Genomic DNA, 134,503 nt, shown 5'->3' with positions numbered 1-134,503 from the left:
CCATCACACTGGCCCTCTAGGGCTCTACAACAATCACACACCCTTATCCCACCACCTAGATATTTAAGAAATGCCTAGGGGAAACTGAGGCACCCACACAGTAGTCAGAGAAAACATTAAGAACATTCCCACTTCGTCACAGCCAGTCAGATGTGTTAATTTGTGCGACTCTTTCTATTGACTCTGCCAAGCTGTGCTGCAGTGAGACAGAATCACTGGGGGGCAGGTTTTTTAAACCAATGAGAGAGTTAGGGATCTATGCACATGAGGCACCTAGTCTGCATCTTGAGGCACCTAGATATCTTTAAAAATCTGGCCCTAACTGTACAAGGCCATGTGCCCCATGCCATTAGGGAATCTAGGGTCTATTTGAAACTCTCAGCTTTTCTGCAAACAGCATTTCCAAAGCTGCAAAATGTTTCTGGGAACCTGGTCTGGACTCTGCAAACCTTACTTCCCGATGGATGAAGTCCAAGGAAAACTATGGTATTGGCAGAAAAAGTCAGGTTGTTTCTTAAAGAGGTATTACCCATAATGAAATTCAGCTGGGGCTTAGTGTGGGCAGCTATGTGACAGCAGTGACTTTGCGGCTTCTCTGAACCTCAGCTGCACTCTTTCCTCTTTCCTCACAAAAAGGGACACAGTAGGGAAAAGTAACGTTGGTAGCCAGCAGCTTAACTCTTCTGCTGTCACAAATGGTCCCGTTCCAGCAGCCTCCGTGGCTGTCCTTTGGAATGTTCATTCTTAGCCCCGGTCTACACTACGAGTTTAGGTCAAATTTAGCAGCGTTAGATCCATTTAACCCTGCACCCGTCCACACGACAAAGCCGTTTTTGTCGATTTAAAGGGCTCCTCCCGACGAGGGGATTAGCGCTGAAATCGACATCGCTGGGTCGAATTTGGGTAGTGTGGACGCAATTTGATGGTATTGGCCTCCGGGAGCTATCCCAGAGTGCTCCATTGTGACCCTCTGGACAGCATTTTCAACTCAAATGCACTAGCCAGGTACACAGGAAAAGCCCCGGGAACTTTTGAATTTCATTTCCTGTTTGGCCAGCATGGCGAGCTCATCAGCACAGGTGACCATGCAGTCCCAGAATCGCAAAAGAGCTCGAGCATGGACTGAACGGGAGGTACTGGCTCTGATCGCTGGATGGGGAAACGAATCCGTGCTATCAGAACTCTGTTCCAAAAGATGAAAGGCCAAAATATTTGCAAAAATCTCCAAGGGCATGATGGACAGAGGCTAGAACAGGGACCCACAGCAGTGCCGCTTGAAAATTAAGGAGCTCAGGCAAGCCTACCAAAAAACCAAAGAGGCAAACAGCCACTCTGGGTCAGAGCCCCAAACATGCTGCTTCTATGATGAGCTGCATGCAATTCTGGGAGGGAGGGGGGCCCTACCACTACCCCACTCCTGTCCGTGGACACCTGCAAGGGGGGAGTCTCATGCAATAGGGATGAGGATTTTGCGGACGAGGAAGATGAGGAGGAGGAGGATAGCGCACAGCAGGCAAGAGGAGAAACTGCTCTCCCCGACAGCCAGGAACTGTTTATCACCCTGGAGCCAATACCCTCCCAACCCTCCCAAGGTGGGCTCCCAGACCATGAAGCCAGAGAAGGCACCTCTGGGGAGTGTACCTTTGTAAATAAAATACATGGTTGAAAAGCAAGCGTGTTTAACGATTAATTTGCCCTGAAGACTTAGGATGCGTTTGCGGCCAGTACAGCTACTGGAAAAGTCTGTTAACGTGTCTGGGGATGGAGCGAAAATCCTCCAGGGACATCTCCATGAAGCTCTCCTGAAGGTACTCCCAAAGCCTTTGCAAAAGGTTTCTAGGCAGGGCGGCCTTATTCTGTCCTCCATGGAAGGACACTTTACCACACCGGGCCAGTAGCACGTAATCTGGAATCATCGCATAACAAAGCATGGCAGCATATGGTCCCGGTGTTTGCTGGCATTTAAGCAACATCCATTCTTTAGCTCTCTGTGTTATACTCAGGAGAGTGATCATCCCAGAGAATTGGCGGGGGGGGGGGTTACTTGGGTTTGTGCTGCACGTTAACCCAAAAACCGCAGCCCCTCCTTATAAATGACCAACCCAATGGGTGCTTGGTATGGGAAAGGAGGGCGCTGCTGTTTGAAATCATTCCCGCATGTTATGAAGGTTGAAGAAGCCGAAAGGCTGTGGCTTACCATGGCTGCCTGCAAGTCGAATTCTGTTGCCTGGCCCTGCGTGTGTGATCTCTCACACCAAACCAGCAGGCCCTCAATATGAGAGGCAAAATGCGACCTTGTTCTGAAAGCACATGGGCTATGTAATGCTAACAGCTTAGTTCACTGTGAAAGAGTCTACCCATTGTTCTCTAAAATGTCTCTCTTTAAATACTACTCTCCCTTTTTTTCCTCCTGCAGCTGCAAAATGTTTCAACGCTCCCCCTATCATCTCTGTCCCAGAGGCTAGCACAGATAAAAAGGTGAAAAAACTGCACTCATGATTAAATGTTCTCTGAGCTCATGCAGTCCTCCCGCACTGAAAGAGCTCAGCAGAATGTGTGGAGGCAGACAATGTCAGAGTCCAGGAAAGCAGAAAATGAATGCGAGGACAGGAGGGATGAGCGAGATGAGAGGTGGCGGGAGCAAGATGAGAGGAGGCAGGATGCAATGCTGAAGCTACTGGGGGATCAAACTGATATGCTCCGGCATCTGGTGGAGCTGCAGGAAAGGAAGCAGGAGCACAGACTGCAGCCCCTGTATAACCGCCTGCCCTCCTCCCCAAGTTCCATAGCCTCCTCGCCTAGATGCCCAAGAACGCGGGCTGGGGGGCGCTCCGGGCATCCAATCACTCCACCCCAGAGGACTGCCCAAGCAACGGAAGGCTGGCATTCAATAAGTTTTGAAGTGCAGTGTGGCCTTGTCCTTCCCTCCTCCCCTCATCCACCACACGACCCGGTCCTTCCCTCCTCCCCGACCCCTCCCAAGCCACCTTGGCAGTTATCCCCCTATTTGTGTGATGAATTAATAAAGAATGCATGATTTTGAAACAACAATGACTTTATTGCCTCTGCAAGTGGTGTTTGAAGGCAGGAGGGCGGTTGACTTACAGGGAAGTAGAGTGAACCAAGGGGGCGGGTTTTCATCAAGGAGAAATAAACAGAACTGTCATACCATAGCCTGGCCAGTCATGAAACTGGTTTTCAAAGCTTCTCTGATGCGCAGCGCGCCCTGTTATGCTCTTCTAATCCCCCTGGTGTCTGGCTGCACGTAGTCAGTGGCCAGGCGATTTGCATCAACCTCCCACCCTGCCATAAACATCCCCCCCTTACTCTCACAGATATTGTGGAGCACACAGCAAGCAGCAATAACAATAGGAATATTGGTTTCGCTGAGGTCTAACCAAGTCAGTAAACTGCGCCAGCACACTTTTAAACATCCAATGCACATTCTACCACCATTCTGCACTTGCTCAGCCTATAATTGAACAGCTCCTTACCACTGTCCAGGGTGCCTGTGTATGGCTTCATGAGCCATGGCATTAAGGGGTAGGCTGGGTCCCCAAGGATAACTATAGGCATTTCAACATCCCCAACAGTTATTTTCTGGTCTGGGAATCATAGAATCATAGAATCATAGAATATCAGGGTTGGAAGGGACCCCAGAAGGTCATCTAGTCCAACCCCCTGCTCAAAGCAGGACCAATTCCCAGTTAAATCATCCCAGCCAGGGCTTTGTCAAGCCTGACCTTAAAAACCTCTAAGGAAGGAGATTCTACCACCTCCCTAGGTAACGCATTCCAGTGTTTCACCACCCTCTTAGTGAAAAAGTTTTTCCTAATATCCAATCTAAACCTCCCCCACTGCAACTTGAGACCATTACTCCTCGTTCTGTCATCTGCTACCATTGAGAACAGTCTAGAGCCATCCTCTTTGGAACCCCCTTTCAGGTAGTTGAAAGCAGCTATCAAATCCCCCCTCATTCTTCTCTTCTGCAGGCTAAACAATCCCAGCTCCCTCAGCCTCTCCTCATAACTCATGTGTTCCAGTCCCCTAATCATTTTTGTTGCCCTTCGCTGGACTCTCTCCAATTTATCCACATCCTTCTTGAAGTGCGGGGCCCAAAACTGGACACAGTACTCCAGATGAGGCCTCACCAATGTCGAATAGAGGGGAACGATCACGTCCCTCGATCTGCTCGCTATGCCCCTACTTATACATCCCAAAATGCCATTGGCCTTCTTGGCAACAAGGGCACACTGCTGACTCATATCCAGCTTCTCGTCCACTGTCACCCCTAGGTCCTTTTCTGCAGAACTGCTGCCTAGCCATTCGGTCCCTAGTCTGTAGCTGTGCATTGGGTTCTTCCGTCCTAAGTGCAGGACCCTGCACTTATCCTTATTGAACCTCATCAGATTCCTTTTGGCCCAATCTTCCAATTGGTCTAGGTCCTTCTGTATCCTATCCCTCCCCTCCAGCGTATCTACCACTCCTCCCAGTTTAGTATCATCCGCAAATTTGCTGAGAGTGCAATCCACACCATCCTCCAGATCATTTATGAAGATATTGAATAAAACCGGCCCCAGGACCAACCCTTGGGGCACTCCACTTGATACCGGCTGCCAACTAGACATGGAGCCATTGATCACTACCCGTTGAGCCCGACAATTTAGCCAGCTTTCTACCCACCTTATAGTGCATTCATCCAGCCCATACTTCCTTAACTTGCTGACAAGAATACTATGGGAGACCGTGTCAAAAGCTTTGCTAAAGTCAAGAAACAATACATCCACTGCTTTCCCTTCATCCACAGAACCAGTAATCTCATCATAAAAGGCGATTAGATTAGTCAGGCATGACCTTCCCTTGGTGAATCCATGCTGGCTGTTCCTGATCACTTTCCTCTCATGCAAGTGCTTCAGGATTGATTCTTTGAGGACCTGCTCCATGATTTTTCCAGGGACTGAGGTGAGGCTGACTGGCCTGTAGTTCCCAGGATCCTCCTTCTTCCCTTTTTTAAAGATTGGCACTACATTAGCCTTTTTCCAGTCATCCGGGACTTCCCCGGTTCGCCACGAGTTTTCAAAGATAATGGCCAGTGGCTCTGCAATCACAGCCGCCAATTCCTTCAGCACTCTCGGATGCAACTCGTCCGGCCCCATGGACTTGTGCACGTCCAGCTTTTCTAAATAGTCCCTAACCACCTCTATCTCCACAGAGGGCTGGCCATCTCTTCCGCATTTTGTGATGCCCAGCGCAGCAGTCTGGGAGCTGACCTTGTTAGTGAAAACAGAGGCAAAAAAAGCATTGAGTACATTAGCTTTTTCCACATCCTCTGTCACTAGGTTGCCTCCCTCATTCAGTAAGGGGCCCACACATTCCTTGGCTTTCTTCTTGTTGCCAACATACCTGAAGAAACCCTTCTTGTTACTCTTGACATCTCTGGCTAGCTGCAGCTCCAGGTGCGATTTGGCCCTCCTGATAACATTCCTACATGCCCGAGCAATATTTTTATACTCTTCCCTGGTCATATGTCCAACCTTCCACTTCTTGTAAGCTTCTTTTTTATGTTTAAGATCCGCTAGGATTTCACCATTAAGCCAAGTTGGTCGCCTGCCATATTTACTATTCTTTCGACTCATCGGGATGGTTTGTCCCTGTAACCTCAACAGGGATTCCTTGAAATACAGCCAGCTCTCCTGGACTCCTTTCCCCTTCAAGTTAGTCCCCCAGGGGATCCCTTCCTGCAGCTGTTCAAACAGACCAGAGTTCCTGAAGATGCAAGTGTCATGTACCTTTCCCAGCCATCCCACACTGATGTCGGTGAAACGTCCCTTGTGATCCACCAGTGCTTGCAGCACCACTGAAAAGTACCCCTTGAGGTTTATGTACTGGCTGCCAAGGTGGTCCAGTCCCAAGATAGGGATATCGTCTATCGCCGCACCACAGTTAGGGAATCCCATTGCAGCAAAGCCATCCACTATGACCTGCACATTTCCCAGAGTCACTACCCTTGATAGCAGCAGCTCAGTGATTGCATTGGCTACTTGGATCACAGCAGCCCCCACAGTAGATTTGCCCACTCCAAATTGATTCCCGACTGAGCAGTAGCTGTCTGGCATTGCAAGCTTCCAGAGGGCTATTGCCACTCACTTCTGAACTGTGAGGGCTGCTCTCATCTTGGTATTCTTGCACTTCAGGGCAGGGGAAAGCAAGTCACAAAGTTCCATGAAAGTGCCCTTACGCATGTGAAAGTTTCACAATCACTGGGAATCATCCCAGACCTGCAACACTATGCGGTCCCACCAGTCTGTGCTTGTTTCCCGGGCCCAGAATCAGCGTTCCACGGCATGAGCCTGCCCCATTGCCATCAAGATGTCCAAATTGCCAGGGCCCGTGCTTTGAGAGAAGTCTGTGTCCATGTCCTCATCACCGCGCTGTCGTCGCCTCCCCATCTGCTTTTGCAGGTTCTGGTTCTGCACACACTGCAGGATAATGCACGAGGTGTTTATAATGCTCATAACTGCCGCGGTGATCTGAGCGGGCTGCATGCTTGCCATGGTATGGCGTCTGCAGGAGAGCAGAGTTGCAGCAGAAGCGGTGGCTGATGACGGATGCCACGAAAATAGATATTTATAGAGAACGACGAGAGGACCTGTGAGGTGGATTCATGAGAGCAGAGTTGCAGCGGAAGCGGTGGAGGATGACGGTTAGCACCACGCACATTTCCCGAGGAAGAACACACGTACCCAGGAGCCCATGACAGACGACATGGGGAAATTCGCTATTGAGACAATAGCAGCAGAGCAGAGCTGCAGCAGAAGCAGTGTATGACGACGGTTATCAGTTCTACTGCACCGTCTGCTGCCAGCAGCATCCAGGACACAACAGCGGCGGAGTCGGTGAGCTGAGCTGAGCGGGCTGCACACTTGCTGTGGTATGGTGTCTGCGCGGAAAAAAGGCGCGAAACGATTGTCTGCCATTGCTTTCACGGAGGGGGGGGCGACTGAAGACATGTACCCAAAACCGCCCATGACAATGTTTTTGCCCCATCAGGAATTGGGAGCTTAACCCAGAATTCCAATGGGCAGCAGAGACTGCGGGAACTGTGGGATAACTACCCATAGTGCACTGCTCCATAAGTCAATGCTAGCCACGGTAGTGAGGATGCACTCCACCGACTTAATGCACTTAGTGTGGACATACGCAATTGACTGTATAAAATCGATTTCTAAAAATCAACTTCTATAATATCGACCTAATTTCATAATGTAGACATACCCTTAGGACTGTCAGAATACTTGCCCCGTTCAGAGTTTCTTGCACCTTCCCTACCAGTACCTGGTACTGGCCATTCCTGGAGAGTAAGCTGCACAGATCCCTGGGCTGGGGCACTGGGGCAGTCTGGAGGCCCCAGGTCACATGAAAAGGCAGCTCAGGTCAGTTTGCTCCCGTTGTGTTTCTTTTTCTGGAGTTGGCCAAGCCTTCCACTCCAAATCCAGCTGTGACTGTTGTTTAAAAGTCACATGTCTAAGAGGAGTTACCCCAAAGTGAAATGGAAAAGCCTTGGAAAGCCCCTGTACACTGTTCCCTCTAAGCTGTGCGCGTGTGTGCACGCACACAGATCCTAAACCCCGCATACACGGCAAAACACCACGCACACAAAAATTTGCACAGAAGAAATTTTTTGCGCACACAGCCTGTCAAAAATTAGAGGGAACATTGCCCCTGTACTGTCTGGATTCCTATCCCCAGTGTGGGGACATCAACAGGAAATGCAGCTCCTGCATCTGGGTAAGATGGTGGTGGTGAGGAGGGAGAGGAAAGAAGTTTTAAGAACTAGCTGCCACCCCAACAGCACCCTTGGTCCAAGGCACCAGTGCCCACAGGATCCTTCCTGGATACCCATGTAGCTATGGCTGCAACCAGCTTCCTCCAGCCCCCAGAGCTGTTTCCACTTGTCAGACACAATATGAGGCACAGGGATCCACGCTTCCATGACCTCATCAGACCTAGCAACAGAAACAGTGACAACCAAAGCTTCCGTTCGCCCAGAATGGGGCAGCACAGGCTGCTGAGAGCACAGCACCCTGGTATGCTGCTCCCAGTGCCAGACCCAAGGCTTCATTCCTAGCCTTGAAAGGTCTCTTCTGGAGATCACCTCTTTCTGTCCCCCTGTGACTATATCTTCCCACCACGGTTACATTAATCAGGAGACACAGACCCATTAGCTCTCAGGGTGACACTTTAGAGAGGCAGAGAGAGTCTGACTGGCTGCTGCTCCATGCCTATGGAACTCACTGCCACAAAGAATCAAGATGACCTTGAACCTTGCCTCTGTCAGAGGCCAGCAGTGTGGGAGTGCAGGGAGACAGGGTCTGTGAGGGGACAGAATTATTATTTGTGCAGGGCTGTGGCCCTTTACAAAAGCTCCTTGGGCAGGGCCCTGTCTGTTGATCTGGGATGGCTGTGGTATAAACAAAGGGCAAGGTGCCGAGATGGGAGCAGAGTGCCATGGCTGATCCCTGGTTGGAAAGGGAGAGAGAGATGGAGACATACATGGAGCAGCCTGGGTGGGGAAGGGAAGGCACATACCGAGTGTTTTATGTACGCAATTTTTTCATCTCAGTCACACAATTCACTGCAGGCCCTTCGTTCAGCTTTAAACTTACAAACATCAGTCAGAGGACAAAGAGAAACCCCTGGTATCTCTCATTTAAAGCAGGGAGCCTGGAGAGTGGGGCCATTTTTCAGATCACTTCAGTAAGTGGAGCTGAATGTAAGAACAGGCATGTGTCCCCAGGAATCATCTCTCCTGTATCCGGCTGGTCCTGTCCCCAGGCCAGCCGATGATAACAGGGGTTAAACACATCTCTGTGGGAATTACACTTTCCTGGACTATTCTGTGGGGCTGGCAGCTTTTTGTTTTCCAAGGTCTTGTTGGTTTTGTGATAATCGTTAGGACTAAGAAAGAGGCGGTATTGTTTAGGGGACAAAGGGGGAAGCATGTGTATCCCGGGTGCAGGCAGCCCAGCATTCCTGTCTTCACCCTCCTCCAGCCCCAGAAAGCTATTTTTCCAAGTGGGAACTAGCCGGGTGTCTCTATGTCTCCCCTAGCAATGACGAGACCCCTGGGACCTGCTGTGGTGAGGTGGGTACAATAATGGCACATGGACTGACATTGCTGGCCTGCGTTCGGAAATCACTGCCCCAGCTCCTGTCGCTGGGGGTGGACCTGACTCCGAGCACCGTCTGCCTGTGATTTATTCCTTCCTGTCTCCTGCACCACCTCAGGCCTGGCCCGGCTTCTAGGTGAGCTGGTGCCAGCAGTAACCCTCAGCTCTGGGTAGGCATTTGCTGACTGCAGTATGAGTGCTCACATCGGGTGCTCCAGCAGCACCCCCCCCCCCCCCCCCGCCATGCTCACAGTGATTCATGGGGCTTCGGGGAAATGCCTCAGCACGCAAAAACTGAGCTGAAAACATTTCTGAACTCCTCCAGCGGTGCCCGGCCATCCCATGGCACTGGGAGTAAACGCCTCCTGCCCTAGGGCCCTGGCCAGAGGGGAGAGGCAAAGAGGGGTCCAGCTCTTTCATGCCCACATGAAGCTCCTTGCCCAGGCTGGGGCCAAGGCCCATGGATCTACAGCAACACACTCCCCTAGCCCCTTCGCTGCAGCATGAGAGGCGCAGTAGGTGTGGATAGTCCTGCAGAAGCACCTGATGACCAAGCCAGGAGTTTAGGCTGTACAGCTAAACTCAGTCCTGAATCCTCCCTTCCCTTCGGTTCAGGGTCCTGAATTCTGGCTGCCAGCTCCATCAGAGCCAGGAGGGAGGGACAATCCTGCCCTGCACACAGACCATTTGATCGTGAGCAGCAGTGGGCAGGCACCGGCGCCTGATCTCCATTGCTCCTGCCATGCCACATCCCATGCCTGCCCTCATCCCCCAGCACATTGTTTTTGTGCCCCACTCGCCCCGGGGAGCTGGATTTAATTATCTTTACTACATGCTATTTTTATTATGTATTATTTTTTTACAGCCGGAGCCCCAAAGAAGCCAGTGGGATATTGGCCTTTCTGTTTCAAAGAGGCTTTGCATATGAAAAATAATACCGAGTGATAGGTGATTGGCGTGCAGTATGGACACTGGAACGCAAGGCACCCCACACCAAGAAGGCAAGCGTAGCCATGCATTTGCCATGGAAAGAGGGTGCACCACGGACAGCCGTCTGACCCTGCAGTTGTCCCATTTACTGTATGACCTAGAGCTTGCAGCGTATGGCCATGGTATACCGCATGAGAGGAGACCGGCAGCCGGAAGCCCCTCTTCTTGTCCTATCACTGCTAACAAAGGGGCAGACCAGGAGCCACAACCCCTGATTATAACACAGATGATCTGAGCGAGGAGGGAATTCAGCATCAGGGACAGACTGATCTTCAGAATGAACGATCCCTCCTACAGGGCTTTGGGATGACGTATGACAAGAAAATGGCAGGCACAGCCACGTCAATATGTACACCAGGCTTTCTACTGGCACGGAATAACCTGGCCTCCTCTGCTTCCCTTCAGCCTGACTTTTGTCCTTCTCTAAAATAACCTTCGGGTTCCCAAAGGAGTGAACTCAAGGCAGCGGATGGGAGGAGTGGCAGGGGCACTAGTCAGCTGGGGTATGAGAGTGCAGAAGAGCTTGGCTCTGTCAGGTTGCAAGAGTCCCCGAGGGTCACTCATCACTCAGACCCATTGTGGCACAGGATGGAATGTGTGCAGATTTGCCTCTACATTGAATATACCCCAGATAGTGAGCACGTGCTAGGTAGCATCCTAAGCCATCTGTCCTTGCACCGTAGGAAGGAGGCAAGTGGTCCTTCTGTTTCCAAGGGGCAGGTTATTCCTTGCATGCATCCCCTATTGCACCATCAGAGCGCCAGCAACAGTTGGCAGGAGAAAGGTGAAGCCAATGTATTGCGTAAACACTACCTGTAAGGTGTCCAGGACTTGCTGCTATGCTAACGTCTGGGTCTAAGGAAAAAGACTCCTTTAAAAGAGAAACAGCCAGAGAATCAGTAAACATCCTCCCCCACTTTGTGTGTGTCTGCTTGTCTCTGAGTGTCAGCAAAGCACTCAGAGCTCCTCAGAGAAAAGAGGCTATGAATTCAAATGGTTATTTTCAATCAGATGGCAATGAGACTCCACTGTGTGTCATGCTGGGAGCATGGTGCTGAAGTTGAAAGCCAGCTGGGCACTGTCCATACATCCCAGCACCCAGGAAGCACAGACCGGCTGCCCCAGGACATGGTATATTGTAATGTTAGGCACCTTCGCTCTGCACTGCCCGCGTACCCAGACGTCTGTGCTGGAGTTTCTGAAGGACTTTCCTCTACAATCGTACAAAGCTCCTGTTACTGCTGCTGCCTTTTGCTTAAACAGCTTGTGCCATTTAATACAGGAACTACACCTCATTGAGAAGTAAATGCAAGAAGCTCTGCAGCCTGGAAGCGTGAAAGAGCCACTTTCACCGGAGGCCTAAGAGAAGAGAGGAGCCAGTTAGCACCACTAATGAAGTGGAGAATTCAGCAGTAAACAAGAGAAATCCTCCCCACAGCGTGCCATTGGCTGCAGGAAAGAGGCATAAAGTGAAGCAGTTGGATGGAGTGAGACCTTTCCTGCTGCTCCGGGCTCAGGAAATGGCAGTGAAGCAACGAACACTGGTTGCAAAATGGAATTTCTGTCCAGCAGGAAATCCCAACATTTTGAAATTTTGTTTTCATCCCAAATGCAGACAAAGTCAAAATCGTGAAGTATTTAAGTTCAGAAACATTGAAATTGTTTCATTTTGATAGATTAATATTTCAACATTATCAAAACAAATTAAACAATGTCAAAAAACAAATCCCAATTCTTTCCCAGTGCTGCCTGCCAGAACTCAGCTTTTATAGCCTCTCTGACTGAAGCTGTCACTAGCTCAGACAGATTTTATTTAAATTAAATAGATCTATACTCAGCAGCATGAATGACACTTTCTCTTGAAATCTAATGCAAAATCTGTACAATCTTTGCACTCCACCATGTTTAATATCTGCATTTACAGGTAGATGATACCCCTCATCAGAATGCTGGAGTAAATCAGAAACCAAACATGTTGTGTTTGTCCATCAAACCGTTTTTTCGTTCTTTTCCCCCAACTCTGGTCTAGACCGCTAAATTGCTTAATACACAGAATGAGGCCCCATAAGTAACAGTTCTGCCCAAGAAGAACTGCTTTCCCTAGGAACTCTTTCCAAGTTCGGCATTAGCTTCTCCTGCATGAAGCCTACCCAGCCATTGCAGTTCATAAATATGTAACCAGCTGTTTCTTAAATTACCGCATCATCTCTAATATCATCATGTAACTTTGTTTTACTGCCATTTATTGCTGGCTTGCCGACAGGAGCATGATGTATCCTCACTGCATAATGAAATGTTTTGCAACATCCATAATTTCAACAATTTGCAGTCCTCAGCTTGTTTGTTCCTTGGAAAGCTTTGTCCAATTTAGCATGTTTATTTCTGCTGGTCTGCGGTTCATCTGTTACCTTGTGCAGCTGAATCCGAGTTCTTGCTAAATGATCACGGGCACCCATAGCTCTAAGCCTGTCACACCTGCTCCAGGGACAGAGGGCTGGCCTTTCAGGAGAATCATGGCCAAAGCTGCTGTCAAATCAGCACAACAGCCCAGTCAAGGGAGTCAATAGGGGCCAATCTACATTTGAACTACAGCTCAACCTGAAAACCCACATAAATCAGGAAACAATGTGACAGGGGCAGTAAATAACATCCACCTGGGTCTGTCCTCACCACTGCAGCTTTGGAGAAAGCTTTGCCTGTCCTGCCATCCCCAGTAACTATCTGTAGACCTATGTCCCATCCTATGCCTTCCACTGCAGCTTCTGGCCTACTGCTGGGATGAATCAGTGGCAAACTAGTCAAGTGAACCAACTGGGAAGTGAGTAGCATGTGATGTGCAAGCCCCACTGGGAATTCTCTCCAGCACTGCAGGCCATATTGTTCCCCCTGAGGAGACCTGAGGCCCAGAGAAAGGGGGAAGAGTCTCTTGCCACTTTCCAGAGTGCAAATATGAAGCCTAGCTGGCTAGCTCTCAGAACTGGCTTCCATGGACACACGTTAAAAACCTGGACATTTGCTGCACAGACTGCTGGAATTTGTGAAATCTGTTGTTAATTAATAAGGCAAATCTGGAATGCAAATGGGCCTGGAAAAATGAGGGGTCCCTGAAACACCCATGAAATCTTGAGCTCTTACCTCTGACATTTTCTATAGCATGGGCCCTCATGGCCTGTTTTCCTGCCTACTCCCCAGACATGGGTTCTCACCCCTGGTCCCAGGCTCAAGGACCATATCACTGTACTCAGCTGTGAGCCCTGCATCTCTGGTCCCCCAGGCCCATGTACCACCCCTCAAGCGTGAGGCCTGCCTTGGCCGGTCCCCAAGCACAAAGTCCATCTCCATCCTGAGCATCTGGGACTGCCCTGCATCCAGGGAATTCCTGTTCTGGAATTGGAGCCTTCCTCCCCATCCTTGCTGAGCTTACCTTTCTCATGCATTGCAGGCGACGGTTGCATTTTCTGCCCACGGGATTACAGGGGACATGCTGCCCAGGGCAGCCCTGGTTTGTGGAATGTACCTTTCCCCAGATGCCCCAACGGAAGCCCAGCTTGAGTGGTCTGATAGAACAGAGGAGCCACCACACCCGGCAGCCCCAGGCTCTTTCAGAACAATAGCCGCTGACTGAGCTGGGTTTTGCCAAATGACTATCTATTGCAAATGAGCAGCAAAATGGAGGAGCCCCCAGATGGATTCCACCCCGGGCTGCAGCTATGGCCATCTAATGAGCACTGCTGCTTCCCCAAGTCACCCAGGGCCTGTTACTGCATTTCCTGGTCTGCTGGCGTGGAGGAGTCACGGCTCTGCCTGCACAGGCATTTCTCCCCGCTTCCCACCAGGAGTTTGAAGTAAAATGCTCGAGTGGACAAGGCCCAAATCCCAACCCTTCCCCCCATGCGTTACATGAATTAGACCGTGCCACTCTTCCTGAAGATGCACAACTCCCACAACACAGCCTTGCACTGGGCCAGGCCATCTGAAATACCAGAGGGAATATTTGCTTTAGATTAGATACCCCATCCCTAAACTGATAGTCCCTGTATCTGGGCTGGCTTGCTGGGCAGGATGTTAGTTCTGCCTTGTTTGTTTTTACTCAGCAGATAGCTCAAAGGTTTAAATCAGGTAGATACAATCAGGAATGTTCCCTGAGCCTGCACTACCTGGAAACCTGCTGGCGGAGGCTTTGCAGCCGTAGGGACCAGTCAGTGCCTACTGCAGGGTAGGACAATTATACCTATGGCTGGGCATCAAGGCCTAGAGTTATTCTATGACGCTATACCCCATCAATGTCGCCTGTTAATGTGAACTACCACCATTCCATTACAGAGCTATCCACCATCAACACAGCATTTACTGGCTGCAACAGTACTGTCCACGGCAAAGACAGCTCATGGCTGCACCTTGCTGAAAACTCTATCTGCCCCAATCCCAGAAGGGAATTGATGGCAAATATTTACAGGGGCTTATAAACATTTATCCTGTAATAGCTCTGTATTGCCATACATTCTTCTCCAGGAGCCCACGCTGTACCCAGGCCGGGGGGGGGGGGGGGGGGGCTGCTGAGCGGGGCTGTCGACTATCTGAAGTCCACACGAAGAGCATGCAGCAAGCCCTGGAGTTCGATGAAATAGCGACGGGAAACGCGACACACGTCAGTTCTTACCCAACAAAAGGGGAAAGTGGCTCAGCAGCACAGGTGTGCAGGGACTCCGGTGCAGGGGCAAACTCCTGCTCTGTTGCCACAGTAACCAAGGGGCAGGGCTGTGAGCCACCTCAGAGCCATAAACCACAGCCAGGCCTAACAGGACGCAGGCCCCAGCCTCACTCATGACATTTAACAGCAACGGCCGCCACCGTAAGGTCACCCGCACGGGCCCTCGGCTGGCATGGCTGGAGAACCTGAAGCACCGAGTGTTCCAGCCCCACAATGTGAGAAAGGGCCTTGGGCTCTGCACTTCCAAGAGGAACGGTCCTTCCTCATGCTTCTCACCTGCAGTCAGGGCGGGGCTAAAGAACTTTGGGGCCCTGTGCACTATGGCTCTTGGGACCCCCAACCTTCCCTGCCCTTGGGGGAGCCCTGGAGCACGAGCTCTCCCTGCACTCACCCCACAGCACCTCCTGTCCTGTGGGGCTGGCCCAGCTTCCTGCTCCAGCCCGTTGGCTCTCACCTCAGTGGGCAGGCAATGCCCCTCCCTGGCCAGATCCCACCCCACCCCCTTTCCTGGCCCCGGGTTGGGTTTTTTTGGAGAGATACTGGCATGTTTTCAGGGGGTTGGTGGTAGGGGGCTCCCAGAGATGGGGGCCCTGTGCAAGTGCACCTAATGCACACTGGTTAAGCTGGGCCTGCCTGCACTGCCTGGGTAGCTCACCAGAACCCCAAGCCCCCAGGTGCTGTTCAACACAAGCCAGGCTGGCTGGATCTGCTCCTTAGTACGGCGATGCACCTTATTTCATGCTCTGGGCTTTTCCCACTCGTGTGGGAAATTTGCAAAATCAAGAGTAAGAAAATACCAGAAGGAACCCTGGTGGGACAGCTGCTACCCAGGGTCACGTGGACTTGATGAACTGAACAACAAATAGGCCACAGATTCTCTCCGACAGCTCCATTGCACACAGAAACAGCGTGAGCTGTTGCAGAACGTGCCAGATTTCTCTGCCTCATGAAAAGATATTGGGTTCCCCACTGTGGTTTTCTGGACTTCTGGAGCTTTCTCCTCTGGACCCTCCAGAACAAAATCCAAACATAAAAGGGTCTGATTTTGTTTCCTGCCTTCCCCTTCACTCGGCCCCTCTTAGCTTTCCCCACACACCGACCCTCCATCTATGCTGAGTAACGGAACTAACTTGGCGCAATTGTCCAGAATGGAAGATGGGAGACCAGCCATGCTATAGGCCCCTCTAGACACCCCGTTGCCCTGTGCCGGGTCACTGCTCAGCCCAGTGTGAAATTGTTCCCACTTGCAAGAATGAAGACCTCAGCCATGATGTGAGCAACATGTTCATTTCCATTAGTTTCCTCATGCAAACTTGACTCATTCAGCATTGAGAAGGTCTTCCAGCTGCTTAGAGAGGGGCTGATTGTTTGTTTGGGTGCCAGATGTTTGTGTCTCCTCTTTAAAGCTTTTCTGAAGAATCCATCTATTTATTGTTATTTATTTAATGATTTGCAAAAGTATAAACAGTTTGTGGTTGGAGCTTGTGTCACAATCTCCAAGGCACATCAGAGATGGAGTTCTGAACTACTTTCTAACATGAATAAACAAACAGCGTGGAAACGCTCCATTGTGTATATTCTAGGTTGCTATTTTCTTAACCCTGTCTCATTAAGACGGATGGAGTTTCTGCTTATTAGTAATTTGGCAAGTTCCTCTTTGTATATACTCTGCACTTCTCACTAATGATGCTTTGCTTCAGTGATTAACAAAAAAGACTTCCAACACAGTCAGTGAAAACACAGCCATCCACTTCAGGGCACTCGAATGGAAACCCAATGTTCTGGAGATGCCATTTGGGGAAGACAAGAAACTACAGGGAATCCAGAGAAGGAGAAGCTGCTGATCCTAAAACCTTTTCTGGCATTCAAATAATTTTGACCTAAGGACATTTGTTCTTTGATTTACATGCAAAATTGACAGAGCCTAAAGCAAAGGGATTCAAAGTCTTCACACTGCTGTTGCTATAATGTGTCTGATGGAGATGGCATTGCTACTGGCTGGATTTACAGCTGGCCATTAAAGTATGTTTACAAGCCTTTAGTGCAGTGTACACATCTGGTAAATCATTGATTGAACAAATAGCTCCTGGTGTCATGCTCCCTCTGTCAGCTTTTCCCACTACTAGGTTACCCAGCATAGACTCATCCTCACAAGAATCCCGTTGCTTCTGAGCCTGCCAACCCACACGGTGCATACACACTCCACTAGGACGTCATGGGATGTAGAGATTTGGATATATACACAATAACTTATGCAGATCATTACCAAATCTGGGAGACCTCTGCTAATAGAGGGAGAGCACTGGGAACTGCGAACCCTGCCTGGCTTCAAAGAGGGCAATGTGTGACAGAGGGGTTTGCTCTACATAGACTCTGCCAGCTAGGGTTGGACATATTCCTGGAGGTCTCATTCCATAACATAATCTTTAATTAAAGATTAATCTTTCATTCCTGGAGACTCCAGAACAATCCAGTGCATGGCCATTCCGAGAAAACTTCAGAGAGGCCCTTGTAACGACAGGTGAGGAGGAGGGGCCCAGCCACTAGTGATTAACCTGGACCCACAGTGACCACAAGTGCGCTGTGCTTAGTTTCCATTTCATGGGCTGACTCCCGAGCTGGCATCACACACAAATGTTTCAAGACACATCTGAACAGTGCATTATCCCTCGAGAATCGCTCTGGACAAAGCCCTGCCCTCAGATGTGGCGTTACCAAGGGGTGAGGGATAGGTGTCGAAATCCCACACCTGGAGCACACACACAAGCTGAGAGCCGCAGGAGTTGTAAAAACAGCCAGCCCCGGGGTCCCCAAATGGGAGGGGAAATGCCTCTCCTGGTGTTGCCACAGAACTGACCCCAGGCAGCGACAAGCAATAATGGAACCTGTCAGAACCATCCCGCGACAGCAGTGCTTCCCTGTCTGCCATGCTTCCCCAGGCCCAGAAGGTCGCAACACCACTCCTTCAGATCCAGCACTTGGAGGGGTTAACCTGGGCCTGGGTTTAAGGTCGGGTAGCACCGGATCATTTTTCTAAACAGAGAGGCCCAGTCATTTAACAGAGATAAGCACCCGCATAAGATGCAGTCTCTGGCATCGGCTCACACCAAACTTCTCCCCGCAGCCACACTGGGACGATAGTGAACCAAGAGGGTCTCTGAATCCTTGCTGTGGGCAGATCAGCTAAGGCTCATTGTACTCCCATGACAGCATCTGGCCAGCTGTGCAGTGATCTGTGGCCAAACCCCAGCTCTGCTGCCCATGGGACTGGGCAAAGGCCAAAGGGGAAAGGGCAAGGCACGGAAACAAAAAGGAAGCCAGATCAGCCCATTCATGTCAAACCTTTTCAGGAGCTCTTGGATGGCTGGACAGAGAGATATGGGAGAGCAGGAGCTATCAGTTGTGACTCTGTGTGTGTGTGTCTCTCTCTCTCACACACACACACACTGGAATTCACAAACTGCCAGACTGCTTTACAATTGGATGCTGTCAAACCTCCAGTATTCATTAAGGCTTTTAGAGAATGGCTGCACTGCAATTAGACATCTGTGGCTGGCTCATGTCAGCTGACTCGGGCTAAGAGGCTGTTTAATTGTGGCACAGAGGTTTAGGCTCAGGCTGCAGCCCAAGCTCTGGGACCCTCCCTCCACACAGAGTCCAGAACCTGAGCTCCAGCCTGAGTCGGAACATCCACACTGCAATTAAACAGCCCCTTAGCCCAAGCCCTGGGAGCCTGAATCAGCTGGCACAGGCCAGCCCCAAGTTTTTCATTGCAGTGCAGACATACCCTGAGGTTCTTTAACAGCAGCTGAGAGAGACATGCAGGCTTCAGCACTCCTGCCTCACTTTCATTCCAAGTTTAAGGAGAAAGGGGATGCTAGCCACCACAGAAAGAAATATCCCTGAGCTTGCAAAGTCAGGAGGAGCTGAAAACAGTTACCTTTAAACTGAACCTCCACAGCGGCCCAACACTGTAGCATTTAATTTCAGAAAGGGGAACTACACAAAAGTGAGGTGGTTAGTTAAACAGAAATTTAAAGGTACAGCGCAAAAAGTGAAATCCCTGGAAGCTGCGTGGAAACTTTTTAAAGACATCATAATAGAGGCTCAACTTAAATCTATTCCCCAAATTAAAAAACATAGTAAGAGAACCAAAAAAGAGCTACTGTGGCTAAACAACAAAATAAAAGAAGCAGTAAGAGGCAAAAAGGCATCCTATAAAAAGTGGAAGTTAAATCCTAATGAAGAAAATAGAAAGGTGCATAAACTTTGGCAAATAAAGTGTAAAAATATAATTAGGAAGGCCAAAAAAGATTTTGAAAAAAAGCTAGCCAAAGACTCAAAAAGTAATAGCAAATTTTTTTTTAAGTACATCAGAAGCAGAAAGCCTGTTAAACAACCAGTGGGGCCCCTGGGCAATCGAGATGCTAAAGGAGCACTCAAGGATGATAGGGCCATTGCAGAGAAACTAAATTAATTCATTGAATCAGTCTTCACGGTTAAGGCTGTGAGGGAGATTCCCAAACCTGAGCCATTCTTTTTAGGTGACAAATCTGAGGAACTGTCCCAGGCTGAAGCGACAATAGAAAAGGTTTTAGAACCAACTGATAAATTAAATAGTAATAAGTCACAAGGACCAGATGGTATTCACTCAAGAGTTCTGAAGGAACTCAAATGTGAAATTGCAGGACTACTAACTGTCATCTGTAACCTACCATTTAAATCAGCTTCTGTACCAAAAGACTGCAGGACAGCTAATGTGATGCCAATTTTTAAAAAGGGCTCCAGAGATGACCCTGGCAATTACAGGCCAATAAGCCTGACTTCAGTACCAAGCAAACTGCTTGAAACTATAGTAAAGAACAAAACTGTCAGACACATAGATTAACATAATTTGTTGGGGAACAGTCAACATGGTTTTTGTAAAAGGAAATCATGCCTCATCAGTCTACTGGAATTCTTTGAGGGCGTCAATAAGTATGTGGACAAGGGGATCCAGTGGATATAGCATATTTAGATTTTCAGAAGGCCTTTGACAAGGTCCCTCACCAAAGGCTCTTAAGCAAAGTAAGCAGTCATGGGATAAGAGGGAAGGTCCTCTCATGGATTGGTAGCTGGCTAAAAGATAGGAAACAAAGGGTAGGAATAAATGCTCAGTTTTCAGAATGGAGAGGGGTAAATAGTGGTGTCCCCCAGGGGTCTGTACTGGGACCAGTCCTAGTCAACATATTCATAAATGATTTGGAAAAAGGGGTAAACAGTGAGGTAGCAAAATTTGCAGATGATACAAAATTACTCAAGACAGTTAAGCCCCAGGCAGACTGTGAAGAGCTACAAAAGGATCTCTCAAAACTGAAATGGCAGATGGAATTTAATGTTAATAAATGCAAAGTAATGCACATTGGAAAACAAAATCCCAACTATACAAATAAAATGATGGGGTCTAAATTAGCTATTACCACTCAAGAAAGATCTTGGAGTCATTGTGGATAGTTCTCTGAAACCATCCACTTAATGTCCAACAGCAGTCAAAAAAGCAAACCGAATGTTGGGAATCATTAAGAAAGGGATAGATAGTAAGACAGAAAATATCATATTGCCTCTGTATAAATCAATGGTACGCCCACATTTTGAATCCTGCTTGCAGATGTGGTCACCCCATCTCAAAAAAGATACACTGGACTTGGAAAAGGTTCAGAAAAAGGCAACAAAAATTATTAGGGATATAGAAAGGCTGCCGTATGAGGAGAGATTAATAAGACCTGTGGAACTCCTTGTCAGAGGATGTTGTGAAGGCCAAGTCTATAAGAGGGTTCCAAAAAGAACTACATACATTCATGAAGGATAGGTCCATCAATGGCTATTAGCCAGGACGGGCAGCGATGGTGTCCCTAGCCTCTGTTTGCCAGAAGCTGGGAATGAGCGACAGGGGATGGATCAGTTGATGATGACCTGTTCACTCCCTCTGGGGCACCTGGCATTGGCCACTGTCAGAAGACAGGTTATTGGGCTAGATGGACCTTTGTGGGCCATTCTTAAGACATTTTTAGAAGGTTGGGATGTGAACTGGGGGCCAGGAGATGGGTGGGAGATGAAATGTTGCTGCACTCGGAATGGGGCAGGGTATTATTGTGTAATAATTATATTGTGGTAGGGCCTCTGTGAGCTGATTTCTTCCTGGATGTAACAGTCAGCTCATTTGGATCCAGCCCAAGCCCTGGTGATATCGTCAGCATTTGGCTTCTGGTTTTCAGTACTGAGTTTCACACTTTGAGCCTTATTGCTCCGGGGAGTGATGGGGAAAACTAAACTGAAACAACTACCAGCGACTCACTGAGCTTTGCTACCCACAGGAGATCCCTGTGCATCCCGGGGACAGGTCACAGAGTCAGCTGGGAAGATACTCACGGCTGGAGGGAGGAGGAACGTCCAGTCCTGAGGCCTCAGAAGAGCAGAATTTGATCCTAACCATGTCAAGGTGCAAGAGTCACTCAGTGTGGATCAGCAGCAGCAATTTGTTCAGGCACGTGAGTCAGAGACACTGCCAAAGCGAGAGGAGATGGGCTAACAGGCTCAGTTTAAGATGGAAATAATTTTCCTTCCTTTGTGTTTCTGTGATAACATTTAACGCAACGGCCCTGACTTCCCCAGGAGAGAGGAGAATTCAAGTAGCAGTGCTTGCTGTGCTCTGGTTCTGTGCTTCCCTTCACCATTAGGAGACACTGCAGGGCCTGCCTGATCTCTGCCTTTAGGCTACAAAATGAGCCTCTATAGAATACAATTAAAAAACAGGGAATAATTCATAGAATAAATCCTGTGCAAGTTCTGAGTAAGAGTAAAAAAATGTGCAGAAAGTACCCACAGGGGGTACATTAGCCCAGGAATCTTGCCAAAACTCCCTCTGATAAATTTGTATCATACCAACTTTAAATCTCCCATTCTATTTCCCTGACAGGTGGCCAAACACCAACGTTCTACGGTCTTTCTCCTGATGACACATGAGCACGCAGATTATGACCTTAGAACTGCCATCCTCCGCATTGTATGACAAAGAAGGAGATATTCAGCAAGTATATCAGCCGTGGGGGGCACCCATATGAGCATCTACATACAGGCAGCATCTCACCATGTACCTCATCATATTCTCAAGCAGAAACATATTTCCACAAGGAGCTATAAAGATAAACGTACAACTGCTACATGTTTGCTATAATTCAGTCACAGGAGTTTTAAAATCTGTAACAGTTGGTTAATATTTTTACAAAGAGTATTCCCTCCCCTCAAATCCTGGCCCCATTTAGCCACGCAAGGCTAAATCCCTTTCCATGAAGAGTACATTGCTTCCCATCCAGCAATCTGAACACCTGGCCCTGCAGCGACTTCCACATGGCTTGGGCCTGGGGCCTTTGTTCTTTCTAGATACCTACGGATGTACGGCGTAGAGCACCAGTAACCATGGCATCTAGGCACCAGGCATATGAATTTAAAAGTTTCAGCACTGGCTTGGTTAGAACCATCTTCTCTGATCCTCCCTTAGTCAGAGTTTCTGAGGAAAGAAGGAAACCTACAACCCAGTGAGTCGCTGCCTCTCTTCCAGGAAAGCATGAATAAAAAAATATGTTTGCATTGGGTTCTTTTGTTCAGCAATAACAGCTTTATGCAAGGGCCAGGAAAAGTTATCAGGCAACTATTCTGAACTGTGGCAGATTCTCCTGTGCACTTGTTGAAATTATATACAGGGCGAGCACAGCTGCTACAAACAATTCTAAAACCAAAAAATGCAGCCAGATTTAATTGTTGGCAATAACCTCTTAAAATAGCATCTCATTAGCTACAGTGCCAACAGCTTACGAGTGTTGGTATGATTTGTGGGATCCTGTGGGGTCTTGAGGGACTTTCTGGGGTGCCTGTAAAACTAATGCAGAAAAGATACACAGCCCCTGAGTATTGAAGAGAAGAATGCATTTCACTTCACATTAACACACGAAAATCAGACTTTCAGGGTATGTCTCCACTGCCATAAAACACCCGCAGCTGTGGCCCAGGTCAGCTGACTTGGGCTCACAGGGCTCCGGGACTATAAAATTGCTGTGTAGCCATTCCAGCTTAGGCTGTAACCCAGGCTCTGGGGCCCCCCAGGAGAACACCAGTGGGAACCTTTTCATTGCTTTCAAAGAGCACCTGTAATAGGGATCACTACTCACCGCTGGTGCGCCTCCTCAGGCTCAGCTGGAAACTAGCTCGCCACCGGTTGCACGCTCCTCCCTGCAGTCACTCAGCCCATCGTCTCAAGTTCACCCTCCAGGACTCATAGGAGTCTTCTCCACGGCTTGGCCCTCTGGCCAGCTCACTCTAATCCTCCCCTTCCAGGGTCTGGCAAAGTCTCTCTGGACAAGCTGTCCCTCCACCATTCCAGGCAGTCCTCTGCTCTGCATCCAAGGCTGTACCACTTCCCCAGTGGCTGGGAGAGGAACCCAGGCCTGCCCACTACTCTGGGTTCCAGCCCAGGGACCCCGTACTCCACAGCTTGGGTCTGCTTTACTCCCTGACCTGCTTGCTACTTCCCTGCGCTCTGCCCCACTTCCTCCTTCCATCCTCTGGGTTATCACCCATCCAAGCTTCCTCCACGCCCTGGGGCTCCTTCCACTTTGGCTTCTTGTGAGGCTCTATGACAGCCCCCTTCTGGGCTCAGCTTCTTAGTGCTAGAGAAGCCTGCTCCTGCCCAGGTGATCTTTGTCCTTAATTCAACATTCTTGAGCCCTCACTCCCCTCCAGGTGCAGCCTATGTGGTTAATTGCCTGCTCTAACTACCTGAACCCCTTCAGGAATGGTGGGGGGTGAACATCCCATCACAGAGCCATATGTTGCCAATTCAGAGAAGCAGCCCTATTCATGTAACTTTAACGTACTTAAATCCCACTGAGCTCAATGTGCTTAATGCTAAGCACATGCTTACGTGCTTCCCTGAATCAGGGCTTATTAATTCACTGGGGTGCTGGCTGCAGGGCAAGGAATGGCGAGGCCGCTTTGGCTGCATCCCAAGGGGGATGTGTCACATTCCACCATGTCGTGCCACAAGGCAGCGCCCTGTGTAGGTTGAGGATACAGGCCTCTTTGGCTGGAAACAGGGGCGGCTCTACCAATTTTGCCACCCCAAGCAGTTGCTGCCGAATTGCCGCTGTGGCGGGAAGAGCAGCAGAGCTGCCGAATTGCCGCCGCGGGACACGGACTGCTTGGAAAGCTGGTGCCTGGAGCCGGCCCTGACTGGAAAGACAATCATGTTAGTCTGCAGATAGCTTCCCATTCCCCACAGCCACTGCCCAAGCCAGCTTGATGGAGACTTGGCAGATGCTGCCTTGAGTCTGATTTCCTGTGGCACAAAGGGCCCCGAGCTGCTAACTGAGCTCTTGAGTGGGTTGAGCGCCAGGAGGGGGAACTTTCCCTTTCTACACAGACAGCTTTATAGAAAGATTGTAAGAGGGTTTTTAGAAACCTCCCCTCCTCTTCCCCTTTTGCCCCACAATAGCATGGTGCATTTAAACCATTTGCAGAAGGGAACTGGTTAATGCAGCTAGCACAGCTTACAGCTCTGCAGCGGCTCATTCCCGTAAACAACAGAGATTCGACTTTCCCTCCCCTTCCCCCGAAACACATGCCCAAGATCCATGTACATAAATTTTTTCTAACCTAATTCATTTTCAAGATTGATGGATAAAATCCATAACAAATATTTATGACTTTGCAATAAATAACCCTTTACAGAAGTTACAAAGAGTTCTGGTGAGTTTCAAGGTAACTTTCAGCAAGTTCCAAAGGTCAGGTCAGATTGGGATACTAAGTCTATAGTATTTGAGCCCTCCACTCATCTGTTTTGAATTATTGGTATTACTCAGTTTAACAGTGTTCTCAATGGACTAGCTGTGCTGGCTTTCCATGGCCATATTTTATGTCTATGGTGCGAGAGAGGCTTCAATAATTATTATTTGTACTCTGTTGCAGCCAGTGAAAAAAACCAGCCTCAGTAAGTGTGGGTGCAGGTCTGTTTGTAGTCGCACAGAAGCCATCCATCTTGAGCAAGGAGAGAGTTACGGTACTGTCCAGACAAGTGTTGAGTTATGGAGCACCCAGGTCTGAGCCTGGGAGGTGGGACGACTGGTTCAAGTTCTGATTCGGTCAGGCAGGGTTAGCTTCATAAACTGCTGGCGCTGGCTTTGAGCAGGCCGGGCTTCAGCGGGAGCACTGGTGCTGTGTGACAGGCAGTTTGCATCCACAGTCCACTGTCACTACAGAGACACTTTGAAAATATTCAGAAATTAACCAATCACGTTACACAGTGGTCAGCTCTGGCCTCCCCTCACCTCCATCTCTGGCCACAGACATGAGTGCTGACCCTCCTAAATCCTCGGCAGGCTGCTGAGGCTCTAGTTCCTCAATTTCTCTTTGCCGCAGCACTCCCAGAGATACACACACAGCCACGTTCATTGGGTGAAGTCGCCACACAGCTCTGCGCCTGACACACCATTCAGCCTTGGCTAATGGTCTCTGGGCCAAGTGTCCAGACTTCCTGGAATTCTGGGCTGGGGGTGGTCCATGAATTCAGATAGGCTCACGAAGATGCATACATTTTTTCTAGTACATGTGAGCCCGTTCCCAAACACACATGGCTTCGGCAACAAAAACAGGCAACAATTTGTGCTTCCAAGGCCGAAAAGTACTGTAGCTACACAAAGTACATTGTGCGGAGTCTGAGAGCCCTGAAAACAAAATGGGTATAACTGTCGGGATAGGCTCCATGAAACAAAGAGCGTTCAGCCCTGGAGTTATCACACTGCTGCTGAGATACTTTGGAGAGGAGGCTGCACGGCAGAAGGACCTGGCTAGACAGAGAGAAGGTGATGGACTTACAGCAATGTCTGACTTCCAGGCAGCTCTCCTGGTATTTACTGCTGTGCACTGACCATGCTAAATAGAACAGCCCCGGCCCCAAGGAGATTGCAGCCTACATGGCACTGTGCTTCTCTGACATACACTCACATCCCTCATTTTGTAACCCCAGCTATCCCAACTGGCTTCTTTGTCTCATCCATGGTTATGCCTGTGAGCACTTTGGGCAGGGGCCTGTCATTTTCTATATGACTGTACAGCACCGAGCACAATGGGCCCAGACCTGGTAGAGGCCTCTTGGCCCTACCACAATATAAATATTACACAATAATACCCTGCCCCATTCCGAGTGCAGCAACATTTCATCTCCCACCCATCTCCTGGCCCCCAGTTCACATCCCAACCTTTTAAAAATGTCTTAAGAACATAAGAACAGCCCACAAAAGTCCATCTAGCCCAGTATCCTGTCTTCTGACAGTGGCCAATGCCAGGTGCCCCAGAGGGAGTGAACAGAACAGGTCATCATCAACTGATCCATCCCCTGTCGCTCATTCCCAGCTTCTGGCAAACAGAGGCTAGGGACACCATCCCTGCCCATCCTGGCTAACAGCCATTGATGGATTGATCCTCCATGAACTTATCTAGTTCTTTTTTGAATCCTGTTATAGTTTTGGCCTTCATAACATCCTCTAACAAGGAGTTCCACAGGTTGACTGTGCAGTGTGTGAAAAAATACTTCCTTTTCTTTGTTTTAAACCTATTGCCTACTAATTTCATTTAGTGACCCCTAGTTCGTGTGTTATGAGGAGTAAATAACACTTCCTTATCTACTTTCTCCACACCAGCCGTGATTTTATAGACCTCTATCCTGACCCCCCCTTAGTCGTCCCTTTTCCAAGATGAAAAGTCCCAGTCTTATTAATCTCTCCTCATACGGCAGTCATTCCATACTCCTAATCATTTTTGTTGCCCTTTTCTGAACCTTTTCCAAGTCCAATATATCTTTTTTGAGATGGGGCGACCACATCTGCACGCAGGATTCAAAATGTGGGCGTACCATGGACTTATATAGAGGCAATATGATATTTTCTGTCTTATCTATCCCTTTCTTAATGATTCTCAGCATTCATTTTGCTTTTTTGACTGCTGCTGGACATTAAATGGATGGTTTCAGAGAGCTATCCACAATGACTCCAAGATCTTTCTTGAGTGGTAACAGCTAATTTAGACCCCATCATTTTATATGTATAGTTGGGATTATGTTTTCCAATGTGCATTACTTTGCATTTATCAACATTGAATTTCATCTGCCAGTTTGTTGCCCAGCCACCCAGTTTTGTGAGATCCTTTTGTAGCACTTTGCAGTCTGCTTTGGACTTAACTGTCTTGAGTAGTTTTGTATCATCTGCAAATTTTGCCACCTCACTGTTTACCCCCTTTTCCAGATCATATATGGATATGTTGAAAAGAACTGGTCCCAGTACAGACCCCTGGGGGACACCACTATTTACCTCTCTCCATTCTGAAAACTGAGCATTTATTCCTACCTTTTGTTTCCTATCTTTTAGCCAGCTACCAATCCATGAGAGAACCTTCCCTCTTATCCCATGGCTGCTTACTTTGCTTAAGAGCCTTTGGTAAGGGACCTTGTCAAAGGCTTTCTGAAAATCTAAATACACTATATCCACTGGATCCCCTTGTCCACATGCTTGTTGACCCCCTTAAAGAATTCCAGTAGATTGGTGAGACATCATTTCCCTTTACAAAAACCATGTTGACTTTTCCCCAACAGATTATGTTTATCTCTGTATCTGACAATTTTGTTCTTTACTATAGTTTCAACCAGTTCACCCGGTACTGAAGTCAGGTTTACCAGCCTGTAATTACTGGGATCATCTCTGGAGCCCTTTTTAAAAATTGGTATCACATTAGCTATCCTCCACTCATTTGGTACCGAAGCTGATTTAAATGATAGGTTACAGACGACAATTAGTAGTCCTGCAATTTTACATTTGAGTTCCTTCAGAACTCTTGAGTGAATACCATCTGGTCCTGGTGACTTATTACTGTTTAGTTTTATCAATTTGTTCCAAAACCTTTGTTACAATGTTGTAAGTTACTTGTGGCCTATACAGCCGTTGATGCATGTTTGTGGAATAGCATCCCCTCAGGGTCAGTGCTCCTCACCAAGGTTGCACAAATATTTTATCCCAAAGTCACTGCAGCTTTGCACAGCTCTCCTGACGTCCAGATTTCCCCCCAAATACACACCCGAAAATCTTTGTTTCTGTTCTATCGGCACGTCTCAGCCTCCATTGCCAACAGCTGTCCCAGTTTTCCTTTTGGTCCAAAGTCAGTCAGTCAGTCTGTCTGCTTCTTTCATATCTCCCCCAGGTCATCACCTTTTCTACTGACACTTTATTGTATTTCCGCCCCCTTCTTGGGTATTTTCCTCTCCTGACTTGCTTCCCATGGTGGTGGCTGAAGGACAAGAGCTTCATTGTTACCTTATTTTGCTAGTTTCTCTTTCCCTCACCAGTCCCCAAAATGTACCACACCAACTGTGCCCTTGCGCAGACCCAGAATTTCATTCTGGGGATTTCCTGTGACCACAGGTGATTTTAGACATTACAAGAGAGAAGAGAGGTTTGCCGTGGGAGATGGTTTCCCAGAATGCTCTGTATTTTAAAGTGAGAGACTGGACTCAGCCTGCTGGACTCAGCCAGTTCACACAGGGCGCGAGAGGCATTTCCAACTGAGGCTGAACTTCCGTTACATCCCAGGGGCTTCTGCAGAGGCTGCAAAGTTGGTGTCAGGGCCAGTGGTCCCATTCCACCTGCCTTGTGCTGACTCTGCAGTGATGGATGTTCAGAGAGGTGGTGAAAATGTGCAGGGTGGGGGTGCAAAGTAAAAGGGTGCTAGCCACACTCTGTGCAAAACGGCTTTACACATGTTGGGTGGTGCCTGTTCAGGGCCAGAGTGTGCAGCAGCCCCAGGTAAGACAACACAGCCTGACAGCCAGGCCAAAGCAGGAGTCGGCGTGCCCAGATACCCTGGGCATCAGGGATTGCTCCAGGGTTGGTTTCCCTAGCCGATCCTGGCTGGCAGGTGGGCTCTGCGTCCATGCCAAGGTTCCAGGTGCTTCCTGCCTGCATCCTGTGGGACACTGCTTTGCTGTCAGACTCATGCACCATCCACACCTGTAGCAACCCTGCCTCGCTGGGATGGCACACAGTGACCTGTGACTGTCCCTGTCATGAACCCGCAGCTCATGTATGCTACCAGCAGCCTGCTGCCTGTGTGTGGATTTCAACTCCTGCTCTGGCACGTGAGCGGGGTAGGTGCTCAGGGTCTCCTCCGCTCCTTGCGCTGGGAGGCGCTGCTGCTGCTGTCACTGTTGTCATGGAGGCCCAGATAATCTAGGCCTGGTTTTGATGATCTCTTGTTCTCACTAGCAAATGGACAGAGAGAGGCAGGAGGAGAGTGGGGACAGGGGCCCAAGGGGAAGCTGCAGACCGTACGAGGATGGATCTGTTCTAGGAGTTATTTGGGGGAATTCTCTGGCCTGTGTTATGCAGGAGGTCAGACTAGATGCTCACAATGGGCTATTCTGACTCCGGCCCCTATGAATCGATGAACAGGCCTTTACTCTACCATTGCTTAACAGTACTCCTGGGCCTGCCATTTATCCTTTGGGCAGAGGGTCCAGGTAGAGGTGACCTGTTGTCTGCTACTATCTAGGCTTTGCCCAGGCTGACTCAGCCCTATCCAGCTTTGCCTGCAGTGTGGGCACAGTCTGGCTTTTATTTTTTGAGTCATGTCTGTGTAATGAGTACCCTTAAATCCACACCAGGCCAGCTCCCAGGAAAGCATATAAACATCTACCAAAGGTGCTTTTCTAGCATCTCTGTCATGAACACTGCTGTCTGGGCTTGCTTCAGAAACACCCTGTCGCCTTTCCACCCGTCTTTGTGTGATGTAACAGAGGTATTGGGCAGAAATCTTGCCCTCATCTTAGGTTACAACATGCAACTAACAGAAAGGGAGTTTGCAAACTTGTTGTCATAGCTAACCTCTGCCAGCTGCTTTCTAAAAGCCCAGGGACAGAGGGAGGAGCAAGCAGAGTTCTTCCCTTCTCTATATTCTTTAGCTCTTAATCATTTGAACGGAAAGTTTTAAAAAAATGAGACAGTGTCACACACTGGTCCCCAGGGACCGGGCTCCATTCAGAGTGTTCAGAAAATAGGGTCAGACATGTCTTCTGACCTCTGACCTATCGTTTCCCTCCTCACCATAATTATCTAATACAGCGCTCTCCCTGCCAAGTACAATGAAACAATTTGTCACTTCAATTGTCTGTCAGTCAACACTGAGGCCTTTTCAACAGGCCAACACATGTTTTTTGAGAGCTTGTCAGCAAGGGCTGTCTAGCCAGACACATAACCATGGAAAATGGAACCTTTGTTAATGCTGGTTCTTAGAAAAGTAAATCCATTCACTTTCTTTTTTCAGGCCTTCAGTTTGGAATTTGCACAAGAAGCTGAATTGCTCCTGATCCCTAAATGATTGGTCCGAGGATTTGCATGAGGAAGCAGAAATTAATTATTCTTTTCTTTTCTTTTTATTTTCTGTAATTGTGTGTTTAGAAATGAGATTACATTCTACAGCAGCACGAGGGACTAGGGGAGGGGGAATTGCTTTGCATTTATTTAGCTTCTTAGAGTTAAGATCAGCTAATCATTTCAAGCATTTCCTAAGATTCTCTCCCCGTTTTTCAGCTTTAATGGCTAAACAAAGATTGTGCTGCTTCCTGAGGAACTTTCCTGGCAGCTGAGCAGGACAGAGGGAGGCAGAGATTTTATCCCTCTTGTGAAATGTTCTTTTTGCTCCTCTAGGTTGGCAGCATCAGGGCAAGGAAGGTCTGTGCAATCCTAGCTATAAAATGGGTCACAACGCTAATAGGCTTGGGAGCCAGTCACAGCTGCTGCAGGTTCCAGTGCTTGACCAGGGTGGGGCGTGCTGGTTGCAGTAGGTTAAAGGGAAGGAAGATGCTCTCCACTCCAACTCCAAGACAGCAAAACACAGATTCTCACCTACCCACCTCTTTATTTCAGGGCTAGCTGTCTGCACCCAGAGCCATGTCTCTTTTATAGCAAATGCTGCCTCCAGCCAGATACAAGGACTGCAGTGAATGGTGCCATAGAGTGCATGGGAGTGGGGTCCTGCCTTGTGGTATACCATTAAGAACATAAGACTGGCAATACTGAGTCAGACCAATGGTCCATCTAGCCCAGTATCCTGTCTTCTGACAGTGGCCCGTGCCAGATCCTTCAGAGGGAGTGAACAGAATCGGGCAATTATCAAGTGATCCATCCCCTGATGTCCAGTCCCAGCTTATGGCAGTCAGAGGTTAAGAGACACGCAAAGCATGGGGTTCCATCCCTGATCATCTTGGCCAATAGCCATCAATGGACTTATCCTCCAGGAATGTATCAAATTCTTTTTTTACCCTAGTTATAGTTTTCACGTTCACAACATCTCCTGGCAATGTGTTCCTCTGGCTGACCGTGTGTTGGGTGAAGAAGTGCTTCCTTATGTTAGTATTAAACCTGCTGTCTATTAATTTCATTGGGTGATCCCAGTTTCTTGTGTTAAGTGAAGGAGTAAATAACACTTCCCTATTCACTTTCTCCTCATGAGTCATGATTTTATAGCCCTCTATCATATCCCCTCTCATTTGTCTCTTTTCTAAGATGAACAGTCCCAGTCTTTTGAATCTCTCCCAATCTTTGCCACCTTGGGAAGAGGTGGGGTCTGAGTTTTCCATATGGCAATGCACCATAGATGAGAAATCTCACTTTAGCATCATTCCTAGCTGGGTGTACATGGTGCTCTACAGACACACAGGAAGGCAAGGTCTCAGAGAGCTGGTTGAAATCTAAACTACACAGTACAGACACTGTGTGAGCCTTTGGCAGGCTCAGCTGAGGAAATTATACACATAAGCAGAGCTGGGGAAGTAGCAAGTATTTCTGCCAGTTCAGAACAGCACAGGGAGCCAGCGCTGTCTCCCTTTGTGCAGCCATACAAGTTGGGTTCAGTTTGTACGAATGTGCATGAAGAGCAGCTTTCAGGCCCACGCTTACAGGGGCCGGGAGGTGCTGTAGCCTGGAAAGCAGTGACGCCCTAGGGACTTAGGGGTCATGGTGGATAATCAGCTGAACATGAGCTCCCAGTGCAGTGCAGTGGTTAAGAGACCTGATGTGATTCTGGGCTCTCTAGGCAGGGGAGTATCGGGGTAGAGGCAGCATTATCACTGTGTGCAGTACTGGTGAGAGTGTAACTAGAACACTGTGTAGTTCTGGTGTTCCCATTTCAAAAGGGATGTGGATCATCGGGCAACGGTTCAGAAAAGGTTGACAAGACGATCCACCGTCTGGGAAGTCTACCTTATAGTGAGAGCCTAAAGGAGCTCGATCTGTCTCGTGTATCCAGGGGAAGGGGCGACTGGATCTCAGTCTACAAGTATCCACATGGAGAGAAGCTTTCTGATAGCAGAGGCTTTTTCATCTAGCAGCAAGATCCAGGGGCTGGAAGCTGAAGCCAGACGGTCACCCTAGAACTAAACTTTGCAGGTTTTTAACAGAGAGAGTAACTGACCGTGGGGACAATTCACCTGACGCCTTTGAATCAGGACTGGTTCTCTGGCTGAAATACAGGCTCTGGCTCTGGGCTGGATGCAGGCGCCACGTGCTGAAATTCTGCGGCCTGCGCTATGCCGGCCAGACTAGTTGATCACAATCGTCCCTTGTGGCCTTAAACTCTAGGCATCAGTAAATGGAGGCCCCAAGAGAGAAGTGAAGTGATTTACACAGAGCGAGCAAGAGACACCAGGAATCCCGACTGTCAGAGCTCTGCTCCACATACTGCACTGCATGCCCTCCTTGTATGTGTTCACCACCCCGTCATGGCACATCCACATTGTACCCCACTCCCATTGACAACATACACAATCCATCGTGTCTTTTATTGACAAACTGGATGGAGAACTGGCCCTTCTGAGTCCCTCTGAAAATCCCAGAGAAGCAGTGAAGTTCCTCTCTGCAGAGCCCCAGAGTTTCTAGCTCTCTGCTATTTGGTTGAAGTCCACTAACCTCCAATGGCATTTGCTTTGGATTCTGGTCTGCTGAGCTATGGTTCTGAAACTCTTCTCTGATGCTTTCCCTTGGCTGGAGCTTGCAGTCCGAGCATGGGTTTGCAGGGATGTCACAGATCATAGAATGTCTTCTCCCTGCATGCACAGCCACCAGCAACTGCTTGGTCTGTACCCCAGATTTTCAAAAGTACCCAGCACCCAACAGCTCCCTTTGAGAAGCCCCTTTCCACTCCCCCATGAAGAATATCTCACTCATGTCCTTCCCCTCCCGAACTGAGAACACCAGGGAGCCACTGGGAATTGAAGATCTGGCCCTAAACACAGCCCACTTCAAGGGGCAATCTCCTTGTTAATGCAAGCACCTGTTAACTCAACACACCCACCAGACGGGCAAGGGGGTATTAATGGCCTCCCATACAGAGTCACCTCAGGAATCAGGCTACCTTAGCAAGGGGCAAGAGAGATGGCAAAACCTATGTTACTTCCTAAGGCCAGAAGGCCTCAAAGTCGATGGTGAAGAGACTAGAGAGTGCTGTGTAAAATCAGTCATGCTGAGCAGAGCAAGCAGCCAAATCCCCAGCCCCAGGCCAGAAACCAGTCCCCAGAACTGCCTGCTTCTTGCTGATATAACCTCCACTGTTACCTCCTGGGGAAAATGGTGACCCTGCTGGCCTCTGTACCACTGAAGAGACTGGGTGAAACACAGCTGAATGGGTGCAGGCTAGTCTGGCCGGCCAGAAGGACTTGTGCTGAGTTGATGTTCGTGTGCAGCATGTCTAAAACATTTCACACAGCGAGGGGGCGAGGCCGAGACCAGGCAGCCACTTTCCTTTTTCCAACACTCCAGTTAGTGCACGATTAGAGGAAGAAACCAGCCAGCTACTACACGTTTTTGGGCTGCGAAGACAAGTCTGCCCTTTTCAGGGGGCCCCTCTTCTTCAGCTGATTGGAAGAGGCTGTGTTTGTGGCTTCCGAATCTCCTGACACAGAAAGCCAAGGGGCCTGGGCAGTGAGGCTTAGGGGGTATCGGCCAGGCAGTGTGCATGAATTGCTCCAGGATCAGCTTTCCTTCTGCCAGAAGAGGGAATAGGAGACCAAAGAGAGTTCAGTGCCTGCACTGTGGAACTCCGGAGAGACGTCAGCTTCTCTGGGCTTTCACACTATATATAGCCAGTGTGGCCCGGGTAGTGCACGGGGGGCAGGCACGGTCTAGCGCAATAATCACATTCCCATGTTTGCAGGCAAACAGGGAGGCCACTGACATTAAAATACAATGTTGAAAAAACTCGATCGGGAGTCCGAGTTGTTCCTGCTGCTTCATTTCAGCGAGAAAGTCTGGAGGACGCGAGGGCAAGACATGCAGCTTTAAAGACCCAAACAAGCTCACTCCCTTGGCTACCCCAGACTGGTTTACTGGTGCAGCAGCGATTCCCACCAGAAGGGTTTCTGGGGTGTCTGGCTGGCAAAGCCACTCTGTAGGCCCTTTCTGCAGTTCACACCCCCCCGGGTTGGAGACCAGGGTCCGTTACCAGCTAAGCCTCCTTGGGAAAGCCTAAATGTAAGGAAGATGTCACTGCTTTGGTGTAAGCAGGTTACTCAGGGCTCGGGGAAATGGCTTCATGAGGGGGGATCTGGCAGCTTGATTCAAACCATGACATCAAACCCTCAGACTCATCCTTCTGTGGGGACAGGAGGTTAGAAAAATAACACTCCACCAAGGCCCTGACATCCCCTCTGGAGAGAATCAACAGGCGAGGAAAATAAAACCCAGCTTCTGTTTCAGCTCCAGGAGCAGAAATCAGCTTGCTCTGCTGACCCGCCGCGTTCACAGGAGGTGCCAGAAGGCAGGATTACTGCAGGGAATGCTTCCCAGGGCATAGCTGGGAGCTGGTCCTATTACATACAATCTGCTCTTCCACCCTGGTGCCCTTCACAGGAGGCAGAGTGCACCGCCCTTCATCATCAGTGATCATTACAAAACAGTGCAGCTGGGGAGCGAGTGAGCGCACGAGAGCTTCGCTCCTGAACCCCACCGTGCTGCCAATCCAGTGACTGAGACAGCAAGATGTAAAGTGTGGGGGGACTGGCTGGCTAGTGACAGAGATCCAGCCCTGCAAGGTGGTTCCTTCAAGAGAACAATGGGGAGGAAAGCTCCCACGCCTGTTGAAGTAGATGGCTGGCTTCCAGGCAACGATGGTCACGCCCCAATGGCAGAACAGTCTCCTCCATGCTTGTGTGTTCCTGGGCAGGCAGGGGTGAGAGACAGGAGTTGCTGACTCAGCTGGTACATGGTAGGTCTCCCTAATTTCTCAGTGCCAAAGGAAAATGCTATTGTGGAATGATAGATGAGCCATAGGCTGTTAATGGACTCTGCTCTGATGGGGCTGAGGATGCAGATATTGACATGTCCTGGCAGTTCTTGAAGACCTGCTTCACTCTCCCACAGAAAGTCACTGACTTTCCCACTGATCTCAGTGCGCTGTAATGCCGTGGTGGCTTCAGGAAGGTTCACTGTGGTCAGCAGCTAGCAAGCCAAGAGCTCACAGGTAACAGTATTAGCACCTAGCCCTTCATCTCTAAACAGCTTCCCAGGCACGAGCTAGTCAGAGAAGACGTTCTTTGTCTATTAGAGACCAATACAGATTGCTGCCTCACCAGCATCACCAGCACAGCCAAGTGCATGGCTTGGCTCCCACAGTCCAGACAATATTCATGTCACAGCAGGAATGACACACAGTTTCCTCCTTCCCTGCGTCCAGGGTGCACCTGGCATCAGTTGCTGCTGCACTGAACAAGGGACCAACTCCCTGAAATTTCTCTCTGTTATGTCTCCCATCTGTGTATCTCTTCACAGCCTACCTGGCTGGGTTGCCCTGCGGAGGGGGCGCAGAGACACCTACCTAGACCATAGAAACTTAGACCGGTGCTTTATTGGGAGCTGGAAGGCTTGTACTGATAAGAACATAAGAACGGCCAACGGGGTCAGGCCAAAGGTCCATCCAGCCCAGTATCTGGGCTTCTGACAGTGGCCAATGCCAGGTGCCTCAGAGGGTATGATCAGAACAGGGAATCATCAAATGATCCATCCCCCATCACCCAATCCCAACTTCTGGCAAACAGGGCCACGTAACTGACAAGAGACTCACCACCTGGAAGAATCTCTGCCATGCACAGTACTCTAAACCCCAGGCCTAGTCTATGTACCAATGTCATTTCCAGCCACCAATGTCATTTCGCTACAGTGCACTCCAAGAGCAGCCAGCCACTGACGTATTTGCAGCGGTGCAACTCCCTAGGCTAGCTAGGGAAGCCGCTATTTGCACCAGTGCACCTTAGTCTTGCTTGAAGCTGGTGTAAATTGCAGCTTGTCTTATCTAACCTGCAGGGGTTGAATGAGTGCAGGTACATCAGTGGCTAGCTGCTGCTTGCTGGAATCCCAGCAAATGCCCAGTGCAAACAAGGCTCCAGGTCCCAAGGAGAGTGTTCTTCTTGAGAGGGCTGTTAAACTCTGTCAGCTGTCTTTCAGGCTGCAATGTGAACTGCGAATTACACTTCTCACCCTACCTCCCAGGGGTGTAGGGAGGGTTAGCTGATGGTTGAGAAGAGCTCTGATGATGGGAAACCCTCTGTAAGTGCTGAGTGGTATGATGATGATTACCATTATTGGTGGTGTTATGTAATACTAGTTCATTTTCCACATGGCTGCAGTGTATCTGCTGGAGGCAGGTGTGACTGACATGACCAATGTAATAGATATTACAGTGCACAGGAACAAAAGGAATACGCTCTCTAAAGACCAAAACATGGCATAGGCAAACAAATGGCAGGGGGCAGCTGTCTAAAGAGCAACTGTGTCTGTTCCATACGAGCAGCAGCAGATCAAAATCATAAGCAGCTATTGAATCAATGCATGGGATCCTGTGAGGAAGAGTTTCCTCATATACTAGAGCAACGTAAGGGGCAAGCTTGTGTGGGTGGTGCTGCTGCTTCCTATTTTAGAGCTGAGCCAGCCTACAAAGCCTCATTCTCAGAGGAAGAACTGTACCTGACAGGCAGAAGCAGCCAAAACATTGCTCCTTGGAAGCTAATAAAGTAACTGTTTTTTCCACAGTGACTTGGGGACAGATCTTCAGCTGGTGAACGTCGCTGAATGCACACCAGCCGAGACACTGCCAGTGAAGGGTTGGCTCTCTTGCACTCATATGTATGCGACTGGTGATATTAATGACATTTTGCACATCACTGGACAAGCAAAACACAAGTATTAGCATTACTAGTTCTGATAAAATAGACTAATACAAACTGACTTTAAAACGTTTCTTTTTTGGTGCTATTTAGAGCTTCCTCTCAGTAAACGTAACAAGCTGAGATCCCTACTTTCTCTGCTGGTGTCTATATGGAAGCAGATTCCAGAAAAATTGAGGCCTGATGGATACCTCCATTTTCAGGTGTTCACCATTTTCCGAACTCTTTAGAAACCTCTAGTTCTTTTTTTTGGCTAAAAATTGATTATTTGGTTTTAAAGCACTGAAGAAGTACTAGATGGCCCCTGCTCCGCTAACATTGACTGAGCAACAATGTCTCCATATCTAGCTTTCCTGAGCACCACTATCCAAACGTAATTCAAACCATACAGGGAACCCTGACTTGACTCTTTCAAGCTTATAAAATGAAACAAATTGGCTTTGCAAGCATATCTCACAATCTAAGCTATGCCTGTAAAGTCGATTTGTCCTCTTGGATCTGTGCTGTGTTAGGTGACTTGAATGTGTCTTTGTTCTAAAGTTCCTCCATCTCCTCCATTAAACCAGTGTATCTGCAGTTATGTTGAACTAGGAAATTCTCGGCTATGCTGACATCCAGAGCTTGGTGGAGCTCCAGCATCTTGGCTTATGGCTGCAGGTCTCAGCAGGACCCAAAGTGAAAATATGTGGAACTCCCATCCCGTGGGCCCACCCTTCTCCAGCAACTTAAAGGAACAGCTTTTGGGTGTAAATACAGCTTGGATGCGAGACACTGTAGGAGCATTTGGGAATACTTAGATATTTCCAAACAGACAAGGAAGATACAATGCTGGCTGCCCACCCCGGCTCCTCACTGTCCTGAAACACTACATCCAGGGACCTTGAATCTGTGCAGATCAGCAGCTCCTGGGAAAGAGCAAAATGACCAAACTGGATCATTACCAAGGACTGAACCCCAGTGCCTCTGGGGCTAAGAGCAAAGGCTGTGCAGCTTGAGCTAAAGGAGCAGGTCCCTTAGCTAACAACTGTAAGGGAACCTTATCCTCTATGGCTCAGACACTGTGTGGAACACAGAATACCTCTGAACAGTGGGTTACACCATTGCCTGAGGATATTGAGGGAAACTGGCCAATTTCCTTAAGCTCCCCCAAGGCACTTCAAGAAGCCTTGGAGAACTTTGCCCAGAGAAAGGAATAAAATAGACACCTATGCTTCTGTCTGTTCATATAAACGATGCCAAGCCAACCCTGGGGTAGAATTCAGAAGACATTAAATTTGAAAGTAGGAGTAGGGTCAGTCTTGGGCTCTGTGAGGCCTCTTGTAGTTCCTGGGTTAGGATTCAAAGGGGCAAGTGCAAGACATACAGAATAAAGTGGTGAGAGCAGAGCTTCATGGAATGCTCACAACACAACCCAGATTCAGGGGGAAACCTTCCTGGTGCCAAGTTTGTTACACATTCAAACTCAGACCTGATTTACCGCGAGGGCCCCTCCCATCTCAGGTGACCAAGGACCCAGTTATGAGTAAACCCAGGCTGAAACCCAAATTGCTGCAAGGATCAAAGTCCATTAAAACAGCCCCACAAACCCCTCTGATGCAAACCCACCACCATTCGCCATGGCAGCTCTGGGAGAGGCTGGCTCATGCCACTGGCTGAACAATGCCCTGCCAAAGGATCTTTGCCTTTGGGGGCAGGTTCAGTAAAAAAGGCAGCTGAGCTGGCTCTGAAGCTCCAGCAAGGTGCTTTTGGGGCAGTTTTAAGCTTCACAGCTTGATTTCAAACCATCTTTGGAAAGTTTGCCCTTGTTGTCATATTCCCCCAAGCCTCTCTTTCCCCTGCGGATACCGGTGTCTCTCCATTGACAGGTAGGCCCCATCTAGTGTTTCCCCAGACAATGCTCTCTTTGGAGTTCCTCTGAAGCCGATTAGGCTTTGCCCAGGAAATTGACACCGGGGGTTAAAGCAAAGAAAAAACAACCCTCTGTGGAAAAAACAAAGTGGCTGCAAGCTGCAGTGACATTTGGTATTTCTCAAAGACAGGATCTGCAGCCTTTAGATCCCAGCTGGTTTGACTTACAAATAACAAACACAATCCTGTTCCTTGCGCTTGTCTTTTCTCTGTAAACACTGAGCGGGATACCCACTGGGGCAGGTTCAAATTACCTTCTCAGTCCAGGTCCAGGGGGCAGTTACAGAGGGCTGGGGAGGCAGAGTCCGGCAGAAATTCACTACAAGAAAGGGGGAGGGGGTGGAGGAGCTCACCAGAGAGAGGAGAAGATCTCTCCTTGCTCTCAAATCCGTGCAGGGAGAGCAGTTCGGCTAAACGGCCACGTGTGGGCTAACCCTTCCCAGCCATACTCTGAACCCCACCTGGCACTCACACAGCTTTGAAAAAATTATTCAAAACAACTTATTATCCTGGTTCTTCCTTTGGCTTCAGGGCCCTGCCCAGTGGAGTTGTACCTGGCACATGGAAAATTGCTGTGCCTGTCTATGCCAGTATAATGAGCAAGCAGCACGGTGGAATCGACAAGGATGCTGCACTATTTGCATGACAGACATTAAAGCAGAGTCTGTTCCCTCTTTATTCATTCCTTATATTGAAACAAGCATTTGTATTAGTTCATCGTGTATTTCCTTAGACGTACATGAGCAGCCATAAAAAAATCATTGCAACAAACTAATGGGTCTTTATATAAATTATTCCCTTCAATACAGCAGTGTGTAATTTAACAAAATATTTACCAGGTTAAAAAAAATATCTCTGTTGTATGTGAGTTTCCCCGCACTAGACAGGAATGCTCGTTCCTTTCTGCTAACATGTGGAATCTGCAGCAGGGACTCTCTCTCTCTCTGGCTCTCCTTCTGTCTTTTTAAAATTACAGCCGTAAGGAAATGCAGTGTTTTTTGCTCAGAACATTGAACAACCATGCAGGACTGCCAGGCTCCTCTGAGGTTGTGTCTGTTACTGAGCAGTGGGCTGCATCCTAGAGGGATGCTGGCTGGCTTGGTGTATGGAATGGAATTGCAGTGCAGTATCTTTAACAGAGTAATTTATTGCCCTTCCTTACGATTCCATGCTCACATGCTATATAATTTTAACAGGTTTCAGAGTAACAGCCGTGTTAGTCTGTATTCGCAAAAAGAAAAGGAGTACTTAACAGGGTTATTCCTATTCACCATCTCTGAATAGGAATAAGCCTGTTAAAATTATTTATGCATTGAATCATAAAATGCTATAATGCAATAATTAGGTCTTCAGAAAGAGACCTATTATAGGGTTTACATTTCCATGCAGTGAAACAAAGCCTCCATGTAAAAGAACACAGCAAACCAGAAGGATTCCCGGCAGTTAACATGCCTGTTGTCTTTTATAGTCCAACAATGTAATAGCAAGTGTATCAAAATGAACATCCACGAAGGGCCACTTGCCTCCTTTTCTGACTTATTCTGGGTTTGGACTGAGCCATGGAAAAACATATTCTCACAAAATTATCTCTGTGAGGTCTACATTTCAAAATGCTGCTCTCTCCACCTCTGACGGGGAGTTCTAGGCTTGGATCAGCCTGGGGATAAACTAGGCAGCATGATTAACTTCTACTGGTCAAGTTAGGGCTGGTGTTTTATTTTTTAACTTGTGCTTTTAGTGTCCTATCCAAAGCCCATTGAAGTCAATAGAAGTCTTGCCATTAGCCACTAACAGAAAACAAAACAAAAAAAGAAAATGCTTCCAGTTTGGTAAAAAGAAGGAACATATTTGTTTTTAATTCTGTTCATTATCTCATTCATCCTGAGAGCTGACAGGATATGGGACTGAAATGCGGGCATATTTACATAATTATAACTCGACAGAGTCATCTCCTATGTAGTGGCAATTATACTCCACTGCGAGAGCCTCAGAGTTTACTACAAAAGCCAACAGGATCTTAGACACCCTGAAAACATACTTTTTATGTTTTTATAAACTCTAGTAAAATTGTAATTGGATTAAACTTTGCATTCAAAAGCACATTCTTTGAGAATATTTTATATGCACATAAAACATCTGAGAAAATGTTAACATTATGATCTTAACTGTTTGCACATTGAAACCAGTTAAAGGTTAGGAAAATGCAGTCCATCTGGTACAGTATTTTGAACAGATTATTTTCTGAGCACATTTCCTCCGGGATCTGGATAGTCCGGTATGTATGTGCCGGCTAAGATGGATCTCTTGGGTAACACAGGCCGAGACATTAATGTCATTACTAACAGCAATTATTATTAGAATTTATTATTGTATTACTCTAGTGCCCTGGGGACCTTTCCGAGGCCCAGAGCCCTACTGGACGGCACTCTTCACAACTGAGGAACAAACAAGCAGTCCCTGCCCCCAAACAGCTGACAATATAAGCTAGTGACAGAGGTTAGAATCGGGAAGACGAGCTAACAATAAAATGAGCCAGTGTTTTGCAGACCAAGTAGCCACTGAGGCTTGTCACCTGCACAGCGAGAATTCTTTTCTTTTCTCACCGTGATATTTCATCCCAGGCAGGATCCACAGTCATTTGCTCTGGCAATGGCGTTAACTGTGGACAGCAGGGCAAGGCAGTCCCTCGGCCTCAGGGACACAATATGCAATATCTGGTAAGAGGCAATGGTAACACAAGCCCTCAACCTCAGTCTTCCCCCAAGCCTCTCCATGTGACTCTAGGTTTCCTATGGTCTGTAAGGGGCTTGTTTGTTCAAGCAAACCCATTAGGTGTTTATTAGCCTTCATTATGGAGTGCTAGAGGGCTAATTAGTTCAGGCTGTTCCTGCAGGGGGCTGAAGGAGGAAGCAATAGTAGGCACAGCTGATATTCAGGTTCCCAGGGCAACCCCACTGCTTAGCCGGCCTTTTTGTTTTAGCTTTAGCTCAGCAAATTAGAACTGTCATTATCACATTTACCAACTGCTTCGCCCAAAGAGAGGGTACGTGGGAGAGGGGCCGGAGGGTGCGCGCAGGTTCTGAACAGGGCTGCATTGGGAAACAGCTTCCACACACTGAAAGGATAAACGTGCCAGCAGGTCTCCCACGTGCCCCCACCTCCCACCAGAATGAATCGATGAACAGGCAGCCAACCAGGGATCATCTGGCAGCCTTGGAAGATGAACATTTGCTAACAGTCAGATGCTGGTTTTGACCTGCAAAGACCTAAATGGTCTGGGACCTGTCTATGGAAGAGAAGCATCTCCCTCTGAGCTGTAGCCCAGTGGATATAAAGGACAGGGGCAGCTGGCAGGGTTTTCTCTATCACGGTCTCGGGCCTTTGGAACTCTCTCTCCCCAGGTCTGCAACAGACCAGCTTTGGCAGCCATGCTGACATGCTGCAAGGTCCATCTTCTCTCCAAGGCTTATCACAAGGAAACGGGGCTAGAGGTGGGATGCCAGGGGGGTTGTGTGGGATGGGAGGCCAATGAATTCCAGTTACATAGCTGTTGTTGCTGTGTGTCAACACTGATCCAAGGGAAGTGACAGGTCTGTGTATTTTAGTATATTGTTTCAAACGTTGTCTGCAGTGCCTAGGGCATTGGGTAGAAGATCTTTTGCTATATTCTGTATATAGCTAAGTAAATCAATAAGTCTCATATTAACCCCTTCACTGCTACATTGTGCTTCAGTTTGTGGGTGGCAGTGGCTGATCCACAGATTTAAGGCCGGAAGAGACCGTTATGATCTAGTCTGAGCTCCTGCATAACACAGACCACAGAACTCCACCAGGATGCCTGCATCAAAGCTCACAACATCTGGCAGGGCTTTCAGCCAGACATCCAGTCCTGATGTAGGGACTTCCAGTGACGGAGACTCACCATATCCCCAGGCAAGCTGCTCCCATATTGCCACCGCCAGTCATGCTGACCGATATGGTCTCCTTGTGCTCCCACTGGGCGGCCCGTAGTCATCTATTGCCTCTCATCTCATACTTCGAGTGTAAGTTGTCTGGGGCAGGGGCCGTCCTTTTGTTCTATGTCTGTACAGCACCTAGCACTCTCGGATCCTGGTCCATCACTACAGCTCTTAGGCACTACAGTCATACAAATAAATAATAACCCTCACGGTACAAAAATTGCAGATTATTTCTAGTCAGAATTTGTCTAGCTTCAGCTTCCAGCCACTGGATCTTATTCTGCCATTTTCTGCTTCATTAAAGAGTCCTCTATTATCCAAAATCTTCTCCCCTTGTAGACACTTAAAGACCATGGGAAAGGGTCTCCTGTGGCCTCATCAATGCCAAATCAATAAATAATACACTGATACCTGCAGGCTGCCCCGCCATGTATTTTTAACTAGGTACAACAGCACTCGGGCTTTTCCCAGTCACCAGGTAAACGTTAAAAGATGAGCCTGTGACACTAGTCAAAGGAAATAAAATACCTCAACACTGATTTACCAGGGCAATATATCTGTATTTTTCTTTCATTTAAAGAGACTAGAATCCATAATTGTCCCCCTCAGGGGGTTCTGCACCACGCTCTGAACGAGCTGATGCTGGCCACTGCTGGAGACAGGAGCCTGGGCTGTGGGTGCCAGGGGTATGAGCGGGAATGGCAATTCCCAGGGCCCAGCGGAATCTCTGGAACGGTTATTCTCAGACTCACAAACACGAAACCCAAAGTGAAGGGCCTAGCATGAGATGGCAGGAGAGGCAGCACCACAGGGACTTCTCTGTCTCCTTTTACAAAGACTGGTATTTAGCATCTTCTTGCTAGTCGCCACTCTTTGCAGTGCCCAGGCAGGAGCTGGGAAGGAGCAGGCTCCCCCGGCCAGTTGGCGCTGTTTACCTGTGGGAAGCCCTGCCGTTCTGCTGCTTTCAGTGGTGGTGAAACCAATAGGCTGACGTGGCCCCTCGCTCTTTCTTATTCCTGTCTTTGATGATGTCAGCAGCGGCAGGTCCACTCAGGGGATGGAGTTTGCTAGGCGACTTGTGCTCCTTCTGCAGGTTCTGCGGCAAAGTGGCATACGGTGGTCCCGCTGCGCATGGACATGGAGAGGTTATTTAGAACCCAGAGAACTTTCTCTGTTACCCAGGGCAGCAGAGTGACCCAGGACTTACCAGGCTGTGGAGACTAAACTTCCCTCCTGCCCCTGCTCCCTCTGAGTCAGTACTGAGTCATTATGGTGGGGCAGGACCCATGGGAAGCTTGCCCCGCTGCAGCCCATGCTGTACCTGATCTGGCTGAGCACAGCAATTTGGTCTCCAGCTTTTTCATGAACACTAAATTCTTCTCAGCCACAAAAGGTCCCCTTGTGGCTGAAGGAAAATTCTGCATCGAGTTTCAATGTGATGTAAATATAACAGCCCTGCTAGAAATCCTTGAGTGTCTAATGGGAATGCCAACTGCTAACTAGCATATCCCAGCTAGCTACCCCTGCAGTACAGTGTTGCCATGCTGTCCTCATCCGCTCCCACCCAGATACCACAGCAACGAGCCCCTGATAAATCTGTATTTCAATAACAATAACACAGTCTCTCTCTCAGGCAGGAACTCTCTTTTCTGTGTGGTTTTGTTTTAATAAATCATGTGCCTTTTGAAGCCTTGGGACCCTAACGCCCTACTTCTATCGCTCCAAGCTTGCTGTCCTTGGGACCAAATAACCCCATGAATTAGGTGATGCAGCAGGACACAGCTTGCTAGGAATAGCCAGCTCAGCAGTAATGCATACGCAACATGCAAAAGAAATGTTTCTACTGCAGGACCTATGATTCGTGATGGCATGAGAAACCCAGAGGCTGGTTCTCCATCCCACTCAAGCACCATTCAGCACAGAGATGGGAGAAGGTGACTTCACTCCTCACTGTGTTGCAGGGCTGCCTAGTCCCCCAAGTAAATAAGAGCAGTCTCAGCTCCAAGAACACAACGGACTAATAAGCCAGGGTTAAACATGAAGAGGAAAGGGCCTTTTAAAAATGGTCTCGTGCTTCTTCCTTTCCACACGCATGTGTATGCACACACACGCATGCATGACACATACTCATGCACGCACACACATGCATGCATGCCATGTCTGATAACTGTAAATTGGCTAGATTAAAAACAGCTCAGTTGATTGATTTGCCTGCAAAACACTTAGCTCACTTTTGGGTGCTCTCAAAGCTCTCATTGAAAAATGTTTGTTTTGTTTTTCATTGTGATGTGGTGTGCAGACATAACCAGCTTTATAGCGAAGAGAGGTGGAAAATTAGTGGAACAATGCAAAAACTAGCTGTCACACCAAACTCTGTTTGGCAATTAGATAAACAATGATGATTGCTCTGGCCCCACTTGATTATTCCTGCTCCATCTAATTGTGAAAAAAAACAGTGATTTCCACTTAAAAGTCACTCTGTGTGATCTTTAGGCTAGTGATTCTGATCTGAAGTTGTAACTTCTCCAGGAGTCCCCTGCCACAGCCACATGAGGGCTTTGAAGAAGGACTCCCTGGAGAGCTGGTCATTGTGCATTAGCATTTTATAATTACTGTACAGAAAGGTCTGTTGCAGTTAGAACTTTGCCCTAAAATCCCACTTCCACTGCCTCCTTTGTGTGATACCCCATGTGCCTCAGAGGACTGTCTAGCTAACAGGAAGGGAATGACTTTATCTTGGCCTATGTTGCAGCCAGCCAGAACTTAAATCCACAAATCAATGGGTCTGTGCTCAATCTTCCTCTGCTTTGAGAACTTAGTGGGGGGGGTCTCCAAGTCCTGGGACCTCCCAGGAAAATTCCCTGTAGCAAGCTAAGCTACGCCTTTCTAACTGTGCAGCTCTAAAGCACCCAACACCCAAGCACGCAGGTGCCAAGATCCCCTGATATCCCAGCACAACCTTCTGATTTTTATTTTATTCTATTTACCAGCTCCTGGGCATACTTCCTGTGTTACTGCTCAATCCACCATCAAAAAGGACAGGTTTCAGAGTAGCAGCCGTGTTGGTCTGTATTCACAAAAAGAAAAGGAGTACTTGTGGCATCTTAGAGACTAACCAATTTATTTGAGCATAAGCTTTCGTGAGCTACAGCTCACTGCATCAGATGAAGTGAGCTGTAGCTCACGAAAGCTAATTCTCAAATAAATTGGTTAGTCTCTGAGGTGCCATCAAAAAGGAGAAGTTCTTCAAAGTCAGAGTGTTTAGTGACCGTGTCAGAATCTGCCGTCTCCCTCTCAGGGTGCTGGCAATGCCCCACAGCTGGAGTGAACTGACCAGAAACTACCCACACAAGAGCAATATCTTCACCAAACTGTAAATGTGACACACAGACTAGGGACAATGCCTTAGAACAAGGTCTCCGAGGCACACAGGCAGGAGGAGGCAAAGGGGAACTAGAAAGTTTTCACAGAACACATTTAATAGTGGAAGTTCTCAGACATATAGGAACAAACCCTTTGCTGGTGAAGATGCGTGGAGTGCCACTGAAATTAATGGAGGGGTGCAGCTATCGATCTATCTACTTTACAGTTACAATGAAAATAAACAGCAGCCTTGCCAACCCTGTCCTCATTAAAATAGCTCCTCAATGTTGAGCAGATATTGACAGAAACAGCGGATGAAAGCAACAAAAGGAAGCTCCACTTCTCAGGGCAATCCAGCAGCAGGAACTTGCTCAAATTTTCTATTTTTTTATAAAACTTGTTTTGTGACCTTTGTGTGGTTTCTCTTTGACAGTCCAGTGCTGCTCCCTTTGCAGTCCCTGGGAAAACGTTTATGTTAATGGGAGCAGACCCATTAGCCTCAGTTGTTACATATCAGGCACTTCAGAGGCATAAACAGCTGTTTCCCTGCATTTGTTTCTTTACCTTCTCCTCCTCTTGATGGAGCATCACAAGAGGCAGACAGCAGTGGAGAAAGATTCTCCTACCATCATTACCAATGGAGCCTCCATAGACTTTGCCCAGTGTGGGAACAGTGGGACAGTTATATGCAAGCATCATCTAGAAGATAGAATGGAACCAAGTGGAGGAAGGCTTAGGTGGAGTTTCCAGGCCTTCTGTATCACCAGGGTCTCCAGTGGAGAGACGGATGCCTGCGCATCAGTGCCCAGTTGGGTACTGTGTCCTGGGAGGGAAGCACTAAAAACAGACAGTGACTGATCAATTGGACAGACTTGCTGACTCTTTACCCTGCAACATCCAGGGTCCATTCTTCAATGACTGGAGGGTTCAAGGCCAAGGCTTTTCCTCTGGAAAAGACCTCATGGAAGCAAAATCTCTATGGATCTGGTGTGCCCTTAAGGGCTCCCCCAGCAAACCACTATACTGGACATTTGACGCCTTACAGTACCTTCAGGTACCAATTCAATTTCCCCTTGTTACTAAAATGACTCTGGATCTATCTATCCAGGTATTTCTAATGCCCCCACACTGGTGGTAACTAAGTACCCATTCTCATCGCATGGCTACCTACAGTACCCATTCATTGCATCCAAACCGTGCAGCACTATCTGCTTTCAGCATCCTTAGCAGATGACGTGGTGTTTGAGCTGTTTACCTATTATGCTGTATGTCATTTCCTACATGCTTCCCCCAGTACGGCCTGCATAGAGACATTCCGAGAGACAGTAAAGCCTCACTTTGGTTTGACAGAATGTGATGTCCCACATTCAGCGATATTCTCTGTCCACAACGTACCAAAATGGTGCGCTCTCTACCGAGAAACCAGTGTGCACCTCTGTCTTAGCTGACCAGCGAGGGCACCAAGCTAGGCCACTCTACTCACCACAATCAATCACTCTTTTATCTGCTCAGCCCATAACAGAGCCCAGCAGGCAGAGGCCTTTGGATCACACAGCCAGGGGTCGTAGTTGGCTGGGCACAGCCACATATTTCCCAAGGGTTCAATCTCCATAACAGGCTGGGCAGAGTTTGAGACTCCTGCCCTAGCAGTACTGGGTAGCCATGAAAGGCAGAAATGGCTCCCTAGGGAAATTCCCCCTCAGAACAGACTGTGGTTATGGCACAGAGCAAACATTCGGGCTGGATAGTGCCCTACAGACATTCTCAGAGCAGACAGCGTATACATATTAAGGGAGCATGCAGGTCAAATTATCGCGCCTTCACAGCAGTGATGCTGCATATTGATGGGAGGCCTGGGGCTCGGGGACACAATGCTACACTACCACGGCTGATGCTGTACCTGGCCTAGGGCTAAGCAGAATACACTGCTCTCCAGGGCTGCAATCCACTGCACCTCTCCTTAGCCCAAGAATACACTGCAATCCAGCACCTCTCCTTAGCCCAAGATCCCTTCAGATACTATGAAACGCGAAGTGGAACCCACTGCCTCAGTGTGAAGAGGGTGCATCGGCAGCCTCTTAAGGGACATGAATAATGAGTAGTGCAGGCCAATGAGGTATCACACTCTGATCTTTTTTTTATCCTAACACTTGCTAGTGATTTGTGAATAACTGTCTGTGTCCAACATGGCTCTGATCCTCTCAGATCATTTGTACGAACATGGCTGCGGGGTTCTATGAGCTGTTGGTTTATTACCTTAATAAAGCAAGTACTAAGTCAATTGGATGTGCTTACAATCTCACCCTGAGCCATAAAAATGCAGAAAAGTATGTTCAGCAGAGGAATAAAGTCTAATCCCACAGTTAGATGCTGTCGCTTTTTCTAACATGCCTGAGGTGGGCGGGCCCAGGAAACAATACACAATCTCAATAAGTAAGGGCAGGTTACCCAGCCAGGAGCATTTTCTCTCCAACAACATGAATTAGACACCACATTTTACTACCAACATCTGGAATTCAAATGCCCTTGAAATAGATAGCATCTGGATTGAATTTCCCTTCTATTTTTACAGGGCCTTCTTATTTAATAAATAATAATGGCTTATTACTGCACTGTAAAATTTCACAATCCTCTTCTCAGCAAGAATGAAAAAGATGTTGGGGGAAAAATGAAGTGTTTTAACAAAATGATGCCAAGAACTAACAGAAAAAGAGAATTTCCTTAATGAAAAGATGGGCTGAGTCACTTTTGCATTTTATGGCACTTAGGCTTGGTCATTTACATTTGCAGATGTGCCAAACAAGTGCACCAACAATTTGTTAAGAAACCTTGTCTTAAATTCACTCAGAATGGCACAAAGGACTCCACACTTCTTTAATCTAGGCCTGTTCAGATATGGGAGCTACACAGGCTGAGCTGTCTGTGGCCATTGCGCTCTCAGACACACATGTGCACCCAAAGTTCTTGACATGCAACTTCTGAAATTTTATGTGATTTTATTTACTGTGTGATTTTTAATACATTCAAATGTGTAGTTTTGTTGCCATGGTACCTAGAGATTTGCCAAACAGTTCCAAATTAATTTGGACAGTAACAATGTTGAAGGCAATACTTATATCGTATTAACTATTAAAAGAATAATTCCTTTCTCCCATGTTTTGTCTACAGTGTCTATTCGGATTTTAAGATCTTTGGAGACGAGGCCAGCTCGTACCATGTAAAGCACACAGCACAATGGGGTCCCAATCTCAGATGGGGTCTCTAGGCACTACAGGAATGATGATGATGATGATGATGTGCTTGCTGGTTCATGAAAAGTGTGAACACTAACTGGATCTCTGTACTCCACTTCTTCTTTGCAGGATGCATCCCAGCCAGCCAGTCAGACCAGTAGGCCCAAGCCACACATGAGCAGGAGAGAGTCAGCCAGCAGGCTAGAGCTGCCCTACAAGGTTTGCAGGCTATCTGTACCCACACAGGGTTAATCATTTCAGGGTTGTCCATTCATCCATCTGCTTGCAACAGAACAAAGTTTTGGGAGAAAAAACACATGTTCTCCGAACTTTGTGCAACATTCAACTTCAACAAAATATGAAACAAAAGTGTTTCCACCAGCAAATTTCAGTCTAGAATCCTGGGTGAATTCCTGGCCAGTGAAGTGACTTAGGATGAGTTTTCTTCCAACCTCCTGCATAACACAGCCAATAAAATGTCCTCCAGTGATTCCAGCAGAGCAGGGAGTTATTCTTACCTGTAATATAGGTGAACACTATCAAGCACTATTGAGTGACTTCTGGTGACCTAGAGCATATCTTTTAGACAGACATCCAATCTGTTTCTCTTTGAGACCAGCTGGGCTGGTGTTCTGTTCCGTGAGTTTGGGCATAGATACAGGACTGTCCAAGCTGCACAAAGCATTATGCTGCCATCATCCCATCAGGTGGTGCTCCTAAAAATAAATCAGAGATGGCACTTGAACCTCAACACCAGATCCAAAGACCTTGCATGATGGAGAAGTCTGGGTTTGAGTTAAGCCTGTGACCTGTTTGCTATACATCATCTCTTAGATTGTAAGCTCTTTGGCTCAAGGAGTCTCTTCAATTCATGTCTTGAACAGCATTGTGCATCAGTGTCAGAGTTACACAAATAATGCAACTGACCAGCCCAAAATGTTTTGCTTCTACTGGTCTAGAAGTCCAGAGTAATCCCGGACCAGCCCTATTAGTGGCTGTGTAGCCAGCCAGACAGCTAGCTTTCTTCATTTGCATGTATTTAATACAAAAGCTGCATGAGAAAGCATCATGTAATTGATACTGTACCTGGTTCTGCACTGAGCCTTCTGATGCTGAGAAGGAAAGAGGCAGTGGGCATGGGAATGGACACCTGTAATTAAGCAGAGGCTTCTAGGTTATCAATTGTTCAGTAGAGCTCCAAACAAAGGCACTGAAACATGAATCTGGAAGGAATGTCTCTAAGTCCCAACATGACTTGCTGTTTATAATGGGTTGTAATAAATTGCTCTTTTATTAAAGCCTCAGAGCTGGAGCAAGGGGGTGTCAAGATTTATTAAAGCAAGAAGAAAAGTATAATGATTCCCTACGATAAAGGCATTTTCCTGCTTTTTCTAACTTTATTCCTATTATTTTTAATAACAATACAATCTCCTACACAAAGCAGCAAGAAGAGGGATAAAAGTTAGTTAGTGAAGAGATACAGTGGTAACAGATACAAAATGTATAGGGACTTCAAACTTTCCAAGAGCCCAACCAGCCCCTCTGATAGACTATAAATGAATGTCTACACTACAGTGTAAGCCTAGGGTGAGTGGTAGTTGAGTCAGCAGATGCTGGGTTAGAGAAACCAGGGATTTAGCCTCTATGCTGATTGTTGACCCTAGGTTAAGGCTGTTTTACCTGGGTCTCAAACCTGGGGCTCTGGCATCTCCACTACAGCACACAGACCTGAGCCCGGACTCCCTAATGCCCTCCTGCAATGTGGCTGCTCTAGCTCTTTGCCCGGGGTGCAGCGTGAGAAAACTCGACCGTCCACCATGCACATTACCGGAAATTTGAACAGCCTGCCAACGCATCCCGCTGAGCAGCCATTTTGATCTGAGCGTTGCCAGCAACTGGACAAACGCACTGCAGCAATTATGCAGGGATGACAAACAGGGAGGTGTAACTGCCATTGTGGGAGGAGAGGAAACAATAGTAATTAAACGTAACCACCCATGATTTTTGCACCAAATAATGGTTTCCAATAATTATCTTAATAAGCATTTCACTGATTAGCTAATTTCCTAACCTTAGAATAATATCTTCAGATGCCTTGTGATTTCACAACTTCCAAGGGAGAAAAAGAATCCCAGAAAAAGCAAAGACAAAAGGCCATCTGGGGTCTGACTAATGAACCATGGAACTAAGACTGCAGATTATACAGGCATGGCTTAGCCAAAAATGCTCAATTATGGCTCAAACTAGACCTCCCCCTCCTTCCAAGAGGAAGAGGATATCAGTCCAAGAGCCGGGCCATTGTCTGATGGCCTGTAGTAACCCATCTTGTGGTTTCCCAGTAGCTTTTGATTTGCCATCTCTAATTTCTATGATGCTTCAGTAATACTTCTTAATGGAGGAAAAGTTTACAAGAGAGCTGAATTCCCCTTATGTGATGGAGGAAGTTAGATGAGCAAAGAAACCCAGCTCCAATGAGAAGTGGACTAGAAAGCCCAGCTCTTATGTCAGCAATACCATGGAAAATGATTTATAGATGGCGATGATAAAGCTCCATGTTAGAACAAAGTGGTAACCATCACTGGTTTTGAGCTGTTGTGTCAATATGAGCATGAGTAGAACAGACCTAGTGATTTCTGGCCAATATTAGTGCAGATAGATGCCTAGGGGACACAGTGAGTTAGTCTGACACTGGGACAGGAAGGTCATGTACACATTAGGTCACCAGTGAAATGAATTTAATGACCTCTACTTAATCCATAGAAGGCTTCTTTCTCTATCATCAGACAAACATCCACTCTTGGCAGTCACAGCTCAGGGAGGCTGGGCATGGGGGTTAAATCTCTTTAGATGCTTATGCAATCTATGCAATCAGTGTCTTACTTCCAGAAGAACCAAAATTACCCACAGTTTCAGGGTAAAAACCCCTATTAGCTCTGGATTAGTGTTAGGAATAATACTGAATAATTAACAACCTAAACTACTTGGCCCATGTGCACCTGCCACTTCTTTCGCCTTATTTTTTTCTTTCCAGATTTCCACTAATTGTCACTATCTGATCAGCTTTCCTCAATTTCATAAAGCAGGTGCCAGGATTCATTAACACTGTGAGTCCTGTGGCCCTTTGTCTGGATGGTAACCAGTCTTAGTGCATAGGGTGGTCAGCTTTCTTCCTCTGGGGCACAGTGCATTCCATTTGTGACATACTCTGCCTGAATCAGACTGCGAGCCAGAAAGGTCAAGTCCTATCACAGCTATTTCTGAGTGCACATTTGAAGAGACAGCCAAATGTGTCACCACCTCATACTTCAAGCATTCAATACATGAAATGAAAAGATTCTAGATGATTTTTCTTGGTAGGCACATTACAGAACTACTCCCTGCTGTGGAGGTTGGGGGAGGAAGGGATGGGGTGCTGTGTGTCTCTACTAGCAAAAGGTTCTACAGGAGTTCTTTGTAAATACTTTGCTAATTAACATGAACATGCATTAAATAAGTAGCCAACAGGTCTTGCAAAAATGTTCAGTCCCATTATCTCTCCTGTGTGACTTAAACACTGTTTGTTGATGAGTGGGGCTTCAGGCATGCAGTATTCTGAGGCTGCTTTGTTTTAACCCCACATCCACCACTTAATATAGAAAGCTCTAAAATTTTCAACTCTTTCCCTCATTTTCCTGGTCTTTTAATTTGCTGAGAGGGCACTGCCCTCTCTCCGAGGTTTTGTGGAGGCCACATTTACACTTGTTATACTAAACAGAAGCATTCCATCTCCCGGGAAGACTCACTCACTCTTGTCTTACATTTTTGTTTAGTTAAAATGTTTCTAAATAATGTCATTAAATCCAGATCCCATTTAGCTGTAGCATATGGATTTTCCCACTATATAAACAGCTTTCAAACTAAACTATCTCTGGGCAAATGTAATTTCCTGTTACCCAGAATATATCCATGCTGGGCTCCCAGGGGTTCTGGAAAATGTATTCTTGCTCTTTCAACCCTGTCTCTTCAGCTCTGAATCAGCATGGTAACGTGACACCTGTACACGCAAACAGAAAATACCCTGTAGGACCCTCAGAAGTTCCATATGGATGGGGAACATCTTCATTCTCCTCCAACTGACACTTCTAGGGTCTCCTAGCTAGCTTCAAAGAATCTTGCATTTAATTTTAACTGCAGTAATTGTATGTGTCAGAAGAAAACCACCAATATCTGATACTGTATAATAATGATAATTAATAATACCTTCCAACTCAAAGGAACCCAAAGTTTTTACGTAGTAGGTACACTATACAGGGATCACAACCACTACTCCCAGCAGCAATGTGCAGCTACTTCTAGGGCAGAACAGCAAAGGTATTTAATAGCGACTGCTTCAGAAAAGCAATTCCAAGAGGGAGTGAAGAAGAATACTGTATCGTATGAAACTCCAGGGAGAATTTACAAAGGCAGGATGTAATTACCCAAAGTGGAATTTGGCCTGGACATCAGGGTTAACATGCCTGCTCTTGCAAAAGTCCCAAGGGTCTGCAGTCCAGTTTTGCATCCCCTCTCAAAGACCAGCAGCAATGTGCCCCCTAATTTCATGTGGGGCATCAGATCATTACGCACTTAGAGGGGAAGAGTGCCACCTACTGACTATCCAGGGAAGCCTAATTTTAATACATTAAAAAGGTGAACTAATGATACTTGTATGTAACAGTAAGCACATCTCAGGGTCAGTCACAGCTGTATCCTTCATCTTCCTATGCTCTGCCTTTTGTTTACTCTCATTGCTCACTGTGTTTAGGCTAATTTAGACTATAGCCTCCCTGGGGCAAAGACTTGTTTTTTAATTGCCTGCAAAGCTCCATACATGCCAGTGGCACTGCATGAGATGAGTTATTATTTATGTATGTATTTACTATACATGCAGATAAGCGTTAGGGTATGAACAGTGGTGGATAGTCCTATGGGCACACGGCAGAGTGTATGGAATATCAGAGAAAGCTCTTTCAATAATTACCTTGCCTCTGGAAGGGATATGCAACAGCTACGTAGGAAGTGCAGTATCTTTCCCCTGTGAGAACTTGAGCTTTCCCAACTGCTTCACGTTATCATTTTTATTATATTTTGTGTGTAAAAAGTGCTTTTAAAAGTGCTGCAAATCAAGATGACAGAGAGCTGCAAATGTTCCGGCGAACACCAACTAAAACTAGCTAAAATGGCTAAAGCCTTGTTCCAGGGTTTAGATGTACAGAGCTTCTTGAGAATACGGTGTTATTGTTAAGACAAGAGTGTTAGAAAAGAGCAGTATGATCCAGCTGTCACTGAGTCCATGGCAATCTTTCAGTGGGTTTTGGATCAGGCCCTTAATGAATAGAAACATTCCCACAACATAATAAGCTTTCTAAAGACCGAGTGGGTTATTGTGGCAGAACCAGAGGAAGTGGTAGGAGGGGAAGTTTTGGTGCAACCAGGTTTATGTGGAGCTAAGCAAACAATTCACAAGAAACAAGTAATTCTGTGACTTTTTGTCCCTTTTCTTATGTATGGTTTGTCTGTGAACAGACTGTAGCTTTTATAAATTTCCTTGCTGTTTACAATCATCAGTTGTTGGTACAAACAACACCAGACCATGAGCTGAGGAACTGGTCACCGCAAGTATTCCATCGAGTGTTCACTATTTGAGTTGTACTAAGTCATGTGGCAATATGTTTCATGAGTGTGTAATCTAACCTTCATAAACTATTTCTGCCCCAAACAAATTTTGCTTCACCACAAATTTGTGATTTCAGCTATTAGCCTGAAATGCACTTTGCACAATCATTTGTTCTGATTAATTTTAATATAAAGTGAATAAAAATGGATGTGAATACAGTGGATGCAAAATTCTAGTCTAAAACTCACAGAGATGATTTTTCTTGCTGATTGCCCAGCTCTCATAACTAGTTTTCAAGGTTTCCTTATACTAAATAACCTTTGACCCTGCTTGCATCTAGCAAAAACAGGAGTCTGAAGGTCAAAGGTTAATGGGCCTGGAAATTATCATATGTTTATCAGCAAAATAAACTTGGAATAATTTTGGAGCAAATGCCAATCTGTTCCCACCAGCTCAGCTTCCTAAGAAAACACAATGAAATTAACACTCTGGGCAGTAACAGCCTGGAGAGTGAATATTTTCACAAGCCTGTGAGGCTCTGTGGTGGAGTTTCAAGTCAGTTTGCAAGTCAGTTGCCGACATTCTCAGCAGCACAGGGAGACAATGGGAGCTGTTTATTTGCTGCTTTCTAACTTAGGTCCCAATCCTGCTCCCACTAAGTTAATGGCAAAACTCCCTTTAACACCATAGAATCCTAAAAGATCAGGGCTGGAAGGGACCTCAGGAAGCCATCTAGTCCAACCCCCTGCTCAATGGCAATGGCAGAGGATCAGACACTAGAAATTGAGCAGGCAACACTTGGCGTCACACTGGGACACCGAGTCACTGGGACACCAACAGACTAATATGAGTCTGAACCGGAGACCAAATAGCTTTGGGATTTTAATAATTACCTACATGATGAAAAGTTGCCCAGACAACTCTGGGCAGTTAATTGATAAGGATTCATTTCCAAGATAAGGATTCATTTCCATCTGTTTCTAATTAAATGTGTTTGACACATCTTTCTATATGATGTAGGAGACAACATAGGAGATACTGAAAACATTCTTATTAAATCCATATGGCCAGTCCCATGGCTATCTGCAGCCAATTAAATAGGATGAAGAGCTGTGGGGGGAGCAAAGATCTATCTTGAAAAGGACTTTGGGAGTTTTAAAGAAGAGGCTCAGAACCCAGCATTACATCAGCAGTGCCTTATTCACTCCCTGTACAGAAACTATTAACTCAGCAAAAGGGGAATTGAGTTCTCCTTTTTATTGGAGGAGTGTGGGAACAGCGAGCTGGGTAGAGTGCTCTTGGGATGGGATAATGAAAGAGGAAAACTCCTTACCTCAGAAGCTAGGAATTGCCAGACTGGATCAGAACTAACAGATCCATCTAGGGCAGTCATGGGCAGATCTCCTCCTAAGGCCTCGTAGTTAGAGGTTGGCTTTGGCCCTGAAGCGTGAGGTTTTTAACTCCTTAAAAAGTCTTTTTAGCATTAACTATTATAACGCTGGATATGAGTGTTCTCAATAGAAATGTCCAATCCCTGCTTGAAGCTTTCAGAGGTCCTGGCCTCTCTTTACTCTCCAAATACAGCAGATCCTCTGAGCCCAGGAAGACAATCTTTGGCATTAGAAGCCATCTGACACAGGAGGTCTTGTAAAACAAATACAAAATATAGCTGAGACACGATTTGTCTCTGGGTTTCAGTCATCACTGTGACAGATCTGGGCTCTCTGGTCATATGGTGAGTTTCTTGAACTCACTTGCTAAAGTTGGAGGGATTGTTTCTGCAAAACAAAATGTTTTCTTCCTGACCTACTAGAGGCTGTGGAATCTGTGTGCACCTCTAAACCAGTCTTCTGGGGCAGGATGGGGGTATTAGGTATAAACAGCCCCATGCTAAATATATGTCTAAAAACACCAGTAAAACAATTCAGGAATACACACAACGCCTGCAAAGAAGCATCTTTGGGGAGGGGTGCATCTATACAAACCAACTATGCAGAGAAGAACAAAGCAGTGCCAGTAAAGGGTCCTGCAGTTTCAAGGGAAAAGCAGAAAAACAAGGTTGAGAGAAAAGGATACTGATGAAATGTCCCTTGAAAATGTAAATTAAAAAAAAAAAAGGAGGACAGTGATAGTTTCCTTGGTGGTAACAGGGAACTGGTCGGTGAGTTAGGGAGCAGAGGGGCCAGAACCTTTCTACTGCTTGGACTCCAAGAGGACTTCGTGGCTGCCTGGGGCCACAGCTCAGCAATATGCTCGTTTTCCACTACCATCCCCCCTGCAAAATTAAGAGCCCAAATCTGCTCACATATCTAGGGCAGGATTTAGCTCGTTCGACAGGGGCAGTGTGCCCGTTTTCTATTCAGAACATGTGTACATCCCATAATGTTCCTTATGAAGATCCAGGTTTAGTTAAGAAACCTCCTGTGTGGGACTGCATGCTGAGTGGCAACTAGTATGGTACATCAACCAGCTAGTGTGAGAGCTCCACTCATATGAGAAGTTTGAAGAAAACTCACTGGCAGCCCTTGGCAAAGGTTGATTGGGGCCGCAACATCCTTCATAAAAGACTGCTCTTTCTTGAGCATTCCTTTTGCAGGTGATGAATATGGTGACATTGTAGTACATATATGCAGCAAAACTTGAACAATTACCGACATGAAATTTAAATCAGTTCTTACTCCTGTTGCCTGAACACTGATCACACTTATACAGACGGATTAGTATGAGTCAATGAGCCAGTAATTAAGTGAACATCTCTCTGAGACCTGACCCTTTGTTGTAACATCTAATACAGTAATATTTTACATTTATATATCACGTTCCATCTAACGAGCCCCAAGCACTTCCCCAATTCTCTCTCTACTGATATCTACATTATATCACCCCATAAATGCAGCCTCCTCTGGGTAAAAAAGGTGACAGCCAGGGTGCAAATGGCACACAAGATGTTGCACAGCAACGTGGAGACGGGACTTTATGGCCACAGACACCATGGCCAATCTCTATCAACTTTCCTAGAAAAAGTGTCCACAGAAAGCTGGATGGAGTTCAATATATCAAACATAAAGACCATCCAGAGGGCATTTATGGTTCACTTTCATCTGAATTCCACTGACATTTCAAACATTGAGATTTCCTGTGTTTGCGTCTTACTTTCGAAGCAATGTGAGAAGGTTTAAGGGAATTCAGAATGTGTATTTCTGTTGGAAAACAGCGTTTCTTGGCCTATGGCCAAACAGAATAGTTTTTTAAAAAGAACTGGGAACTTAGACAATTTTTTTTGCACACCATCCATTCCTGTCCTCCACCGCTACCGCAGCTAAATGTATACTCTTCACACTGTGCTAATTATTAAAGGATGTGAATTTCTCGTATCTTTCATCCTCAGAAATCATTTCAGCCCACAATCCAGAGGAAGTACATTTATTATTTATTACACGTGCCACCATGGCATCCAGGCACACAACACATTGTGCATAGAATAAGTAAAGAAATGTGTTTTAGTAGAAGCTGTTGAGTAGAGCACCAAACAACTGAATGTGTGTCAAAAACAAGCAGAGGAGGAGCTATAAAAATCCAGATATCCATGTTCCTGGGGGTATTTCTAATAACATTTAGTACGAAGAGTATTCTTTGCAAACATCTGGTTAAATGAAGCATGAGTCTATGCAACCAAAGCACTTTCTTTCACAAAACAGGATTTTGTTGCAGTTGGCCAATTTGTCTGTGCCATAACCAAAAGGTCATAATTCAGAATTTAAAAGGCACAAGAAAGTAGTTAAGTATCAGGAAAGTAGGTCAAGAGTCAAGCTCTGTTCTGCCACGGCATCTATTCCATCTTTATGCTGTAATGGAAATGTGTAGTGTTATGAACAGAGCGTTTTAATGGGAGAGAACAGCGGTTGTCATATCAGGCATGCTAAAGATGATGTTTTCAGTGCAAGGAGGACACTTCAAGAGTGTCTGAAGCTAGGGGTTGATTTAAGAGCAAGATATGAATGTCATAATCAATAGAGATGATGATATTTACAGTGCAGCTCAGTACGTTGCTACAAACTGGAAATGAAGGAACCAAACAAGCAAAGGTGACAATGTATGACGGACTTGAAGCTATCAGTTTTAATAGATGAAAATATCAGTAGTAGTCAATAATCTGATTTTACAGATAGGGAAAATGTCTTTAAAAAATTCAAGTATGTCCTGAGTCCTATTGAGAAAGAGAGAATGAGTCTGGATCCAGGCCGTGTTCAAATCCTGCCACTCCTTCCTGCTCAATCTCTCTGAGATCCATCCTTTTATTCCCAAAGCCAAATCGTTGTATCCTACCTCAACCACTGCAACAACCTCCTCTCTGGTTTCCTCCATACAGTCACTGGCTCCCAGTCCCTTTAGTCCATATCAAAAACACAGCATTCGAAGCTCTCGTGATTTTATTACAAGTCTCACGACATTTGGTGGTTTAAAGCCCTGGCTCCTACAGTTATGTAATTATGGGAGAGTCTCCACTTTCATTTAAAAAAACATTTCCAGATCTTGTGGTTGCAGAGAAAAGCGGAAAAACATGACCCTAAAGACTCAAAAAGCGAAAGACAAATTAAAAAAACCCAAAATAATTATTCAATAAAATTTGAAGAGCTCATGATTTATGGGGCCTGACTCATGAATTTTGAATGGTTGGGGTTGGCAAGACTGAATGTAGTTATTAATGTCACCTTCCCTGATTGCCATTTTGATCATATCACTCCCCTACTCAAATCCCTCCATTGGCTGCTCATCTACGATTGCTTCAGATTCAAACTGCTTGTGACCACCTTCCATACTCTGTATCAGCATTTCTCAACCCTTCTGATATCAGGGACTGGCTTGCTGCCTTCCTTAACTGTGTCAGGGAGATCTTGTGGACTGGCGCCAGTCCACAGACCAGCCATTGAGAAACACTGCCCTATATAACTTTGCCTCTCCCTACTTATCTTCCCTTGTTCAGCTTCACACCATTTCCACCCCATCCACACTGCTTTGCCTCAACTTTCTGTTTGTCAGCTTTTTAAGTAACTGCTTCCATGTCTTCTTCCACATGGCCCATAATGCATGGTATGGCGTCCCTGTGTCTGTGAGTGCTCCCTATGGCTCCAGAAAAATAGTCAGTGTCATAGCATGCTTGATAAGAACATAAGAATGGCCACACGGGGCCAGGCCAATAGTCCATCTAGCCCAGTCTCTTGTCTTCTGACAGAGGTCAGTACCAGATACATCAGAGGGAATGAACAGAACAGGGCAATTATCGAGTGATCAATTCCTTATCATCCAGTCCCAGCTTCTGGCAGTCAGAGACTTAGGAATACCCAGAGCACAGAATTGCATTCCTGACCATCTTGGACCTATCCTCCAGGAACTTTGCAAATTCTTTTTGAACCCAGTTATACTTTTGGCCTTCACATCCCCTGGCAACGAGTTCCACAGGTTGGCTGTGCATCGTGCGCAGACGTACTTCCTTTTGTTTGTTTTAAACCTGCTGCCTATAAATTTAATCAGGTGACCCCTCGGGGGGTGGAGGGACCGTGCCAGGGACCATGCCACGGGGGGGGGGGAGGTGGGGCCGTGCCATAGACCCTGCCACGGGGGGGAGGCGGGGCCGTGCCATAGACCCTGCCACGGGGGGGGGGGAGGCGGGGCCGTGCCATAGACCCTGCCACGGGGGGGGGGAGGCGGGGCCGTGCCATAGACCCTGCCACGGGGGGGGGGGGAGGCGGGGCCGTGCCATAGACCCTGCCACGGGGGGGGGGAGGCGGGGCCGTGCCATAGACCCTGCCACGGGGGGGGGGAGGCGGGGCCGTGCCATAGACCCTGCCACGGGGGGGGGAGGCGGGGCCGTGCCATAGACCCTGCCACGGGGGGGGGGGAGGCGGGGCCGTGCCATAGACCGTGCCACGGGGGGGGGGGAGGCGGGGCCGTGCCATAGACCGTGCCACGGGGGGGGGGGAGGCGGGGCCGTGCCATAGACCGTGCCACGGGGGGGGGAGGCGGGGCCGTGCCATAGACCGTGCCACGGGGGGGGGGAGGCGGGGCCGTGCCATAGACCGTGCCACGGGGGGGGGGGAGGCGGGGGCCGTGCCATAGACCGTGCCACGGGGGGGGGGAGGCGGGGCCGTGCCATAGACCGTGCCACGGGGGGGGAGGCGGGGCCGTGCCATAGACCGTGCCACGGGGGGGGGGAGGCGGGGCCGTGCCATAGACCGTGCCACGGGGGGGGGGAGGCGGGGCCGTGCCATAGACCGTGCCACGGGGGGGGGAGGCGGGGCCGTGCCATAGACCGTGCCACGGGGGGGGGAGGCGGGGCCGTGCCATAGACCGTGCCACGGGGGGGGGAGGCGGGGCCGTGCCATAGACCGTGCCACGGGGGGGGAGGCGGGGCCGTGCCATAGACCGTGCCACGGGGGGGGAGGCGGGGCCGTGCCATAGACCGTGCCACGGGGGGGGAGGCGGGGCCGTGCCATAGACCGTGCCACGGGGGGGGAGGCGGGGCCGTGCCATAGACCGTGCCACGGGGGGGGAGGCGGGGCCGTGCCATAGACCGTGCCACGGGGGGGGAGGCGGGGCCGTGCCATAGACCGTGCCACGGGGGGGGGGAGGCGGGGCCGTGCCATAGACCGTGCCACGGGGGGGGAGGGACTGTGCCATAGACCCTGCCACGGGGGGGGGAGGCGGGGCCGTGCCATAGACCGTGCCACGGGGGGGGAGGCGGGGCCGTGCCATAGACCGTGCCACGGGGGGGGTGAGGCGGGGCTGTGCCATAGACCGTGCCACGGGGGGGGGTGAGGCGGGGCCGTGCCATAGACCGTGCCACGGGGAGGGGGAGGCGGGGCCGTGCCATAGACCGTGCCACGGGGGGGGAAGGCGGGGCCGTGCCATAGACCGTGCCACGGGGGGGGGAGGCGGGGCCGTGCCATAGACCGTGCCACGGGGGGGGGGGAGGCGGGGCCGTGCCATAGACCGTGCCACGGGGGGGGGGAGGCGGGGCCGTGCCATAGACCGTGCCACGGGGGGGGGGAGGCGGGGCCGTGCCATAGACCGTGCCACGGGGGGGGGGAGGCGGGGCCGTGCCATAGACCGTGCCACGGGGGGGGGAGGCGGGGCCGTGCCATAGACCGTGCCACGGGGGGGGAGGCGGGGCCGTGCCATAGACCGTGCCACGGGGGGGGAGGGACTGTGCCATAGACCCTGCCACGGGGGGGGGAGGCGGGGCCGTGCCATAGACCGTGCCACGGGGGGGGAGGCGGGGCCGTGCCATAGACCGTGCCACGGGGGGGGGGAGGGACTGTGCCATAGACCCTGCCACGGGGGGGGGAGGCGGGGCCGTGCCATAGACCCTGCCACGGGGGGGGGAGGCGGGGCCGTGCCATAGACCCTGCCACGGGGGGGGGGAGGCGGGGCCGTGCCATAGACCCTGCCACGGGGGGGGAGGCGGGGCCGTGCCATAGACCCTGCCACGGGGGGGGAGGCGGGGCCGTGCCATAGACCCTGCCACGGGGGGGGAAGGCGGGGCCGTGCCATAGACCCTGCCACGGGGGGGGAAGGCGGGGCCGTGTCAGGTACCCTGCCATGGCGGGGGACGACCGTACCTTAGGCTGCGCCAGGCGGGGGGGGGCGCTGACCCGCCGGGCGGGGCCCGAGGCACCACAGGGAGCCCGCGGGCCCGTGACAGGCTACAGCAGCACGAACACGCCCCTTGAACGGCAGAGTGACGCATGCGCAGAATCTCATTCCCCGGCACATGCGTACAACAGCCCAACTTCTCACGCGCTCTACGCCCCTTGGGAGTGGCGCACGCGCAGGGCTGCTCTAACGTGGGACCGCTGCTCCCTTTCGGCTCTCAGCGAAGCTGGGGCGGTGCTTTTACGGCAGTCGTAAGTGAAGTGCGCACGACAGCCGCCGGCGTCGGAGTGGAGGAAGCAGGGGGGCCTGGCTTTGTCTGTAAGGGCGGGGGCCCCTTGGAAGGGGGCGGGGGCCCCGGGTGTTATTTGGGGCGCCGTGGGCCGGAGTTCGGGGGCCGATGTCCTGGTGGGGGGCTGCGGGGAGGGGGGTTGGGGCGCGGGGAGGGGGGGAGGTTGGCGGTTGGGGTGGGAGGGGGAGCTGGGGGGGCTGCGGGGAGGGGGGGTTGGGGCGCGGGGACGGGGGGGTTGGCGGTTGGGACGGGGTGGGAGGGGGAGCTGGGGGGGGCTGCGGAGGACACGGGTTGCGGGGGCTCTGGCTCCGGAGTGGGCGGCCGGTAGGTGTCTTGGGGGGGCTGCGGGGAGGGGGTAACCTGGGCGGGCCGGGGATGAGTTTCCGGTCAGTTTCAAGCGGACACTTTGACTGAGGGAGACTTCAGCAGGCTCATTGAAACTGGCAAGGCGGCGGCTCCGCGGGGGGGTAGGGCAAACTCTGCCTGGAAACCCCCCCCCGGCCCGCGCGTAGGGCTGTAGGGTGGGGCGAGCCTGCTGTACTTCTCGGCGTCCGGGTGGCTCTGGTGGTCGTGTCATGTGTTGGACCCCTTGTTTCCTCCCACAGAACAGCCAGTTCCAGCTGTGCGATGCGGCCGCAGCAGGCACCTGTTTCTGGTAAAGTCTTTGTCCAGCGAGACTACGGTAGCGGCACCAGGTGCCAGTTCCAGACCAAGTTCCCCCTGGAGCTGGAAAACAGGGTAAAAGTTTTGTTTTAACTTAACTTGGGTTGGGTTACGGACAGGATCAAAAAAGGCCGGAGCTAGCTGCCGGGGTGACGGGAGAGCGTACCTGCTGTGCACTCCTCCCTGCGGCCTGTGCCTGAAGAAGGGGATGTGATAGGATGTGCTCAGAATGAGTCCTGTATTGTTTACAGCCAACGATGTATGTGGTGTTTTCCCGACAACTAAGGTGACCGCTTCCTACATACTTATACAAACTACCCTGCATATGTTTTTTTTTTTTAAATCCGTTTGAGTTGTTCGCTGTGGGGTGGTGGTTAGAGTAGATGCTAGGGAGTCAAGACTGATTATTTTTTATTATTATTTTTCCTACTTCAGTGACTGGTTTACTGTGTAATCTTTAACAAGTGACTTTACTCTCTGTGCCTCAGTTCCTAAATCTGTAAAAGCTGTACCTACCTAACTCGGAGTGGTTAAGGCTTAAAGGGATACTGCCAACTTGAAATCTAGCCAATTTTAAGAGAGTTAAAAGTAGTTTTAGTATAACACCATACCTGAGATCTACTGCCAGTTTTGGTGGGTTTATAACATTTTCTAAAGTGAACTGGTAAAATAGAAGGAAACATCTTTTGCTCCGCTCTCTTTCAGTTACGGTGACCTTACTTGATACAAGTAATCAGAATAGATTTTTTTTTAAAATCCAGGCAAAATGGGTTTAAGTTGACTCTCCCTATAATTGTTTTGCTAAAGATTTTAGGCTTCTTGAATGAGGCACTCTAGAAGAGTAATGGAGTATTAAATTAGAAATCATATTAAAAATTAATTTTAATAGTTAATCTTAAACTGCCTTTGTTCAGTGGATGGCGCTGCTTTGTCTGGGAGATGACATTTTGCCAATACTTCCTCAGCCAAGGCCTCTGCTTAGAAGAAATTTGACACCATGGGAAATGAGATTATCAAAGTAGTTGTAAACTGCATTCTGTCTTTTATTTTCAGTTAATAGGACTATGATTTAAATAGTACCAAACTAACCATGGATAAAAATGGAGCCTGCCTTCCAACCCACATTAATAATCTGACTCCTTAAATTTACAGTTGGGGAGCTGCATTTGCTATGGCCTAATCTATGTAGTCAGGCCGTCACAGCGGCATTTTTCTGGTTAGTATTTTTTAACATGTTTGAACAAAAATAGTGATAGGTTCCTCTTCCACTTCCCTGTATGCAAAATGGGGCTAATGATACTTATCACCTCAGTGAGGTGCTTTGAGATCTGTGAACACAAAGCTCTAGGTAAGAGCCAGTTTGTTTGTTTGTGATCTGACTTTTACATTACATGGTACAGGTATTCGGCTTTAATGCACAGCCCAGTTATTCTTGCTCTTAGTATAAACTGAAATGAATCCCTCATTTTCTGTTTGCTACAATTAGTTTATAGCAGTTACTTTCTATAATTTCTGCCTTTGATTTTAGGGGGAGGGTTTTGCTCAGATACAAATTTGTAGCGGGAGTGCTTAGATAGTCTCTGCACTGTACAACAGTGTGTTTCTCATGCACAAAGTATGGGAGCGCACAATGTCATCTTGAGTGCATTCAGTGTTTAATTATTAGAAAATTGTCAGAAAGATGTAGATATAGTAATGAGTGTTTTCTTGCCAGCCTTGTGGCTTGGCTGATGGGGTAATTGCAGAGGTGAGGTGATACTTTGTCACTGAGTAAAAGGGTGTGGACAGGACTATATAGGAGCAATCCATAGCAGTGCCTTTCAGGAAGGCCTTCCAGTATCATGATTTGTGTTGGTAATGTAGCTGGTCACTAACAGAAGAAACTGAATAGTAGCAAGGGTGAGAATGGCACCTCACAAGCTGGATAAAATAGGTGAAAACTCTACAGTCCTGACCAGACTGGCAGCCTTTAGGAGGTAAATCGATACAGTTCTTAAAGAGAGGTTGTGAACGTAGGAGCTCTGACTGGGGGAAGATGATATTTATACATGAAGTTCTAGTATAAAATCTAATGCGTTTTAAATATTAGTAAACAGATTCTTCCAGCTTTCGTAAGTTGCTTTATATAGAAGTGGTTTGTGTCTGCATTTGTCTGCTTTCAACTCAGAATAGCATACTATGAAAGGGATGGAGACTTTATCTAAATATCATTCTGCTACCTTGTTGTGTATCATTTCCTGTTCAGTCTTTAAAATACAGAATGTTCAATAACCCTATAGTTTATACCAACATTCTTAAACGTGCATAATTAGAATCAGAGGTGAGTGTTCTTGGCGTTATCTCGGTGTGGGAGGAGTCCTTTCATTATAAAGTCTGATTAAAGCAACTAAACCTACCTACCTAACTCTAATCTCTTACTCTAGACACTGTAAAGTCTTTATTACAAATATTGACTTTGTGCATATCAGGAATGGCTGAAACACTGAATAAGAAGCAGCGTATTAAAGCTCACACATTTATCTTAATGCGAGCTAAGGGCTAGAGCCCACATCCTTTATGCATCCAACTCTCCTGTGGACCATAATCTTTATCAAAAATAAAGAAGTAGAAATTCTGTTAATTTGTATACATTCTGGCTTCTTGTCAGTTGCTCTTTTTTTTGTTGTTGTTCATTGATCATGATTAGAAGACATTTGATTTTTGATGTGAACATCTAGACATAACAATATGCTTAAAATGCTCATTCACATCATTTATGAAACATTGATATTTATGCTTTCTGTAATCCTGAGAAAAGGTGTCCCTTGTAACAGTAACACAAACTACATCTGTTATGCCAGTGAAAAAGAAAGCATTTATTGTTGTGCAGTTATGTCTACCACAGTCCTCTCTCATGGTGAGAAGGCTGTTCTGCTGAGCCTGCACTTCAGTGGCTTCACAGGTACCCTCTCAAGTACTTTCTTTCATTTTGTTACTGTCAATTGTAATGTTTTATTAAGCTACAAAATAACCCCTCCTTGCCAATTGCTCTTTCTTCTATAGCGGGTAAATGTCACTTTGGGTCCTGTTTCCTTCTCTCCTGCCCTGTAGGTACACTAATCAGCTTAGTTTTTCCTTGTTAATTTTATTTATAACTTGTTTGATCAACTCTGCCATAATTATGCAAAATAGTCAAGGCCTTAAGTGAAAAATGTGTATTTGAAATCTAGAGGACCTTCCCCCTCCAGATGAGCAGTTTTCACCTAGGTTGTACTTTGAACCTAACAAGTTACACATAATGCAGTTTAAATAAGGGCAGCAAATGAGAGACAGAGGATGAAGCACATTGTCAATGAGTGCCTGCTGATAGGTTCAACGGTGGCCTAGAAGAACTCCTTCACACCACTTAAGATGCCATCTCTTGGCTAGATGACTATGCACACAATAAATGAGTAATGTGGGAATACACATTTGATCTAATGACTTTAGATCACTTAGCTGCTATTTAACCAAATGCTACAATTTATGGAAGTAATTTGGTACCTAAACCAAACCTTTGCTCTCCATATTGTTTGAAACTGTCTGTAGGTGACATTGCTGATTAACGGACTGTTCTAGCACAGAAGCTAGATCTCTGTATTGGGGATCAGTGAGTCTTGAATGAGAAATTTGCTGGGTTAGTCTTGTTAAACTCAATCTCTTTTGCAGATCGATAGGCAGCAGTTTGAAGAGACGGTTCAAACTCTAAATAACCTTTATGCAGAAGCTGAGAAGCTTGGGGGCCAATCTTATCTTGAAGGATGTCTGGCCTGTCTGACTGCCTACACTATCTTTTTGTGTATGGAGACACATTATGAAAAGGTGAGCCTGTTACATTTCATGCAATAAACTTAAAGCAAATGAAACTCACAATGTTGTATGTGAAAGTTATGATCTGTCAACAGGAGAAATGTTTTGCTTTTTTACTTCGTTTATAAAGTTTTCTCGTATAACAGCGTAGTTCATCACTGTAGTACAAATACGGAATAAGCTTTCACCTGCTATCCTGAAAAATCCTGGTCTGTTCTCCTCTCACTTATATTTGAGAGTTGCAAGTGTATATGCAGGGAATAAATGCCAACTTGAGTCACTGGTTGGAGAGTAGCAAAGAAATAAAATGTCATGTTCCAGATGTGTGAAGAGATCATCCTGCTGCTAGGATAAACTATAACCATACAAAGATAATGTGCAGTTTTAGGAGAAAAGTCAAAGATACATTTTCAACCTATCAGTCACTCAGTGTGCCCAGCTAGTTGAACCATTCCTAACCCAATCATGTTTAACTTTAAAATCCATTAGACAAACACTAAACTGGAGAGTTTTAACACTGAATGTTTATTAATTTCTTCTGGGATTAAATTACTGATGAGGAAAGATTTTAAGTGACCTGCTTAGTGCTGTTCAGAACTGCTGGCTTCCAGTCCTTCGGTGAACAACTAGATCATTCTAAATTATAAAAATGTTGTGGTCTGATACCTTCTCTTTAAAAATGAAGATTTTCTTTCTTGTTTAAACACCCTGACACACTGGCTTGAGGAACTAGAAGCCATTCATACTTTCACACCTGCATGCATCCATGCTTACATATGTGGTCTGAATTTAGTATTGGCAGTTCTCTTTATTTTATTTTTATGCAGTCTGAGTTCACAAAGCCAATGAGTAAATGGCCAAGTCAGTATCTGAATATATTCAGCATCCCTTCTATAAATGAAAGGAGAGTTTAAAGAAGCCTGATAATTTAATATTGCTGACTTGAAATAAAAACATGTTCCAAATCATTCTATTCATGATTACTGCTGTATATTATATATGAACAGAAGCCTTTTGCCATCCCTTCTGAGCTGGGTGATAAATTGTGCTTGTTTGCGATATATTTTATTTATGTAGATCTCTTTGGCCTATCTGATGTAAGAAGAGTGACTTTTTAGACCTTAGGCTGCACCAGCTGAAATGTCTTTTTACAACTGAGAACTAGACTGGGACAGAGATGGCAAGGCAGATAATTTTTCTTTTCAAATCTCATTGGAGAAAACAGCATTCCTGGTCATGCTAAGAGAACAGAGCAAAGAGATGGTTAATTCTTGTGACTAGCTATCTCTAACTTTTTGTGTTTGTTGCACTTACTACTATACTGTGTAATTTGTTTGAATATCTAGTTGGTTTTACAAACAACTTTTTTGACCCTCTCAAAATAAGATTGATTTCCATAATGTGATCATCTTGCCATTTTCTTTAATCAGTATAGATTTCTAAATACGCAATATTGTAGCTAAAACCTCACCAGAAAGCTCCTCCATCAAAACTTACATTTGATTAAACTGAACTGGAGTGTGTCCCTAAGTAGTAACCCTTAGCAGAGTATGGATGGATGCATTTCAGGAATTCTTTATTTGAAATCAGTCATGCAGTCATTTTGTAAGAGACTTAAGTAGTAATGGATTGTGGAGATGGATATGCCATCTCTAGTTTCCACTTCTTGCGGCTTGACTGAGCAGGAAATGGGAGAGTTGGAGAGATCTGAGCTGGATATCTTTATGGCATGCTTGCTTCCATTATGTGTTTGAAGAAGGCTGACACACATCTATTGAGAGAAAGAAGAAACAAAACTCTGACTAGTAAAAGCTTCCTGAACTGGAACGGAGGTTTCCGTAAATCTGAAGGAGCAGTGTGTGTGAGAGACCAAAGTGAAACTTCACACTGCTAATAAAATACAAAAGTCATTCAACTAAGACTGTTTCAGAGATTGTATTGGTTTTCTGCTGTTACTATGTATAGTCTGTTCTCTTAAAACAAGATGCTCTTTACTTTATATATACATATAATCTGAATTTCCAGAAGTCAGTTGCATTATGCAGAGCTTTATATTTAAGGTGTCCTTGGTGAAATTACTTCCTTGGTTTGGTCCTAATCTGGATGCCTTTCTGGAAGATTTGCTTTAGTCAAACACAAGTTACTGGGCTCCATTCATGGGTAACTGGGTGAAATTCTATGGTCTATGTTAGACAGGAAGTAAGACTAGATTATCTAATGGTCCCTGCTGGTGACTATTAGATCTCATATCTCTGCAAGTATTTTAACTTTTCTTGACCCAGTATATATGCAGACTGAACATTCCCACACTGGTATTTTTATGTTCTAGAACCCTTTTCAGTTTATTTCCCCACCTTTCTTTCTAATGTCTCTGAAATATTTAAATAGATGCATGACTCAGTGGTTGTGGAAATACCATAAAACTGGTAGGACTAGTAATGTTGGAGCTTAGCCAACTGCGAAAGCTGGGTTTGATCTCGTTTTAGAGTTCTGTTCTTTTTTATCAAATAACTTCAAGTACATAATTCATTGAAAGCTATCAGTTTCCCAAACATTTCTGTAATGAAGTGACAAAAACAACACCATCTGTCTGAAAGCCTGTCCTGTGTTTGCATTCAGTCTACTAACTTATCAGTGTCCTATCTGGGGCAAAGTAGACTGAACCTGTATGAAGCAAGAAGTGTATGGCTCTTCTGTTTTGACTTTAACAATCAGTGTGTGAACTATTTGGATCAAAGCGTTTGGAAATGTTACTATATAAAACTAGTGCAGTCTGTTTGCCTTGGCTTACACACAGGCCAAAACCGCAAGTTAGCACTCGCCTCAGGCACTATTTCGATAAGAGCAATGCTCTGTGCTAACATGCAGAAGGATTCATTTAAAGGAATGCTGGCCTGGAACGACTCCTGTTCAGACAGGTGACAACTGGTACATCACAAAGGTGACATGCAGGGAAAAGCAGTAGCTACATTGTTGATCAGCAGACATATACAGAAATAAGCAGCTACCCAAGGCACTGGGTACTCCTGCCGTCAGTTATTTGAACAAAATATAAAATAGCAGTTTTACACCCCACCCAACAACCAGCAGAATTCAACCCCTTCAAAACTGCCCTCTCTCATCCAAGTGTCACCCCCCATTTAATGCAGCAGGACTTGTTGGATTAGGAGATAGCAATGGCACCTCTAAGTGTTTGAAGGGTGGGGGAGAAGAGTGCTAACCAGTAAATAGACTATTGGACTGGAGGAGTAGAAGCAGTAGAACAAATGGCACAAAGAAGGCTTGATGCTTTTCAATATTTTCATCAGTGATCTAGAAGTAAATACAAAAACACTACTTGTGGAGGATACAAAGATTGATGGAGTGGTAAATAATGAGTACAGGGCAGTCTCACACAATGATCTGGTAACCTGGGCCCATTCAAACAAAATGTATAATTTTGCGTTTAAACTGTTGTAAAAAATCATCCAGAAATAAGGAATGCAGGCCATACCCCCACACAGTGGGGACTGTATTCTGGAAAGAAGTGACTTGAAAAAGTATTTAGGGATCATAATGGACAGGCAACAGAACGTGAGCTGCCAGCACAGTGCTCTGACAAAAAGGGCTAATGTGATCTGTGGATGTATGAAGAGGGGTGCAGTGAATAGGAACACAGAGGTGGTTTCTCTTTACCTCTGTATGCGGTGCTGGTGAGACTGACACTAGAATGCCACATACAGTTCTAGTCTCAACATTTTAAAAGGGATGTTGAAAAATCAGAGCAGATACAGAGAAGAGCTGCAAAAATGATTTGAGGGCTGGAGAAAACTCCTTATGGTAAGAAACTAAAGAGTTTAATCTCTTGTCAAAAAGAAGATTGAGAGGTGACTTGATTAGTGTATTCAGTATCTTCCTGGGGAGAAAATACTAGGTACTAAAGGGTGCTTTAATCTAGTGAAGAAAAGGCAAAACAAGAACCACCAACTGGAAGCTGAAGCCAGACACATTCAATTTAGAAATAAGGCTTAGCAGTGAGGATGATTAACTACTGGAACAAACTACCATGGGAGGTGGTAGAGTCTCCATCTCTTGATGTCTTCAAATCGAGATGCCTTTCAGGAAGTTATACTTTAGCCAGACACAAGTTGTTGGCTTACTATAAGGATAACTGGGTGAAATTTAATGGCCTGTGATATACGGAAAGTCTGCCTAGATGATTTAATTGTCCCTTCTGGCCTTGAACTCTCTGAATCTGTGGAAGAAGCATGTAAGGGGAAAACAGTTATTTTTGGAGTAGCTAAGATCAGCACTTTGTATTTGGCAGTCTGTTATTAATGGGAAATTGACATGGAAGGGAAAGGGGCCTCTCCTCTCTTTTAGAGTCACACCATGACATATAGTAAGCAAATTGCTTTGTGAGTAATTTAAACTGCATATTTTCATAGCACTATACAGATCTCTCTTTTCCAGGCTATACCCTATATTAACCTCTTGTAGCACAGACACAGTATTATACAAATGTACCCGTCGGAGAATCTTGTTACAATACAGCTGTCTCCTGACCTCCTTGCAATATAGTTTCAGTGCTGGTATAGACAAGACATTATCCATGTATCCTTCCCACCTACTCCCCGCCAAAAAAGAAGAAAAAATAGCCTAGCTATGCAACAGGGCTACAGTCCCAGCTGTGTTAGAGTGAAGCTGTGTTATTAGGTCTCCCCTGACCTGGTTGTATTTGTAGTGTAGATGGGGCTTTTAAAGGAAGGCTGATGTGAAAACTCAAACAGAAAAACTATAAAGTCTCTGTGTTCTCTCACCAGGTTCTTAAGAAAATTGCCAAATTCATTCAGGAACAGAATGAGAAGATCTACGCACCCCAAGGCCTCCTCCTGACGGACCCCATCGAGAGAGGACTAAGAGTTGTATCTTTTTACGGCTTCTTAATCCTCTTCAGAATTCTGTCCTCAGAGCAGTAATAGTGCATCTTACCTCACAGAGGCTGCATTGCATGCTGCAGGCACCCATGATTCTGTGATCTTATAAAACACATACTCCTTGGCGTTTATAACGTCTCATGTGTAACGTACTCAGCTGTTCCTCTCAAACTTTATTCGGATAAAATTACTATCTGTTTAGAAAGTCTTTTTAATAAAATATGAATTTGATAAATCTGTTCCTTGGAGCTCTCTTAGAAGGGTGCTATTCAGAAGCAGAGTATCTTCCTTCAACCTCTGCTACCTCTGGAAGATGCAACTTAGCCATTTAGAAAGGCTAGCTGACTTCCTAATAGAAATAAAACATGGAATGTAAATGCTCTGTAGAATTATTTTAAATGTTGGTCTTGGCTTAGAAACAATGCATTGTTGCTCCCACCTGGTGCCTATGGTAAAATCTCCACCACAACTTGCCTGAGTGATGAGGTCTGTCTCCCTGGATTTTGCTCTTGGCTACAGCTGTTCTCCCTACAATTTTTCTTCTAGGCTTTGGACCTCACTGCAAATGGCTTAGCATTCATTCTAGTTACCATTTTTCTTGGTGGTTGTGGGGGCATCTTGTAGCAATAAAAGAGGAAGTATGAGTAATGCATTTCATCTGTCAAGAATTCTAAACTCAAAGCCCCTTTGAAATGCATAGGCTCATAGTGTGTGGTGAGCTGTCATCCTAATTAATTGCAGTTCCTTGAGTTTATCTGAGTAGTGGCCCAAATAGCTTACAGCTGTCAGTTGTGTAATTTCATTACCCTTGATGTACTGTGCGTGTTTTTGGGAACTGTAAGTACAGAAAAATGACTTGCATTTGGTAAACAGACATGTAAATAGTGATTTTAATTTGGTAATTTGATTAATAGTTGAACAGTGGAAGAGTGCAAAGCAAAAACTTGCCTAATGACCAATCTCTTTGTTCATAAGTATAATATTGCAGTGAAACTGTTAACATTAAGTCTTTATGCCTCTGAACAGACGTTTTTAAAGGCAAGTTGTAGCACAGGCCAGAATGCAAAGCCAAAAGCCACGAAGAATGTTTTGCTTACTCTAGTTCAGAAATTTAGCAAAATTCCCTCTGTAATGGCAGATGTGAGGCTGAAAGATCAAGTGCTCCACTGCGTTGCTTTGTTTCACTTGCCTGTTTTATCTCCATGATATTTCTATATAGCATGTTTTCTTAACAGCCATGCTGTGCAGATTGAAATTACCATTTACGAAGACAGAGGACTGAGCAGTGGAAGATAAAACTAAGGAGTCTAAGGTAAATATTAACTTTGCATTAGATGTCAGGTCAATAACCTGCTTCTGTAAATTCAGAAGATGCAGGTCCTCTCCCCTGCGGAGACTGAATGTTTATCCAACCACTGCATGTAATCATGAGGCTTTTTAAATAAATCTTGTGTGGATTAGATTTTTAAATCCCAACGGAAGTTGTAAAAACATCAATACTTGGCAGCATTTTGCTGAATGATGATGTACTTCAGATGACACCAAATTTAACCTTGATGAAATCCAAGATTTTAATTACTTAAACATGCATAAACTTAAATCTAATTTATGCCGTACTGCATCAAAAATCGTTATCTCACAGGTTTGGTAGATCGGTAGATCCCGATTCTGCTGAACAGTACAGAACTTTAAAAATTATGTTTAAAATGTAATGATTGAATTTAATCACTGTTTAAATGGCTCTTCTGGATTTCAGAATGACTCTTACTTATGGCATAAGGTGATATGGGACTCCCATTCAGTCTTACATGCTAACATTGCAGTCACACTACTTGTGCGAATGTCATCAGCTCTTTCAAGCTAAGCAGTAGAGTCAACCCTAGTCAGTACTAGGGTGGGAGACATCTAAGAAAAATCCAGGAGCTGCAAGATATAGTGTTGGCAATTTAGTAGGTGCTGGTTGCTCCCCACAGTCAGTACTGAATCAATTGCCACCGCCTGAGGTCAGGGACTCTGTTGCTGGAGCTGCCATCTTCTGCTTAAAGCTTCCTCTGGCACTTTTCATCGGAGTCAAGATATTAACCCCTGTATCCTGACTCAAATTCCAATTGGAGTAGTTACATCTTACCTCCATCAGGGTTACCTTTTTGGTTCAACTGGATGGAGTATTCACTTCCTGTGCACTGCTAGGTCACTGCATTTCAATGCTGGTTGAAGTGATCCCCCATTTCTCTCTTTGTGACACTTCATGTTTGTAAAGCACTTAGTGCCTCCCACCCAAAGATCTCAATCTCAGTACAAAGTATTTTATCTGCTGGCCTGAGTAGGAATATCTCACAGCAGAAGCCAGATTCTACTGAACATGTAAAGTTGAATTCCTCCCAACACACTTCCCTCCTTTGCTTTGCTGGGTGCCTCTTGATTAACCTGTACCTACAATTCTTCTAAATGGGATTATTTTCACTGAGGCTTGTCTGCACTGTGCATAAAGCATATTAGAGAGCTTTACAAATCACACGCAAGTAACATGCTATGTCTAGTTGCCCCATGGAGACCTTGCTGGTGTGAACTAAAAGACTGGGTGTCTTTTAGTTTCCCCCCCATCAGGGTCTACATGGGGCAGTTAGAGCACAGCATGTTAGAGCACTCTACAAATCACACCCCTCTAATGCACTTTGCCAGCACCATGGAGACAAGCCCTGGGGCGTGGTCTATGCTACAGATTTATGTCGGTATAACTACATCACTCAGGGTATAGAAAATCTGCTCCCCTGAGTGATGCAGTTATACGGCCCAAACTCTCGGTGAAGACAGCACTCTGTTGATGGGAGGGCTTCTCCTGTCGACACAGCTACTGCCTCTCAGGGAGGTGGAATATCTACACTGACAGGAGACGCTCTCCCATCAGCGTGGGTAGCGTCTTCACTAAGCATTACAACTGCATGAGTGCAGTTGTGCTGCTGCAGCGCTGTAAGTGTAGACAAGCCCTGAGAGGCTCAGCAAGCCATGATGGGAGACGTTCCTGGACCAGAAGTCTGAATACTCTTTTAGCTTCACAATAAGCTGTGGGATATCAGAGTAGTTTGTAACAATGTGTTACTTAGAGATGACTCTTCTGATTTAGAATGTCCAAACTGATTGCTCTAGTTACTAGCACTCTGGAGCCTGATACGCTGTGTGATTTTTGTTTTCTGCCATTGGGAGTAAGTTTGTTTTATCAATTGCAGCTGCATCTACTTGGCACAATCCATTTGTCGTGACTCATTTCACAGCTATTATTGCTAAATGATGTTTTTCCTAGGTGGTGTAGGTTTTGAGCAATTACACGCAAGACCCTACTCTATCAAAGTTCAAACAACTGTGAAATTTCTAAAATGGGGAAAGATTTACATTAGAAACTTCTGGATAGTTTCATGAATTGCAAATATTTTTGTTCAGCACAACTTTGTTTTTGAAGCTGCATATGTATCAGGAGCATACCTAATAAGACCCTTGCTCCATATTGGGCATCTGTCTTCCCAAACTTAACCCACCAGCACCCCCAGCCTGCAAAGTGTCCTAGACCATCTGTTTGACTGCTGAATAGCGCATGTGGGCTACATACACAGTTTAGTGAGAGAATCTAGAACAGCAGGGAATATGCCTCCAGCTGAAAAAGGATGCACTTTCTAGGTAAGATTCTGATTTCAGCAACATCAGTGTAAATTCAGAGTAACTCTCACTGGTATTGCTAATATCAGAATCTGACCTGCTGATTCAGTGATCCATTGAAGATTCGTTTGGTGGGGAGTCAGGCTCTGAGCTTACTCAACAACGTTGAGAAATTGCATTCATGCAGTCCCTCCAGCCAGTCACTGCCACGAACTTGCATCTTACGTGCCCATGCTAGGAGCAGAGATGCAAATTGCCAGTTGCTCTTACCAGTATACACTAAATATTCCAACTCCTGGATACTTTAGCTGTAAGTAAACTCTAACTTTGATTGCTTTGACTGAAAAGACCATGATCTGAGAGACTTCTGACCGGTTTGTCTGAATCTTCTTGCAGGTCCCTGTGGGAGATTTTCAGAGGTAGAAAGGGGAAGTGGAGTTGAGTACCTACCTGCTCTTTGTGCCTCAGTAATCTTCCCCAGCAGAGCGTGGTCATCCCACTCTGCACAACCAAAATATCTGAGTGTCCCTCACCAAGTCTGCTGAAAATATTCAGTGTTCAATTATGAAAATTGGATTAATTTGCATTAAGTTTAGAACTACATAATTAGTATCCTTATTGGCTTCCAAAGTACTTTACATCCACTCCTTAAACCTGGACACACACATTTGTATTGAGTGGCAGCCAAAGGCTCCAGATGAAATTGAACCCCTTGTGCTAGGTGCCATACAAACACATACAGACCTAGCTCCCTGCTCCAAAGGGGGTTACAGTCTCACTTGTTACAGTGAAAGGGGGAGGTGTACTAGTGGCCTGCCCCTTTAAGGGCCAGAGGCTTGGGGCCAGCCAGCCCTGGCCAATTGTCAGACTCACCTGGGAAGGGAGTAGGTAACTGTAAAAACCGGCAAGTGGCTCTGTTGAGTGTGGATGGCTGGGGAAGCTTCAGGAAGGGATGGTGGCCTGCAGTAGTCCCTGAAGAAGGAAGACTCCTGGTGGTAAACTTGGCAGGATAGGAAGCCCTACCTGGAAGCGCTATCATTTGTGGTCATTTGGACGATAAACGCAGCTCAGAACCAAGGGGTAAAGCCTCACTTGGTGTGGCTGATAATTCTCAAGGCTCCTGAGAAAGCCAGCTGCTTATAGGACAAATGACATGGTAATGGTAGTGCGGTCTTGTGGCCACAGAGGTAGCTGTTTCACCATGTGATGGTTCCAAATCACTTTAATCTTTTCCTTAAACAAATTAAACTCTCCTGGCTGCCCAGTCATCACTGGTTGACTGATTGTACATGCCACAGCAGAAGTGGGTCCTGAGAGGATAATGGCTTTATGGATTAAGATGAGGAGGATGTTCCATGCATAAGACTTACTGTAGAAGAAGCAGTGAAGTGGGCATGCTGGCCTCATTGGCAGAGGATGCAGGGGCGACACCAAGAAGTATTACTCCCTGTCTTGCAGAAGGGGACCTACAGGTGAAGGCACTTGCCAAGTTAGTGGCACAGCTGGGAATAGCACTCTGAGTGCTGGCTCCCAGGCTCTTATTGTGAACCATTACACATGCTACCTCCTCTGTTCTGCAGTACTTCTGGAAGAACAGATACTGTTATGTAATGGTGCCATGCATGGTTTGCTGTAGTGTCCCTAATGTTGTTAAACTTGTTCTGTCTTGCTTTCTAGCTCCCAGCTAGGTGGTGGACTTGCTGTACCAAAAGGTCCACCTACCTCCTGTCTAGAGCATCATTCCTCTCTGTTGCCAGATCCATGGTGCCATCCACTAAAGGACTAACTTCCTAGACCTCTGCCCCACATGGGGTGACCCTCTGGCTGGTCAGCATCCATTTTGTGTCCTTATGGCAAGCTTTAAGTGATGGGATCATCTTAATTTCTAAGGGAAAGACAGTTGAGCTGTTTGCACTTGAAATTTAACTGGTGGATCAGCCACCTGAGAGCAGTACTGTTCCTTCACAGCCACTCAGGCTTTCCTATACATCAGACAGACTTCAGAAAGCAACAAGTCTGACTTTGGGAGTGTATGTGTGTGTTTCAAAAACAAAATCTTCACTCCAGAATAAGTCCTCGGGGGACCGAGAGGGGCAGGAAGGAGGTAGATATGTCCATTGCACAGAGTGCCTCTGCCTGGCAGCAAGTGACTCAAGGCATAGAGCATTTTAAGTTTCCAGAGCTGATGCTCTCTGGGAATTATAATGCAAATGCTTTTGTTTTCATGTTCTAGTTCTTCCTAAGAATCATTAGCTAACATTATTGTTGGGTGCTTTGCTGCTGCTGTGAGAATCTACTGTTACTGCGTTGTTCTAAATTCATAGGAGGAGATAGTGTACTGCTTGTTTCATTAAGCTATGTAAGCACAATAAAATGAATGCTGAACCAATTAATGTAACCATCTCTACTCTATCCCTTAATGTTTAATATGTGAAGTGTAATAAACTTTCTTTATGGTTTTATTATAAATATAATTTATAGGAAAATTTGATTTGACAAAGTACTGATAGTGTGTAAGAGTTTCTTAACTCTAGTCACTGGCAAACTGCTGAAGGGTAGAGCTGTGCAGTATGTCGTATTTCCCGTGCATAAACATTCCTCAACGTCTGTTAAAATACCTTGGACATCTTCTGAGTAAAACTTCCTACAAATCAAGTTGGTGTAATATTTTCTGTTGTCTCCTTCTCCTTTATTAAAGTGAGCTCTCTATCTGGCCTTGGCTTAAGTTAGCAGAGTCCCTCTGTTTTGGGAGCTATCGTCCTTTCCCGTGGAAGGAATTAAGGGATTTACAAAAGAAGACAACTGTTCAGAACAGAGAGCATTCTGCTTTGTGATACTGTAGGTGCTAATACTGGATCTAAGCTTCCAGATCTAATTTCTCATACACTGATCTTTTTCCTGGAGGCTTGTGTAATATTTTAACTGTACAAAATACTTGTTTTTCTAAGCTGTAACTGTGTTTGCCTTTTCAGACCTGTTGCAATAATTTTGAAGACCTATTAATGGATCAATAAATTTTTCTTAAATAAACTGTCTGTCATACTTTGATACTGACATGAATCAAATAATAACTCCCTAAGTAAAACTGATGACTGCTCACCAAGATTCTAAAATATGTATACACTTACACAGCTATCTTACAAATCTAATGAATGTTAGACATTAAGAGGGTGGGCGTTCTACTTTCTGTTAGTCAGATTTTTGCTTGTGTACAAACAAAATGTTAGCAACGACAGACCTAATGTTGAGCCCACATAGGTTTCAGTCTAGAGGTTTCGATGTCTGAGGCACAATAGCTCAGGCTGGGCACCTTGATACGTTATATACACAGTGTTTGGGTATTTACAAATGTGGGATGAAACTCCAGGCTTTTATATAAGCAGCCAAGAGTCTGTGAAGTTCGTTCCCCAAAAGGGGGCTCACCAAAAGGAACAATGGATCTGTATTATAAAATTGTCTGAATTAATAAGTTGGATTTTTAACAATCGAGGACATTAATAGGCTTCTCTCTGAATAGTTTCTAGTTTTTGGTTTGGTTAAGTAAAAGTTAAGCTTTATAGAAGATAGCTGAGTCCCTCCCTGTAAGGTATACAGTAATGATCAAGGATGTGACCGCCTGCCCATGACCAACCTGGAGAGACTTGATCCTGGATTCAGAGTTGCAGCCATGTTAGTCTGTATTCGCAAAAAGAAAAGGAGTACTAGTGGCACCTTAGAGACTAACCAATTTATTTTGAGCATAAGCTTTCGTGAGCTACAGATGAAGTGAGCTGTAGCTCACGAAAGCTTATGCTCAAATAAATGGGTTACTCTCTAAGGTGCTACTAGTACTCCTTTTCTTTTTGATCCTGGATGCAGCAGTTTCTAGGGCGCTCAACTTGTGTATCCTCTAACTGGTTCTGGGGTGTCCTGGCTCCCCTTCGGAGAATCATGAGTTTGTAGGTCAGGCAATCAATAAATTCATAGATTGCAAGACCAAAGTGGACCACTGTAGTCATCTAGTCTGACCTCCTGTATAACAGGCCAGAAAACTTCCCCATCATAATTCCTAGAGAAGAACTGTGGATGTTGTTCTCAATTATGATCTAAAAATTGTTAGTGATGGAGAATTCCTTGGTCAATTGTTCCAATGGTTATTTACTCTCACTGTTGAAATTTACACCTGATTTCCAGTCTGAATTTGTCTTCAACTTCTAGTCATTGGATTGTGTTATACTTTATCCTGCTAGATTGAAGAGCCCCTTATTAAATAATTGTTCTCCATGTAGATACTTAAACTGTAAACAAGTCACCCTCTAATCTTGTCTTTGTAAAGTTCAATAGACTCAAAGAGCTCAATCTATCACTACAAGGCATGTTTTCTAATCTTTAGTCAGTCTTGTGGCTCTTTTCTGAACTGTCCAGTTTATCAACACCCTTCTTGAAGTGTGGACTCCAGCTCTGGACACAGTATTCCAGCAGTGGTTGCACTGGTACCAAACAAAGAGGTAAAATAGCCTCTTTGTTCTTCCTTGAGATTCCCCTATTTATGCGTCCCAGACTAGCATTAGCTCTTTTGCTCACAGCATCACGCTGGCAGCTCATGTTCAGCTGATTATCCACCATGACTCCCAAATCTTTTTCAGAGTCCCTGCCTCCCTAGATCTAGTCGGCCATCTTGATTATGTTTACAGTTAGCCATATTAAAATGGATATTATTTGCCCAACCAATCAAACTTGCTCTGAATCAGTGTCCTGTCCTCCTCATTATTTACCACTCCCCCAATTTATGTCAATCTATAAATTTTATCAGTGATGATTTTATGTTTTCTTCCAGGCCATTCATAAAAACGTTAAATAATGTAGGCCCCAAAACTGCAGGACTGTACTGGAAACATACTCCCTCAATGACTATTCCCCATTTGCAATAACATTTCAAGACCTATCAGTTAGCCATCTTTTAATCCATTTAATGTGTGCAGTGTTAATTTGATACTATTCTAGTTTAATCAAAATGTCATGCAGTACTAAACCACCCCAGTTCAGTATCTTTTTTTCCTTTATCTTTCTCTTCCTGATTTACAAGACGCTTCTCCATGCTAATCAATGTGAAGAAAAACATAGCCAAAGGCTTGATGGTCTGTGAGGCCCTCCTTATTGACTGATGATCTGAGGGGTGTGACTGTGGATGTTATCCCAGCCAGAGGAGTCTCGGCCTCTGTACTGACTGTCCAGCTCCATTTGGAATGATCCATGAGTGGATTCATGGGTGTTGAGTTCTGCAGTCTGTGCCTGGGCACCCCTGGATCTGGGACTTCTGCAGGCAGAGTGGTGTTCCAGCGAGGCTAGCCCTTTCAGACCTCTGCTAAGGCTGTAATTTAAAGTAATGAACAACACTCTGCACTTTTATTGCACCATGTATCTACCCCTATTTCTCATTGACTGCATCAAAAATCCTCCCCCTTTGATCACAAATTAAAATATTTTTCAGTATGTGCTTATATCTCCTTTCACTCTTTTAAATTACCTTGTTGTGTTTAACCTTTTCATATAACTGCTTTAAAAAAATGTTTTCCCTTGTTGCAGTTTTCTGGGGCCTAATAAAACTGGGACTGATGCTTTGTGCTGAGTTGAGGCTTACACTAGTGGGTCACATTACTCTACAAAGCTGTATATAACTGAAGGAAAAATGTGGAAGTTAGTATGAACTGAGGTCTGTACTAGGCCCATAGTTCAGTCAGAAAGTGATCAGAGGTTTCAGAAGAAGGTTTAGAACTAAGGTCACAAAATTAACCTATAAAGAGTCTACTCCATAAACCTACCTGAATTGAAATGAGAACTCTCCCTGCAGGCGCTTGTCTCATCTCTTGCATTCGGGCTGTAGATGGCTCTGAGAACGCAAATAGTGATGTCAGTTAGCGGTGGCTTTTTGTGATCTAAAGACACGGCCACTAAAAATGAAATCATCTAAATTCTTGAAGCCGAGAGAGTACCGAAGAGCCACCAGATGGTAGGTCGCATCCAGCCATTGCTGATTTGGTCCAGTTTGGAAAAGTGACTTGGAGGTGAGAAGTTCTGAGAGTTAGTCCCCTCCAATGAGATTGAGAAACCTGCCTCTGACTGACTCTGTAGAGTGGCTCATTGGGCAGTGACTGTGTAGGCAGAAGTGGTGATCTGCATGGGATATTTAGAACTAAAAAATACCTCTAGGGAAAAATGTCTCTCTCATGCGCCATTTCATTGTCTTGTGGGAAGTGGGGCTTGTGCGCACAGCCCAGGTTCTCTGAGAACAAGGATGGTTTAGAACAGGGGTCTCAAACACGTGGCCCGCAGGGTTCTTTCGTGCGGCCGGCCGCACTCCCCGCACTCTCTGCCTACCTCCAGGCCTGGGGTGGGCAAACTACAGCCCGCAAGCCCCGCACTACTCCCTGAAGCAGCCAGAACCGCGTCCCTGCAGCCCCCGGAGGGGAGAGAGCAGAGGGCTCCGTGCATTGCTCTTGCTTCTAGGCACCGCCCCCCCCCCACAGCTCCCATTGGCCGGGAACGGAGAACCGCGGTCAATGGGAGTTTCAGGGGAGGTACCTGGAGGAGTGGCAAGAGCAGCAGGCAGAGCCCTGTTCCCCACCCCCCTCCCACAGGGACATGGTTCCAGCTGCTTCCTTCGCTGCCACCCCGGAGCCACTCTAGGTAAGTGGCGCTGGAGCCCACACCCCAAACTCCTCCTGCGCCCCAACTCCCTGCCCTGAGCCCCCGCTGCACCCTGCACCCCAACCCCCTGCTGCACCCCTCACCCCTCCTGCACCCCATACCCCAACTCCCTGCCCTGAGCCCTCTGCCGCACCCTGCCCACCTCCTGCACTCCCTGCCCTGAGTCCCCTGCTGCACCCCAACCCCGTCACGCCCCTCCTGCACCCCACACCCCACCTCCCTGCACCCTGAGCCTCTGCCACACCCGGCACCCCTCCTGCACCCCCTGGGGGCAGGGAGGGGGTGAAGTTGGGGTGGGGACTTCCGGGAAGGGGTTGGAATGGGACTCGTCAAGGCAAACTGTCTCTTACTATATGTATGTACAGCAAATAGCACAATGAGGCCCCAGTCTTGGTTGGGGCCTGTAAACGCTAGCATAACACGAATGCTTTGCAGAACAAAATCTGTGCCTTGTTCTAGGGCAGCATGAAGGAGTTTTCAGAATTGCTCAGTGATGCAAAGGCCTGAGCTTACATCTGATGGTAAAGTGTTTTTTCCAAACAGACAGAAAAGGAATTTGTAAGACAGATATTAAAGCAAACATGAAATTAATATAACATGTGACTTGTGTATATGCCTTTGCCATGTCTTTACATCTAGATGTTGTATTTACTGGTTGATTGTCAAAATAGGTAATATTCCAGTTAACCTGGAGGTGGGGTCTGTAACAGACAGGACTATAAAGCACCATGGCTTTGGATGATTTCTTATAGTTTCTGTTACAAGAACTTTTTGTAAAAGCACAAAGTGCTTCTAAAAAAAATAAAAGCCCAAAGGCGCCCTCCTCCAAATCTGCCTTCCTTGATCTTTTTGTTCTCTTACCTCATAGTTTCACAGAGCAGCTCATTATCATGAAATTAAAGTAATAATTTGTACTGGAAATGTTTTTACAATTACCCTTCTGGGAGCAACCAAGAACCAACCACTGAGTAACATATCCTAGTATCTTGGATTCCTGGGAAACATGGTGGGTTTGGATACATAAATGTACCCTTATGTTTCTTTTCAGCTAAAGGAATCGTGTATATGCAGCATGTATTTGGATGTATGTATCCTATGATGTACAGCCATTTTATTTGGTATTAAGTTCATGCTCTCAAAATATGTACAGGAGTTCAGTTTTTAAAATGCATATTACCGTGGGAGAGTGTAGGAGAGAAGATTTAGTGCTATTCTCCAGAGCAGTGGTTCTCAACCAGAGATCTGGGGCCCCCTGGGTTTCAGGGGGTCCACCAAGCAGGGCCAGTGTTCAACTTGCTAGGGTCCAGGGCAGAAAACCAAAGCCCCACGACATGGGACTGAAGCCGGGGCCCTAAGCCCCACCATCCGGGGCTGAAGCCGAAGCTTGAACAAAGTAGCTTTGTGGGAGATCCTGTGGCATGGGGCCCCAGGCAATTGCCCTGCATGCTACCCCTAATGCTGGCCCTGGCTTTCCTATGCCGAAAACCAGTTATTGTGGCACAAGTGGGCCTCAGAGTTTTTATGCCATGTTGGGGGGGACCTAAGAGAGTAAAAATGGTTGAGAACCCCTGCTCTAGAGCACAGACAAATCAGGTAACAATTGAGACTACCAAAAAGGATCCTAATTTTTATATTTAGAAAGTCAAGGTGTGTAATAGGCAAAAACTGAGAAAAAGAGATGACACACCAGCATGAAAAGTAAAATTACTTACTGTACTCTCCCACATCTGAGATGAGCATGCAGCCTTAAAGTCAAGAGCAGAACAGCCACTCACTGGAAGAGCTTCTCAGAGAAGCCAGCAGAGAGCTGCATTACTGGATGCTGCAACAGCACAATTGCTGTGAGAAGGAATAATCGTTGTCATCATCTTGCCTTTATCGATCCTGCAGCACTTTGCAGATATGGAGGAATCATCCCCAATCCCTAGCCACCACTGGGATGGAATGACAGCTGTTTGTATGGCACACAACTAAACACATCCAAGTTAGGAGAGTGTTACAGGAACGCAGGCTCTTGGGGCGGGGGGGACTGACTTTTCAGTGTGTATGTGTGCAGCACCCTGCACAACGGGGCTGGGCCCCACACCTTCCCACAGTACTAGTGACCCTGTGTGTGAGTGCAGTGCCTGGCATGATGGGGTCCAGTTTCCCAACTGAAGCCGCTGAATGCTAAGATGTCGCCAGGACACTGCGCCATTATGTTCACACTGGGGTGAGGATGTGGCTAGTGCTGGCCTGGGCTGCACACCAGGAGGGGGTGCGGATGCTCATGGGGGCTGTGGTGTGGGGGAATGAAGGGGGTGGCTCTGGTAGGGGCCTGCACAACCCACTCAAGACCAAGGTCCGTCCATCCATCTATGTATTCCTCCATTCTGCTATCAATCCTTCCATGGACCCTTCCCTCTGTCTGTCTGTCCAGCAAAGTGTCAAGAATCTGACCATACCTAGGTCTGTCCATGGATCCATCATTGTTCATTGGTCTGTGAATCTGTCCATCCCTGTGTCCATCTGTCCACAGACCCGTCTGTCTGTCCACAGATCCCTCATCTCTCCGTCCATCCCTGTGTCCGTCTGTCCACAGACCCATCTGTCCACGGATCCCCTGTCTGTCTGTCCATCCGTCTGTCCACAGACCCGTCTGTCCGTCCATCCCTGTGTCCCTCTGTCCGTCTGCGGATTCCCCCATCTGTCCGTCCATCCCTGTGTCTGTCTGTCCACAGACCCGTCTGTCTGTCCACGGATCCCCCGTCTGTCCGTCCATCCCTGTGTCTGTCTGTCCACAGACCCGTCGGTCTGTCCGCGGATCCCCTGTCTGTCTGTCCATCCCTCTGTCCGTCTGTCCACAGACCCATCTGTCTGTCCATCCCTGTGTCTGTCTGTCCATCCGCTGGTCCCCCGTCTCTCCGTCCATCCCTGTGTCCCTCTGTCCACAGACCCGTCTGTCTGTCCGCGGGTCCCCCGTCTCTCCGTCCATCCCTGTGTCCGTCTGTCCACAGACCCGTCTGTCTGTCCGCGGGTCCCCCGTCTCTCCGTCCATCCCTGTGTCCCTCTGTCCACAGACCCGTCTGTCTGTCCGCGGGTCCCCCGTCTCTCCGTCCATCCCTGTGTCCCTCTGTCCACAGACCCGTCTGTCCGTCCGCCCCTGTGTCCTGTCCTGCCCGTGCTCCCGCGGGGGCAGAGGCGCGGGGCCCAGGGAGCGGTGTCCCCGGACGCCGGCTGAGAGCCCTGAGCGCCGCGCTGGCGGAGGGGCCCCGGGGGACCGGGGCTTCGGCCGGGCGTCGCGGCCCCTTTCAGCCGCCGCGGGCGCGCGGGGAGCGGCCTCGTGAGCCAGGAGACGCCCCGGCCGCCGTGCGGAGCGCGCTGACGTCACCGCGCGCTCGCGGTTGGCGGGAGCCTCGAGCCGGGATGGCGGAGGGCCCGGAGCTGCGCGAGCGGGACTCGGACGGGAGCAGCGAGGAGCTGGTGCTGACCCCCGCCCAGCTCATCCGCAGCCTGGAGCAGGTGGGTGGGGCCGGACGCCTGGGCTCTATCTCCGGGAGGGGCTGGGAGCCCGGACTCCTGGGTTCTATCCCGGCCCGGAGAGGGGGGGGGAGCCCGGACTCCTGGGTTCTATCCCGGCCCGGAGAGGGGGGGGGAGCCCGGACTCCTGGGTTCTATCCCGGCCCGGAGAGAGGGGGGGAGCCCGGACTCCTGGGTTCTATCCCGGCCCGGAGAGGGGAGTGGGGGCTGGGAGCCCGGACTCCTGGGTTCTATCCCGGCCCGGAGAGGGGGGGGGAGCCCGGACTCCTGGGTTCTATCCCGGCCCGGAGAGGGGGGGGAGCCCGGACTCCTGGGTTCTATCCCGGCCCGGAGAGAGGGGGGGAGCCCGGACTCCTGGGTTCTATCCCGGCCCGGAGAGGGGAGTGGGGGCTGGGAGCCCGGACTCCTGGGTTCTATCCAGGCTCCGGGAGGGGAGTGGGGGCTGGGAGCCCGGTCTCCTGGGTTCTATCCCGGCCCGGGGAGGGGCTGGGAGCCCGGTCTCCTGGGTTCTATCCCGGCCCGGGGAGGGGCTGGGAGCCCGGACTCCTGGGTTCTATCCCGGCCCGGGGAGGGGCTGGGAGCCCGGACTCCTGGGTTCTATCCCGGCCCGGGGAGGGGCTGGGAGCCCGGACTCCTGGGTTCTATCCCGGCCCGGGGAGGGGCTGGGAGCCCGGACTCCTGGGTTCTATCCCGGCCCGGGGAGGGGCTGGGAGCCCGGACTCCTGGGTTCTATCCCGGCCCGGGGAGGGGCTGGGAGCCCGGACTCCTGGGTTCTATCCCGGCCCGGGGAGGGGCTGGGAGCCCGGACTCCTGGGTTCTATCCCGGCCCGGGGAGGGGCTGGGAGCCCGGACTCCTGGGTTCTATCCCGGCCCGGGGAGGGGCTGGGAGCCCGGACTCCTGGGTTCTATCCCGGCCCGGGGAGGGGCTGGGAGCCCGGACTCCTGGGTTCTATCCCGGCCCGGGGAGGGGCTGGGAGCCCGGACTCCTGGGTTCTATCCCGGCCCGGGGAGGGGCTGGGAGCCCGGACTCCTGGGTTCTATCCCGGCCCGGGGAGGGGCTGGGAGCCCGGACTCCTGGGTTCTATCCCGGCCCGGGGAGGGGCTGGGAGCCCGGACTCCTGGGTTCTATCCCGGCCCGGGGAGGGGCTGGGAGCCCGGACTCCTGGGTTCTATCCCGGCCCGGGGAGGGGCTGGGAGCCCGGACTCCTGGGTTCTATCCCGGCCCGGGGAGGGGCTGGGAGCCCGGACTCCTGGGTTCTATCCCGGCCCGGGGAGGGGCTGGGAGCCCGGACTCCTGGGTTCTATCCCGGCCCGGGGAGGGGCTGGGAGCCCGGACTCCTGGGTTCTATCCCGGCCCGGGGAGGGGCTGGGAGCCCGGACTCCTGGGTTCTATCCCGGCCCGGGGAGGGGCTGGGAGCCCGGACTCCTGGGTTCTATCCCGGCCCGGGGAGGGGCTGGGAGCCCGGACTCCTGGGTTCTATCCCGGCCCGGGGAGGGGCTGGGAGCCCGGACTCCTGGGTTCTATCCCGGCCCGGGGAGGGGCTGGGAGCCCGGACTCCTGGGTTCTATCCCGGCCCGGGGAGGGGCTGGGAGCCCGGACTCCTGGGTTCTATCCCGGCCCGGGGAGGGGCTGGGAGCCCGGACTCCTGGGTTCTATCCCGGCCCGGGGAGGGGCTGGGAGCCCGGACTCCTGGGTTCTATCCCGGCCCGGGGAGGGGCTGGGAGCCCGGACTCCTGGGTTCTATCCCGGCCCGGGGAGGGGCTGGGAGCCCGGACTCCTGGGTTCTATCCCGGCCCGGGGAGGGGCTGGGAGCCCGGACTCCTGGGTTCTATCCCGGCCCGGGGAGGGGCTGGGAGCCCGGACTCCTGGGTTCTATCCCGGCCCGGGGAGGGGCTGGGAGCCCGGACTCCTGGGTTCTATCCCGGCCCGGGGAGGGGCTGGGAGCCCGGACTCCTGGGTTCTATCCCGGCCCGGGGAGGGGCTGGGAGCCCGGACTCCTGGGTTCTATCCCGGCCCGGGGAGGGGCTGGGAGCCCGGACTCCTGGGTTCTATCCCGGCCCGGGGAGGGGCTGGGAGCCCGGACTCCTGGGTTCTATCCCGGCCCGGGGAGGGGCTGGGAGCCCGGACTCCTGGGTTCTATCCCGGCCCGGGGAGGGGCTGGGAGCCCGGACTCCTGGGTTCTATCCCGGCCCGGGGAGGGGCTGGGAGCCCGGACTCCTGGGTTCTATCCCGGCCCGGGGAGGGGCTGGGAGCCCGGACTCCTGGGTTCTATCCCGGCCCGGGGAGGGGCTGGGAGCCCGGACTCCTGGGTTCTATCCCGGCCCGGGGAGGGGCTGGGAGCCCGGACTCCTGGGTTCTATCCCGGCCCGGGGAGGGGCGGGGAGCCCGGACTCCTGGGTTCTATCCCGGCCCGGGGAGGGGCGGGGAGCCCGGACTCCTGGGTTCTATCCCGGCCCGGGGAGGGGAGTGGGGGCTGAGAGCCCGGACTCCTGGGTTCTATCCCGGCCCGGGGAGGGGAGTGGGGGCTGAGAGCCCGGACTCCTGGGTTCTATCCAGGCTCCGGGAGGGGAGTGGGGGCTGGGAGCCCGGACTCCTGGGTTCTATCCCGGCCCGGGGAGGGGAGTGGGGGCTGGGAGCCCGGACTCCTGGGTTCTATCCAGGCTCCGGGAGGGGAGTGGGGGCTGGGAGCCCGGACTCCTGGGTTCTATCCCGGCCCGGGGAGGGGAGTAGGGGCTGAGAGCCCGGACTCCTGGGTTCTATCCCGGCCCGGGGAGGGGAGTAGGGGCTGAGAGCCCGGACTCCTGGGTTCTATCCCGGCCCGGGGAGGGGAGTAGGGGCTGGGAGCCCGGACTCCTGGGTTCTATCCCGGCCCGGGGAGGGGAGTAGGGGCTGGGAGCCCGGACTCCTGGGTTCTATCCCGGCCCGGGGAGGGGAGTAGGGGCTGGGAGCCCGGACTCCTGGGTTCTATCCCGGCCCGGGGAGGGGAGTAGGGGCTGGGAGCCCGGACTCCTGGGTTCTATCCCGGCCCGGGGAGGGGAGTAGGGGCTGGGAGCCCGGACTCCTGGGTTCTATCCCGGCCCGGGGAGGGGAGTAGGGGCTGGGAGCCCGGACTCCTGGGTTCAATCCCGGCCCGGGGAGGGGCTGGGAGCCCGGACTCCTGGGTTCAATCCCGGCTCCGGGAGGGGAGTGGTGGGAGCCCGGACTCCTGGGTTCAATCCCGGCTCCGGGAGGGGAGTGGTGGGAGCCCGGACTCCTGGGTTCAATCCCGGCTCCGGGAGGGGAGTGGTGGGAGCCCGGACTCCTGGGTTCAATCCCGGCTCCGGGAGGGGAGTGGTGGGAGCCCGGACTCCTGGGTTCAATCCCGGCTCCGGGAGGGGAGTGGTGGGAGCCCGGACTCCTGGGTTCTATCCCGGCCCGGGGAGGGGAGTGGGGGCTGGGAGCCCGGACTCCTGGGTTCTCTCCCAGCCCGGGGAGGGGAGTGGGGGCTGGTGGGTCAGATCACAGGGGCTCAGTGTTAGGCTGGTTTGTGGCTCAGTGTCCTGCTGTGCTGGCAGGCCTGGCTGAATGAGAAGTTTGCCCCAGAGCTGCTGGAGAGCAAGTCTGAAATCGTGGAGTGTGTCATGGAGCAGCTGGACCACATGGTGCGTGTCTGGGGGCACAGGTGGGGGCAGGGGTTGGGAATGGCTGGACAGGTTCATACTGTTATTGCTAAACTCCGTGCCCTGGGGTCCCCTGCCTAAGCTCCGGCCAGTGCTTCTATCCGTCCCCCTCTCCAGTGTTCCCCACAGAGGGTGGATGTAGTTCTGAGCATCTTGTGGTTAACCTGCATGCTCTGCCCAAGCAGTGATGGTTCATGCTATGTACTGAGAGCAGCAAGAGCCCCCAGGCTCCTGGCGTGTTGCTGTTAGTCACAGAGGTTAAAATTGGCATCAGCTGCTGTTGTTGCCCTTGTCTGCTATTCTATAGGGCCTTCAGCATGGTTGCTGTTCATCCTGGCCTGCAGCTGCTTGTTCGCCAAAGTGGGCTGGTCATGGGGGCAGTGCTGCTAGCCAGTTCCTGGTTCTTTGTGCAGTTGTTTGCTACAGAGGTGGTGTAAATCTCCTGCTCCAGGCAGACTCACAGTTGCCTGGATGACAGAATCAACCATCTGCAGTCTTGGCCAATGGCCATTACCTGCCCAAATCCTATATACTGCAAAATCTGGCATGTGGTTCTTCGATTCCCTTTTCCAAGGAGCTGTCCCGTGTATTGGTTCCCATGTGGCAGTGAGGGGTGGTAACCTGCATTCATGGTGCAGGTGCTCTGTCTACAAGAGGCAGCTGCAATCTAGCTCTTTCCCGGGGCTCAGTCTGAGGACATTGGCCTCTCTGTGTCTTTAGCTATTGAGTGTTTGAACAGTCTGATATTCCCCCCATGTGCCCCTTTGCAGGAGTCAAATCTGAAACGAGCCAAGCACGGAGACCTGAAGGTCAGCATCCACCGCATGGAGATTGAGAGGATCCGCTATGTCCTCAGCAGCTACTTGCGCTGCAGGCTTGTGAAGGTAACACCCTGCTATTCTGTGCCATGGCAAGGTGACTCTTAGGAGAGTGGCTGGAGGCATGCCGTTCTGGCCACACCAAAAGCATATTGCTTTGGTCCGGGGCTCTGAGTCATGGGCCCTTGACGTGTTTGGTTAGAGTGACCATAAGGTTCACCTGGGGAATCCACTCCTCATTGCTGTCAAGCGCAGCACCTTGTTCTGGGTGTCACAGTGCTGTGGTGAGCCTGTTTATTACCCTATGGAGGGTCAGCACAGTGCAATCTTCCTCCTGGAAACTCCATTGCCATCCCGCCTCTCAGGCGCAGACAGCCCTGCGTGGGTCCGGAACTAATCCCAGGGCAGATGTGCCACCTCTGCACCTCACCAATCTGCAGTGACAGATTCCCTCTGGCTATAGAAGGGAGAATGCTGGGAGCTGCCTATGATGGAGCTCTCTGTTTCGATCACAGCTGACTCTTCTTTGGGGTTTTTCTTCCCCTGGCAGATTGAGAAGTTTTTCCCCCATATCCTGGAGAAGGAGAAGTCCCGAGTGGAAGGAGAGCCTTCCATCCTCTCTCCAGAGGAGTTTGCCTTTGCTAAAGAGTGAGTAGGTATGGAAGGAGGGCTGGGCAGTGGGGTGAGCCAGGTCTTGTTCTACTGCGCAGACTAAGTCCAGGCCAGAACTGGGGTTGTATGCACTCTGGCTCTCCCTTTGAGCCTCCGCTTCACATGCTGTAGATCCTCCCTTGGCAAACTTGGCTGTGGCAGCTTGGTTGGAAAAACCTTGTTCCCTAGTGACCAGCTAACGAGTCCCTCGCTCTCTCTTGGGCCTGCAGTGAAGCTAGAGGCTTGGCCCTGAGCGCTCCTGACAGTCTGGGAAGGCGTTGAAAAAAGATTCCCGCTCAGCCTTCATCAGTCTTAGTGTCTGCCCGCTTGCCTCCTTCCGTGTGCATGCCAGATTCATGACGGGAGCCTCGTCCTGCTGCACAGCTTCCTCTCCTGTCTCCAGGCAGCCTTCTGCTGGCAGATTGTGGCAGGCCATTGGCCAACGAGGTATCTAGGGGCAGTCTCACTTCAGCCACCCACTAAACTATGCCAGAAAAGTTCCCTCTGCTGCCCGAGTCCTGCCAGTGGGAAGAGCCCTCACTGCCTTTTGTGTCACCTTCCCATGGAGATAAGCTGTGCCCTTGGGCGCTGAAGGATTTGCATGCGCTGTTTTGCTGGAGCAGAGAAGTCTTCATTTCAGCTTCTGCCCCTCCAGACCCAGCCGCTTGCTGCTGTCTTCCCGCCGTGCTTGCGGGTTCAGCATGTCTCGCTGGTACCTGGAGTCCATTTTGGCCCACCAGCTTTTGCCGTGATCTGACTGACAGTAAGGGCTGTTTGTTTCAGGTACATGGCGAACACAGAAACCTACCTGAAAAATGTGGCCCTGAAACACATGCCTCCCAACCTGCAGAAAGTGGATCTCCTGAGACTGGGTAAGAGAAGCCCGGCTGCAGTACAGGCAACAGGATTCTAGCAGTGGCTGTCTGGGGACGAGCCCTGGAGTAATCTGAAGTCCTAGAGAGCAAGCAGTGTAAGCGCTAGAGCTCCGGCGAGTGCTTGGAAGAGGCAGGTGTCTGAGCATAGCCCTCTCCACATTGCTGGCCCTTTAGAAGGTGGTCTGGATATGTTTGCACTGCCCTCTCCTAGAATCGCCCTCTGGGGAGAGACAGGGGGGTCACCAGGCTATTCACACTGGTCTCTGTGTTCTGACTCTCCTGCCGTCTCAAGTATGTGTTGGCTGGTGCATATGGGACTGGCCGGTCGCCTGTGGGGCTAGTGACCAGCATTGCACTGTGTCCTCATGAGCATCCCAGCTCCACGTGAAGGTCCTGCAGAGGAGCAGAGACTGTTCCCAGGAGTGGTTCGTGCAGCACAAAGTGCCCTGGTCTCAGTCACGTGAGCCCGGGATCAGGGCTGAGTGTGTCGCTTTCCTTGCAGTTCCCAAACCCAACCTGGACTCCTTTGTATTCCTGAGGGTGCAGGAGAGGCAGGAAAACATATTGGTGGAGCCAGAGACTGATGAGCAGAGGTAGGTGGCCTATTGCTTTGCTGTGCACTGATACGCACATGCCTTAGAAATGCCATCCCGACTGTATTCTGCTCAGCTTCCCGTCTCTGCGAGTTGCCTGTGTAGCTGTGGGTGGGTGGGCTGGATGGAGCAGCACCCCTCCTCCTTGCCTAATCCGGTCACTTTGCTGCGGCTGTTATACCAATAAAATAAAAACTAGCAGGAGCTTATTAAAGGGGAAAAGGCAAAATGCCACATTTATTGTGAATACAGAAAGAATCATAGTAAGCAGCTAATTATAGCTATAACATTCTATTCAGTTTCATATTTATTCACACATTCATTCATACACACACACACAGGTTCTGCAAGGTTGTTATCATAGTTACCAGCCTTAGAGTTGCTCATGCCAAGCCACTGGCCAGGAGGCCTGGACATGAGGAGGGAGCAGGGCCTTGTCAGATGCTCATCTGATGCTCCTGGAAGTTGGTTTGCAGAATCAGACCCCAAAGGTCTCACTTTCTAGAGTCCATTTTTATAGGAATTTCTTCCTATGCCAGTCTATGGGAATTGCTTCATCATGCTGTTCCTGAATCAATCAGCAGATGGCACATTCCTGACGGCTCCGTGCGGCCAGATGTTATCTTGTTCTTTGGTTCTCCCATTCTTGAGGCTGTTGGGTGGATCCCAGTCTGCCCTCCGGGGGTCCTTTGGTTATTTCCACTTAACGCCTTCTTCAGCCGATGGACACTGGATTCTTAGGCTGGCACCTCCCTGATCATTCAGTTATTATCCACACCAAGCATCCATCCACATACATCCTCTATCTCTATTTTAATCACAATTGTTAACAGAGCGAGACGAATACAACACAAGGGCGGGGAGCCTCTGGGTGCTGTTGTTACAGAGTATTGCTTTGAGTCTCTCTCTGTGTGAGTAGTTGTTACAAAGAATTGCTTTGAGAACAGACTCTGTCTTAGAATTAGCAGCTTGCAAGTTTCACACAGAGAGGGAGAGAAACAGTACCAAAAACCAAGAGACCTCTTAATTAGTAATACCCTGGAATTTAAACTATGGGGAATCAAACTCATTTGTGATTTTAATACAGAACTTCTTTTATATGATCCAACACTGCAACCCTGAAAAGCAAGCAGGAGCCTCAGGAGAATGCAGCACCTCTCTCCTCTCGTTCTGAGCTTGCTGCCACCCTTCCATCTGAACCGATCTCTCTTTCCCCTTCAGAGAATATGTGATTGACCTGGAGGAAGGATCACAGCACCTGATCAGATACAAAACCATTGCCCCCCTGGTGGCCTCAGGAGCAGTTCAGCTAATTTGAAACATCACAAGACTTAAAGGGGCCAGGCAGGAGGCCCTGCAGTCTGGGAGGGCAAGTGCCATGCACAAGACAACCTGAGAGCATCGTTGTGCCAGTCAGCACATGGGGACACAACAGTTGTGGACAGTTGCAAATACTCATCCTGCCCCCGGCCCAGCCTGGGGGCCCAGCAGCTCAGTTTTGCTGTAGCCTGAGGACAGGAAGACAAACAGCCAGGTAAAGGTGCCATCAGCAAGTGTCCCTGTGTGGGGAATGAGGACACTGCCGCTGAAAGAAAGCTGAGCCTGGTCTTCTATCCAGCTGCAGCCTCTGCAAAGCTACTGCTCTGTTGTGGAGCCAGCAGGTGGCACCATTGCCCTGCTTATACTCCGGATATTTCAGCTGGCTGGCAAGAACCCCCTAGAATGAGTTAGTGACTGCTGGAGGAGGATGTGCCAGTGTGAGCGAGGTACGTTATAAAGACAACAGCAAAATCTCCATGTGTGCCTAAAAGGGCACCACTGCCCAAGATCCTGTCCAAGTCTCCTGTGCAGCTAAATTAGGAGAGATGCTTAAATGTAGTGTGGGGAGGGGATTAGGCAATGGATGAGTGCTTGTGTGGGTTTGCAGCAGGTATCAGCCCTGAATGGCCTGGGGTGGGGCTGGCCATGTTTGGAACCTGCAGGAGCTGTGGAGTTCTTACAGGCCCGGGGATGGCGAGTACAATGATCGGCCCTAGAGAGCACAAATAAACCAGTGGGGTATCTCTGGCTCTAGCTATCAATGAGGAGAAGGTGGCTTCTGCGTCCCTGACAGCAATTCTGATTCACTTTGTTGTATTCGTGGCACCAATTAAACAATCTGTGGCTCTTCCAGAAAGCCAGCAGCCTGTGTTCCAGACGGCATCCAGCATGGCCTGGGCATGGGCCGCTCAGCCTTCCCCCAGTGAGCATTCCAGTTTCCAGGTCTGTGCCTCCTCTTGGGTGTAAAGCACAGGGGCACCAGTGCTTACCGTGGTCCAACAAAACCGGGTGGTCGGTGTCAAACTCTGGGACCCACAGCTTTAGAAAGACTGGCATCCTGGCTTGATGGGATGTTGGTTGCCAAGTCTGTGACCCTCTTGTGACCTGCCCACCTCCACTTTAAGCACTGCCCTTTGCCAGGTGATCCATTCAGCCAAAAAGCACAGTGCACAGATTCTCCATTGCAAATACTAGAGGTGGGAGTGACCGGGAGCTAGAAGTGGAGAGAGTGCTGGGCAGACCCTTCTGTGTGGGGGAGGAGCGGGGAGGAACAATAGCTTAATGTTCTGAATGTGCTAAATACCAGGTTACCTCAGCACAGTGTGAAAGGGCTGCTGGCTTGTTTCCTTGATTGCCAGCTTGATGGTATTAATGGGGAAAGGAAGCTTTGCCATTAGTACCTCATTAGGTCAATGGGGTGCTGAATGGCCTGGGTGTTGGACTGGAGATTGCTCCCAGCACCCTGGGAAGGCTCCTCCCCTGGGGACAGGCAGGGTATCTGTACAAGCTGCAAAAAGAAAAGGAGGACTTGTGGCACCTTAGAGACTAAACAATTTATTTGAGCATAAGCTTTCGTGAGCTACAGCTCACTTCATTGGATGCATACCGTGGAAAATACAGTGGGGAGATTTTATATACACAGAGAACATGAAACAGTGGGTGTTACCATACACACTATAAAAAGAGTGATCAGGTAAGGTGAGCTGTTACCAGCAGGAGAGGTGGGGCGGGGGACCTTTTGTAGTGATAATCAAGGTGGGCCATTTCCAGCAGTTGACAAGAACATGTGAGGAACAGTAGGGGGTGGAAATAAACATGGGGAAATAGTTTTACTTTGGGCTAAGCTTAATAGCTTTACCCTTTAGTTGGAACTACCAGCTGTCTCTGAGGATGCCAGTCTTCCTGGTGTCCACCAGAAAGAGTTTCCTTGTATAAAAGTCCTCTTTCTACAACAAACCTGGATCGATGAGAAGAGCTGAGAGGCGGTGGGTTGCTCCGTGCCACCGTCCAAGCTCTCTGGAGGCTTTCATCTGCTTCCTGTTCGGTCTGGAACTGTTCCCTTGATTCTGGAGACATCAGTTCCTCATTGGACTGTGGACCTGGGCTTGGTCCCTCTGGAAGCGATGCAGGTGATGGGGCTGTTTCCATTGACTGTGAACCGCTCTCCGCTGATGCACTATGTTGGGGTTCAGGCTCCGGCTGAGCCTCTTGTGTTGGGTTATCGGCTGCTGCTGGTGCAGTTTCGGTGGGGCCCTTTGGTGTTGGGGTTGCAAGTACTGAATTCAGTGCTGGCAATGGGTCTGGTGCTGGTTGTTCTGCCGGTTCCGGTTCTGAGACTGGCTCTGTCTGGGTCTCTGGGACTGGATCCCCTACTGCTGTTGCAGATGTTGGCAAGGGGTCCGGTTCCCTCACCTCTGACCGGGTCCTGGTAGAAGTTTCTGGAACAGAGCTAGGTGTGACAGCTTCCTTAGCCTGGCTGCGGGTGACCATTCCCACCCTCTTGGCTCATGTCACATGATTGGCCAAGTCTTCCCCCAACAGCATGGGGATGGGATAATCATCATAGACTGCAAAAGTCCACTTTCCTGACCATTCCTTGTACTGGACCAGCAACTTGGCTGTAGGCAAGTCAAAAGAGTTTGACTTGAAGGGTTGAATCGTCACTTGGACCGCTGGGTCGATTAAATTGGGGTGCACTAAGGAAGCATGGGTAGCTGACACTTGTGCTCCGGTGTCCCTCCGCGTGGTGACCAAGCTGTGCCATCTAGGTAAAGCAGCGCGCACAGCTCCCAGTGTGGAGTGGCCACAATTACAGTGTAGTGATTCCTGTGGCTACAGGCTTGTCTACACGTCAGATGCTGCAGCGAAGACACCAGCTGTGCAGGCCGGAGGTGTGGGCCCCATGGCCGTGGCGTGCAGTGAGTGTTTGTGCCAGAACCTCAGTCCTCAGTGGCTTCTGCAGGTTTCAGTGTCTGAGAGCCTGGCCCCGGTGACGCTCATGGCACAGCTACCCACGGCTTTGTCTCCCTGCCTGCAGGGACCATGTGCTGTACCACTGCCAGAGCAAATACAGATGCGCAGCGGATTTGGTGGCTGGCCTTTTACCTCTTGAAATCCTGTATGGCTTTGCTTTGCTTCTAGAAGTGCCCAGCATGGGGGTCAGGGGCCTTCTCTTAGCTTTGTCTGTACTGATTGGCTTCAGGGAGAGGAGGGGGAGGTGCACAGCTAATCCCCAAACCCAAGGCCACTCCAGTGGGTTCAGCCAATGAACTCTAATGCAAATACATTATCTCCCCACTCCCTGCCACCCCTTGTACGTGCACAGAGAGGGCCTTGTCTAATCAGCTGGTGAGTGAAGGTCAGGAGGGCTTTGGGAGGAATTTCTAAGTGGCTCGAGGGAGTCCCTGTGGCCTTCCTGTTAACTGGGATTTGTGCCTGCAGTGACTGGTGCTCTGGGCAGCGCCTGTCTGCAGGGAGTGGCTTTCCCAGAGCAATTCTGCAATAGAGTCCCGCCAGGGAATGAGACCAAATCCCCTTTTCTGGTTCTCCTTTCTCCAGCCCTTCCCTTTCCCCACTCCTTCCTGTCTCTAACAGGAGTTTACACAGCACCTGGAGAATAATAGCCTTATAAGGAATAGCCAGCGTGGATTTGTCAAGAACAAATCATGTCAAACCAACCTCATTTCCTTCTTCGTTGGGGTTACTGATCTAGTGGATGGTGGGGGGCGAGAGATGTGATATATCTTGATTTTTGACACAGTTCCACATAGCATTCTCATAAGCAAACTAGGGAAATACAGTCTAGATTAAATTACTGTAAGGCGGATGCACAACTGATTGAAAGATCATGCTCAAAGAGTAGTTATCAATGATTGGCTGTCAAACTGGGAGGGGTATCTAGTGGGGTCCTGCAGGAGTCAGTCCTGGTCTAGTACTACTCAGTATTTTCATTCATGACTTGGATAATGGAGTGGAGTGCATGCTTATAAAATTTGCAGATGACCAATCTGGAAGGGCTTGCAGGCACTTCAGAGGACAAGGTTCAAATTCAGAACAACCTTGACATTTCAACAAGATGAAATTCAAAAAGACAAGTGCAAAGTACCACACTTAAGAAGAAAAAATCAAATGCACAACTACGAAATGGGGACGAACTTGCTAGGTGTTCGTTCTGCTGAAAAGGATCTGCAGGCTTTGGGGGATCACAAATTGAATAGGAGTTAATGGTGTGATGCAGTTGCAAAAACGGCGAATCTCATTCCAGGCTGTATTAACAGGACTGTCATAGGTAAGACATGGGAGTTAACTGTCCGAGTCCACTCAGTGCTGGAGAGGCCTCACCTGGAGTTCTGTGCCCAATTCTGGGTACCACAGTAAAAAAGATGTGAATAAATTGGAAGAGCAACAAAAATCATAAAAGGCTCATCAAAACACCCAACCTGTGAGGAAAGATTAAAACCTGGGCACGTGTAGTTGTGAGAAAAGACCACCGAGCAGGGCCCTGATGAGGCTTCAGGCCTGTTCCGGGCTGTTGGAAAGAGGACAAGGATCGATTGTTCTCCATGGCCACTGGAGACTTGAAGGCCTTGTCTTGAAGGTCGGACAAGAAGTGATGGGCTTGATCTGCAGCAAAGGAGACTGTGGTTAGGTAGCAGGAAAAACTTTCTAACGCTCAGGGTAGTTAAGCTGTGGACCGGGCTCCCAAAGGAGGTGGCAGAATCCCCGTGATTGGAGGATTTTAGGAACAGGTTGGACAAACCCCTCTTGGGATCTAGGTTTACTCGGTCTTGCCTTGGTGCAGGGAAGTGAACTTGATGACCTCTCCAGAGCACTTCTCGCCCAGTGTTTTGATGATTGTATGGTTTCCCAAGTGGGAGATGGCCCTGGAGGGAACCTGTTCATGGTATCCAACGGGAGCAGATGATCCATACTGATCATAGAATCATAGAATATCAGGGTTGGAAGGGACCCCAGAAGGTCATCTAGTCCAACCCCCTGCTCGAAGCAGGACCAATTCCCAGTTAAATCATCCCAGCCAGGGCTTTGTCAAGCCTGACCTTAAAAACCTCTAAGGAAGGAGATTCTACCACCTCCCTAGGTAACGCATTTCAGTGTTTCACCACCCTCTTAGTGAAAAAGTTTTTCCTAATATCCAATCTAAACCTCCCCCACTGCAACTTGAGACCATTACTCCTCGTTCTGTCATCTGCTACCATTGAGAACAGTCTAGAGCCATCCTCTTTGGAACCCCCTTTCAGGTAGTTGAAAGCAGCTATCAAATCCCCCCTCATTCTTCTCTTCTGCAGGCTAAACAATCCCAGCTCCCTCAGCCTCTCCTCATAACTCATGTGTTCCAGTCCCCTAATCATTTTTGTTGCCCTTCGCTGGACTCTCTCCAATTTATCCACATCCTTCTTGAAGTGTGGGGCCCAAAGCTGGACACAGTACTCCAGATGAGGCCTCGCCAATGTCGAATAGAGGGGAACGATCACGTCCCTCGATCTGCTCGCTATGCCCCTACGTATACATCCCAAAATGCCATTGGCCTTCTTGGCAACAAGGGCACACTGCTGACTCATATCCAGCTTCTCGTCCACTGTCACCCCTAGGTCCTTTTCCGCAGAACTGCTGCCTAGCCATTCGGTCCCTAGTCTGTAGCTGTGCAGTGGGTTCTTCCGTCCTAAGTGCAGGACCCTGCACTTATCCTTATTGAACCTCATCAGATTTCTTTTGGCCCAATCCTCCAATTTGTCTAGGTCCTTCTGTATCCTATCCCTCCCCTCCAGCGTATCTACCACGCCTCCCAGTTTAGTATCATCCGCAAATTTGCTGAGAGTGCAATCCACACCATCCTCCAGATCATTTATGAAGATATTGAACAAAACCGGCCCCAGGACCGACCCTTGGGGCACTCCACTTGACACCGGCTGCCAACTAGACATGGAGCCATTGATCACTACCCGTTGAGCCCGACAATCTAGCCAGCTTTCTACCCACCTTATAGTGCATTCATCCAGCCCATACTTCCTTAACTTGCTGACAAGAGTACTGTGGGAGACCGTGTCAAAAGCTTTGCTAAAGTCTAGAAACAATACATCCACTGCTTTCCCTTCATCCACAGAACCAGTAATCTCATCATAAAAGGCGATTAGATTAGTCAGACATGACCTTCCCTTGGTGAATCCATGCTGGCTGTTCCTGATCACTTTCCTCTCATGCAAGTGCTTCAGGATTGATTCTTTGAGGACCTGCTCCATGATTTTTCCAGGGACTGAGGTGAGGCTGACTGGCCTGTAGTTCCCAGGATCCTCCTTCTTCCCTTTTTTAAAGATTGGCATTACATTAGCCTTTTTCCAGTCATCCGGGACTTCCCTGGTTCGCCACGAGTTTTCAAAGATAATGGCCAATGGCTCTGCAATCACAGCCGCCAATTCCTTCAGCACTCTCGGATGCAACTCGTCCGGCCCCATGGACTTGTGCACGTCCAGCTTTTCTAAATAGTCCCTAACCACCTCTATCTCCACAGAGGGCTGGCCATCTCTTCCCCATTTTGTGATGCCCAGCGCAGCAGTCTGGGAGCTGACCTTGTTAGTGAAAACAGAGGCAAAAAAAGCATTGAGTACATTAGCTTTTTCCACATCCTCTGTCACTAGGTTGCCTCCCTCATTCAGTAAGGGGCCCACACATTCCTTGGCTTTCTTCTTGTTGCCAACATACCCGAAGAAACCCTTCTTGTTATTCTTGACATCTCTGGCTAGCTGCAGCTCCAGGTGCGATTTGGCCCTCCTGATATCATTCCTACATGCCCGAGCAATATTTTTATACTCTTCCCTGGTCATAAGTCCAACCTTCCACTTCTTGTAAGCTTCTTTTTTATGTTTAAGATCCGCTAGGATTTCACCATTAAGCCAAGCTGGTCGCCTGCCATATTTACTATTCTTTCGACTCAGCGGGATGGTTTGTCCCTGTAACCTCAACAGGGATTCCTTGAAATACAGCCAGCTCTCCTGGACTCCTTTCCCCTTCAAGACAGGTTTCAGAGGAACAGCCGTGTTAGTCTGTATTCGCAAAAAGAAAAGGAGTACTTGTGGCACCTTAGAGACTAACCAATTTATTTGAGCATGAGCTTTCGTGAGCTACAGCTCACTTCATCAGATGTTTACCGTGGAAACTGCAGCAGACTTTAGTCTGCTGCAGTTTCCACGGTAAACATCTGATGAAGTGAGCTGTAGCTCACGAAAGCTCATGCTCAAATAAATTGGTTAGTCTCTAAGGTGCCACAAGTACTCCTTTTCTTTTTCCCCTTCAAGTTAGTCCCCCAGGGGATCCTGGCCATCCGTTCCCTCAGGGAGTCAAAGTCTGCTTTCCTGATCCCTCACTCCAGTGCACAAAGGTTGCAGGAATGTGCTGTGTGAGGTTAGACACAGTGGTCAGATCTACGCGAGGTAATTTAAGATTCCGTACCCCACAGGCCTTGTTAAGTTCAGCTTCTCTGTTGCTAGCAGCATTGTAGACAGGGCAGTGACTGCAGGCACCTTGTCAGCTAGCACCGAGGGTCTCTGCACTGAGGCTGCTGCTTTTGCTAGCATTGGTTCAGCACCCCCAGTGCTAGTTACCATGTAAATACTAGTGTGGATGGGACACAAGGATCTCTACCACTGTGTCTAGCCCTGCTCTGAGCAGATTTTCTTGCCATGGTGGGGAAATGCCCGAGCCCTGTCTGCACCAGGAGGTTAACACCAATGCAGCTGAGCTGGTGCTACCTAACTACAGGTATTAACTCTTCTAGCATAGACATACCCTAGACATGAGAGAAGAGCTCCATCTGCAAGGCCCCTGCAGTCCCTGGCCTCTCCGCTGAGACAAGCCAACAGTACCGTCTGGGCTGTGACTATCTGCTCCAAGGATCTAGATCAAGAGCCCCTGCTTCCTTCAGGTACCAAACAGCTGTTCACGGTTAATGCCACTAGCTCCTTCCAACTTAGCGTAGATTACAGCCATAACAGCATCCATATCTCAGTCCCCAACCTGAGGACTTAAACAAGAGCGTGCCTTTCAGAAATGCACTGAATGATGTTGCTTCAGGTCTTCTCTCCGCATCTCAGGAAAAAGGGTACAGCAGAAATGGGAAGAGTTGAGAGAAGGGCAATGAAAACACGTAGCAACCTCGGAACACTTCAGACAAGGCCTGGGACTGCTTAGGTCAGCGAGGAGATAATAGGGGATGGCATGATGAATGTGTATGAAATGGTGAACCCTATAGTGAAGGCTAGGGAAGTTTTCCTACTGTATATGCCCTTTCTCATGCTATCTGGAGATCTAAATCAAAGCAAAGGATCACCCAATGAAATTAAAAGGCAACTAATTTAAAGCTAGTAAAAGGAAATATTGCTTTACCTGCTGTGTGACCTGTGAGACTCCCTGCCACAAGGTGTTGCTGAAGCAAAGAGCTTAGTAGGATTCAAATAAGGTGAAAAATAAGAATAGCGACAGCTAACATGATGTGGAAGGAATCTAAAGCCACATACTTCAGTACACGTAAGCTACCTGCCGTGGCTAGGAAGAAATTCTCCTAGGAAGATGTTATGCTACCCCAGCCCATGGCAGGATTTTTGTGTCTTCCTCTGGAATAGCTGGTCTGACCATTGCTGGAGTTGGAGTATGGGGCTGGAGGGACCGTTGGGTCAGGCACTTCATTCCTTTGTCCTTGTTGGATAGAGAAGAAAAGCTCCTCCTTCCTTGCTGGTTCCCACATGCCTCTTCTGTGTAAGCGGGAGCCACCTCAGTAACTTCTAGGGCTCTGTGCCCCCTGCCTGGGTCTGTTGGGTGTATCCAAGGGCACAGGCCTGCAGTCCTCAAAGGGCCTGGCCTCCCCTGCATGTGCTCTCAGGGGATGTGAGGGAGCAGCCTAGCTCCCTTGGGCAGCAGGAGGCATGGGGATGGCATGTGTGCAGTACAGCATGGGGTGAGCGGCTTGGCGTGTGCTGTGGTTTAGAACATCCCTAATGAATCCATTTATGTAAAGAAGATTCATTAGGCACAAACATGAAGAGGAAGTTGGGTTTAATCCTAAAGAAGTGGCACCAAAGGCTGATGGTTACAGTTCCCACACAGGGATCTGGTCTATGCCCTGCCCCCACAGACAGCCCTTATGAAAATCCTCTCCTGGGCTCTGCAGCTCCCAGACAAATCGCTGTTGAGTTTCCACTGGAGAAACAGATACTGTGGGAGAGACTTGCTTGAGTTTCTCTCTGTAGCACGTGTTCACTGGACCCCTTTCTCCTTCACCCTATTGGGTTTAATTAAGTACAGTAGTTATCTGGGCAGCTGCTTTAGAGTTGCAAAGTCTGAGCTGGGAGGGGAGAGCAGAGGGAAGTCATCCCTGCTGTCCCATGCAGGAGAGAGAAGCTGGATCTTTCCATCGGGGCACTTCTGGAGCTTGCTGCCCTCAGCCCTTTCTGCCTTTGGAAATGCAGCACTATCTTTGTGTCACAAAAACACCCTCCTTCACGCATGAATGCTCCATGATCACCCCAGGACAGCGCTGCTACAGGCAGAGGACAGTGGGGGGGATAGCTCAGCAGTTTGAACATTGGCCTGCTAAACCCAGGGTTGTGAGTTCAATCCTTGAGGGGCCCATTTAGGGATCTGGGGAAGAAATTGGGGATTGGTCCTGCTTTGAGCAGGGGTTTGGACTAGATGACCTCCTGAGGTCCCTTCCAACCCTGGTATTCTATGATTCTATGACTGAGTGGTCGGAGTAGGGTGCTGAGAGCCAGCACCTGGGGCCAGATTTGAAGATGGAGAGAGGCACCTACTGGGATTTTTCAAAAGAACCTAGGCCAGGGGTGGGCAAACTACAGACTGGGCTGAATCCTGCCCTTGAGCTCCCTCGGGGGCTTGCCCTGCTCCGGCACTCCAGCCGGGGAGCAGGGTTGGGGGCCGCTCCACGCGGCTCCCGGAAGCAGTGGCATGGCCCCCCTCCAGCTTCTATGCAAAGCAGAGCGCCTGGCCATGCCTCTGCAAAGGAGCTGGAGAAGGGACATGCCACTGCTTCCTGGAGCTGCTTGAGGTAAGCACCAGCTGGAGCCTGCACCCCGAGCCTCCTCCCACACCCAAACCCCCCAGCCTTGAGCCCCCTCCCTCCCTCTGAACCTCTCGGTCCCAGCCCGGAGCACCCTCCTGCACTCCAAACTCCTCATTCCCAGCCGGAGAACTAGCCCCTCCCTGCACCCCCACCACCCCCACACCAGCCCAGAGCCCCCTCCCACACCTGAAGTCCTCCTTTCTGGCCCCACCCACCCCAGAGCCTGCACCCCAACCCCAATTTTGTGAGCTTTCATGGCCTGCCATACAATTTCTATTCCCAGATGTGGACCTTGGGCCAAAACATTTGCCCACCCTTGACCTAGGTACATGCCCTGCTGTAGCTCACGAAAGCTTATGCTCAAATAAATTGGTTAGTCTCTAAGGTGCCACAAGTACTCCTTTTCTTTTTACTCCTCATAACACAAGAACTCGGGGTCACCCAATTCATAGGCAGCAGGTTTAAAACAAAAGGAAATATTTCATCACACAATGCAGTCAGTCTGTGGAACTCTTTGCCAGAGGATGTTGTGAAGGCCAAGACTATACCAGCGTTCAAAAAAGAACTAGATAACCATTGATGGACTTATCCTCCATGAACTTATCAGCCAGGATGGGCAGGGATGGTGTCCCTAGCTTCTGTTTGCCAGAAGCTGGGAATGGGTGACAGGGGATGGATCACTTGATGATTCCCTGTTCTGTTCATTCCCTCTGAAGCACCTGGCATTGGCCGCTGTTGGAAGACCGGCTACTGGCTAGATGTCCTTTGGTCTGAGCCAGTATGGCCGTTCTTATGTTAGGCTGAGCGCTGGAGGCGAAAGCAGGGTCTGAAAATAAGCATCCCAGGTACGGTAAGCCCTGCTGCAGGGACTAGGGCTCTCAAACCTTACTCCTGCCGCTCAAGGTGGCTCAAGCTCTCTGGTTTGTCTGTATGATGAGTTCATGGCCCAGAGTAGGAGGAGGGTGAGAGAGGCACCAGTAGGACGTTGATTTCCGCAGCCTCCAGTTTGAGTCAGATCCCTTCCCCGCAGGAAGTGGGCAGCGGAGGGTGGGGGGGTGGTACTCGCATTGCTGGAGAAATACCCAATGACGGTGAGCTGCTTGTCTCTAAATCAAGGGGCAGGAAGTGAGAGCCACAGGGGATGTGATGAAAGGGTGATTTGGAGAAAGCAATCTGCTGACCTAAACTATTGGCTTAGTCACTGCCAAAAAGTAACAGACAGACGTGTGGTGGAGTGGGAGCTACGTGTGCAGACGTGCAAGCACTGAACTCCATCCAGCGCACGAACACACCACAGCCTTTAGACAGGCCACACACCTCCAGGGTGTTACTCGCATGAGCCCCTTCCCAGTCCCAGGAGCAGAATGACAGGCATTCTGGGGAAACCTGCCATTGGAGTCTCACCTTGCACTAGCGCCTTTGCCGAAGCCCAGCTGCTGACAGCCACAACCCCTGCTGCATACCGCTGCAGTTCTGGGTAGGGTGTGAACTTGGGCTTCTTGGCTGGGAAGGGCTCTGCACTCGAGTCAGACCAGATGTCCCGAGTGGTGGTGTTCTGACTAGCGTGTAAGCTCCTGTGGGCAGGGCAGGGTATGCTGGAGGCCAGTGCTGCTCCTTCCCCATCACCCTAGCCCCCGCGGCACATTACACATTATACCTATGTGCGTGGTGCTGCGGTCCATATCGTCCTCTGGGTATCCTGGGCATGTCCTTTTTGCTCAGAGGTGGGCCCTGAATTCTTTCCTTGTGCGCTGAGATGTGTGGGGGAAATGTCTGAGAGAGGTTCCTCTTGGCTTCTGAGAAGGAGCCTGCTGTCCTGCTCCCGGGAGCTGTGACTCAGGGCTGCATGTCTGGGGCTTTGGCTGCGGCTCCTTCTCCTGGGGGTGTCTGGCTCCTCACCCATAGGCCAGCCTTAGCTGCAGGAAGCAGCACGGCCACGGCCAGCAGCTGCTCAGGCCTCGTGGGAGTTGGCCTCAGAAGGTCCCGGGAGGAGCGAGCATTGCTGCTAATAGACCGGGAGTACCTGTGGTACCACAAGTGCTCCTGGTCTTTTTGTGGATACAGACTAACACGGCTGCTCCTCTGAAACCTGTCTCTGCTGCTAATGTTAGAGTCCCTCAGTACAACTGCCACATGGGCCTGAGTTCTCGGGCTTTGGGACCCACGTCCCCCACAGCTAGCTGGGCACCCTGATCCTGCTCTGCCAGCAGCCTGCTTGGGCTGATGGAGGACAGGCCTGTTCGGGAGAACAAGTCTCTGCAAGGAACAGCCCAAGTGTTTGGGCAGTGCCCGGGCACAGCGCTTGGAAAGGCCAGGCACTGCCCTGTACCAGAAGCCTTGGGCATGCTGCTAGTACATGGAGAGGTGTAACTGGATCCCTGTTATCAGTCAAGGACGCTGTGGAGCTCTTTCTCCCTGGGGGGGGTCTGCGTGATTACTGGGGAGCACATCATGTGTGCACCTTTCCTAGCCCACTGGTCCTGACCCACCATTATCATTCTCTTTTCCTTTGTTTACCCATAGCTGCAGGAAAGCCCTGAACTCTGCAAGACCCTGGGAGGCAATGTCTAATGACAGGTTTCAGAGTAATGAGTAAACCCCAGGTGCTCGCAGAGGCTGCGGCTGGCAGGGCTCAGAGCTCTGGGTACTCAGCGGAGCAACTCTTCCCTGGCTGCTGCCCCATTCTCTGCAGCTGCGATGTCCCAATGACTCTCTCCCTCTGCGGCCGGCAGTGGAGGGCAGCGTGACTAGCTCCTGCCCATAGACCCTTCCCACCCTCACTGCAGGGCCTTGCGCTCCCCACACCCTGAGGCCTTGTGGAGTGTAATGTGGGCTGGGTGCACAGAGGGCAGTGCTGCCCATCTCAGCTCCTGCGCCCTTGGCTGGCTGTTGGTGGTTTTTAGCCATGTATAAAAGGGTCTAGGTGCACACAGCTGTGTCCATATTGCTTCTTTCTCAGAGCAGCAGACTGCGAGGCCAGGTCTATGCTGTAACCTGTTGCTGTCATCACAGGCACCGACTCCATGGGTGCTCTGGGGCTGGAGCACCCATGGGGAAAAATTAGTGGGTGCTGTGCATCCACTGGCAGCCAAGCTCCCCTCCTCCCATGCCTGACCTCCTTCCCCCCGAGCGTGCCACATCCCTGCTCCTCCACCTACTTCCCAGCACTTCCTGGCCGGTTGCTGTCAAACAGCTGTTCGTCAGTGTTAGCATGCTCTGGGAAGGGGTGGGAGGAACGGGAACATGGCACGCTCGGGGGTGCAGAGCTGGGGCAGGGAGGGGGTGGAGACTTTGAGGGAAGGGGTAGGAATGGGCACAGGAGCTTCATGGAAGGGGTGGAGCTGGGAGCAGAGGTGGGGAGGGTCAAGCACCCAGGGGAAAGAGGGGAAATCAGCACCTATGGCTGGCATAGCTGTTAATAGGGTGTGATGAGGTGCAGTTTGTACCTGACATCACTGTGCTGGCAAAAGCCACTAGTGTTCACCTGGCCTGAGTCTTGCCTGCTGGCCCCAGGAGTATGAGCATTTTGAGGCTCTGTACTCTACACCAAGGAGCCCTACTTTCTTCCCTGACTACGTGCCGCTACAGAGGCAGGAAGGTTGGCGCCTTCTTGCTAGATCCTGCCAAAGCCCCTAACTTACAGCCTGATGCTCCAGCTCTGGCCCCATTGCATTGTCATTCTCACCTGAGTGAGATGGGTGTGAAATGTTGCACAGGCGTAAATGATGGCCCTAGGTGCTGGCACTGGAGACTCAGGCTTCAAGGAAAATTTCTCCACCATCATAGCCACCCCACCACCACTGAGATTCTCCCGTGACTCCAGCAGCTGGGACTTTAAAGAAACACCAAGTAATGCGAGACTAGTGATTAAACTCCTGAGTTGGCAGCAGTGTGCTGGTGTAGAGAAGCACCTGGAGCGGTGCGCTAGTGCAGAGAAGTGGCTGCCAGGTTATTAATTATTTGTATTTTGGCACCTAGGGAGCCTTAGTCATGGACCAGGACCCCACAGTCCTAGGTGCTGTACAGACCCGTAACAGTCCCAAAGAGCCTGCATCTGTTGTATAAATAAAAAAACAAGGGGATCCAACAAAAAAGAGGAGCACAAGGTGAGATAAAACTTCAGCATGAAGAGCAGTGCAATTGTAGCCGTCTTGGTCCCAGGACATTAGAGAGACAAGGTGGGGGAGGTAATATCTTTTATTGGACCAACCTCTGTTAGTAAGAGAGAGAAGCCTTTGAGCTGCATGGAGCTGAAGAAGAGCTCTGTGTAAACTTCTCTTTCTCACCAACAGACGTTGGACCAATAAAAAAATATTACCTCCCCCACCTTGTGTGTCAGCACGAAAAGCAACAGTCCAGCACACCAGCTGCGTACCCGTTGTCAGGTTTTTTGGTAGGCATCCCTGCAAAGGAGAGATTGACGGGGGGCAACAAGGGGCCTTTCGGCCCCATGTTGTCCTGGGGGCGCAATGACAACCAGAAAGGTTTTCTTTCCCCTCTCCTGAGACTGGTCTACCTCTGCTGCCCTGCTGCCGCTGCAGTTCAGAAAGAGACAGCTCTCTAGCTGCCTGGGATCTCAGGCTAGTCCCAGTTCGGAAGATTTACCGACTCCTTGACCCAAATCAGAACTTGTCATCTGTGGTGCCTCTCCAGAGGCCACACAAGTGAGTAACTTCTGGGAAGGTGCAGTCCACTGGTGATAATGTCCCTGAAATGACAGCTCCTCCCTTTGACCTGCAGTAAAATGCCAGCCAAAAGCAAATGTCACCTGCTCTTACTGTTCCTCCAGACTGTGTGCATCCCCCCAGGCCGGGGGTAGGAAGCCTCAGGAAGGAGATGTCTGCAGCAACTGCTATCTGTCTACATCAGGCAGGATGGTTGCATGATCCTCTGGTTTCTGGCCTCTAGTTCAAAGGTCCCTCTCAAACCCCACAGCATTGTAGCACTTTACATAATAATAATAAAATCCCCGCCCCACCCCTAGCTAGCTCTAAGTTTGCTTCTGCTGCCAGGCAGAGAGCGGGATTTCTGTTTACATTTACTGGAAGGCTCTCAGATACCATGGTGATGGGCAGCCACGTAAAAAACACAATAGATGAGTTTCAGAATAGCAGCCGTGTTAGTCTGTATCTGCAAAAAGAAAAGGAGTACTTGTGGCACCTTAGAGACTAACAAATTTATTTGAGCACAAGCTTTCATGAGCTACAGCTCACTTCATCGGATGCATACAGTGGATGAGCTGTGACAGTGGCTGATGAAGATCTGTGCTGTCAGCAGGTGGAATCAGTTATGCTTAACGGAAGTGGCTAGGCAGCTTGAGAGAGATTAGCAGGGGGGCAGGGAACGGGTGAACTGATTCAAGTGCTGGCATTTTCTACCAGCAAGCCTTCCGAGGGCTGACCAGGAAAGGTGGACCTGAATGTTATTTCCAGACATGCTATATTGATCATTTTTACTGGACAGTCTAATACGGGCTCTCCCATTCCAGGACTCTTCATCTGCTCAGGATAGGGTGTGTTTCTCTGCAACTGCAGGAAACCCGGGACAAACCATTCCGGTTGCAGCCGGTAGGCAGGCCATAGACTCTGGGATTAAACCTCTGTGTTTAGCCACTGGAGAACTAGAGGGGGGAGCTCAGAGTGAGCCATTTTTATTCATCTCTACTAGCCAGAGAGACCTTGAGAAACCGTGGCCCCTACCTTGCCCTTGGATTCTGAGTTAGGTCTTTCCATGGCCATTACTGAGGGTTGTAATTTAAAAAGAAAACTGTGATGATGTGAAACTCATTTTTTAGCTTTTTCAGAGCCACCCATGGGCCGGTGTCCTGTTAACTCAGCCCTGCAAAGCTGTGAACTTTTCTCTCCTTCCCCCTGGTCAATGAGGTGAGAACTGCCCTGTGCACGTGGGCTATCTAAATCCCAAACCCTGGTTTGGCCTCTCTCCCTCTGCTTTCCCCACATGTTTCAGAGTAACAGCCCTGTTAGTCTGTATTCGCAAAAAGAAAAGGAGTACTTGTGGCACCTTAGAGACTAACCAATTTATTTGAGCATGAGCTTTCGTGAGCTACAGCTCACTTCATCGGATGCATACCATGGAAACTGCAGAAGACATTATATACACAGAGACCATGAAACAATAAATAAAGAGAGTGGTCACTTTGGATGGGTATTGCCAGCAGGAGAGTGAGTTGGGGGGGGGGGGCGGCATGTGAGAAAACCTGGATTTGTGCTGGAAATGGCCCAACTTGATGATCACTTTAGATAAGCTATTACCAGCAGGAGAGTGGGGTGGGAGGAGGTATTGTTTCATGGTCTCTGTGTATATAATGTCTTCTGCAGTTTCCACGGTATGCATCCGATGAAGTGAGCTGTAGCTCATGAAAGCTTATGCTCTAATAAATTGGTTAGTCTCTAAGGTGCCACAAGTACTCCTTTTCTTTTTCCCCACATAGCATCTCAACTAGGAACAGACTGGGAGTTCTGTCCATCTGCTAGCCTGTCCTTGTTCACAAACACACATCCGCAGCTGGAGACTGGAAAGCAGCAACTTTGGGAAGTTTGTCAAGCAAAAGGGAGATCTTGGGTCAGTGCCTGGCTCTGACACTGTGACCTTGGACAACTCCTTTCATCTCTCTGTATCTGGGTTCCCCCTCTGTGACATGAGGACACTTTCCCATCTCACCCAGGCATTGTGTGGATAAAGCCAGTCCTGATGGCAGGGTGCTCTACTATTACAATGCTGAGGGTCATGTTAGCATGTTAGTACAAGAGTCCTGATCTTCATGGGGCCCTCTGTGGCCTGTGGTGATACACTGCAATAATCAGGAACTTCACTAGCAGCGAGACTAGACCGGGGCTCTCAAACTGGGGGTTGGGACCCCTCAGGGGGTGGCAAGGTTATTACATGGGGGGTTGCGAGATGTCAGCCTCCACCCCAAACCCCGCCTTGCCTCCGGCATTTATAATAGTGTTAAGTATATAAAAACGTGTTTTTAATTTGGGGGGGAGGGGGTCATGTAGCAAGCCTCTGAGTGCGAAAGGGGTCACCAGTACATAAGTTTGAGAACCACTGGACTAGCCCCTGCACTGAGGTGCGGTACCCTTATGCCGGACCCAGATGTCCGCGCTCAGCAGATTTCCGCCTTCCCCGGCTGTTCCTGGCAATCCCTGGCACCCCAGGGCGCGGCTGCTAGGTCTGGCTGGCCACAGAGCGCATTGCGGGGCTGGTTTTAAGCCCGGCGGGTGGATTTAGAAGCGGTGTCTCAGGGCTGGTGTTGGCGGCTGGTTCAGCAGGGGAGGATTAGCCATTAGCCCCCGGCCAGAGCTGATGCTAATCGGGCAGTGAGCTGCTCCTGAGCCCTGGGCCGGGCCAGGCCGAGCCGCGGGCGGGCGGGGAGAGTGCTCCGCAGCAGGTCTGCTCCCGGAAAGGGGTTGAGCAACGGCCCGTTCCCCGAAGGGAAGTGGCGGGGCCCCTTCCCCCATCCCAGCTGCTCCGGGCCCCACACGTGTCCCGGGCTGCGGGGTTTGGGGCGGGAGCCGCCGCGCTGCCACCCCGGCAGCCCGGCCCTGAACCCGCAGCGCCCCGCACGTGTCCCGGGCTGCGGGGTTTGGGGCGGGAGCCGCCGCGCTGCCACCCCGGGAGCCCGGCCCTGAACCCGCAGCCCCCCGGGCGCCGCACAGCCCGCGCCCGACCACCGCAGCGCCCCGCACGCCCCGCGGGGGCCGGGCTCCCAGGGCGGGGCTGCCGCGGCAGTCTCGGCTCCCATTGGTCGCTCTAGCCCGAGGGGGCGTGTCCCGCACGCTGATTGGCCGGCGCGGGGGTGTACCGGCCGCCCGTGGCGCCCAGGTGTGGCAGTGAGGCGAGGAGCGGAGCCATGAGCTGCAGCGAGTGAGTGCGAGCGGGAGGCCGGAGGGTGCGCGGGGCTGGGCGGGGGGACCAGGTGTCCCCATTTTGGGGTCTTTGCCGTGTATCGGCTCCTATTGCCCCCCACCCCGTCCCGATTGTTCACATTTGGTGTCTGGCCCAGTGTTGCGGGGGGGCGAAGGGGAACGCGGGGGCTGGTCTGGGGGCGAAGGAGGGCGGGGCGGGGGGGGCGTAGGGGAGAAGTGGGGTAGCAGGGGGGCTGGTTGGGGTGCAGTGGTGCGAAGGGGGGCTGGTCACGGTGGGGCGGAGGGGGGGCCGAGGGGGGGCTGGTCGGGGGGCAGAGGAGGGCTGGTCACGGTGGGGCGAAGGGGGGGCTGGTCGGGGGGCAGAGGAGGGCTGGTCACGGTGGGGCGAAGGGGGGGCCGAGGGGGGCTGATCGGGGGGGCCGAGGGGGGCTGGTCACGGTGGGGCCGAGGGGGGCTTGTCGGGGGGGTGAAGGGGAACAGTGGGGAGAAGATGGGCTGGGGGGTACTGGCGGTGGATTGGAGGGTGGATGTTGGTTGCTTTCTCAGGCAAAGTGGCTTCTGGTCTCTGGTGGGGTATGTGGGGCTGGTGGGTGGTTAGTGTGCAGGAGTTTGGGGGTTGACCAGCAGGGTGGAAGGAAGCAGCCCTAAATTCATTGGTTGCAGGCCTCTGGCAGTGGGGTTGCTGGTGATCTGTGGTGAGTGGGTCTGGGAGGTTCTGGGGGGGTTGTTGCTAGGGATTAATTGAGCTCTTCTCACTCTGATTGCAATGTCCCCTGGCCCTGCTAGATATCTCCTGCTGTTCTCGGCTCTCCTGCCCCCAGGCTACACCTCTAACCCCATGTCTGTGCTTCTTTCCAGACTGTTCCAGGTGTTCAGCACACCCCCAGCCATGCCTGTGGATTTTGCCATGCGGCTCTGCCTGACCCACTCTCCTCCCATCTGCAAGCTGCTGAACTCCTATGAGGAGCTGCGGGGTGGCCGGGGGTGCAAACCCCTCCGCTCCTGCCTGAACCAGAAGCCCAGTGCAGAGCTGGAGCAGCGGGACAGCACCAAGGGCAGCCGGAGCAAGAAGAAGAGGGTGGTGTTTGCTGACATGAAGGGGCTTTCCTTGACAGCGGTCCGCTTCTTCTCCAAGATCGAGGAGGACCTGTGCGACCTGCAGCAAGCCCTGTCCGACCTGACCTGCCTCAGGCCCAAGCTGCGAGACCCCCACATAGAGACAAAGAAGTACACACTGGACTTCCCACAGCCCTCTGCCGACTACATGGCTTTCCGCAGCCGGCTGCACACCAACCTGATCTGCCTGGAGAACTGTCTGATCCAGGAGCGGTCCCTGTCGGGGACCATCAAGGTCAGGAACATCGGGTATGAGAAGAAGGTGCATGTCCGCATCACCTTTGACTCCTGGAGGAGTTTCCGGGATGTCTGCTGCCAATATATGCACAGCACATACGGCCCCACTGATGCAGACGTGTTCTCCTTCAGCATCACCCTGCCCAAAGCGTCCAGCCTCCACGGAGCCATCGAGTTCTGTGTTTCCTTTCAGTGTGGGCAGAAAACCTACTGGGACAACAACAATGGGAACAACTACAAGGTGCGCCACATGAGTTCCTCGTCCCCTCCCAGCACCTTCTCCCAGCTGGCAAGGGGCTCCAGCGTGGCTGGGGAGCACCTGGGCCCCTCCAAGGCAGCGGCGCTGGTCCTCTCTCACTGGCAGACCTGGAGGCGTTTGGAGAACCATGGTCCATACTGGTAGGAATGAGAGTTCTAAGTGTGGGTACAAATGCTCCGCTCCAGCAGAGGCAATGCCTTGCGGGGGTCCCGCTGCGGAAGACACTGCTCGCTATGTCACTAGCTTGTCTGTGTCCCCTCTGGTCTTCGTGGACGCTGCTTCAGCACCAGGACCTGCCATAGAAGCTGGAGGCCGTAGCTCAGCTTGAATCCTGGGTGTGGGTTCTTAGCGCAGAACACATCACTAGCAGAGACTGTGCCAGGGACGCTGGGCAGGGATTGTGCGGGGGGCATCTCCCGCTGCTGTCTCCTCATTTGTGAAAGTAGCTGGGGAAGGGCTAGGCCAGACCTTGGCTTGTTTGCAGAGGCCAGCAAAGCTGCTGGCGGGTCAAAGGACTGAGTTACCAAGCCCCAATAAAAACTGCCCAGCCAGCCTAGCAACCAAGGGTCTTTGGACTCGGTGGGGGTGCAGGTCAGAACGGCAGACCCAGTGGGCACAGAAACAGGAATGGGAGAGGCTGCCTAAGTGCCTTGTAGTTGCCAGGCATTTGGGACAAATAGGCATCCAGGCCTGTGCTGCAGATAATGGTATGAATGTCTGCGGCACCCAATGGCCAGCATCCATACCGTGAGCTATGCCTACATCCCCCCTGAAGGGAACCAGTGGCTGTCACTTTAAATCCTCTCAATGGCAAGGGGCTGCGGGACAAGGCACCGGCCTGGCTGTTAGGGCTTCTGTCTCATTTACCCCAGTGGGGGTGGCTGGCAGGTTCTTCACATTGAAGATGACAGACTGCGGGTGGCCTGGCATGGTGGTGAGCAGCTCATTGGGATGTGCTCCTTCAGGACCTGCTGCTGTGGGAGGAAGGCTGGCCTGGGCTCGGCTGGCTTTTGCTGTGGCCGCTAGTGACACAGCACATTGGTCGCTGCGTCAGTTCGTGTCACGCCTCCGTAGGGGACCACGCTCACCTGCGTCTGGTGTCATTGGCCGCCCTCCAGGAGGGCGGTAAATCGGTGCAGTGACAGTGTGCAAAGTGCAGGTGTAGCCTGGCTCACTCTGAGTGACACTGTGTCTCCGCAGTCCGTGCAGGGCACAGGCTGAGCTGGACTGGCTGTCAGTGCTTATCTGGGCTGGCTGCTGCTGCGATCTTGGGCCTGGGCCACTGGGAAACCTTCCGGTTTTAGCTGTTGTGAATAGATTCAGAACCTTAATAAAGTCTCTGTATACTGAGAACCCTGCCGTTTTCTTGTGACTGCAGCCTAAACAGCCAAATGCTGATGATTTCCTGCACAAAGAATAGGTCTAGCACCCACTGCCCCAATAATGGGCTGAAAACCTCCCCCTACCCCCCCCATCAAACACAGGATGGGGAGATGTGATCTCCCTGGTATTGGTAAGGTAGCCCATCCCCCTCAATGAATCACATGGAAGTAGAAAGAAAAGGAGGACTTGTGGCACCTTAGAGACTAACCAATTTATTTGAGCATGAGCTTTCGTGAGCTACAGCTCACTTCAGTTACAGACCCCCTGGCTGTATGGATTGTGTTGTCCCCAAGCTGGATTACTGCTGGGGAGAGTTGCCTTGCCAGTGTAGGTGGATGATAGGCACAAGCCTGTCTTAGGTTTCCTATCCCTCCCCTGAACAGAGCTCATCCCATTTCACCAAGGGAAGGAGCAATTTTGCAAGCCAGAGAAATGGCAACACCTTCCTCCTCATCCCTCCAAGTGCACCTCCTGCTGGGAGCCTCTGGTCACTGCACAGGCTGTAGTCCAGCAGGAACCTCCAAGGGAAGCTCAGCAAGAGCTTTGAATCTTTCTCTGCCCTGCCTCCACCACTCTGCTCAGGGCTGAGTGCTTTGAGGCACGAGGAACTGTGACCAAAACCTCTCTCTCCCTTGTCCTAGGGCGGTGGGAAGAAATGCCAAACCCACACTGCCTCCTGGAGTTTCCCCCCATCGCCACGTGCCAGGAACTTCAATGGTGTGAAAGAGTCTAGGGGTGTCCCAGAAGCCTCTTCTCCCTGGCTTTCCTGTATTGCCTGGCTGCTGCTGCAGCCCCAGGGTCTCTTGCCCCTCTTGTGGGATGTGTGTCTGTTCAGGGTCCCTTTTTCTTATGCCCTTCTCTGCTTCTCACCTTTAGGTAGTAAGCTGCCCAAGGAGACAGGATTTCAGGGGCTTGCGTCATGGAACTGAAAGCCCGTTAGCTCCTGCATCCTTTGCCAGCGATTAGCAGGCAGCTGGGATTGGAAGGTGACATAGCAGTGATATCTATAGCTCCTAATTCCTGAGTCCATTACAGCAAAAGCCTCTTTGGTTGGACTGTGGCCCAGTGAGCACCCTGCAGCACCAGCACATAACTCACCCTGGGCCTCGGTAAGTTACAGCTCCAGGCAGGTACCTGGGTCCTAGGTGACTCACCTTGCATGGACCCAGCTCCTACCACCAAATACTGTCCCTTTCAGCTCTTTGCATGCCCCTTTGCAGCTTGCAGTCTTCAAAGAGGCCAGCAGCTGTGGTGCAGTCAGTGACAGGTGCATGCCGGCTCCTACAGCACAGTGTCCCCCAGGTAGGAGTCCCCCGTCCGTCCGTCCCCCCCGGTCTGGCTGCCTGCAGCATATGCTACTGAGTGCAGTGTTTGGTGTGTGGCTGGTGGAACGCAGAGCACCACCGAAAGCAACCCATCATGCTGTGCCTGTTACAGAACAAGGAGCCCTGGCCCTGATTTCCCCTAGGGCAGGCAGCCCCCATTCTTCTCAACAACTGCCAGAGCTCCCTGTGCTGTTGGGAGGAGCTGAGCAAGTTTAGGTTGATTCAGGCCCTTTCCCTTGGGGGGGGTGGTCAGTGGGGCTACAGGGGCTTGTCTACACTGACAAGTTTTGTTGCCAAAAACTGCCTTTTGGTGACAAAACAGCAAGAGCGTTGGCCATAAAAAAAACTTCCACCCCTCTGAGAGACTTATCTTTTCCCCTCCCTTTATTGTCGACAAAGAGCGTGTACATGCTGCTGATTGTTCTGTCCACAGAACTGGCTTCTGCCAGTATCCCACAATGCCTGCCCTGATTGCTCTGCTCAGTGGTTTGATCTCTGCTGCCCTGCAGGCATGCGCCCCTCCCCTTTCAAAGCTCCGGGAAGTATCTGTGTGCCGCTCCCTTGAGGGAACAAAGAAAGAGCAAATCTTGGGAATGCTCCTGTCCTGCCCTGCACTGCACTGGGAACACAGACTGCTGTGCTGCTTTCACAGAGCTACGCATGATGCTGCTCTGGGCAGCTGAGGGGGCTGTGGGAGAACTCAGAGAGAATCCCAAGATGCACCGCGATCGGCTCTTGCTTCCCACAACGGGGCACTGTGGGATACATACCCATCGTGCATTGCTCACCCTGTCGATGATGGTGTCCCCAGTGTGGACACGATCTGTCGACAGAGGGAGCAAGTGTGAACACCCTTTGGCAATTTTTGTTTTGTTGACTTTTGGGTGTTGACATAAGTTTTGTCAACAAAACTTGGTAGTGTAGACAAGCCCTAGGAAGAGCCTCAGACCTGCCATGACTGCAGCCTAACTAGCACTCCCCTACCATGTTACTCCTGTGTCCCCTGCTCAGGTGGGAAACCAGACTTTACTGGCCGCTTGGTAAGTAAATTAAAGCACCTCTGCCTATAATGGCCTTGACCATTATCACAAATCAACAAGCCAGGCTTGGCTGCGTGACTTGCAATCTGCAGGTTAGCAAAGGTAAAGTGTTCAGATGGTGTGTGGCTATCGAGTTAGGCCTAAAAACCCTTAAAAGCCCCCAACCTTAACCCCTAGCTGGGAGATGCAAAGAGCAGTAATGTTCTCCTCTCATCATAAACAGCTTCTCCTCTGCCAGGGGTGGGTCCTGGACTGGGGCTCAGGGTTAAAGGGTTTTTTAATGTGTCCTAGGCCGTGTTATATAGCTAACAATTGCCCCCTTAGTCTCGCCGCGTTGTCATTAAACCTCTTCCCTCGCCCACCCCATCAGCGCTTTTACAGGCCCGAGGAAGGAAGTGAGGCAGGAGGAAGGGAGACGGCTGGCAGCAAGTGTGGCACCCCGCTCAGTAACGGAACTGGGGCTTTGTCCTGCACCCTGCACCCGCTACAGGGCCAGACCTAGTTCATCACGGTGTCTTCCCGCTGAACGGCGTTTGCCTGGCTGGGGGGGCGGGACGGGGTTGCCCAGGGTTGTAGCGACCACAGGAAAGGTCCGTGTTGGGGCCGGAGAAACAGCCCCCGGGCGGGCGGGGGGGGAGTGCGGAAACCCCCCACCTCGGCACTGGGCCAGGGGCCGGGCGGGGCGAAGGCGTCGCGGCGGCCAAGGCTCCTGGGAGCGCTCAGCACCTGCCCCTGCCCGAGCCGTGGCGCCTCGCCCGGGTGCGGCCCGGCCCGGCCCGGCCCGCTCTCCAGGGGACCCCCCCCCATTCTGTGCCCGCCCCCGGCGTGTCCCTTCGCCGGGAGGCCGTGGCGCCGCCGCCCTCTGCTGGGCCGGAAGCATCACTACAGCGGACAGCTGCTGCCGGACAGGCCGGCACCCGCGGTGGGCGGGGCCGGGGCCCGGGCCCTCGTGCCGCGGGTTGCCGTTCGCCTTGCGTCTCTGACTACGTCACCACGTCGCGGCCATGTGACTGCCGTGACGAGGCTGAGGCGGCACCCAGAGGGCGGGGCGCCCGCAGGACACGCCCCCGAGTTCCGCGGTCCGCCCCGCGCAGTGCCTGACGCGTCTCCGTGCGGGCCGCGCGAGCGACGTTTTACGTAACGCAGGGCGAAGGGGGGCACGCGCACGGTACGTGGGGGAGGCGGAGCCGGAGCTCGGCGGTAGCGGCGGCAGGTGAGTGACACTGGCCCGGTTCGGCCTGGCTTTACATACCCTGCGCGATCCCTGGGAGCTCCCTGCCGCCGAGCCCCGGGGAGAGTCCCGCCCGGGCGGCAATGGAAAACCGTTATCCCCCACCCCCTGGCCTGCAGGGAGTGCGCGCCCCCCCCCCCGCCGTCCTGTGAGATGGGGCCGTCCGCGCAGCGCCCCCCCACCCCCCCGCCGTCCTGTGAGATGGGGCCGTCCGCGCAGCGCCCCCCCCGCCGTCCTGTGAGATGGGGCCGTCCGCGCAGCGCCCCCCCCCCCACCCCCGGCCGTCCTGTGAGATGGGGCCGTCCGCGCAGCGCCCCCCCGGCCGTCCTGTGAGATGGGGCCGTCCGCGCAGCGCCCCCCCGCCGTCCTGTGAGATGGGGCCGTCCGCGCAGCGCCCCCCCCCCACCCCACCTCCCGGCCGTCCTGTGAGATGGGGCCGTCCGCGCAGCGCCCCCCCCCCCCACCCCCGGCCGTCCTGTGAGATGGGGCCGTCCGCGCAGCGCCCCCCCGGCCGTCCTGTGAGATGGGGCCGTCCGCGCAGCGCCCCCCCGGCCGTCCTGTGAGATGGGGCCGTCCGCGCAGCGCCCCCCCGCCGTCCTGTGAGATGGGGCCGTCCGCGCAGCGCCCCCCCGGCCGTCCTGTGAGATGGGGCCGTCCGCGCAGCGCCCCCCCCACCCCACCCCCCGGCCGTCCTGTGAGATGGGGCCGTCCGCGCAGCGCCCCCCCCCCCACCCCCGGCCGTCCTGTGAGATGGGGCCGTCCGCGCAGCACCCCCCCGGCCGTCCTGTGAGATGGGGCCGTCCGCGCAGCGCCCCCCCGGCCGTCCTGTGAGATGGGGCCGTCCGCGCAGCGCCCCCCCCCCACCCCACCGGCCGTCCTGTGAGATGGGGCCGTCCGCGCAGCGCCCCCCCCCACCCTACCCCCCCCGGCCGTCCTGTGAGATGGGGCCGTCCGCGCAGCGCCCCCCCCCACCCCACCCCACCGGCCGTCCTGTGAGATGGGGCCGTCCGCGCAGCGCCCCCACCCCACCCCACCCCCGGCCGTCCTGTGAGATGGGGCCGTCCGCGCAGCGCCCCCCCCCCACCCCACCCCCGGCCGTCCTGTGAGATGGGGCCGTCCGCGCAGCGCCCCCCCACCCCCCCGGCCGTCCTGTGAGATGGGGCCGTCCGCGCAGCGCCCCCCCACCCCCCGGCCGTCCTGTGAGATGGGGCCGTCCGCGCAGCCCCCCCCCACCCCCCCCCACCCCCGGCCGTCCTGTGAGATGGGGCCGTCCGCGCAGCGCCCCCCCCCCCCCACCCCCGGCCGTCCTGTGAGATGGGGCCGTCCGCGCAGCGCCCCCCCCCCACCCCCGGCCGTCCTGTGAGATGGGGCCGTCCGCGCAGCGCCCCCCCCCCACCCCACCCCCGGCCGTCCTGTGAGATGGGGCCGTCCGCGCAGCGCCCCCCCCCCCCCACCCCCCGGCCGTCCTGTGAGATGGGGCCGTCCGCGCAGCGCCCCCCCCCCACCCCCGGCCGTCCTGTGAGATGGGGCCGTCCGCGCAGCGCCCCCCCCCCCTCCCCCGGCCGTCCTGTGAGATGGGGCCGTCCGCGCAGCCCCCCCCACCCCACCCCCGGCCGTCCTGTGAGATGGGGCCGTCCGCGCAGCGCCCCCCCGCCGTCCTGTGAGATGGGGCCGTCCGCGCAGCGCCCCCCCCACCCCACCCCCCGGCCGTCCTGTGAGATGGGGCCGTCCGCGCAGCGCCCCCACCCCACCCCCCGGCCGTCCTGTGAGATGGGGCCGTCCGCGCAGCGCCCCCACCCCACCCCCCGGCCGTCCTGTGAGATGGGGCCGTCCGCGCAGCGCCCCCACCCCACCCCCCGGCCGTCCTGTGAGATGGGGCCGTCAGCGCAGCGCCCCCCCCCACCCCACCCCCGGCCGTCCTGTGAGATGGGGCCGTCCGCGCAGCGCCCCCCCCCACCCCACCTCCGGCCGTCCTGTGAGATGGGGCCGTCCGCGCAGAACGCCCCCCCCCGCCCCGATTGGAGACTCCCTCCCCTTGCTCCCTCCTCGCTGCTCCCCACGTGGGCCCTGCACTGCGGCCCCACTGAGGGGTTCCCGTGTCGCAGTGGGTCCCCCCCGCTCTCTGGCCTGTGCAGTGCCTGGCGCTGGGCCATTCTGGGCCACTCCCCGTCCCAACACCCCACAAACCCCTTCCCCATGGCGCCGCCGGCTCCCAGCGCTCTGCGCAGCCCCGGGCTCCGCGTGGGAGATACTGGAGGGTCCCGGTCTGGGCCCATTCGGCCTGGTTTCCCCTCTTCTGCTGCGCTGCGCGGGCCCAGTCGGCTCGCCCAGCCCGCGCTGCGTGGATCAGAGCAGCGGGGTCACGGCTCCCCCTCCCGCCCCCATGCGGGCGTCCAGCTATGGCCCCGCGTCCCATTTCAGGGAACGGACACCTGCACTGGTGCTGCTGCCGAGCCCTTGAAACCAGGCTGATGCCCTGGGGCAGGGCCCCTCCTGCCTTTGGCTGTTCTGTTGTGTGCGGTGCAGAGGATGCTCTTACCTGTCCTGCCCCTGGGATGCCTCAGTGATTACACACGCTGCAGAGAATGGGTTGCAAGCACCTGAGTCCACTCTGGGCCGTAGAGTGGTTTCCCCTGATAGCATGGCACTGTTCTAGGAGCCATTGCTGAGAGGAAAGGGATTGCTGATCTCTCCTGGGGTTCTGGCAGGGTCCCTGTGTTCACAACAATATGTTTCCCTTGTTTAGTGCTTAGAGCAGAGCTCTGAGACCGGCGACTCTGGGGTAGAACCCCAGCTTTTCACTGACTTGCAGCATGACCTTGGGCTGGTCCCTTTTCCTCGTGCTGCTATTGCCCATGAGTAAAATGGGCAGAATGTGCTTCCCTGACTGGTTTCCAGGGGCTTGTGAGAAGTAATTGTAGTTTGTACAACATTGTACTATGAAAATCTGGTTGTTGAGGTAAAAGTTCCTCATCCGACCCTGCTGGTGGTGGAGGACAGGAGCCTGCACTCTGTGGGTATCAGCATGAGATCCCTGCAGGGTGTGGACCCTTGGAGCTATCTTGGGAAAGCAGCCAACTATGCAGCCTGATCTGGGCTGTTCCTGGAGGGCCTCTGAGACAATCATTCCAGCAGTTGGGTTCCACAGGGAGCGTGCAAGGGTGACACCAGCTAGAGATCCCAGTGACAGTGTCACCACCCTGTCTAGAAACTTCTGTGGCTGAAGCTTGTGAGCAAAGCTGAACAGGGTTGCTTCAAACTATGCCTGGTGCTGCTGGTCATTGCCAGGGCATGATTTGAACTGGGCCATTAGGCCAGAACAGGGTGTTACATGGAAGGAATGTGCTAATTAAGTCCTATAATTCTTTCTCTTCTCCACCCAGGCACCTTCTGGTGAGTCAGGGCGGTGGTGGGTAGGCTGGCTGGGCTGACTGGTTAGTTTGCCACGTGGGATTCCTGGGTTTGGTGCATGAGGGGGCTGACATTCTGGGGAGTTAGGCGACTGATCAGCAAGGCTTGGCCCATAGGAGAAGAAGGCAGCAGCAGGGATAGGCAGAGAGTGTCTTCTATGGGGAGCAGGGTTTACTGGGGCGGCATTCCATGCAGCACAGAGGATGCTCTTAGCAGTGCCTGATACAGTGGTGCTGAGCCAGCAGCCAGAGCCTCCAGTGTGCTGTGGGAAGTAGCGGGAAGCCAAGCGGGGCTGGAGGGTTGTCTGAAAGGGGAAGGGAGGGCTCTTCTGCTTCCCCAGCTGTCCTGTGGTTGGGAATGACTCCTCCTGCAGAGCTGGGCTTGGTGCCCCCACCTATTGCCTGTCACTGTGTATCAGAGGGTCAGGACAGGGCAGTAGGTGGATGGGAATTGCCCTCTCCCCCCACCCCAGTGATTCAGCGGGAGAAGCTCTCTATGGAGTGGGAATTGAGCCGTGTCCCAGCATGATGCAAAGAATGCTGTGCACCTGGAGGTGCCATCTCTCAGATGAGATGTAACACTGAGACACTGACTTTGGTTTTAGTCACAGTCACCTGGCAAGTTCCAATTTGGATAATCATATTTAGCCTCCTTTCATTCTCACTGCAGGATTACTTCACTTCCTGTCCTAAAGTCCATTGTAGTGCTGCCATGTGTCAAACAGCTGCCAAGCCCCACCCCAGAGAGGCTGTGTTCAGTGGTGGAAGAAATGTTTCTGGGTGTAGCTAGTAAAGTGCTCAGGGATCCCTCAGGATAGAGGTGCTGAGTGGTGATATCCTTATCAGTCAGGAGGGGGTCCCTCACTCCATTTGCTGCTCTCCTGCTCTGGACACTCACCGGCCTTATGCAGTACCTCTGTGAGCCTGCACTGATCTGAATTGCAGGCCTAGGCTGAAAATGCAGGGACCAGGAGGGTAGCGAGCCCACTTCCCAGCTGTTTGCGCTGTACCAGTGTGAGGCAGGAGCTGAGGATTCAGATCTGCTGATTCCCAAACCCTGCACTGTGAGCAGTGTGTCCTCAGCTTGAACTCTGCCCTCTCAGATCCAGCGCCTCACTGCTCCTGGGCCTCAGGAGACCCTCTGTGCGTTGACGTCTCGCTACCTGATTTGCCTGACTCTGTTTTTTCTTTCCTCCCCTAGCACTGGTGGCATGTGAGGGGCTCTCTTGCCAAGAAGGCAGCTCACAGCTCAGGGGCCCTCACAGGGGCAGAGGCACTGTCCTTTTCCGCAAGGACTCCAGCATGGGTGGATGCCAGAGGTCTCTGGAATGATATTTATTACAGGCGGCAGGAGAGGCTCCGAACTGGTGGTGGCAAAGACAGTAGCTCCGCACGTGGCAGGCTCCTAGAAATACCGATTTTTCCAGAGGTCCTCCAATGCGGAATCAGGAATGGACCCCACCTCACCCCTATGAAAAGACCTCTCCTTGTTCCTTCTTCAACAAGCCAAAGGGAATTCCACTGTCTGGCTGCGCAGGAGTCACCCTGCAACAAGACTTGTTTGGTGGGCCACAGGGGGAATCCCCGTTCACACAGCTGCCTTGTTACAGTGCCACTCACAAACCCTCTAAGAACCCACGCTCCATGTTCCAGCCACGCTGAGCCCCAGAGACCAAGCTGCTCAGTCTCGTCTGGTTCCCTCGCATTCCTCCTCCCGTGGGCTGCTAGGAAAGGATGTGAACTTTGGAATGGAGTCTGTGACCTGCTGGGGACTCGGAGCATGCATGGGACTGTTGCTGTTTAGCAGGAGGACTGGCTGATCGCTGTGGACAGCCCTTCTCTCCTGGCCCCAGGGTCGCAGGGCGTTGGCCTTGCCTGGACCCTCCATCATGTTCCTCCTGCTCCCCTTTGACAGCCTGGTTGTTAACCTGCTGGGGATCTCCCTGACCGTCCTCTTCACACTGCTTCTGGTTTTCATCATTGTGCCAGCCATTTTTGGGGTTTCCTTTGGCATCCGCAGGATTTATATGAAAACACTCTTAAAGATTTTCCGGGTGAGTCATGCTTCCAGGATGTACTGTGCAGGAGCTCGGGTGCCCTGACCACTGTCCATGTGCCTGGGGGAGATCCCTGCCAGGGGCATGTGCCTTCAAATAGAGGGTGTCCCTGGATGGTGGTGGTGTGGGTTGCTGAATGAGAGTTGGGCTGTTGGTGATGCAAGTGTTGGTGCTAGAAACCTCTGGGGGGGTCTTTGGAGTGACTCAGGCATCTTAGCCACACTCTGTTATTGAGCCAGCTCCAGCTCCATAGAGCTGTGCTTGTAGGTCATTCCAAAATGCCCCCATGCTGAGGACAAAGGCCTTGTAAACAAGTGCTGCAGAGACTGTATTGTCACTGGCTGACAGCAGCAGAGCCCCTCTGGAGAGAAAAAAGAACAGGAGGACTTGTGGCACGTTAGAAACTAACAAATTTATGTGAGCATAAGCTCTCGTGAGCTACAGCTCACTTCATCGGATGCTTCATCTTAGCTGTAGCCCACGAAAGCTTATGCTCAAATAAATTGGTTAGTCTCGAAGGTGCCACAAGTCCTCCTTTCCTTTTTGCAGATACAGACTAACATGGCTGCTACTCTGAAACCTCTGGAGAGAGACGCCTGAGTCTCACACATGGCAGACCCAAGCAAGGGCAGATTTCAGCACCTCTCAAGAACAGCCCCGTGGTGGGAGGAGACCAAGGGGAACAGGGCCTGCGGGCGGGGTGAGGAGCAGGCACCTCGTTCCTGGGGTTGGGGAGGGCTGTTCACCTGGGGCAGCAGAAACAGCATCTCTTCTTTAACACAAGTTTGGGTGAAGGAAGCTGGGTGTCAGCTGGGCTCTCTGCCCTACAGGGTCCCTGGCCACATGCTCTGCCCCTTGTGGTCAGTGTGTTCTGTGCTGCCCTCTGCCCATTGACCCAAGGAAACTTGCCTGGCACTGGGACCTGTTGCCAGCTGTAGAGCCAGTGTGGAACTGGCTGGCTGGGGCTGTTTCCAGAAGTCCTCTCTGGACCTCTGACCTCTGAGGGGCAGCCAGGAGCCCTCACGGCACTTCTTGGCTCAGAGAAGCCAAGTGGAATTTTCCAGTCTGTTCCTGCCTGCCCTTGACAGTCTGATCTCCTGGGCTGCCTTAAAGCTGGGCCTCCCCCGAGACAGGGTCCATGCAGGCCCAGGACTCTGCTGAGTTCCCAGGAGGTGGGGCTGGAGGAGGCCAAGGCCGCAGGAGAATGATGCTGTGTCCTCTACACTCAGTAGTGAAGTTCCATGGAGGGAACTGGAGTGCAGTGTGGCAATGCTCATGCCCAGCCATTGGTGTCTATAATAGGAAGGAGGGTGCTGCCTGAGGTGATGGGTCTCAGGCCTGGCCGACATGCTTAGCTCTGCAAGCTTTGGGGACAGCTAGGTCATTCTCCCAAGTCAGACTGTTGGTCTGTCCAAGTTCAGCCACTTCTGTACTCGCCTCTGGCAGTAGCGGTGCTCCATGATGTACCTAGCCAGTTGTGTGGGAGGTTTCAGGGGAGACTCCTAGCCCAAGAGGCAGTGTTTCCTCTGACCTCTGGCAAAGCATGGGGCATGGCCAGGATTTAGCTCTTGGAGATTGGAGACTACCCTAGGACATGTCTGCCTGGCTGTGAAGGAGCTCTCATCAGCCTTTCAGGGCTTAGGGCTGGCTCAGTGCTGCCAGCAAAGCAGGTGTGATCAGAACTCTGCAAGGGCCCTTTCCCCCAAAACCTTGGTAACAGGGACTGACCTCAGACAGGAACCTGTCCAAAGGCTGCCAGGACACCAATTCCGGCCTCGCTCCCCTGCTGGGAGACACTGGGGCTGGAGTAGGTGTGCACATTTTGTTCTCCTTAAGAGTTTGTTTTCAAGGCCCAAATTAAGAAGGCAGGTGTGATACGGACAAGTTTGATAGAATTCTGGTTTTAATTTCTCTAACTTTGGCAAATGATAGCAATGTTTATTTTTAAGCATTTTTTATTTTTATCCATTTAATTTTTCACTGTTGTGGGAAATTGGGGGGGGTGGGCAGACAGTTATATAATGACAGTAGACATTGAGATTCATAAAGTTCAAGCTTTATAATGGTTAAAACACAAACTTGTCAATATCACAAGTCAGAGTTCACAAAGTAAATCTCTGTAAGTTAAACTCTGATAGGTTCTCAAGCAGCCTTTTTCCCTTTGCTTAGCTGTACATTTTGATCGTTATCGATGGAATTATTTTTTTCTGTGGTTTGCATGTGTATGGTGAAATAGACATTTAGAGAAAAATCTAACCCTTCCCAGCCTAGCCATCGAGAAGGTTCCGTGGAGGGCGGGCAGGCTGGCTGGAAATCCAACCTGTGTGTTTGTTTATCTGGTGCCCTTGGGGAGCAGCTGAGGGGGGAGATTTCTGTGAATAAGGGTGATCTGGGCATTGATTCTGGCTGTTGCTGCCAGATAGCTGCCTGGAGGCTGCTCAGGGCTGCTGTTTGTGAGCAATAGTGCACAGAGAAGTAGCAGCAGCTGTTAGCCAAGTGGGAGAAGGGAGGGGTCCCAGCCCTTCACACGATTGGCCTGCTGGTTCCATCAGCAACCTTGAAATGCAGCCTCTGATTCCATGAGGGAGGAAAAGAGAATCGGAAAATAGTGCTGGGTTAGTCACCTGATCACCCTGTGCTGGAGCCCCCTGCCAAGGGGCAAGAACAAGTGATCAGGGTCCATAAGGAGTCCAGCCAATGGCACCCATGTGAGGGAACAGCAAAGTGCCATGGGACTGCCTGAAAGCCGCAGAGCGTGCTCTGGGGCTGGGGAGAGGTGTTCCATAACGCCCTCCCCCAGCCCTGGGGTAGTTGTTGCTCTTCTCTGAAGTTCCTCTGCTCTGTCTGTATCTCTCAGGTGACATGGTGCCCAGAATGGAATGCAGATGCCTGCACAACGGTCTCTCCCAGTGGGGCTCTCCCCCAGCTCCAGCCCATGCACCATCCTCATTAGTAGCCAGGTCCCGCAGCAGACAGCTGTCCTGGCTGGTTGCCTGTGTAGGCTAGTGGACTTTCCCAGCCCAATCCCCATTCTCTCCTCTCTGTAAGCTCTGACCTCCCATCAGTGCTGTGCTGAGAACCCCTCTTCGAGCTGCTGGAATGAGCCCTACCTCTGCCCCCACAGCCAGGGACTTGAAGCCTGGGGGGTTGGAAGGCCTGCTTATCTAGTGTCTCTTTCAGTGGGCGACGCTGAGGATAGAGCGTGGTGCCAAGGAGAAGAACCACCCACTGTACAAGCCCTATGTAAATGGTGAGAGCCTGCCGTCCCCTCCCATCAGCAGCTCCATGTCTGTGTGTGCATGTGGGAGGTCCTTGTCATGGGTGGGTGGGAATGCCTTATCTCTGGGCAAGGGAGATATGTAGGGCACACCTGGTTGTGGGTGTCCCATGTCTAGGACAGGGCCCAGGGCTGGCCCCACCTGCAGGCAGGAGGAGGGAGGGAGGGACCGGGGCTGGCCCCACCTGCAGGCAGGGGGCGGGCCTGTCAGGCTGCCATCGCTGGAACACGTGGCCGTGTTGCAGGTATCATTGCAAAGGAGCCCACATCCCTGGAGGAGGAGATTAAAGAGATCCGTCGGAGCGGCAGCAGCAAAGCCCTGGACACACCTGAGTTTGAGCTCTCTGACATCTTCTACTTCTGCCGCAAGGGCATTGAGACCATCATGGACGACGAGGTGACCAAGCGGTTCTCAGCTGAGGAGCTGGAGTCTTGGAACCTGCTCAGCCGGACCAATTACAACTTCCAGTACATCAGCCTGCGCCTCACTGTGCTGTGGGGGCTGGGTGTGCTCATCCGGTACTGCTTCCTGCTGCCACTCAGGTGAGGAGCTGCTCCTGGCAACGGCCTCCCTGCAGGGCACCCCTGGCACTGCACTGGCTGGCACGTTGGCTGCTTCCAGTCGTCTTGCCTACAACAAGAGAGGGGCCAAGGGCTGATGGTTAGAGCCAGGGGCTGGGACTTGAGGCTCCTGCCTCTGTCTTCAGCCCTGGGAAAAGAGTGTGGTCTGGTAGTTAGATCAGTGGCGGGGAGCCAGGGTAGTGGGAGCTGGGGTGGGGGATCTCAAGATGGCCACGTACATTCCCATGGGCCCATCCTCTCTGCAGCAGTCCCAGCTGGCTCAGGGGAGCCAGAGGTGCTGGGTCCTCCTGGCAGCACAAGGACACAGAGAGACACCCACCCTGCAGCAGGTCCATTGAGAGACTGCTGCCTGGCAGGCAGGAGCAGGGCTTCACACCCACGGGGCTGCATGGAATTTGTTCACTGGCCTGTAACATCCCTCTCCCTCCTGCAGGATTGCCCTGGCCTTCACAGGCATCAGCTTGTTGGTGGTTGGCACCACAGTGGTGGGATATTTGCCCAGTGGAAGGTGAGTTGGCCCTTCACTGAACATGGAGGAGTATGGATGGAGGGGCAGGAAGGGGAGTCTCCCCCTCTACATTCCAGCCACTGTCGAGATGTATGTCTGTGGGTGAAGGGCCAAGGTGACTGGCACCTGCCTCCCTGGGGGGACGGACACAGCAGGATCTATGCCACAACTTTGCCTCTGTGGCAAACCTCACAGCCCTGAACTCTACAAAGGAGCAAAACACAAAGCCCAGCTCAGATGAGCAAAGTGTCACTCTCAGTTCGTGGGTTTCTCTCTCAGCTTGTGACTAGCTTGGAAAGGGGTTGGGCTGGACTGATGGATGGGATGGGAGCCAGCCTGCATGGTGTCCCAGTTGGGCTGGGTTAGTACAGTTACAAACACCTCTGCCCTTCACATGCTCCATGAGGGGAGGGGAAGTTGTTGTACACTCTTTTGTAGGGTACACAGTCAGGTCAGCCTTGTCACTCCCCCACCCTGTATTCCCAAGCTCCCCCAGCCCAGTAAACGCACCAGCTCACCATGTGGCCCTTGCAGCAGCTCCTGGCTCAGGGTAGGGCACTCCAGCATGGGTGGCTTGTGGGGCTGTCTGTGGTAACAATCTCTGTTCTGCCTCTGCAGGTGGAAGGAGTTCCTGAGCAAACACGTTCACCTGATGTGTTACCGAATCTGTGTGCGTGCCCTTACCGCCATCATCACCTACCATGACCAGTAAGGGGCAGCACCGTCTCCCAGCCTGCCTTGCCGTGCTCTTCCCTGGCTCAGGCTGGGCTCCCGCATCCCTTGTCACCCCATTTTGGTTTTGTGTTGTATTTAGGGAAAACAGACCCCGAAATGGAGGCATCTGCGTGGCTAATCATACCTCCCCCATTGACGTAATCATCCTGGCCAGCGATGGCTACTACGCTATGGTAAGGGCTGCTCCCTCTATCCCCAGAGAGGCCTTTGCCCTGAGCAGGTCGCTGTGCTGCTGTACGATGGAGCCGGTGCTCTTCTGCCTGGGGGGAGGAAGGTGTTCTGAGGCTTAGGGAGTTTGCAAAGTGTGTGGACCTGAATGGGCTTGTCTGGGGCCCTGAGCCTGGATACACAGCCCCTCTCACATCTGGTTGATTCCCCGCAGTGGTTCAGCAGCCTCTGGGCACCCCAGTTGCAAAGGCCAGTGCTTCTTTGGTGTGGGGACGCAGGACTTCCAGAGGCCCCAGGACATTTGCCATTAGTGCTGTGGGCTTTGCTGGCTGTGGAAAGGGCAGGTCGCAGTCTCAGCCTGGCCACCCTGAGCATAAAGTGTATGATGAGGATCTGGGCTCCTCCCAGACGCTCCACTCTGGCAACTTTGGCACATCACCCCTCAGGTGTGACCTTCCCCTAACAGCCACCTGGGAGGGGCAGGGCTGTCTCTCCAGCCCTCTGCTGGGAAGGGGACAGAGGGGGAAATCTGTCTAGTTATGAGGCTAGGAGCTGCCTGGTGACTCCTGCCGGCCAAGGCAAAGACTTTAACCTGCATCTTCCTCTGGCTCAGGTGGGTCAGATCCATGGCGGGCTCATGGGCGTGATCCAGAGGGCCGTGGTGAAGGCGTGTCCCCATGTCTGGTTCGAACGCTCTGAGGTCAAGGATCGCCATCTTGTGGCCAAAAGGTAGGACAGCAGTCAATAGCTTTCTCTCAGGCAGGGGAAGGGAGGGCCTGCTGGAGACAGTGGGTTCTCCGCAACTCCATACAGGCATGGCTGGGGAGGGTGAGCCAGGGCTGTCTGGCTCCAGGGGAGGAGGAACCTGCTTCCTGTCAGGGTTCTGGTTGTCCCAGGTGGCTCTTGGGAGCCTGGGAGCTGTCCCGTCCCAGGGGCATTACATGCACCCAGCGAGTGCATCCTAACTGAAGGTTAATGGGTGCGCACTGTATGTTCAGGGCTGCTGGGTGCAGAACCAGCAGGGCGCCCCAGGGAGCTGTGCCAGTCAGTGACTCTCTTTTCCCTGCAGGCTGACAGAGCATGTCCAGGACAAGAGCAAACTGCCCATCCTCATCTTCCCAGAAGGTGAGCTGCAGGCCAGGCCACACTGACCCATGGCGGGTTGTGAAGTATGCCGTATGGCTGATGCCAGCATGTGTGTCATCCCCTCTCCTCTGGGGCAAGGCAAGGGGGGCCTGCATCCTCAATGTTGCCAGAGCTCTGAGGCTGTCCCTCAGGTCAGGGCTGAGCCAAGTGAGCCCACAACAGTGCTGGGCACTGACTGCCATGGTGGGGGGACCCCAGGGCACCTTCCTCGCGTTCCCAGCCAGGACTCTGGCATATGCTCGCAGAGGGAGGCTGAGGCAGCTGCACTCATCTCTTTACAGGCACCTGCATCAACAACACGTCTGTGATGATGTTCAAGAAGGGAAGCTTTGAAATTGGAGCCACAGTCTACCCGGTAGCCATCAAGGTGCAAGCAGCTCCCAGCCTGGGGCAGACAGCAGTGCCCCTCTGGGAGGTTGGCTGCATTGAGCCCATCCTGCTAGGGCCGCTTATGGAAGGCAGGAACAGGGGTGCTATAGAACAAGGCCCTTCCCAGTGGCCGTGCGGGAAACTGGAGGGGCATAGACCCAGCTTCCCTGCAGCAGGGCCCCAAAGCTGTGAAGCCCCGTTTGGCGTGAGGGGCTGTTCTCCGCTTTGAGTAGTGGGCAGTAGGGAGATGGTCCTGCATCTCTGGGGCTCATCTCATGAACCTGTGCTGTGGGTGTGGGGAAGCAGAGATCTGGCCATGCTTGTAGGCTGGGGGAGCCTGACAGGCCTTGCCCGTGGTGATGCCCCGGCCAGCCCTGCTGTGGGTCTCAATCTCATGGGCTCTCTCGCCCTCTGCAGTATGACCCGCAGTTTGGAGATGCCTTTTGGAACAGCAGCAAGTACGGAATGGTGACCTACCTGCTGAGGATGATGACCAGCTGGGCCATCGTCTGCAGCGTCTGGTACCTGCCACCCATGACCAGGGAGGTGAGTGAGGGGGCTGTGCCAGGCCTGTGGAGGAGCTGCCGAGGGCTGGGTCCCTTGCTCGTACTAAACAGCTCTGCTCTCCCACAGCCTGAAGAGGATGCTGTCCAGTTTGCCAACCGGGTGAAGTCAGCAATTGCCAGGCAGGGAGGCCTTGTGGATCTGCTGTGGTGAGTCAGAACCAGAACTTCCCCTCCCAGTGCTGGGTCCAAGGCCTCAGAGGTACCTGGCTTACCCTGCTCCCAGGCTCCAGCCCACAGGAGGGAGGGCCAGCTGCCAGAGCCAGCCTTCTGGCTGCCTGGTTCAGGAGGGCTGTGGTTGTGAGGCAGGCAGCAACTCCTAGGTGCAGTACGTGTCCATAGGCAGAGTGTGGGGGCTGAGGGCACACAAAACCCCACTGAACCGTGCAGGGGAACGGTGGAGTTTTCTGGGGGATCCTGGAGAGGCAGGGCTGTCGGGTGCTTGGAGCAGTGCACAGAGCCCTGCCTGGAGGTGTGTAGGCCTCAGATCCATGCTGTAGAGAAGCATGTGCTGAGCATGCCCCGGCAGGGCCCTCTGGAGCCTGCAGCTGCACGTGCAGCCTAGACCAGCTGCCTCTTGCTCATGCTGTGTGGGCCTTGCTCTCGAATGCCAGCTTGCGGTGGGACACCCTGCTTCTAAACAAACTCTCCCCTGGGTGCTGTCCTGGAATAGCAAGCCAGGCAGGTGTCCTTTCCCGATCACTGGGGCTTCAGAGGCTGAGAATGAAAGTCCATCAGCCAGGCTCCTGTATTGCAGCCAATGGCTGAGCAGGTTGGTCCCTCTGCTGCCGGGGGGTCGGGTGGCTGAGCACGGCCAGGAGCCCGGGACTTCTGAGTTCTGGCCCTGGCTCACCAAGTCACGGGAAAATGAGGACAGTGCTCCCATCCCAGGTGTGTGAGAGCTGGTCAGGGCAGCCCCAGCACCAACAGGGCTCGGGGAAAGGTACTGTGAGTCCAGGGCAGCCCTCCCCCACAGCCTGTCTGATCGCTCGACTCTCCGCAGGGATGGGGGCCTGAAGAGGGAGAAAGTGAAGGACACGTTCAAGGAGGAGCAGCAGAAACTCTACAGCAAGACGATTGTTGGCAACCATGAGGACCGGAGCCGCTCCTGAGCTCTCTGCCTGCACGCTGCCCCCGGGCCCATCTGGAGTGCTCTGCCTCCAGCGCTGCCCCGGGCCCCTTTGGAGCCACGTTGTATCCTGGGACTCAGGCTGCTCCAGAGCTGCTCAGCCCACTCCTCCATCCTCTGGCTCTGCCCCAGAGACACTGTGCTGCCTGGAGCCTGCAGGCCCCGAGTGGCTGCTGGCAAAGATGCCTTCTTGTTACTGTTACAGCTCAGCCCGTTGCAGGGCCAGCATTAAATGGAACACTGACAGCTGTGCCGTGGTCTGTGGGGCCTAGTGGGAGGGGCTGGGGGGGCGAGTTGGTCAGTGCCAGGCTACTGCCAGCAGCCAGGAGAGGGGTCCCTGCTGCCACAGATACCTCAACAGCAGGAAGGGACCTTGTAGGCCCACCCCTCTCAGTGAATCTTCTGAATAGCACCTCCGAGGTGCACAGCTTGGGCGCGTTGCATTGCTCTGTGCCCCAATGGCTGCAGCGTCAGGGTTCCCTCCTCTGGTGCAGCAATTCCCTATGGCTGGATGTGTCAGCCCCCCAAGCTCTAACCTCTCTAGGGGAAGCCAGGGGATAGAGGGACCCACCTGCACTCAGAGCTGCTATACAGGTACATGCGCCACCCCACCCCAGCTTCTTCCCTGGACGGTGGGGGGGGGACCGTGTGGTGCAGGGAGGCAAGTGGGCCCTGCTGGTGACGCTTGGGCCCTGTGTCAGCATCAGGCCTTGCGGGGAGCGGAGTTCTGTGCAGACACATGCAGCTGTGAGCTCATGAGTGTAATGTCAAATTGCTGCCAGTCTCCTGTGTCCCTAGTGTATTCCAGCCCCGGGGTTGCACCCTGCACTCCCTTCTTTTAGCCCCACCCATGCAACCAGCTCTGGGGTAGAGGGCATCAGCCATTTCACAGCCCACAGCACCCCAAGGAGAGCCTGTGCGTGGCAGCACCACCTCTCCTCTCCTCTGGTCGGTGAGACAGATGGCGTGACCACCTCTAGGGTGAGAGGAGAGTGCAGTCTCCAGGGCCCCCAGTGGAGCCTGCCAGGGGCTGAGTGCTGCTTGTGCGCTTGCCTCTGGCCTTCCGTGGAACCACCAGCCCTGCAAATCGCTGTCTGAGCAGAGTGCTGTGACCACGGCTGCCAGGGCATGGAGCCGTCAGCCTCGCTCCGCTGCAGCCCGTTCTCCTCTGCTCTGGGCCGTGCATCCTCCAAGCTACAGTCTAGCACTGTCTCCTGCTTTCCTAACTGCAGGGTCCTATCGCCTTACTTAAGGGGGAGAGAGTCAGGGAAGGCTGGGCCAGGCATGGGTTGGAGAGCAGCAGCCTGGGAATGGAGAGTGAAAAGTGCTGGGCTGCTCTCCCTGGCCATTGAGCAGCCAGCCAGCCCCCCACTGCCCTGGCTCTGCTGCCTAAGTGGGGGATTGGCTGGCTGGATTTCTGTGGCTGATTCCTTGGCCATGTGCTCTGAATATGTTCCATGATGGGATGAGGCTGCTGGCGATTATGAATTGGAAGTTAGGTGTCCAGAAGTTCCAGAAGTGCTGATTCAGCTGCAATGGGCCAGTGGGTGCTCACAGGATCAGCACATGGGTGGCATGGGGAATGCTGGCAGTGCAACCTAGGAGTGGGCCTGGC

At 50.8% G+C, this 134,503-nt stretch overlaps 4 protein-coding genes and 1 non-coding gene across 14 annotated transcripts; 4 read left to right on the top strand and 1 right to left on the bottom strand.

Annotated features, from left to right (window-relative positions):
* Positions 1–63,074: 63,074 nt before the first annotated feature.
* Positions 63,075–79,284, top strand: GOLGA7 (golgin A7). 4 transcript variants are annotated; one of them, XM_073325467.2, is made up of 6 exons: positions 63,075–63,158; positions 63,802–63,934; positions 67,547–67,699; positions 72,490–72,591; positions 73,852–73,915; positions 77,932–79,284. In XM_073325467.2, exons 2-5 carry the CDS (start codon positions 63,824–63,826, stop codon positions 73,897–73,899), a joined length of 414 nt encoding a protein of 137 aa, XP_073181568.1. In that variant the 5' UTR covers positions 63,075–63,158; positions 63,802–63,823; the 3' UTR covers positions 73,900–73,915; positions 77,932–79,284. The 4 variants fall into 4 exon arrangements, with proteins under 4 accessions (XP_073181568.1, XP_073181565.1, XP_073181567.1 ...); XM_073325464.1 differs by having other exon boundaries at positions 63,138–63,225; XM_073325466.1 differs by having other exon boundaries at positions 63,138–63,225; positions 77,520–79,284.
* LOC140903718 (uncharacterized) lies at positions 68,235–86,223 on the bottom strand. Its single transcript, XR_013635076.1, has 3 exons — positions 84,654–86,223; positions 82,056–82,123; positions 68,235–69,458 (listed from the first exon to the last, which is right to left on the bottom strand). It is a non-coding gene; the product is annotated as an uncharacterized LOC140903718 (transcript).
* An 86-nt stretch (positions 86,224–86,309) lies between these two features.
* On the top strand, positions 86,310–94,382 carry GINS4 (GINS complex subunit 4). Of its 2 annotated transcripts, XM_073325091.1 has the most exons (7): positions 86,310–86,442; positions 90,016–90,102; positions 90,891–91,004; positions 91,489–91,586; positions 92,373–92,461; positions 92,967–93,057; positions 94,279–94,382. In XM_073325091.1, the coding sequence occupies exons 1-7, from the start codon at positions 86,347–86,349 to the stop codon at positions 94,373–94,375; spliced, it is 672 nt and encodes a 223-aa protein (XP_073181192.1). In that variant the 5' UTR covers positions 86,310–86,346; the 3' UTR covers positions 94,376–94,382. The 2 variants fall into 2 exon arrangements, with proteins under 2 accessions (XP_073181192.1, XP_078706788.1); XM_078850662.1 differs by lacking the exon at positions 90,016–90,102.
* LOC140903579 (protein phosphatase 1 regulatory subunit 3C-B) lies at positions 92,384–116,463 on the top strand. Of its 3 annotated transcripts, XM_073325088.2 has the most exons (3): positions 112,254–112,351; positions 113,212–114,105; positions 116,225–116,463. In XM_073325088.2, the coding sequence occupies exons 1-3, from the start codon at positions 112,338–112,340 to the stop codon at positions 116,226–116,228; spliced, it is 912 nt and encodes a 303-aa protein (XP_073181189.2). In that variant the 5' UTR covers positions 112,254–112,337; the 3' UTR covers positions 116,229–116,463. The 3 variants fall into 3 exon arrangements, with proteins under 3 accessions (XP_073181191.2, XP_073181190.2, XP_073181189.2); XM_073325090.2 differs by lacking the exons at positions 112,254–112,351; positions 116,225–116,463 and adding an exon at positions 92,384–92,461 and having other exon boundaries at positions 113,212–115,318; XM_073325089.2 differs by lacking the exons at positions 112,254–112,351; positions 116,225–116,463 and adding an exon at positions 94,735–94,823 and having other exon boundaries at positions 113,212–115,318.
* A 2,350-nt stretch (positions 116,464–118,813) lies between these two features.
* Positions 118,814–133,134, top strand: GPAT4 (glycerol-3-phosphate acyltransferase 4). Of its 4 annotated transcripts, none has more exons than XM_073324812.2 (13): positions 118,816–118,926; positions 123,556–124,408; positions 127,592–127,661; positions 127,934–128,231; positions 128,704–128,778; positions 129,397–129,486; positions 129,593–129,686; positions 130,295–130,410; positions 130,751–130,806; positions 131,109–131,182; positions 131,614–131,742; positions 131,830–131,909; positions 132,763–133,134. In XM_073324812.2, the coding sequence occupies exons 2-13, from the start codon at positions 124,244–124,246 to the stop codon at positions 132,869–132,871; spliced, it is 1,356 nt and encodes a 451-aa protein (XP_073180913.1). In that variant the 5' UTR covers positions 118,816–118,926; positions 123,556–124,243; the 3' UTR covers positions 132,872–133,134. The 4 variants fall into 4 exon arrangements, with proteins under 4 accessions (XP_073180910.1, XP_073180913.1, XP_073180912.1 ...); XM_073324811.2 differs by having other exon boundaries at positions 118,818–118,926; positions 131,109–131,194; XM_073324809.2 differs by having other exon boundaries at positions 118,814–118,926; positions 131,109–131,194; positions 131,614–131,909.
* The last annotated feature ends 1,369 nt before the right edge of the window (positions 133,135–134,503 follow it).

This window comes from Lepidochelys kempii, chromosome 26 (assembly GCF_965140285.1).
Source record: "Lepidochelys kempii isolate rLepKem1 chromosome 26, rLepKem1.hap1, whole genome shotgun sequence".
NCBI classification, from domain to species: Eukaryota; Metazoa; Chordata; order Testudines; family Cheloniidae; genus Lepidochelys; species Lepidochelys kempii.
This window is presented reverse-complemented; position numbering and strand designations above follow the sequence as displayed.

Excerpts from the sequence above, each read along its gene's own strand:
- GOLGA7 (XM_073325467.2), top strand. The coding sequence starts at position 63,824 with ATGCGGCCGCAGCAGGCACCTGTTTCTGGTAAAGTCTTTGTCCAGCGA. Across the intron at positions 63,935-67,546 it reads CCCTGGAGCTGGAAAACAGG|ATCGATAGGCAGCAGTTTGA; the intron begins GTAAAAGTTTTG and ends TCTCTTTTGCAG. Across the intron at positions 67,700-72,489 it reads TGGAGACACATTATGAAAAG|GTTCTTAAGAAAATTGCCAA; the intron begins GTGAGCCTGTTA and ends TTCTCTCACCAG.
- GINS4 (XM_073325091.1), top strand. The coding sequence starts at position 86,347 with ATGGCGGAGGGCCCGGAGCTGCGCGAGCGGGACTCGGACGGGAGCAGC. Across the intron at positions 86,443-90,015 it reads TCATCCGCAGCCTGGAGCAG|GCCTGGCTGAATGAGAAGTT; the intron begins GTGGGTGGGGCC and ends CTGTGCTGGCAG. Across the intron at positions 92,462-92,966 it reads AGTGGATCTCCTGAGACTGG|TTCCCAAACCCAACCTGGAC; the intron begins GTAAGAGAAGCC and ends CTTTCCTTGCAG.
- GPAT4 (XM_073324809.2), top strand. The coding sequence starts at position 124,244 with ATGTTCCTCCTGCTCCCCTTTGACAGCCTGGTTGTTAACCTGCTGGGG. Across the intron at positions 131,195-131,613 it reads TCTACCCGGTAGCCATCAAG|TATGACCCGCAGTTTGGAGA; the intron begins GTGCAAGCAGCT and ends CGCCCTCTGCAG. Across the intron at positions 131,910-132,762 it reads GGCCTTGTGGATCTGCTGTG|GGATGGGGGCCTGAAGAGGG; the intron begins GTGAGTCAGAAC and ends GACTCTCCGCAG.